The sequence below is a fragment of the Bombyx mori genome, chromosome 13 (assembly GCF_030269925.1).
Source record: "Bombyx mori chromosome 13, ASM3026992v2".
NCBI lineage: Eukaryota > Metazoa > Arthropoda > Insecta > Lepidoptera > Bombycidae > Bombyx > Bombyx mori.
The window spans coordinates 9128864-9247509 of record NC_085119.1 but is presented as its reverse complement, the minus strand read 5'-3'; the positions used below and the strand labels follow the sequence as shown (position 1 = coordinate 9247509).

The 118646-nt window shown below is 37.4% G+C and overlaps 6 protein-coding genes across 16 annotated transcripts; 3 read left to right on the top strand and 3 right to left on the bottom strand.

Annotated features, from left to right (window-relative positions):
- The first annotated feature begins 3904 nt into the window (after window positions 1-3904).
- Window positions 3905-36031, top strand: LOC101739504 (uncharacterized). 4 transcript variants are annotated; one of them, XR_009974687.1, is made up of 14 exons: window positions 3905-4221; window positions 23167-23285; window positions 24290-24428; window positions 24853-25000; window positions 25910-26014; window positions 26163-26297; window positions 27919-28120; window positions 28242-28431; window positions 28798-29049; window positions 30387-30551; window positions 31190-31356; window positions 33807-33974; window positions 34117-34880; window positions 34950-35156. XR_009974687.1 is itself a non-coding variant. In XM_038015161.2 (14 exons), the coding sequence occupies exons 2-14, from the start codon at window positions 23222-23224 to the stop codon at window positions 35039-35041; spliced, it is 2013 nt and encodes a 670-aa protein (XP_037871089.1). In that variant the 5' UTR covers window positions 3905-4221; window positions 23167-23221; the 3' UTR covers window positions 35042-36031. The 4 variants fall into 4 exon arrangements, 3 of the variants coding, with proteins under 3 accessions (XP_037871089.1, XP_037871090.1, XP_062527792.1); XM_038015161.2 differs by having other exon boundaries at window positions 34117-34302; window positions 34950-36031; XM_038015162.2 differs by having other exon boundaries at window positions 3922-4128; window positions 34117-34302; window positions 34950-36031.
- A 5050-nt stretch (window positions 36032-41081) lies between these two features.
- Window positions 41082-55300, bottom strand: LOC101739643 (uncharacterized). The gene is made up of 9 exons (XM_004927792.5): window positions 54995-55300; window positions 54842-54913; window positions 54523-54773; window positions 54302-54450; window positions 46218-46410; window positions 45644-45823; window positions 44261-44482; window positions 43843-43944; window positions 41082-43073 (listed from the first exon to the last, which is right to left on the bottom strand). Exons 1-9 carry the CDS (start codon window positions 55113-55115, stop codon window positions 41622-41624), a joined length of 2742 nt encoding a protein of 913 aa, XP_004927849.1. The 5' UTR covers window positions 55116-55300; the 3' UTR covers window positions 41082-41621.
- Window positions 55301-58157: 2857 nt separating this feature from the next.
- On the top strand, window positions 58158-86559 carry LOC101739787 (bestrophin-4). Of its 7 annotated transcripts, XM_062671804.1 has the most exons (15): window positions 58183-58288; window positions 58375-58558; window positions 72667-72777; window positions 73421-73592; window positions 73682-73756; window positions 74531-74733; window positions 75166-75334; window positions 75414-75659; window positions 76216-76476; window positions 77767-78004; window positions 79844-79988; window positions 83412-83500; window positions 84542-84736; window positions 86062-86189; window positions 86281-86559. In XM_062671804.1, exons 2-15 carry the CDS (start codon window positions 58488-58490, stop codon window positions 86398-86400), a joined length of 2223 nt encoding a protein of 740 aa, XP_062527788.1. In that variant the 5' UTR covers window positions 58183-58288; window positions 58375-58487; the 3' UTR covers window positions 86401-86559. The 7 variants fall into 7 exon arrangements, with proteins under 7 accessions (XP_037870805.1, XP_062527790.1, XP_004927850.2 ...); XM_038014877.2 differs by having other exon boundaries at window positions 58158-58558; XM_062671807.1 differs by lacking the exon at window positions 73682-73756 and having other exon boundaries at window positions 58159-58288; window positions 76216-76449.
- Window positions 86560-88004: 1445 nt separating this feature from the next.
- On the bottom strand, window positions 88005-90760 carry RpL39 (ribosomal protein L39; the record flags this gene model as incomplete). Its single annotated transcript, NM_001043786.1, is given in 3 exon segments — window positions 88005-88103; window positions 90546-90649; window positions 90744-90760. Coding segments are annotated over 3 exon segments (156 nt in total). The 3' UTR covers window positions 88005-88054.
- A 1277-nt stretch (window positions 90761-92037) lies between these two features.
- Window positions 92038-97650, top strand: LOC101740009 (uncharacterized). The gene is made up of 3 exons (XM_004927795.5): window positions 92038-92575; window positions 93230-93458; window positions 97048-97650. Exons 1-3 carry the CDS (start codon window positions 92325-92327, stop codon window positions 97216-97218), a joined length of 651 nt encoding a protein of 216 aa, XP_004927852.1. The 5' UTR covers window positions 92038-92324; the 3' UTR covers window positions 97219-97650.
- A 1300-nt stretch (window positions 97651-98950) lies between these two features.
- LOC101740144 (uncharacterized) lies at window positions 98951-117497 on the bottom strand. 2 transcript variants are annotated; one of them, XM_038014874.2, is made up of 5 exons: window positions 117281-117497; window positions 105221-105401; window positions 102748-102862; window positions 101503-101761; window positions 98951-100040 (listed from the first exon to the last, which is right to left on the bottom strand). In XM_038014874.2, exons 2-5 carry the CDS (start codon window positions 105390-105392, stop codon window positions 99906-99908), a joined length of 681 nt encoding a protein of 226 aa, XP_037870802.1. In that variant the 5' UTR covers window positions 105393-105401; window positions 117281-117497; the 3' UTR covers window positions 98951-99905. The 2 variants fall into 2 exon arrangements, with proteins under 2 accessions (XP_037870802.1, XP_012547407.1); XM_012691953.4 differs by having other exon boundaries at window positions 101515-101761; window positions 117281-117494.
- Between the last annotated feature and the right edge of the window lie 1149 nt (window positions 117498-118646).

The window sequence follows — 118646 nt, the reverse complement described above, 5'->3', positions numbered from 1 at the left end:
TTTCACTCCATATTATCATTTTTCATAAAATTAAGATTAAAAATTAAAATAAGACTTGACTTAAAGGTCTTAGATACCAGGTCATAAAATCGGTTAAAAAAAATTTTTCGTGGCCGTTGTTCCGAATTATTGTTCTTTTTTTTGCTTGAGGTATTTAAGTACGGTACTGGTAGCCCGGAGGCCTCTCCAGTTTTACTAGGGCAGGTGGGCGAGTAAAGGCTCAGCAGGGAGTGGTGGAATTTGCTAACAGCTGCCGATAGCGAATTATGGTGTTTAGACTAAAAGCATGCATTAAAAATTATTTTCGGATCATACTCTTTGAGTCATTAAAAATCCTGTTTTTTCCGATGTACCGATAAATGTCACTTTTTTAACCGACTTCAAAAAGGAGGAGGTTCTCAATTCCACTGTATGGTTTTTTTATGTTTGTTATTTCATAACTTTTGACTGACTTTTTTTTATTAGACACCTGACGCTTCCCGTTAGTTCAGTTCTGGTAATGGTATCCATGAGAAAACCATATAAGTCTTAAATTTGCATTAAATACGTGCGCGACAAATAGATGATTAACTCAATATCACGTCAACCGATTTCGATGATTATTATTTTTAATTTATACTAGATGATCCGGCAGACTTCGTAGTGCCTCAATCGATAAATAAAAGATAATTATAAGCTTTCGTATAAAATAAACTTAAAACAAACAAAAGGAATCCGTCCAACGGGGGATATATCAAAGGAAAAAAACAATTGTTATTTTTATTTAATTCCGAGCATTCGAAGTCGTCGTGGCCTAAGGCCTAAAGGGTAAGATGGCCGGTGCACTCTTGTCGAGCGATGCAACGGTGTTCGAATCCCGCAGGCGGGTACCAATTTTTCTAATGAAATACGTATTTAACAAATGTTCACGATTTACTTCCACGGTGAAGGAATAACATCGTGCAATAAAAATCAAACCTGCAAAATTATAATTTGCGTAATTACTGGTGGTAGGACCTCTTGTGAGTCCGCACGGGTAGGTACCACCGTCCCGCCTATTTCTGCCGTGAAGCAGTAATGCGTTTCGGTTTGAAGGATGGGGCAGCCGTTGTGACTATACTGAGACCTTAGAACTATATCTCAAGGTGTGTGGCGCATTTACGTTATAGATGTCTATGGGCTCCAGTAATCACTTAACACCAGGTGGGCTGTGAGCTCGTCCACACAACTAAGCAATAAAAAAAAATCATATTTATCTACCTTTTAAAGCTTCTCTGGACTTCCACAAATAATTTAAGACCAAAATTAGCCAAATCGGTCCAGCCGTTCTCGAGTTTTAGCGAGACTAACGAACAGCAATTCATTTTTATATTTAAGTATGTATGTTTATTAATTTGCTTTAGAATATCTTTTTTTTTCTATTTGAAGTCGATTTTTGTTAAAGCATGTCTATTTACAAAATTATTTGTAATGTAAAATAAATCAAATGCAAAATCGGTACTACATAGGTTACCAATCTTGTTTGTGAAACAATACTATTTTCATAGTATTCTACTTTTTTTGGGTATTTGTAAACTTCTTTTAAGTCGCGCTCGCCTCTTCACGTACCCTAATTTCAATAAAGATATTCCGCCACTATATTCGCAGTATGTTAGTTTGCATATATAAATCTATACCTTAAGTAAGGGAACTACAATGTTTTCCAAAATCTCAGCATACCATGCTGACCCTATCAGCGACCCATTCTCAATCACGTTTAGTTCTGTAGGTACTCCCAAATAATTCCCTTCCATCATCCATTTAAAAGTGAGAAACACGAAACGTTTTATACTTGCTCCGCACGAAAAGCACGGCCGTGCTCTTTAAAAGGGGTCGCACTCCCGACTAGTACCTATCTCGTCACCAATTAGGCGCGGCAACTCCATTCCCGCCATCAAAATCTTTGCCCAGCCCATACCGTGGGCTTCGAAGGCCAAGTACCTAGGCGTCACCCTCGACAGAGGGGTGACATTCGGTCCCCACATCAAACCGGTACGCGACCGTGCCGCCTTCATATTAGGACGTCTCTATCCCATGATTTGCAAGCCAAGTAAATTGTACCTTCGTAAGAAGATGACACTCTACAAAACCTGCATATGTTCTGTCATGAACTATGCAAGTGTACTGTTGGCTCACGCGGCCCGTACATACATTAACTCTCTCCAGGTCATTCAATCCCGCTTCTGCAGGGTAGCCGTCGGAGCACCGTGGTGTGTGAGGAATGTAGATCTTCAGGACGACCTAAATCTAGAACCTATACGTAAGTATCTTAGAAGAGCGTTAGAACGCTATTTTGAAAAAGCAGCACGGCACAATAACCCTCTTATCGTGGCCACTGCTAAATCCGACCCAGGCGACGAGGCAAAGCAAAGCCGCCGCGCCGTCGCCCAAAACATGTCTTGTTGGATCCCCTAGATCCACTCTCGATGCTTTGCCACGTACCATCCGGCTATGGAATGAGCTCTCCTCCACGGTGTTTCCCGAGCGACATGTTCTTCTTTAAAAGAGGCAGAATCCTAATATTACACGGTATATGTTAGCTAAGATACCTATATGTTTCAGCTGCCAGTAAATAGCGATAGGCAGCGGCTTGGCTCTGCCCCTGGCATTACTGAAGTCTATGGGCGACGGTAACCACTTACCATCAGGTGGGCCGTATGCTCGTCTGCCTACAAGGGCAATAAAAAATAATAATTAGGGTCTTCAAGCACCGGTCACCGTCCTAGCCCATAAACACAACTGAGTTTCTCGTCGGATCTTCTCAGTAGGTCGCGATTCCGATTCGTTAGTAGATTCAGAGAAGCATTGTTCTTGCTAGGGCTTGTGTTAGCAACACCTCCAACAGAAAAATACTTGCTTGTGGTAAAAAATTTATGTAAACGCAGATTCTATACATTAACGTCTTTTTTATTTTACTATTTAGAAGGTTCATGGTTGGTCGCGTTTGAAGGAAGATGCATGAAATCAATATTAAAGATTCCTTGATAAACATTGCTGAGGAAAAAATAATGCAAATAATTTCTTAGCTGTTTTAACTTCTGAGTATTTCCATCACTACAGATATAATTTTCATATGACCTCAATGAGACCTCACATACCTCCAGCGGCATGCGTACCGCAGGTTTAAAATCACTATTCTTAATGAGTCGACAAGCACGTGATCCGATAATGTATTTAGTAATCGGTAAAATACCAATAAGAATGATCTACGAAGGTTTGTTCCTCAGATCTTCTTGTTCCTATCACGATGTAGGTTTGCGTCGCGGTGGTGGCACGGTTAGATTCGAAAGCGTAAGGAGTTTCTTTATACAAATGAACAACTCTTAGGTCATTAATGTGGACTTTCGTTTGTTTTACATCTAGGTACGTGTGGGTCGCTCAGATGCATTCTCGCTAGTGTCGGTGTGGGATTTTCAGCAAGGGCCCGTGAAGGTTACGGTTTGTTTCTGTAAACTTTTCAGGAATTGCTGTTCTTGAGTTTTAACTAGCGCTTCGTGAGTTGCCGATTTACGAACACACCCTGAGTTTTTAGTCAGTTAGGCGTTCATTTTACCTCAAAAACTGAATTACATATTTCGCCATTGGCTCACTAGGGGGAAAAGATATCAACGTATCTTAATCAAAGTATCAAGTATCTTAAATACTTCCCAACGTAAATAAAAAATGTAGCACAACCTCGTTTTATTCATAATTTATACACAAAAACAAAAAAGCCGTTAGATTTAATGGCCCCATACTAGTTAATGAAATTTAAGCATACCTACCGAGTAAAATCATTGCGCTGTCTCCTTGCTAGGCATCAAAAACCGCTTTCAATGCAATTTTCCTTTTAAGATACTGATTTTCCATGGCAGTTCTAAAATATGTCGAGGGTAATGATTATTCTGCTGCTAAATTCAGTACGAAGCGGCAACGCAACGATATTATGTACCAAACAGTTACGAAAAGCGTGTTCGTTCAGCCTATCCAAACGTGCGGTAGCCGCCAGCCAGAGTCGTGCGTAGCTTCGGCCGAGTTTAGCTACTTGTCCGAAGTTGTAACAAGTTTCTGCTCCATAGCGGACGTAGGAATTGTGCCGTGTAAAGTGGATTTTAAAATATAAAATTAAAGGTGAATTTAGTGTATTACAATAATCTTAGTTGTAAAGGATTCACAATTGACGCTTAGAGACAATAGGTAGTGAAGAATCTTCGAAAAGCCTTGGTAATATTTTTTTACTTATACGCTCGAATATTTAAACCGGCCCGATTAATAAATAAAAATAAGCTAAAAATGTAAATGTTATGTATGTGCATAGTTTCTTCGTTATTGTAGTGTGTCGATTGGTTTCTGACAATCAATGTTTTAAAACATTTCATTATTTTTAAGACCAAACAAAATTTTATATTTCTCAATGTTCTTAATTCTAAATCCACTTTGTAACTACGGACACAGTCATCAATTATACTTATTTATAAATTACAAGTTCAGATATTTGAAGTGTGCATTGTTCAGTTTACTAATTTTGAATAATTTCATGATATTTTGTATTTACTAATTATTTTGGAAACACGGTCTATTAGAGAGAGTCTATACCGCCTCCAACACTACATGACGATCTTGACCACTCTGTCATGAGTGACACGATTGAGAGAAAGAAAGAGAGTTTATACATATTTCGTTGTATCTATACAATATCTACATGTATGAAAAACATCGATTTCTTGAAACTACTCGCACGCCATCTATTGCTCTTTGATGTTACTTCGAAACCTTCCCCGGAGTGCCAACAACTGTACAAAAATTAATTGCAATAGAAGACAAAGGCACACCTATACTGGTTTTTATTTTTATAGAGGAGGAATAACACATAATAGTGATTTTATTTAACTAAACATCAGCATAAGGCACATGACCAGAGTTTTTACTACTGCAAGGCTCTATAGGTAGGCTAGGTAGGTATATAGATAACAGTCTAGTAAGAACCTGAACTGACGAGTAAATTATTTGTATGGTCGTTTCCTATCAGTTAATGTTTGACTGTACGTATGTATGTACATATGAGGGACCACGTATTCTGATGATTTCAAGAACAAAAAGTTCCATGAAACATACAGCGATGACTTACCAGTAGCAATGGCACTATTAAAAGAAAAAATCTGGTCCATCTTGAAAAGTGTAACGAATGAAAAGATGCATCATAGGTTCGAGAAAACGCAGTAGGTGCATGATTGAACACGACACCAGAATACAACTTTGAGAAAGCAACTTGGAACTGAATTTAATACTAATATAATGATGACTATTTGATTAGGGGTCGGCTATGTGTTCCTACCCCACAGCGCAATGTAAGCCTGCCCAGGTAGATATCACCAACTTACCTATATCGATCATGATGCAGTTATGCGTTCTGTCATGAATTTTGGGACAACCGTTGTCCGCTAAAATGTAGACTGGTCATTTAATATTTACGTATATAAATATTATACAAGTGGTATTTACGTTGTGATGTCTATTGCCTCCCGTAACCAGTTAACACTTGATAGGCCGTGATCTTTCATGAAATTTTCAACTGAAAAATTTAAAGTATGTTTCAAGATCTATGAGAAATTAATTTGTCAATGAAATACAAAATTAGTTCGTTTTCGAGCTTATAATAATTTCTGCAACTACCTATAGAAACCTGTAACAAAATAAACTATGATTGTCCAAGTAAAACAATTTCCTTTAATTATTATCTTCGGTTTTCGTGAGTTATAGATGTAATTAAATATAATTTTACAATTTAATCTCTCTCTCATTTTTTAAATTATGATGATATTTCTGATGTTTTAAATACTTCACAGATTTCGTGGTCAACGGACGACCAAGGTGCTCAATTATTTACTATGATAATTTACTTTATCATTTCATCTAGGCTAACAGTATTTTTTAAGGAAAGGCCTATAAAGTCGATGTCCGTTTATGGGGGTAGGGTAGGGCTCACCCTCCCTAGGTAACGACGGGTGTGCGCTACTTCGAATTAGGGTGCGCCGACCTAGATATTAGAAACTCCTTTTACAATTTAATTAAAATAACAAAATGGATATCACCACACCTGTATATATAGTTTGCCTTTTTTTTTCCTACCTAAGCTGGTAGCCTTGAGAGGCTATTCCAGCGTAACCTTAACTAGTAGGTGAGCTCACGGGGTTCAAACCTGACGACGTTGCTATCTACCACCGGATCGGAAACGCGACCCACTGAGAAGATCCGGCGAGAAACTCAGTGGGCTGTGTCTGAGGGTATAGTTTGCAAAATGTTTATATACCAGCAGCTAAGTAAGGTCAGCTTTCTGTTGTGAAATGCCACGTTAATTTACTATGATACTTAAAATTGTCATAATGGTTTACAGTGAACCTGATATTAAGGGATTATCGAATCAAATAAACACAGCGTGAATTAAAATTAAAATTTAAGGTAGCAGCAAATACACTAATATAACGATTATACAACCTGCAAATTTTATCCTTAACGGTTCGCGATAAAGATAGGCCTAATTCTGGTAATTATGTAGTTTGTTAGTAAAATTGGTAACAGTATTGCCACTACAGACGGAGGTGGTATAGGCAAAAAAAAAATACAACTCCAGGAGGCAGTCGTTACAATATGTATTTTCTGATCAATAGCAAGATATTTATTATCTTGGATCTTTGGAAGTCGCGACTTCGTTTCAATAATTGTTAGTAAATTAAATGTGGATCATATAGTCATCAAAATTGCTTTATACTGTAGCTTTGAACTGATGAAACATTTATTTAGAATACGAGCACTATTCTTTCTAGAGACTCTTTAAATACAAACAAAAAAATAGTATGCTAGTATAAACGATGCTTCTGAATAGTACTCATTGATGGAGATGCTCTGAATGATCTCGGAGATCGTCTCTTAATATCAGGCTACCCGCCACTCAAGCAGAATATATCTCTATTAACTGGCACCACTATGTTTATATTGAATGCGTTTAGGTATCATTTATAGCATATGCCGTCTGTCAAAACTCTTTCTTGTACTAGATAAATAGGGTGTTAGGGTGGTGGTATCACTCAAGTTGATTTTTTTTCCCTACGTATTCGCTGGTATCCTAAAAGTCTATTCCAGTTATGCCCGGGCGGGTAGGTGAGCTCACGGGCTCAACTTGAGAGAATTTGCAAACACTAGCCCTAGCAAGAGCAATGCTTCGCAGAATCTAATCGGATTGGAATCGTGACCCATTGAGAAGAGCCGCCGAGAAACTCAGTGGACTGTGTCTATGAGTTAGTTCGCTCGTCGAACTCTTCGTCGTAATCGTCGAGTTCGTCGAGGACGGTGACCGGTGCTTGAGAGTCCTAAAAGCACCAAGAGTGAAACCGGAAATTCGACAAGACATGCTTCGGGTGACAGCGCGGCGGCTTTACGTTGCCCGATCGCGGTCGGATATGTAATTAGCCTACCTACATAATAATTTATAAGTATGCCTATATCGACCTAGAAATGTGACCGATAGATAGATGGCACATTAAATAGCACATTAAATATTTCTTAACTTAACTTTATTCAACCGGTATCAGAGGTATTTTTTCAAAGTAAATATTTCAGTAAAACTAGCAAAGGTATACACAGAAGTTCCAGAGGGTCTTCTATGCAAGTCCAGTCAGTGATGCTAGAGAATTGGCTACATTGGAACAGATAAATGTTGTAGAGTTCGGGTGGTGTCACCGATTTGATTATTTCTACCGCGAAGACTTTACTCGTTTCAATTTGGTCTTCCAAATTGAAACTTCTTAGAATGAACAGCATTCCAATGCAACGTTGACATGTCGTCTTAAGGTGGACGGGTCGCAACCTCATGATGTCAGTGATGACATCATATCCGAACCTCGAATCACCGAACCGGTTGACTGTAGCTGACGACCTCCAATTATGTTAATACCATTCGTCCAGTCTCGTTTATACACAGAATCCTAATATTACACGGTATATGTTAGCTAAGATACCTATATGTTTCAGTTGCCAGTAAATAGCGGTAGGCAGCGGCTTGGCTCTGCCCCTGGCATTGCTGAAGTCGATGGGCGACGGTAACCACTCACCATCAGGTGGGCCGTATGCTCGTCTGCCTACAAGGGCAATAAAAAAAATTATTAATTATATTTTAGTGTAATTTATATTGTCCTTTGTGAAAATTCAAGAACTAGACGTACATACATGACACATACATGACAACTTCATGCTCACACCAGGTGGTAATGTCACACAATAATTGCTTAAAATCTGCCAACGGTAAACATATTCCATGTTATGCATGTATTAATATGACTGACAAATAATTACAGTTTATTTTTAAGATAACGTGTTTTGCTGCCAATGTTAATTGTGAGTTGTGATGATGTTCGTGATAATACTAGGTCACGGACACGTATTTTCTGTAATGTCACCAATTTTTAAACGTCGCAAAAGTTAAAATTGTTCTGACGTCCGGAATTTTCAAGGTGGGTGGCGCATTTACGATGTAGATGTCTATGGGCTCCAGTAACCACATAACATCAGGTCGTAACCCATCTAAGCAATAAAAAAAAAATAGGTGACTAAATTAAAATATCATTACATTGCATTATTGATCCGAACATACAGATCAAGCCAAAATGAACCGTGTACAGACTATGTAATGTTGGATACTCAGTATTGGCTTCATAAGAAGGTCGCACGAGTTATGGAGCGAAAGGTCTTTTTATTTTATTGCTTCTATTGAGCGAACGAGCTAATGAGCCACCTGGTATAAAGTGGTGTTACCTGCTCGCATAGAATCACACTATGAATATTTCCTTCCTGTCTATTTCTTTAATAAATTGTCTCGGTTCATTCGTTCGATCTGATAATAAAATTAACATGTTTTTTCTTATACACCTTAAGTAATTTGAATTAGAATACCACGATGAACCTCAAAAATGAAATTCTTTAAAATTTAAAAGTTATTGACTCCTATTCTAATTCGTAAGACTATGTTAATTTTGTTTGATTAAATTAATAATACAAAGTAATTATAAACTTACATTATTGCATATTCAGATTAGAATTTCATAATGATAATAAATGACATAACATCATTAATATGGGCAATTTGTTTTAAAACTACCTTATACGTTTTCATTCTAAGATATACTGCACACGTAATCGTCAAATATATTTTTTGTACATAGAATAGAGTGGTGGTAGGACCTTTTACTGGTGGTAGAACCTCTTGTGAGTCCGCGCGGGTAGGTACCACCGCCCTGCCTATGTCTGCCGTGAAACAGTAATGCGTATCGGTTTGAAGGTTGGAGCAGTCGTTGTAACTATACTTGAGACCTTAGAACCCACCTTCTCAAGGTGGGTGGCGCATTTACGTTGTAGATGCCTATGGGCTCCAGTAACCACTTAACACCAGGTGGGCTGTGAAGTCGTCCAACCATATAAGCAAAAAAAATAAGAGTGAAATTACTGAAAAACACAAATTATATTATTTGAGTCGTCGTGGCCTAAAGGATAAGACGTCCGGTGCATTCGTATCGAGCGATGCAACGGTGTTCGATCCCGCAGGCGGGTACCAATTTTTCTAATGAAATACGTACTCAACAAGTGTTCACGATTGACTTCCACGGTGAAGGAATAACATCTTGTAATAAAAATCAAACCCGCAAAATTATAATTTGCGTAATTACTGGTGGTAGGACCTCTTGTGAGTTCACACGGGTAGGTACCAGCACCCCGCCTATTTCTGCCGTGAAGCAGTAATGCGTTTCGGTTTGAAGGGTGGGGTAGCCGTTGTAACTACACTGAGACCTTAGAACTTATATATCAAGGTGGGTGGCGCATTTACGTCGTAGATGTCTATGGACTCCAGTAACCACTTAATACCAGGTGGGCTGTGAGCTCGTCCACTCAACTAAGCAATAAAAAAAAAAGGCACGGACTCTTATGGGTCAAGAACACGATGACATGTCTTGCTCGCAACATTTCAGCTTTCATTTATTATGAATCTATTATGAATTATTAAAGTATATATAGTGCTTCTGATTTCATTCGGTCAAATACGTATTCTAGTTGCTCATGCCTCGTTGAGAATTTTTTAGTTCATTTATAACAAAGTAACAATAACTAAATGCGTAAACCAAAATTAAATTAAACTAAAATTACTGGAACCTCGGACTTATATTGTTTTACAGGTAACACAATAACGATAAAACTTCCTGCGGGCAATTTTTAAGCGCTGACATTACCTACATTGTATTCAACTTAATATTTATTTATTTATTTATTTAATAAGTTGCACCAACAAAGTGATCATCAATACAAAACATTGACAAATTGACAAAAGTTCATGGCAGATGTCACCTCAATTATAGGTGCAATCGACATTGCATTAACATCAAAAATAAAAATAAAATATACAGCTAAGAATTGGATACATTTCATTCATTGCTTAAGATTAATTTAATTGGGAGATGATCCGCGACAGATTTTTCCTGTAAGTAGTGAGACAATTTGAAAAAACATCTATTTCACTTAAAATAAGTTCAGCGCAATCGGACAACTCCGAAGGAACATTGACGGAGACCGCGCTACCGTGGACATTATTGTAGTCCCAAAGGATTCTGTTTAAGGGAGAGTAAGCACCTAAATTCGAACGAGCGGGCTTTCTTATAAACGGTTTATATTTCTTCGTTCTTGGTTGGTACTTAGGGGCTGATATTTTTATCTGGGCTAATAGATTAGGTGTGTCGGTTATTCCATGAATTAGTTTGTACAGAAATATACCCCCCATTAGTTTTCTCCGGTTTAGAAGAGAGTCTAAATTAAAGTGGCAAAGTCTATCTTCATAGCTGGGTAACTTCCTACCCAGATTGTAGTTGTAAGATAAGTACCATAAAAACCGTTTCTGGACACTTTCCAATCGTTTCTTGTATATTTCATAGTAAGGATTCCACACAATGCAGCAATATTCCAAGGTACTGCGTACGAGAGCATTATAAATTGTGATCTTAGTGTTTGGTTTTTTGAAATCTTTGCAATTGCGAAATATAAATCCCAATGTTTTAAAGCTCTTTCTGGTAATATTCTGAATATGTGTGCTGAATTGCAGCTTACTATCAATGGTCACACCCAGATCCCTAATAGAGTCTACCTCAGATAGTGGTGCACCATTAATATGATACGTTCGGGAAAATGAGCGTCTTTTTCTAGTAAAACGAATTACATAGCATTTACTGATATTCAGACTCATGCCATTCGCACTGCACCAGCCAAACAAACTGTCCAAATCCCTCTGCAATAATTCAGAGTCAAGAGATGAGTTTACTTTCCTGAAGAATTTTAAGTCGTCGGCGAACATATAGAACTTTGTGCTACGAAAACACGAGCCAATGTCGTTGATGAATGCATTAAAAAGTAGAGGACCCAAATGAGAGCCTTGGGGAACCCCAGACAAAACTGGGAAGGACATCGACGAGTGACCCCCCGCAACAACCGTGGACGATCTGTTCGTTAAATATGATTGAAGCCAATGCAAAAGTGTACCAGCAATCCCGTACGATGACAGCTTCGACAGCAGTAAATTGTGGTTAACTCTGTCGAAGGCCTTACTAAAATCTGTGTATATAGTGTCTAATGAATCTCCATGGTCAACACCTTGAGTCAAGTCCTCGACAAAGGACATCAAGTTCGTAGTTGTGGATCTTGCCTTAATGAACCCATGCTGCTCCGTAGCAAAAATCTGTCTAAAATGCCAAGACAAAACGGGATACAACACCATTTCGAAAACTTTAGCAAAAACCGTTAGAATGGAGATAGGCCTATAGTTCTTCACCATGCCGGTGTCTCCACTCTTAAATAGCGGCAAAATCAGTGATTGTTTCCAAGCCAAAGGAAATACACCAGAGCTCAGAGATTTATTAAAAATAATTGAAAGTGGTGAGCTTAATGCGTAAGCACACCTGGAAACAAATATAGACGGTAAACCATCTGAGCCCGCTCCCTTGTTTACATCAAGTCTTTTTAAAACCCTGTAAATCTGAGACTTGGTGACAGAAATGCATGTCAAGAAATTCATATTTGAAGACTCAACAGACTCAATAAAGCTGTGTATGCTGGTCGTATTATAGACTGAGGAGAAATGGGCAGCAAAAAGATTACAGATACTAGATCCATTCGTTGCTGTAGTGTCGTCAAGAGACATTTCGCCGGGCAATGTAATTTTTCCACTTCTTTTATGCTTTACAAAGGACCAAATTAACTTAGGGTTAGATGCTAAAGACGACTCCAGATTCTCCAAGTATCTGGTATAATTTAGATGTAATAACTTAGAACAGCGTTTCCTGAGCAACACAAAGGTTAATTCGTCGCGGGGATTACCGAATTTGCGAAATCTCGACCTGTACTTAAGTTTTTCTTTAAGCGTTCTAATTAGTATGCTTGAAAACCAGATGGGGCTATGATTGTTGCGTGGTACAAATTTAGGAACGTGCCGCTTTACTAACACTCTTAGGTAGGAATAAAATACTGCGACCATATCATCAACCGTAGCACAGGCCGTCAATTCATCCTCCCATGGGATAGCACTTAAGTCACTAACAATTTTGTTATAGTCTGCTTTGTAAAAGTGTAATTTAGAAGAGCATATTGGCAGTAAGGACTCAGAGCACTCAAGAGTAACACAGAACTGTAGTGGAGGATGAAGAGGATCAATAACCGAGAGTGGATCTGGGCACGCTTCAAGCTCTGAAATAGTTATGGTACTTAGTATAAGATCTAATATTTTACCTCGAGAATTCAAGCAGGAATTGTACTGACCCAAGTTGTTGAGTGACATGAAATCAATGAGCTCATTGTACAGTAAACTATTTGTAGTTTCACATGAAAGGCTAGACGTATGCATTTTTATCCAATTTATGCCGCTCATATTAAAGTCCCCCACTATAAGGGCCTCGCCGCTGTGATCATCCAATGTACGATTGGAGTTATTAATGAAACATTCTAGTATATGAAATTGAGCAGGTGGAGGTAGGTAAACAGCGCAGATGTATAAGTATTTCAATCTGTTCTTAGTATCACGCAACTCAAGCTTGACCCAGAGATCCTCACAATCCGATTCGCGATCGAACAAGCGAAACGATCTGAAACGCGTAGACACTGCAATTAACGTGCCCCCTCCCTCCTTGGTGCTGTGGAACCCCCGACTTTCTCGATCTCTCCTGTACAGTATATAGCGATCGTCAAAGAGTTCGTTATCCATAATACCACTGTTCAGCCAGGTCTCCGTCAATATTACCACATCGAAACCACAACAGACCACATTCCCAAAAAACTCAACTGTCTTTGTTCTTAAGCCTCTAACGTTTTGGTAATACACGTTAAGATTATGAAGAGCGCCCTATAGTAATGGTATGGCAAGTGTAGCCAGCTTATGACAAATTATTCAACAAATCGATATTCTTAACGTAGAGATATTTACTTTCGTCATTTTTGCGCATGTAGATGCGTCCATCTCGCACCCACACGTACCTGTAGTTCAGTTCTTTTGCCTTGGTGCGGGCTGCGGCATGAAGTGCCTTATTTTCAGGACTTAGGTGCTCAGCAACGTAGATTGCGGATTTCTTATTTCCACCGATACCTAGGTGACTAGTATTCAGTTTGTCATTCTGGTTGCTTTTGTTGAACTTGGTTGTACATGCCAGGAACTCGTCACGAAGGCGTTGGCTATTGAATCTTACGAGTATAGACCGGGGACGGGGACTAGTGCTGTTTAATTTAGCCATTCTCGAACAGTGTTGGATACTATTCTCGCCGATAGCACACTTTATTGTTCTTCCCAACTGTTGCACGATGTTCATTAAGTTCTCCTGCTTGTGCTCAGGAACACACTGGATCTCGATATTGGAGGACCGCGACTGTTGATCCAGAAAAGCAACTTTGGCCATAAGACCGCGATTGTTCACACGGAGATCTTCACATTCTCGCTCCAATTGTTTCATTGTTGCAGATTGAACACCCTGCACAGATCTGATCCTTTCCAATTCTTCGTTAAAGAATGATAGCGAAGATTCCAAGGTTGACACAGCGTTCTGAACTTCCATTAGCTTGGGCAGGAAACTCATCTTAAACAAGTTCTGTAGCTCCTCTCGAATAATGTCACGGATCCCCTCAGCTGACATACAAGAAGAGCTATGGTCGACCACGCGAGTTTTGGTACGGTGGGTGACATAATCGTGTTGCGGAGTGGACGCCACTCGAACTGGTGTGTCAGAATTGTCGCCCCCCTTTCGGTCCCTGCTACAACATAACACGCACAACCAGACAGCTTTGATTTCATTGGTCATGGCAGCATAATCCTTCAAGGAAATATTCAAGCAGGAGTGGTGAAATACGGCATCACAACGGGAACAGCGCAAGAACGGCGTGTCCTTTATTTTATCGAGGCATCCCGCACATTGGATAAGGGTTGCCATTTTGATGATCGGAAGAGAAAAATATATTTAATGAAATAAAAATATTGCTGAATTCACCTCTGAAGTACAGTACGCCGAGTACGGTCCTGTGTCGTTATTTCAACCGACCGTCGCGTCGAAGATGTAATGAAGGTAGTTTAATGCGGCAATCCAGATGTTTTTGCGTCGAAAATGTATTTACGATATCCCAAACGTCCTTATCGAAGCATCAAAATGACGGAAATACACTAATTATTGATTACCACAATGACTAAGAGTCGGCACTTTACTCAACACTCGAAGATATCAAATTAAATGAGGAGCAAATTTGACAAGATGTTGACGTATCGTTGACGTACGTAAAATATAAACCAGAAATCAGATTTTTTGATTACATAACTGCACAATCATAATGTGCAAATTATTAATAGGTTCGCTTATCAACATGCGATGATAGTATTGAATTAGAATTTAAATTTAAGCAATGTATTAAATGAATAATAATATCGTAACTTTAGTCAATGCAACTACTAAACGCAAAAGAGAATTATAAAGTTACACGATACGTTTAAAAACTTTTGATAAAATTTAAGTTTTGGTTTAACTGTGAAAATAAGTTTTAAATATCTAAATTTCGCACCATACTGATGTAGATGAAAATCGTGGGCCCTAACAAAATTCTGGCTAATACAATCAGCGAGCAAATAATGTGCAAGGTCAAAAGTGGATCGCTTCCGGAACCATGGTAATCAACTCCTTACTACCCTAACCTCAAACTAACTTTTCAATTATTTCGCGGATGTACGAAACATTAGGGTCAACGACCTCGCTTACTCACACCCAAAACATATGCATGGCAGCTGACTGCTGTCGTACTCCTACAAAAGAGTGGATGCGTGCGTCCGCTGTTGTTTTAATTGTGCTCCCTACAGTAATGTTTAAAAAACCGTACGGCCATTCTAAAAGACACTATTTTAAAACGATTTTTGATGTTGCCGTATCAAAAATTGTAATTTCCTGCATTGTATCGTTCCCTACGTTCTAAGGCACCCAGTATTGTTTGGTTAGTGACTTTGTGCTGTTTTTCGACATTAAATACTTATTAGACAATTAAATAACATCATGAAATAACAATAGCGTACACATACCAAGTAGAAACTACAGAGTAACAATGTGGACGGCCCAGTTATTCGCGGCGTGACGGTGAACGAACACATAACCGCTTATCGGCTTGAGCAAAAGAAGTAATGCAAGCCTCCTTTGGCTTTCCAGTGTATAAACATTTTAAGGTATAGCGCTGTATTGCGGCCTGACGTTAAAACAGGTTCATCGAAATCTGAGAAACCGGCGTTTCCAGTTACTTTCCTGTTTAAATATAAAAATTCTAGGCTACATAGTAATATCTCTAAATTCTAGCTTACGTATTAACATTGCGGGTCTATGCATACAATAAAAAGAGCAAGGTCGTTCGTTAATTCTAGTTATAAGATATCTTGAGGAGTAGGTGCTTAATGTTATTTCTGTGTTCACATCGCATCGTTGCAATAAAACACAAGCACCAATGACAGTTGTCATAGTCACACATAAATAACAAACGTAGAGGTTTCTTTTTAGAAATACATTTATTACTATTGTAAATAGAAGTAGATACCCAACTACAACTTCTAAATCTTTAATTTGTTCTGTCCATTCGTCTCTCCGTATGTCACGGCCATTGCAATTTGGTATACAAATGAAACATGCAAGGAAGTAGTAAATACAATACTTAAATAAAAAACACAGGGTTGCAATGAGAGCTTCATGTTGAAATCTGATCAAACATTCATTCATGTCCTTACGGATCCATCAGATCCAGTAATTCTTGTATTAGACGCATTCAGCTCTAACACTAGGAGCAGGCTTAGGGACCCCGGTAACCGTAGTCGTCGAACTCTGCAAAGTTCATCTCAACATCAAAAAGAAACCTCTCTCTTTGCAGAGTTCGACGAGTGCAACCTAACCTAAGCATCAACCAGCTGAATTTCTCATCGAATCTTCTCAGTTGGTTGCGATTTCCATAGATTTCCGGTAGAAGATTCATTCGCGAAGCAGATGCTCTTGGGATGTTAGGACTCCTTTGGAGGCGCTCGGGTAGCTGTTAGCTAATCCTACCCCTCCTGGCTGAGTTCGTGCTCGCCCTCTTGTCCTGGTGAAACTAGAAAGGCCTCCGGGCCACCAGTAATCCTTCAATCATAAAAAAAACGTGTTCAAAATTAGAAAGTGAAAGACATATGCTGGTCATCAACGAGGGCCTTCCTTATTTAAATAGTAAAATGATAAGGTGTTTATGAAGAAAGAATTTTTTATACGAGTAATTAGTTGCCGATCACTAATTTTGGGATCATGTCTTATAATTAAGTAACAATTAAAACTATTTTTACAGTTTAATTTCGCTCTTTCGCTTTTTATTGTCATTTTATTATTATTATTTTCGACGTTTCGGAATATTTAAAAAAAAATCCTACAGTTCGTACGTACCTTACCTAGCAATTGTGGGCCTTATTTGATAGGAACCAAATAAGGAACTACACGACATTGCATTCGAATAGTGAATATTATCTCTCCTATTGTCCTCTGAATTTAAATCTAAATGTTGTGATAGCTATTAACTACAATGCGAGTGATTTCAAGAAGACCTTGTTTCAATCTTTCGTTGGAAGCTGGAAGAACGGAAAACGTCTAGACATAGGACAAGTCCGACAATAGAAGAATCTCGAAGATGGACTTACTAAAATCGTGCTACTGATTTCACAATAAATACAGTACTAAATCAAAACTGCTCCTTCGTATTTCAAATAGTTATAAAATAACATGTTGCCGAAACATTAACATTTATTTCAAGGTGTTAATCTCAATTTTACTTTGTTATGTGGACTCAATGGTTTTTAGCGGGTCTAACAGAAGCGTAGGCGTTGGAAGAGCGTGACGAAATACCTCGCGAGAGTTTTTAAATAGGTGCAGTGCCATTGTGGTGGTGGTGCAATTCATCAAAAAGGAAAAAGCTACACATTTTGATGTTGTGATTGAGCCTTCTAGATTTCAGCCGCTTCAACTTACCTAGTCAGGTCATAAGTATTGTCACACAGTAAAAACTTTTCTTTTAGAATGCTGGCCACAAAAAAGTTTATTGAATTGGAATTTCGAATTGTTCATGAAAATAAAAATGTATACTTTTAGAATTTTACTCATTTTTAAATATGGAGTGGACGCTTAGAGAAGACCGTGTTGCAGTTATTGCGTTGCATCGTTGCGGTTACGCGCCAATTCAAATTTTTAACATACTGAAAAATTTGAATATAACCAAAAGATTCGTTTATCGTACCATCAAACGATACAATGAAGACTCTAGTGTAGATGACAGGTCAAGAAGTGGTCGCCCTCGGTCTGTTAGGACTCCAGCAGTGATAAAAGCTGTGAAGGCGCGAATTCAAAGAAATCCCAAACGTAAGCAGAAACTGTTGGCCCTTCAGATGGGGTTAAGCAGAACCACGGTGAAAAGGGTGTTAAATGAAGACTTAGGGCTTCGGGCATATCGAAGAAAAACAGGACATCGTTTGAATGCTCGTCTAATGGACCTGAGACTGAAGAGATGCCGCGCTTTGTTGAAGCGGTACGCGGGAAAAAAATATCGGGAAATTCTTTTTTCGGATGAAAAAATTTTTACCGTAGAAGAGAGCTACAACAAACAAAATGATAAGGTGTACGCACACAGTAGTGAAGAAGCGAGCAACCGTATTCCGCGTGTCCAACGAGGTCATTTTCTATCCTCGCTCATGGTATGGTTGGGAGTTTCTTATTGGGGCTTAACAGAGGTACATTTTTGTGAGAAAGGTGTAAAAACGAATGCAGTTGTGTATCAAAATACAGTCCTGACGAACCTTGTGGAACCTGTTTCTCATACCATGTTCAATAACAGGCACTGGGTATTCCAACAAGATTCGGCGCCAGCTCATAGAGCGAAGAGCACACAAGACTGGCTGGCGGCGCGTGAAATCGACTTCATCCGGCACGAAGACTGGCCCTCCTTCAGTCCAGATTTGAATCCGTTAGATTACAAGATATGGCAACACTTGGAGGAAAAGGCGTGCTCAAAGCCTCATCCCAATTTGGAGTCACTCAAGACATCCTTGATTAAGGCAGCCGCCGATATTGACATGGACCTCGTTCGTGCTGCGATAGACGACTGGCCGCGCAGATTGAAGGCCTGTATTCAAAATCACGGAGGTCATTTTGAATAAACTTTAGTGTCATAAGAATCTATGTTTTGTTATGTTCATTTTGGTATATGAATGGTTACATAATGAATAAACTTGTTTCAATTATTTTACGTTAAACATGTGACAGAATTTATGACCTGACTAGGTATAACGGTGCAAAAGTTAAACCTTCCTGGAAGAGTTCCGAAGAATTAGACGGCGAGAGAAGTCATGGTTGAGGAAGGAAGCTACATGCGAATTTAAAATAGAGATGCGCAGTACAACAGTCCCGAATTGCGTAAAATACAACTGCGGTCAATCTTCAACAACGAAGAAACACTGTGAGAATAAGAAGTAGAAGACCTAAAATAAATACAGCACTTAGTTTTTTTCTTCTTAAAAGAATGTTACCTAAGTAACTGTTTCTAAAAATATACATTGTTGCAATAATATAATTATTATGAACGAAAACTGTTCGGATGACTAATTGCTATAAATAGCGATGAATTAAAATAATATCAAGTAAAGGTTATCATGTTTTCCTATTGAGATAAATTTAATTTCATCATCAATTTTTATATTTGGTGAAAACCTCTGATTAAAAATTGGTTCATGTTGGGTACTGATGGCAAATGGAGGTTCCGCATAGATGGGTACCCACGCTCTTCTGCTGTAAAGTAATGCATGATGCAGTTGATTTAGAAGAGTAGGAACGTAGAAATGTCGTTATTGCAAAATAACTAAGATTTTGAACTCAGCACGGGGACTCTTAGGCGATATTCGTCTAACCTTTCTGCTACCCACCTATCAAAATATTCGATGACACTTCAAAATATGCTATTGCAATTACTGTGTCTTCTTCTATCAATAATGTATTATCGTAGTCGATAATTGTTTGAAGATTTTCTTTTTTCTTATTGTTTTATTAGATACATAGGCAAGCTTATTTGTCTACCTGGAGATAAGTGATGACCGATGTTCATAGATTATCCCCTTGTTACACGGAGTTGGAATCTAACTTGTATTGTATAAAGGCTTATCTACCTTAAAACGCGGTATAAGTCCCGCCTATTTTTGCTGCGTAGCTGTCATCACATCCGGATTTGAGCAGTTGTAAATAGCCCTTATTTTAAAGCAATTATTTAAAATTATTTAAAATGACTTATTTTAATGAGACTGAGCTCATAGCTAAACGGGGAATACATTTGTGTTGCCAATGTACTGGCAAAAGTAAACAAAAAATGAAGCCTTCAACATTAATGTACTTATTAAACTAACAAACGTGACTTGAGTATAAATAACTCGAGTATTCATTGATGTGAACGCCAATATATATTTGACTCATTCGACGAACTTCCAGCCGACCTGATATGGAACTAGGCATTGTTATTATTTATTAGTGACTGAATCATTGTGATGTCGACCTGAAATAATTTTAAATATTTAGAACGAAATTCCGTTTACATCTAGATATACTCTTGTAAGTTTTTTATTGAGTTTAGAAGGGCAACAGAGTTCACGACCGATATTGAACGGTTACCGTCACAAGCATGTAAGACGAATTGTAAAATCATGCTATGCCGTGGTTCATTGCTAAATCTAATACCGTCTAATACCGCACATGGCACTTCTATGATAACTATGCATTCAGTCATAACTGTAGTACTTTTTCTTAATTATAGAGAACAAATAAATTTGATAAATAGTTTGGAATGGGTACATATTTAGGTAAATAAAACACCATATCAATTCATAACCTCTTTCTTATGTTGAGTTTTTTTATTGATTTGTTTTTGTTTGTTTTTTATATATTCGCTCGTCTGAGTTGAAACTTGAAAGTAAAATAGTTGTTAGCAATCTAGGGACGGTCTAGAATTCAGGACAGGTGGCATACGAGTTGTATTCATCAAATGTGTGTTATTTCGTAGACATATTTACCGATAGATGTAGCGAACCGTCGCCGTCGCCGGCTATAAAACTGAAAATATATGAAATATTTATGGCAATTTGTACGTTACGTGGTTATTTAAAGTGCCTAAGTATTATGATGGCACGATTGTATTTTCTAAAGTGATGAATGCGGGCGGTAAGACCTTCGACGGTTATAGCGGTGACGCCATCGCCCACTCCCGGCGCAAAATCCTTATTATAACGTGGTCCTATGTCCGCTGTCGAAACGTCGTTCTTTTAAGAAAGTTGAGTGTCTTCAAAATAATTTTTTTTTACGGTATTGTAGAATATTTAAAATTTAGTTGATAGTTTAAAAAAAAGGCATTCAAATAGGAACTACTATTTGCTCGTTCTCAAAATAATAAATGAACAACATATGCATTTTTATATAATATTTAATGTTATTTGTATAATATAATCATATAATTGATGACAATTAGTGCTGATATTTTCGCAAAGCATTTTATAATGTTACGGTTTCTCAGCATGACAACCATTTGTTTAATACGATATGACGTTCACGGTATCTATGATAAAATTTAAAAATTAGACATTTAATGTAACTAGTGGTGCCGCAATAGTCGAATTTCAACTATAATTAATTGTAATTATGAGTTTATTATACTTTTATTATCACAGATTTCACCAAGACTGCACTATATAAAAATATTATTAAAGATAAACAATGTTATTCTATTCTCAATTAGATTACAGACTTTAAAACAGTAACAAAAGTTTGACCATAAACAAAGATTAAATACATATTATATGTTTAAATGTGTTTTGTCAAATACATGGTAATGTGTGTGATGTTTTTTTTATTCATTTAATGTAGTTTTATGCATAATTAAAGAAAAATATTAACATTCTGCACTTCTTCTCTATATTCTGTATAAGTGTGGGAAATTTCATACTCCTCCGTCCGCGCAACTTGTGTCCCTTTTTACGAAAATTGTAAACTTTGTAGAACTTTGTAAAAAACTTTGTAGTTTTTGCTTCACTTATTATTAATATAATAATATTTACATGTAAACAGAACATAGGTATTCCTTTAATTCTTATTACATTCGATTCGCGAAGTTAGACGCATTCAAAAGTCGATGACCGAACTCGTGCCCCAGTCGCTCGTTTTCTTGTTTTATCAAACAACCTTTTGCCACGCGAACGAATCATTGGCAACATGCGTTGAAATGAGACAAATTCAAAATACCGGCTATTCGATTAAATTACACCATCCAGTCAAACTATTTACATACTTTATATTTGTTTTTAATACATACTTATAATATAGCACCTGGGTTGAATTATATACATATTTCTGTCCAAAAAATATCATGATTATCAATAACAAATACCTAAATGAAAAACTAAAAGTAAGCTAATATAATTAAGCTTGTCCAGCTATTTCTGATTGTGCTGTTTATTAGCTGTAATCGCTTTACCTCCAGATAGACCGTGAATTTATATGCCCAATAAAGTCATAAAAAAAAGTAAGCATTTCGATCTAAAGCTTAAGCGAAACATTGTGTGCGCGGTTGGGCGATTAGAAACTTTGATTTTAGAGGCTATACCTATAGAATGACGGCAGACTACGACAGCATTCAATAATTCTTCGAAAATTTTCATTAATGTATTGGCCGAATGCCACGATCCAAACGTTTTTGTCGTGAGAAAGTTAGGGTACGGTCGAATATGTTTATGTTTACATCATCGTAACCCAGATACCACGTTCTGTGCCCTTTACCAAATTTATACATACGAGTATAACAGGGAATCCGAACAACGTCGGAACAATTAGTCTCATAGTTTAAATTACATAAAAAGACACATGAAGATAGAACGACATGACCACTAATAATTAAGCTATTGTGTAATTTCCGTAAATAGGAATGAGATCACGATAGAGTCACTAAAATACTAAGTATTCATAGTCTAGATATTAATAACCATCGTTGAATTACATTTTTTAATTACCGATTATACACGAAATGATGTTAATATTTATTAGAATTTCCCTTATATTTTATTATAAAAATAACATACTTTGCTACTTAAATAGAAACCAAAGAATAGGATTAAATTGATTCTTTTATTAGTTAGGTATCTGTGTTCTTAAATTTAGTATTGTTTTCGATGACTACATAACCAGTTTGAGACGGAATATACCTACCTACTTCTTTACTAAAATAAAAATCTCATATTTCTCTTTGTACAACGTTCGCTAGAAGTAATAGTGTTCTGTGACAACAAAAAAATAGGTACCTTGTGTGTTCCAAATTCTACAAGCGGCAAACAGTTTCTATGTTATTCTTATTCTATTTCTATTGGTGTTGCGTTGTATGTAATAAACGGTGCGACAAGACTCGAGATTCGTAGGCGAGTAAATAATGACCGTGGCCCCAATCTATTAAAGAGCCATGTCTTTCATTCTAAACATAATAAAACGAATATTATAAATATTTTGTACCAAAAGCTATTTGTGGTATTTTCATACTATTTGGTTTCAGATTCAAGATGCCAAGATAGGCAGGGATATTTCAAACAACAGAAAGTCTCAAAAACATGGAAAAAATGATAAATAAGAATCTCATCACCTTAAAATGCGTCCTCTTCTGTTTTCTCTCAGGTAATTAAGTAGCATATTATCAAATTACTAATGTTATACGATCTTATGAATATGTAAATTACTACCGCGACACTAGTGAAAGTGGTAAGTATTTTGGTCGTACTCATATATAGCTTAATATTTACATATTACAGTCGTTGATATTAGGCAAATGTTTGGCCAATCGAGAGCGTCGCTGATTAAAACAACAGATGTCTATATGGTTATGCTGGCTGTAATATATTCACCGCTCAAACTCACTTGGTAAAAGCATAATTTCTAAAGTTTGGAGAGAGGGTTAAAATTGAAATTGAATCGAAAATGGAAATTACATGATAATGAATACATTATTGATTAACATCTAGAGCAGGCAGTATATCGTACGTGATAATTAGCGTCAAATATAATAGGTATACTAGGTACTAGGTATAACAGGTAGTAGGTACTCAATTTAATAGGTTTTATAATAGGTACTTTAATTTTTTTCGATTTTCACATGAATTTCACGTATGCTAGTACCTACCTAATGTATTGCCACAATATGTTATCTTTGTTGAAGTTGGTCATCATTCTATCTACCTAAAATTAAAATAGTAGACTTCTAACTATCGTACAAAAATTGTTGCAATATATCGTCCAGCTGCACTCATCTTTATTAATGACGTTAAAGAAACGCAATTCAAGTTTCCATACAGGGTGCGACGTGGTTGGTTCTGGTTTTTGATACGAAGAACATTCACCTCAAACGTGTCAGTCGCTTAGAGATAGCCACACAATTACTTTATTAATTTGCACTACAGGCCATCTTAAAACACACGAATTGCAGCAACTTGATTGATGCGTCAGTTTAGGTCGTTAATCAATTCTGTTCGTTTATTACAATAAGCGAAGAGTTGTTGACAGGAAATAACAATCAAGTATTTTGTTTAGTGCGTTTGGTCTTGAAGTATTACAAGATATGATACGTAAGAATAAGTAACTATTATTTTTTGGTTTTTCGAGAGACTAATTATAATCGTTTTCAGGGGTGGGCTGCATTTTTCCCTTTCTTCCGCTGCACATGCTTTCAGTGGGATTGGATAAAGGCGAAGCTCGTTTGATTTCTGCTGTTTCACCATGCATCGCTTTGCTAGGTCCAGCTATAGTGGGACCACTTATCGACAAGTAAGTCACGTCATAATTTGTAACTAGTACTTCCTAGAATAATACGTTATAATATGTATATGGAAATCAAAAGGTCGAATCACGTTAATGGAATTAATTGAATTAGTTATTTGCGTCTAAATTACCAAAAAGCTTACGGCTCTATTGGTTTTAAATGATTACCTTAACCTTTGCAAACATAATGCCTCAGAAATACAGATGATAGATAATAGGGCTGTAACTATAGCTCAAGAAGGCGGAGTTCGTATACCCGTATCATTTGAACGTTAGTAGTAGACTATTAAAATTAAAATCGTTTAACTAATTGTACGTTGATTGCTGTAAGGCAACAGATGGTTGAAGGGTACTTTTTTCTGTAATGAATATATTCTGCATTTCAATAAAAGCATGTTATTGATATTTCATTACTTTTTTTGTAAATCAGATTATCAGTAGGCAGGGGATCGACGGGCGGAAGCGCTGGTAACAGCGGATCAGGTCGACTACTGCGCATCGTAACAGCAACATGCCTTATACTCAGTACTATCTTCTATTCTTTACTTCTCACTGTACCATACACGGAAAGACATGAGGTAGGTACCTTTTATTCAAGTTTTTTTTTACAAATTTATATTGCTTAATCGATTCATACCATTATTTGGAGGTTTAGTCAGTTCCTGGTATGTCAGGGCGGTTAATTTATTAATTATGATATCACTACATAGTATAAAACAAAGTCGCTTTCTCTGTCCCTATATCCCTATGTATGCTTAAATCTTTAAAACTACGCAACGGATTTTGATGCGGTTTTTTAATAGATAGAGTGATTGAAGAGAAAAGGTTTATAAGTATAATAACATCCATTAAATAGTGGAGAAATCAATAATAAATTACAGTTTCCGAAGCGAAGCGAGAGCGGGTCGCTAGTTTACCTATACAGTAAAGTCTTCTTACAAATTAAGTCAAACCAAACCTTTGTACGGAATTATTGATACTCGTAAATTCGAATATAAAACTTAGCCATCAAGCACATATAACTTCACTGTTTTTAGTGCAACGGAGTTATCAATTTTCTTGCGCAATATCTGAGACCAATGCACTATAAGAGGTATCTATCGTCCTAGCTCCAGGGTATCTAAAACGACTATACTAGTTACATAAAGTGAAGATATAAGAACGGGTAGTGACCACGGATAGATATGATTTGTCTATTCGTAGCTTCCTAACCGCGGTCTTCAGCTTACCCGTGATCAAGGTGCTGGTAACAAAACGAAAATATTGGAAAATGAAAACTGAAATCGTTATAAGAACTTATTAAAAACAGTGTATATAAATTTGACTTTGATCAACGCGAAAGTTGGAAACAATTTATCACATTTTCTTATCATTTATTTTGACACGTAAAGTAGCAAACAAACAAAATATTCGTTTTATATTGAGTAAAATAAAGATAGAACAAATTATCTGTGAAATATTACTCAAACAACATTGTATTCCCACAGGCTCGTCGGCCTCAAGTTCTGTTCATGTGTAATGCGGACAGCGCGTACGTCATGCAAGAAGTTTGCAAAGAGGACATGCGTTGCAATCGTTGGTCAGGTGAGAAGGTACGTTAGAATCAAGTCTATTAAATTACCTTATATTTATCTATTCTTTGCAAAGGACGTAAGCACATGAAAATATATTTTTTAAATTGGTGCCTTGAGTAATCGAACTTTGGTAAAATTGTCGTTTTTAATTTAATATTATCATTAGTCAGGAGTACTAGCAGTTGGATCTTGTGAATACGGCTGCGCTGATCCGAACATGACTTGGATCCGCCAGCCATTCACCACCACGTCGACAACCACTACGTTAAGACCCATGTACAACACACTGGTTAACGCTTCGGTAAGTCGCAAAGAGTTCTCTTACGAAACTAAATATATACACAGAAAACGTTTATTTTCTTCTCTTTTCAGCCGTTATTATTTATGCCTGTACCTTTATTCAAAGTAAACTGGCTGCATGTGAATTATAACTAATGGCCGAAAAGACAGCCTTCGGGGTCTAAAGATAAGACGGCTAATGCACTTGTGTCAATGGTGTGACTATGACCACGTTCTAATTCCGCGGGCAGTTATAAATTATCTAAAGATAAACGTAGGTATTTAGCACGTTTCCGCAAACGTTATCCATGCTGAAAGAATAACATCGTGTAATTAAAATCAAACCCACCTAAATTATGAATATGTGTATTACTACTATATACACCCTGTATCATAAGGTCCCACGAGTAATTAGGTACGAACTTTATTTTTATTTCTGTCACGAAGCAATAATGTATTCTAGTTTGAAAGCTGGGAGCCGTTACACAATATAATTGAGACTTCGATACCACGTCTCAAAGTATCCTACGCTAACAACAGATGAGCTATGTTCGTTTACCAATGTATGCTATAAAAGTGGATTTCAACTTAAAATAACATTTTATCGTACACATGATGAATCCATTCATATATTTTCTAATTAAAATTAAATTATAATTAAAATAAAAAATAAAAAATAAAACTGGTGGTAGGACCTCTTGTGAGTCCGCGCGGGTAGGTACCACCACCCTGCCTATTTCTACCGTGAAGCAGTAATGCGTTTCGGTTTAAAGGGTAGGGCAGTCGTTGTAACTATACTTGAGACCTTAGAACTTATGTCTCAAGATGGGTGGCGCATTTACGTTGTAGATGTCTATGGGCTCCAGCAACCACTTAACACCAGGTGGGCTGTGAGCTCGTCCAACCATCGAAGCAATAAAAATAAAAAATTTAAACAAGTTTTAAAAATTAAATTTTCGAACTGAATTCGCCGGTTTATAGTGTTAGCGTTGTAGTTATAGCTATGCTTGTCATTTTTAGGACACTATAATCGAATAACGAAAACAGAAACCGTTATTAATTTCGTCATGACCGTTTATTCATGTTTTACACCTACAGAACTATGAACACTTCGATGGTAGTTAGCTTTTTGTTATCACATCCATTTATGTTTTAAGACCGTTAGCATAGAAAATGATTTGTGGAGATAATAACTATTAGGCATGTAATGAAAATTAATTTATAATTATAATAATAATGACGTTTCTTTATGAGCTCTTTTATTAAAACTAATAATTTCTGATAAATGCGCTGATAAAAGTTGGTTACGGATCTCTTTACTGTGCGTCATCGGACATGTACTTTTTCTCGTCGAACCCGTCGCGTCGGTCGCGACGAAGAGTTCGGCGAGTAAACTAACCCATAGACACAGCTCACTGCGTTTCTCGCCGGATCTTCTCAATGGGTCGCGTTTCCGATTCGGTGGTAGATTCTGCGAAGCACTGCTCTTGCTAGAGCCAGTGTTAGCAACAACTCCTGGTTTACCTGGTCCAACCTACACGCTAGGGTAACACTGATATAGCCTCTCAAGGCTATCAGCATCGGTAGAAGAAAAAAAAACATATATTTGTCCGATTGTTATATTTTTAATTTTCGAAACACAGGCACAGACAAATGGCTCCGTTGACGAAGCCGCTCGTGAGAAAACTCACTTCGATTTAAACCCGCCTCACCTGTGTTACAACGGTGAATGTAATGTCTACATGCAACATGTTGCACGTCTGCGTATCCCGTTGTCCTTGATCGCGCCGGATCCGCCCGAGGACAACTCTACTGCTGACTCTAACTGGTGCACTTATCAGACAGGTTTGTCTGCAATGATTTCGTCATCTTAAATGTTTTTCGAAATAAAATGAGATATGTAAAATGGTAGTCGAACAATTTGAGCAAATCTTGTGGACACGTTTAAAATCTGAGTTCATTTCAGCTGGTCCATCAAAGTGCTTGGTTCCGCCAGAACGATTAGCTGAGATGAACCAAGACGATGATTGCACCCCGGCAGTAAGGTGTCAAGTCCTTGACCCATACGATGAACCTGATGGTGTCTTAGCGGATGCTGAATGTAGACTTGTAATAGGAGATCCAACTTCATCATTTTGGGCTTATTTTATTCTCAGGTATATAATTATTAGTTAAGATTTAAAATCTAATGCACGCCTTGCTAAAGCATGACAGTTATAAATACAACAATGCCATTTGAAATTCATTGAAATCAATTGTAAATTGATTCATTCATTCAAACGATTCATTATAATACAATAAATAATGAATCACCTCCGTTGTTTTTCCTATTTCCTGAGATAATCTATTCATGTACCTACTCACTCACATTGTTTTGTTTTCTTTTGTTTATGTACTCGTTGAATTTATTAGGTACGATGTCAATTCTAAACGTATATATATACCCATTCATTTTCTGTTTATTTAATACATAATATTAACATTTATGGTCTCTACAAAATTAATGGGAAAATAATTTTCAGATCTATCGCAGACATATGGCCGACTGCCGCATTAGCCCTACTCAGTACAGCGTGTGTGATAGCAACTCGCGAGACCTCGTTGGGTCGAGGTGACGTTGGCAGACAAATCGCCTTCGGTACACTGGGACTGGCTATCTTCCCGCCGCTGGCCGGACTAGCCGCTGATCAAATGCCCGACACCCCATATCTTGTTCCGTTTATTCTACACGCAATCTTCATGATATTGGCTGCCTTAATATTAGTATTTGACAGGTGCGTAATTTATTTATTTATTTATTTACCGCACGGGTGGGTACCACCACCCCGCCTATTTCTGCCCTGAAGCAGTAATGCGTTTCGGTTTGATGGGTGGGGTAGCTGTTCTATACTGAGACCTTAGAACTTATATCTCAAGGTGGGTGGCGCATTTACATTGTAAATGTCTATGGGCTCCAGTAACCACTTAACACCAGGTGGGCTGTGAGCTCGTCCACCGATCTAAGCAATAAAAAAAAACTTTATTTCAGTTTTTTTTAAATCATAACATTTTGTTAGTAAGAATTAAATATGAAGATAATAATTAAATAAGATAACAATGTTTGCAGATCCTAAAATAGTTACATTGCAGTTGTGATAAATTAGTGAAATTCATAAAATTATTAAACGTTCGCGCCATCACTATTAGGTATATTGGGAAAGTAGGCTAAATATTTATTAAGCCAGTAAGATTTATTTTACATTTAATTTTGAATACGTATATTTCTGTCATTCTTTGTTTTCCTGTTCGTTGTGGATTGATATTCATACATTTATCACTTTTGGAAATAAGGAATCGTTAACGCTTAACAGCTGGTGTGCGAATCGTTTTTTAATACGGATATGTTCCATATTCAACCCGGATTGATTCAGAAATTCATTAATTTTCAGATTTATGTTAATATAATTTTGAACTAATAATCAATATTGTTCAGTAGTTTTACTCAATATAGTTTACATAGGCTGTATCAGGTTTTTTTTGTCACGACTTTTTAGTGAATTCCCCTCCCCGGTATCATTAATTGCTGTTTTCTGAACGCTATCACATGTCTATGTTAGGCAGGGGCGCGGTTCCCTGTTAAAGCCATTTGATACACGCGACAGCGGATCGACACTATTTTTCGCAACGAAATCGTTCGTGGGTCTTATATTAAGTGTATTATTATCTACAGACATCGGTTTAGGTGGGAAAAAAATCGATTGAACAGTTTTAAAATTACAGATAAATAATAAGCATGACTTTATGAATTTATCTAATAACTAGCTGACTTCGTAATTCCTCAATCGCTAAATAAAAAACCTAAACTTTTGTATAAAATAAACTTAAAACAAACAAAAAGAATCCGTCCGACAGGGGACACATCAAAGGGAAAACAAAATTGTTATTTTTATTTAATTCCGAGCATATGAAAATATTTATCTACCTTAAACCTTCTCTGGACTTCCACAAATAATTCAACATCAAAATTAGCTAAATCGGTCCAGGCGTTCTCGAGTTTTAACGAGACTAACGAACAGCAATTCATTTTTATATATATAGATATAGATAAAACGTGAATTTTGATTCGGTACAGTCACATGCCACTATCGACGCCGGAATGGTGGTGGCACACGGCGACAGGAGTGTTGGCCCTGCCCATGAATGTGGTGCGCCGGTATGGAGCCGAGACTGCTGCAGTTTTTGTTGTGGTAGCTCTACTGGGCATTCTGTGGAGCGGCATCGACGCATATCTTCCGTGGTAGGTTCACAGCACAGCACGATATTACTTCTTTTCCATCCATTTATTTATATTTATAGAATACATTAGAAAATAATAAATAAAGAAAAATAGACATTCATTACTGGTGGTAGGACCTCTTGTGAGTCCGCGCGGGTAGGTACCACCACCCTCTCCATTTCTGCCGTGAAGCAGTAATACGTTTCGGTTTGAAGGGTAGGGCTGCCGTTGTAACTGTAACTATACTTGAGACCTTAGAACCTATATCTCAAGGTGGGTGGCGCATTTACGTTGTAGATGTCTATGGGCTCCAGTAACCACTTAACACCACCAGATGGGCTGTGAGCTCGTCCACCCATCTAAGCAATAAAAAAAAATTAAAAAAGTACAGTTTTCCAATCACTAATAGGTACCTGTTCATACAATTCAAGTTACGTAAGTAACACGCAGTTTCAGAGATGTCAAAAACAACGATACCTTTGTACTCAGATAGGACATGGCGTCTAAATGTTCCTTTAAAACAATGGATCTTACGCCCTTTAGCCGGTACGTGATTACTACGTGGCCGACATATACCAAATTGTATCAAGACGGACTTACATAACCTACCACCAGTTCAAAATTCTATTTCTTTTTTTCTACCTACTTTCTATTTTTAGGACCGTTGAGGAGATGAACGGCACATATACTGAAGTGGGGTTGACGCTGACCGCGGGCGCACTTCCAGCCGTGCCGGCGCTCTGGTGGGCCGAAGCACTTGTAGACTACATTGGACACTCCAATGTATTCATCTTAGCTTTTACATTTTACGGACTTCGATACACTGGTACGTGTCTTTGTAACACGCGTCAGCCGCAAAACTGCGCTTTTAACAGATTTAAGTTTGGGTCATGCGAAACAGCTTAAAATTTCCCTCATGATACAGTTACTATCAATGCATCCGTAAACGTATGAAGACAACTTTGGAACATTACTTCACGTAATAATAACTCCCTTATCGTGGTCACCGCTAACTACACCATCGACTTTGCTCATGTAGCGTCAAAAACCGTCGTTGCCCAAGACGTTTTGATCCAAATGATACTGCGCGTTGCTCGTCACTATCGTGGCTCTGACATACAGACAAAAACCACAAGTCACCATACTCTTAAACTGTTCGATGTCCATAACACCATCCTGCTGAATTTTCATCTGACTGTTTCAATGTGTCGTCATTTTAATTCGGTAAATGTACTCGGCCTCTCTTGAGGGCGTTCGGACAGTTGTTAGCAACTCCCACCCCTCGTAGCTGAGCCAGAGATCGCCTACCCATTCTGGTAAAGCCGGAGAGGTATCCAAGCCTTGGGTCTGTTCTAAAAGTCACAATTTGGATTGATAGTAGGTAAGACCATGAGCTATTAATGTTATTTGAAAATATCAATTTTCCCCGTAAATATATAAAGATATTTATTATCTAGACGGATGAACAAGCTCACTTCGCAATTACTGTTAAGTAACTGCCGGAACACAAATAATCTTAATGCCACACAATGTTAAAACCGTCACCCAACAGTAGGATAGAAGGAAGGAAGGTGGCCCGAAGGCCTTTCCTGTTTCACCAGGACAGGTGAACGAGTGCGGAAATATTTAACGGGCTGGTCTTTTTGACTAGGTTTCAAGTCGAACTCAACGAGTACGATTACTAGGGTCCCTTATGTGTAGCAGAAGCAGTATTAGAACTGCAGGCGTCTAGTAAGAGTGTTAATGGTTCCGTAAGCATATTCTTAGGGCATCAACGACGACTGGCTCTTGAGTGAGCTCGTTCCATGGAGTAGTCAGCAGCAGCCATGATGAGGCGATTAGCTCGTTGCATCACCATATCGAAGTAGTGTTCCGACGCTGACTTCAGATGTTTCCTGATAGATTCGAGGCCACCACCCATCTTGATTGATGACAACCACATGTACCTAGTCGGGTCATAAGTAGGTATTGTCACACAGTAAAAACTTTTCTTTTAGAATGCTGGCCACAAAAAAGTTTATTGAATTCGAATTTCGAATTGTTCATGAAAATAAAAATGTATACTTTTATAATTTTTACTAATTTTTAAATATGGAGTGGACGCTTAAAGAAGACCGTGTTGCAGTTATTGCGTTGCATCGTTGCGGTTACGCGCCAATTCAAATTTTTAACATACTGAAAAATTTGAATATAACCAAAAGATTCGTTTATCGTACCATCAAACGATACAATGAAGACTCTAGTGTAGATGACAGGTCAAGAAGTGGTCGCCCTCGGTCTGTTAGGACTCCAGCAGTGATAAAAGCTGTGAAGGCGCGAATTCAAAGAAATCCCAAACGTAAGCAGAAACTGTTGGCCCTTCAGATGGGGTTAAGCAGAACCACGGTGAAAAGGGTGATAAATGAAGACTTAGGGCTTCGGGCATATCGAAGAAAAACAGGACATCGTTTGAATGTTCGTCTAATGGACCTGAGACTGAAGAGATGCCGCGCTTTGCTGAAGCGGTACGCGGGAAAAAAATATCGGGAAATTCTTTTTTCGGATGAAAAAATTTTTACCGTAGAAGAGAGCTACAACAAACAAAATGATAAGGTGTACGCACACAGTAGTGAAGAAGCGAGCAACCGTATTCCGCGTGTCCAACGAGGTCATTTTCCATCCTCGCTCATGGTATGGTTGGGAGTTTCTTATTGGGGCTTAACAGAGGTACATTTTTGTGAGAAAGGTGTAAAAACGAATGCAGTTGTGTATTAAAATACAGTCCTGACGAACCTTGTGGAACCTGTTTCTCATACCATGTTCAATAACAGGCACTGGGTATTCCAACAAGATTCGGCGCCAGCTCATAGAGCGAAGAGCACACAAGACTGGCTGGCGGCGCGTGAAATCGACTTCATCCGGCACGAAGACTGGCCCTCCTCCAGTCCAGATTTGAATCCGTTAGATTACAAGATATGGCAACACTTGGAGGAAAAGGCGTGCTCAAAGCCTCATCCCAATTCGGAGTCACTCAAGACATCCTTGATTAAGGCAGCCGCCGATATTGACATGGACCTCGTTCGTGCTGCGATAGACGACTGGCCGCGCAGATTGAAGGCCTGTATTCAAAATCACGGAGGTCATTTTGAATAAACTTTAGTGTCATAAGAATCTATGTTTTGTTAAGTTCATTTTGGTATATGAATGGTTACATAATGAATAAACTTGTTTCAATTATTTTACATTAAACATGTGACAGAATTTATGACCTGACTAGGTATTTGGTAAAAATTACAGGTTTAGCTAGCAGTAATGAATACAGTTTGGTGGCAGTCTGTGAAATATTGGAAGTGTTTACACTTAGTTTGGTTTGGGTGACTGCAATACTATACTTCCGTCACTTGATTCCTCGCAAGTACACTACTACAGGACAAGCACTACCAGTCATCGCTCATTTCTGTTTAGGTAAGTAGCTACCTAAAATACCAGGATACAATAGAGGAGTATCATTACTTCTATCTTTAAAATTCCTTTAATCTAGTAACATTCATTTTGCATACGATGACTACGGACCATTTAATAAACAGAGATGGCGTTGGTTTTTTAGGACGCTGCATTGGAGCCATTATTAGTGGGATGGTGTCGTTACAGCTGCAATCTGCCCGTGTAACGTATGAAGCCCTTGGTGTAGTTTCCTTGTTGGTAGCAGCTATATATTTGACACTCTATCATTTGTTACTTGCCCCGCGATGTGCAGCTCAAGCAGTCTCTCCGCCTCAACATTTATTACAGGGTGAGTATTCATTCAATTTAATTCGATTCATTAGTCAATCTGTACATATAAATATAATTGGAGTGTCTGTTTGTAATATTAAAATAACCGCTTTTTACTACATGCATATGAATATATATACGGTACATACACCAAAATAGCATTTTTTACAATTTTTGTTTGTCTGTCTGTCTGTCTGTTTGTTCCGGCTAATCTCTGGGACGGCTGGACCGATTTTGACGGGACTTTCACTGACAGGTAGCTGATGATGTAAGGAGTAACTTAGGCTACTTTTTTTAGACTAGCTTCGCCCCGCGGCGTCACCCGCGGTACGACAATAACCGCGGGTAACATCGCGGGACTCAACTATCAATAATAAAATTTAATGTTTCCGAGGCGAAGCGAGGGCGGGTCGCTAGTATCAAATAATTTGTGAAACTTACAAACAAATGAAAATAAAGTATTTTCGATAATATCAGTCTATAAAAATATACTGTACTACTAAACCGTATTGTATGACTTTTGAATTTAATGTCATGATGAAATATCATTGTTTGTTCCGAAAGCTTCCACAGTGGATGGACTTCTTGATGCAAAAGGTAAACTAGATTTTACTGTTCCAAGTTGATTTGTTGACAAATGTATATTAATAATAAATATTCTTTCAGGACTAAATACCAACGGAGCATCGAATGGTACATATTCTCCGATGCGGGTCTACCATGAGGAGAGATCGCGCAAAGGACACTTCCGTTACTAAGTCACTACTAGTACTACACTATATACCTACCTACTCTATAACACAGTAAAAAAAATCGGTTGTCTGTAAAGTCGGTTTACTGACGATAATTGAACGTGACAACGTCATAAGAAAATACTGATGGAATGGTTTAATTTTTCAATTATTGCAATTATCGTAGCTATAAACAATTGACACCACATTCACTTTTCACTGAGCTTCATACTTGACGAAAACATGTACGCCTCAGAGCGAGGTAACGCCGCACGAGTCATGTTTTTTCGTGCGTGCAGCCGGCTCCATCGAATTATAAGACGTTGTCACGTCAAAAACAGACAAGTGTCTTTTTTTGTGTAGCGATACCGATCTTAGCATATGTACACACAAAGATTTGTCCGGGCTAACAAAATGTCATCACAGAGGTCCGACTGTATTAAGGCCCTTACCGTAGCCGCATTTAGACACAGTTAAATATTGCGCTACTATTGCCTAAATGAAGTGCTTTTTCATTTTAATTAGATAACTAGATTTGTTGTTATATATGTATAACTCAGATAATAAATTCATCTTTAAAATAAAATTATTTGTAATAATGGGTCACTTGTGGACATTTTCATGAATTTAATTATAATTATAAAAAAACCACGAGAACCGTTTATATTGTAAGTACACAATTTAAACTACTTTATTTTAAATATACACTATAATTTTAGTAATCGTGACAGCCCTACAATTATTGAGTAAAGTCTCCCAAGAGACATACTCGTCTGTTGCTTTAATTTTTAATTTTTTACATACCTATAGATTAAGTGATGCATAAAAGCATTGAAATTATTTCATAAGTGCTCTTTTTAATTTTCTATAATAATCATGCCTAGCATAATCTCTAAAATTGATGACGAAGACGAATTGTGATATCTAATAATTGTGCTTTTTTACTAATGTTCAATGTCAATTGTTTGCATTTAAATGTATTTTTTTTTATATTTTAATAAACGACCAGTCTTAAAATTGTCTTTGGATTTATTACGCCTGATCTACTGCACAAAGGGAGTTTAAAAAATTAAAAAATACAGTACCCAAAAGCAAAACAAAATTTGTTAGAATCAATTAATTATTTAATTAATTTAAAATATTCGTTTGAATATAATATTAACGTTAAATAACGAATATTATTATACGTGATTTTATTAATACCTAAATATTTTCCGCACAATCTCGAGATACTACGTCCTAAATGCAAGAATTTAAGGAGTACATAAAGTGTGTTCATGCAGTCGTCTAGTACCTACCCAAATAGTTTGTGTATCCGCTGTATTCAAGCCGAAAGCTGAACTACGGAGGCAAAAAAATTTTTGTAAGCAATAAATGTATGTAGGTATGTATGTATAGTCCATCCTATGTATTTGTATTACAATTCAATTAGTCAGTTTTTTTTTTATAGTATAATACATTATAAATAACTATTAAAGTACTGTTAATTATTAGGTTTCGATTCGTTTACAAAACTAAACAATTATCTAAAAAAAATAGTATGTATTAAAAAGAATTTTTCGTTTTACACTGCATATAAATCATTGCACGGATGCACTTACACAATTATATAAAATATCCCTCATACTAACTAATCAGACGTACTTTTTAAATTTGTTGCATAAATACTTGACCTGAAAACTCAATTCAAATATGATTTCATAGTCAACAATAAAAAAAAATACACATACAAAAGCGTATTAAGTAATTATCTAATTAATTTTAAAGTTAATTGAAAATCAAACGTTAATTAAATGCACCACACATAATCAGTGCCTACCGATTTGTGGTCGAATTTAGGGACTTCGAAAAGTTGAAAAAAAAATTCAAAGCCGTAAATCAATGGATATAAAAATATTTAATAGTGGATTTCATGATACAAGTTTAGAAACACAATTTCCTATTACGAACAAAAACACTATCTAAATCACTAATGTACTCCATGCTTCCTACCTGCCCAGTAAAAATGAAAACTAATTTAGGCTTACTGACTGACATTCACAAATACAAACACCTTTAACCCTGCGGAATCATACAGTAGCCATTTTACCCTAAAGAAAACAATATAAACATAATATGCGCAGCGCCTGTTTGTACATTACTCAAGACTACTTGTTCTGGACAGGAAGCACTTAAATGATGTCCTGCATCAGATTAATGGATCTACACATTGTCATTAGACAGGTCTTAATTACATCCGGCAGGAAGAGGATGCGGAATTGGTTCATCAGCGCTCGACATCACAAAATATTATAGATTTTGTTTTACTACACAATTAAAGTAATCACTCAGAACCAGTTTTCGAAAGAAAATAAAGAACTTTGAATTTCTAATATACGAGTTCAGTGGAAATGTTTTTGTGCGGTTAAATTTTAAGCTAAAACTACATTATACCAATGGAATTTGGCAAGTCTGACACTTGCAGGGAATTAATATTTTATTATAGAAATCACTTAGGGAATTAATATTTTATTATAGAAATCACTTATTATGACAGTAAGATTAGAATTCAACAGATTTTTGTTATGTTTTCATTATCTACAATGTCACGGACTAATTTTCAGTTACTTTTAAATATTAACTAGCCACATTTAGTGAAATTAAGAATTGTGGGGGAATTTACAAAACCGAATGTATATTATTATGTACTAATAAATTGTAATGTTATGATAAGTTACTTTTGATGCAGATACTTAATATGTACATTAATGAATAGTTTTAAAATACATTTTCGTATATGGCCAATGGTATGGCAATAACTACCATCGTGGCATATACATTAATACTTGAATACTGCTTTATAACTATGTAAGAGCTTACAAAAAAATCCATGAATTTACAAGTGCGTTTATCGAATTAAACGATTGTAATGATGTTACCGGTAAATTAATATAATTGACATCTATACTATATAACCCACGCATTTTTGCAATACGAAGCTTTTTTCCATTGTTTTTTTTTCTTGTTGAAAATGATTTTCTACTTTTTAGTTCAGCCGGCCACAAAAGTGTCTTTAATATTGCAAGCATTGGCAAGCAAATCTAAATGGAAGGAAAAACTACCTGCATAAAAAATTGCATTCTTTAAATTGTATTTGATGAAATCTCAAGATTTCATAACAAGTACTGACAGACAACCAATTTATGAATTAGCGTCCAAAACAAATTATTGCAACTTAAACCTTTTTTTCTAGCCCGCAATGTTAAACAAACAGGCGATCGATCTCGATAAAAGTGGTGGTTACACATCCACTTTATAGCCATAGACATTACGTAAATACCGTCATACCTGATAAGTCGAAGTAACAATTATTGTATTGTATAACGACTGCCTAGCACTTCAAGCCCGACCAGAATTTCTCTAATGCACCTTCTCTTCCCGATAATGTAGCTGACATTTACGCAATGATTTATGTCATTTTATGTAAACTCGCACTTTGGACACTGTTACAATACTGACGTTTTATCTAGTAATTATGGCATTATGGACGGCAGTGATCACTTTGTATCATGGGAGCCACAGCGTTTATTATTATCAAAAGTAATCAAGAAATTCGCTGATGTCTGAAGGAGCTATGACGTGTTGTTTTGGATAATTAACAGGTATCTCTGTCTGTCTGGTAACAAATTCCTTAATTTTGACGAAACACGTGTTTTATGACTTAGTCCGTCGGCTGCTTTCTTTTATGAAATGGTGTAGTTTTGCAGAATATTTTTGCTAGTTTTAACTTTTTTGGACCATATTTAGTCACTGTTGATTGAGCATTGTCACGCGAGGGTTGTGATATTAAGTCTGTATTCGGAAGATTTCGAAAACCACTATGACGGTACTTTTAGCGAATTACATTAGAGCGGTAAAGCGCTTTAACCGCAGGTGTGAATGATACGCCTAATACCTATTTCATAACAATGGTTATAAGACGTTTACTGTCTTAGGACTAAGAGGATGGGATGGTGTTAAAAAAAGTGCTTTGGTTAACTATGTGCTTGATATAATCAAAATAGACTAGAATGGGCAAAGACGCATAAAATTGGATAATATATCACTGGGAAAATATATTTTGAACCTACGAATCAAATTTTGAAATTTGAGCGTTTAGTCTTGTGAGGATAACTGACAGACTAAATAAAGGCTATTTGAAAATACTTATAGAATACCTAAAATATACGAGAAAAATAATAAGAAAAAAGGGTGGGCGCTTCGATGAGGTTAAAGTTTAAGTAAATATTCTGAATATATGTTAAATTCGTTTATACCTATTCGCATTTGTTTAATTTTTGGACGGTGTATGAACCCGCGCCTTTAATAAACTTACCAGCCATGAAAACAAAACCGGAAGATGGCCGGTAGACAATAGCTGAAGTCATGAAGTACCTCACTGTCACTGTTAATATGATAGGACAGAGGAGAAACTCAAAATGAAGTGACGTTCCCAATTTATTTCTTGTTTGTGTGTTACCTTAGGCCTAGACAGTCCGTCGTTTCAGGAGTGAATTCGAATTAATTAGTTACTCTCGCATCCTCAGACAGCATGAAAATTTTCTCGACTCAATAGATACATGATTACTTCGTCCTAAAATATGGTAGTAGTGCAATAAATATAAACGATAATTTCCTTGAATCTACTAGAGTGGCATCGAGGAAGTAACGCTTTGAAATACAACAGCAAATCCCCGCGGACGCTCAACCCTCAGACACAGTTCAGAGTTTCTCGCCTGATGTTCTTAGTGGGTTGCGAGTTCGATCCGGTGGTAGATTCTGCGAAGCACTGCCCTTGCTAGGGCTAGTGTTAGCAAATTCGTTAGGTTAGTCCCGTGAGCTCACCTACTTGCTCGGTGTACCTAGTATGACCCCTCGAGGTCACTAGAGTAGATAGGAAAAAAAAGCGGAACCTCAATAATGCTTGGAAATCTTTTTTTAGGCGTCTAGAAGCGTGCCTTGGTGTTGGACAAGCTCATACTTATAGTATTTCTTGTCGAACAAATCACTACTACGATCAGTCACGGCGAGGGTAGGTACCAGAAACGCAGACGAAGGCGAGACGCATACTATTGCATTTATTGATAGCGGTTTTTTATTAATAAGTACCTAATAATCTTTTTCGAAGATGCGCCGAAACTATGAAACTAGAAGTCAATATTCGAAATACTCGCGGTTAATTCCGTCCAACTTCTTAACTATCACTATTTCGTTCATAATATAGTAGCGTCTTGTTTTTTTCTATAACTATCCCACATAGCTGTTTTTTTCCCTACTTAAGCTGATAACCTTGAGAGGCTATTTCAGCGTAACCTTAACTAGTAGATGAGCTCACCGGGCTCAAACCGAAGTGATGCTAACACTAACCCTAGCAAGAGCAGTGCTTCGCAGAATCTACCACCGGATCGGATACGCGACCCACTGAGAAGATCCGGCGAGGAACTCAGTGGGCTGTGTCTATGGGTAGTTGAGTAGTGAACATATTTATATTTATAGAGATTTTGTTTGTAGCTGATGTTTTGACAGGGCTGGATTAGTTTGATGCGACTGAAATAGAGGTTCGTGTAACTGCTTGAATGTCGAATCAAGCCAATTCATTCAAGCATGCCTTCGACTTACTTGATCGTCCTGTCCTATAACTTCCAAGAGGATTGTGTTTTGTTCCCAGTAGTGGAATGCGTTCACGTCTACATCAGTTTGAATTTTAATAAATAAAATGCGATTTTGCGTGTCGACTACTTTTTGTTTAGCGGGTCCAATTCAATTTAAATATACCTATTTTGTTTAAATTTAACGAAATATTTTATATGATTCAAATTCATTTTTGCTTAGTAGGTCTTTTATTTACCGCATATTCACTATGATTCACACTCGAATAGATCTTTTCGTCCTAAATGCCCATAAAGAAATTATTAGGAAAAAATCGGATCCCAGAGTAGTGAATTTAAATTTTATATGAAATTATAATTTTCTATATATTTTAGTGCAGTTGGATACCTTGAATTATCAGTATTGAGTGAAATTATTTAGTAAATGAAATTGACTGTAACATGTAAATGTGTTTTTCTTATTATTTAAGGGCTTATCACACTTGTTTATGGTTTATCGATACAACGACAAAAAAATCCTTGATTTCTGTGCCTTGAATTATGTGTATGAATCATTGACAGAAATATTAACATAAATATGTACTTTTATTACAAGTCATAGCAAATAATCTAAAATAGTTCACATTTGTTTTTTTGAATTTTTGATATTACTGGTGTAATATTTAACAATGTTATTATTTATTAAGTTTGAAAATACATATCTTGATATTCGATGATCAAATTACGAACTCATGTAAATAGTTTTCAGATTAGAAAACCGGTACAAAAAAAACATCTGCTCTTAACCTAAAAATAGTTGCTTACTTGACGTAATTATAACTAGCACATATTATAGTGTCCCACTAATTACAATATACTAAAGGAGCAGTCTATTAATAAATTTATCCATTAGCTGAATCGATTTTTCATTTGCTCTTAGATGGCCATCAAAATTGTAAAAGAAGCTCTGAATACAATAACCAGATAGGATTATTTATGTTCTAATCTTTACAGTTTGTAGAGCTATCGTCCTTTAACAAAGACTCAATCAATTCCTCGCTTATTTCTGAATCCTGTACTTTATCGCTTTCCAAGTTGAGTGTGTCATTCGATAAACTGGTTTCGACCGTCGCTTCGCTGTTAAGGTTTTTAGAAGCGATATTGTCTTCTGAACCCTCAGTCAGATCAGTGTTACTTTCATTAGATTCATTACGATTATCATTTCCCGTAGTCGCATTATTTTCAGTTATACTTTCTAATGTTTTTAGAGGTTTTTCATTTTCCATGCACTTATTTTCTAAGTTGAAATCATCAACTGAATTATTTTCACTGTTTGTAGTGTTTGTTTCTATCAGGGCTTCAACACATTTCAAACTCGTTTCTCCTTCTCCAATAACAGATGAGTTATTTTCTATATTCTGGCCATTTTCATTAATACTCGTAATGCTTTCATTTTCTTGGTCTGGTATGATTAGAGTTTCGTCATTCATTCTAGAATAATCGTCCTCCTTCTCGCCAGTTTCATTATGTTCACTACTGCCGGGCCCAGTCAAATCGACCTCTTGATTTTCATTATAATTTGTATTTGACTCCACAGAATTTTCATCTATGAATATGGGATCATCATTTTCAGCATTAGATAAAATTTCAACGTCGTCGTCTTCACTATTTGCGGGCTGGTTATCTGTTTTTCTCAAAATAAACTGTTTCAACTCATTGCTTAGATTATCTTTGATTTCACCAAATCTTTTTGATGACGTTGTCAATAATCTATCTAACGTTTTATGGAGATTCTTCATTTCGCTAATAGTCCTAGTTCGAAGATACATAGTTGTGGCTTCCTTTTTTAATTTTTGTAGTCTGTTTAATGAGTATTCTAAGGCATCAACTGCGTCTATAAGATTATATCTGTACCATTCTACCGGAACATTCAAATCACACATTCTGCTACTTTTCCTCGACGACTGGCGAGTTGTTTTAGATTTGGTAGAACTACGTTTTGATGACGAAGATCGACGTTGGCTTCTTCGTGCTTTTGGCGTAACAGGGGAAGAGCATTGCGGAGTCGAAACGGAACTCAATTTAGCGGCAAATGTGGTACCTTTACTTTGTGTGGCTTTATTAGTATTATCAGTTACAGCTACAATAGTTGCGGAATAGCCACCGGGCATTTTTGGATTTATGTTTATCGCAAACACGCGGCCATCCGGTAACCTGTACATTTTATTTGAAGACAAAGTTTGAGGGTCAACCCGAAACTTCAAGCCGCCTGTTAACGCATTCACTGTGACGTCGTTTTCGGTCATTTGAATTATATTATCTGACGATAAAGACACTGCACTATTATTCCCGCAAGGCACTAGAGGTGGGGGATGCTGAAATTTGTATGTTTTGGGTGCCTCTGAAGGTCCAGGAGTTATACATTCGACGTCATCGTCGTTATCTTCATTAACCTAGAAATTACCACGTTATTATAAACTGTCAATTATTTTTGATAAATATAAACAAACTCAATTCATATGATATTTAAATTAGATCTTATTTTAGAAAATATTGTTAGATTTCAATATAAAATATTTATGCCTAGATGAAAAAATTTAAAAGATACAGAGGTTGCCCTTTCTTAAGCAATAATAAATTTACCCCATGTTGCATAATATATGGGGAAACAAATTGCCCAGGATAAGATACTTTCGGTCGGCCTTACACTAGTAGTAGAGCTTACTAAGATCCGAATTCAATTACTGGGCGTCCCGGAAACACACACAGCAGGATGACTACATGAAAAAGTCTGCTGAAAGGATTCAATGATCGCAATACCCAAGAAACGTTTGATAATTATTTAAGAACTTAATAATACGTAGTGTATTTTTGTAATCTTGTGTAAAACAAGATAAAAAAATCAGTCCAAAAATAAAGTGATTCAATTCATCTTTAAACTAATTTTAATTAAATTTTTTACGATATCAATGGATGATTGAGATCGCTTTACCCACCTGATGTTATGTGGTTGCCGTAAGTCATATCACAACGAGGATGCTGCCGATCTTGAGACATGATCTAAGTCTAAGTCTTAATTATAAGTATAATAACCATTCAATCCTTTAAACCAGAATACTTTACTGTGTCCATGGAGACATAGACAAGGTCGCACCTACCTGTGCGGGCTTACAAGACACCCTACAAGTAAAACATTAGAGTAGAACAGTCAAATTATTTTACCTCATTCAAAGATTCCATAGGAAGATCCGGTGTACAAACAACATCATCATTTTGAGAATTATTTGCTGACAGTAGAGCGGCAGCTGCTGACATGTCCAAGCCCTAAAATTCATTCAGAAGTACATGTTTTTCAATGGTTATATCGCGAATTACTAAAAAAATATGAAACCAAAATACTCGCACCAATTAATCACATGACCAGTCATGACTTGAGCGGCATTTAATTAATATTTAAAAAACGATTTTGTATTATTGTATGTAATAGATTACCATATGTAATCTACATTAAGCACTTCACGATAAACAAAATTACAAGTCTGTATGGTTATTTTCAGTTTTTTATTGGAGTTTCCGCTTCAGAACGACCCCTCACGGTTTACTACGATTATCAAAAACTTAAGGATTTAGAATGAAATACCTGAGTCAAATTATCCAAAGATAAGTTGATGTTGTCATTGGCGACCATGTTTTCCATGCTATTGTGAAAAGAATTTGTACTGATCGGATTGAATATTGGATTTGTGTTTTTAAAACCATTGAAATTGTTTATATTGATGGGAGCTTTAGGCCTTAATCGTTGGTAAGACTGCATTCTGGTATCATTCACATATCTAATGGTGCCCATCATTGGACTTGCAATCTGAAACAGGCAATTTAAATTTCTCTAGATTTGATTTCATTAGTTTACACATAATTTTCTTGCACTTATCCTGGTAAGTAGAGATGAGTACATGGTATATTTCATTTGATTTGGCTTTGTATAGGTTAGATAAAATGTACATAATATAAATGTGAAGTGTATGTAATGATCCTGTGGCATTTTACGAATTTAGAAGCTTAAGAAGTATGATTGAAACTTTCAGACTTAGGATTACAAATTGTAGTTGACTTTAACGTATTATGGATGTTATCTATAATTGAGCTATAATATGGTCGACAAGAAGACTCCTATTTCCTGTTGAGGCGTTTTACCTGGGACTCATTTGAAGTACAATTCACGTGCGAACGTCGAAGATCTTTTTTCAAAACGAACGAATGTGTGTGAATGTAATAACGAGTGAATGTAACCCATCTTGAAAATCTTATCATCTTAATCTGTGTCAATTGTACATTAATCACACAAATTTTAATTTCAGAGTTGTATTCTTATTACACAATTTTGTTCCTTCATTATATTATTTTTTAGAACACAGCTACGTATGTCTTGCAATGGTTAAGAGATGACATGATCTTAAGCAAACTTCCACTTTTTATCATTTTTATGTATAGTTCTATTCCTTTATAAAGGGTGTTTTTTATAGAGGTATGAAACTTTAACTTGGAAAAAATAATTTACATTGGCATTTACATTGTAGAGTCTATGGGCTCCGGTAACCACTTAAGATCAGCTCGTGTCCACCTAAGCTGTAAAAAAAAAACGATGCTGGTCAGAATGTTAGTAAATGGTGACTGACCGTAAAGTCTGTAGTCTACGCCGATAAGCCCGGAACGATTGACCACTCGGAGGACAACATTCACCGCGTAATTGTCGATATGTCAAAGGCAATAAAATATATATATATGTATATAAGACTACAAATATTGGAAAAATTCATCGAAAATTGGACCACCAGATTAGACTATGTCCGAGTCAGACGTGGCGGTCATATGCCAGAAGTCATATGTAAATTATAATGCCAAAAGATTATCTTTCGAATAAAGTGAATTTCATGGCAATTTAAAAAATTATCTTTTTTTTCCATTTAGTTCTATACCTCTATAAAAACACCCTTTATAAATATGTACTAATGTAATTATTTACCCTCAACTTCTTCATTGGAGGTCCAATATTTAATGGATGCAAAAGTCTTGTAACTGATGTAGCTATTGGAATTGGATTTTTAACAATAACTGGTTTATTCTTAGGACTTATTGGTCTCTTTATAGGTTTTTTTTCTTGCTTTGGTGTTTCATCCAAGTTTATTGATGCAAATTTTTTCACCTGTTAATAAATACTATTTCAATCATTTAAACTAAAATACACAGTAACACCTTCATTTTAGAGACCATTAAAAGGTAATGGCATAGTGTTATCACTAATAGTGATAACATTATGCTAATAGGCAGCGGCTTGGCTCTGTCCCTGGCAATGTTGACGTCCATGAGCGACAGTAACCACTTACTATCAAGTGAACCGTATGCTCGCTTGCCTGCTGGGGCAATAAAAAAATTAAAAATTTCATTTTATGTTCATAGGATCCATAATAATAGCTTCAAACCTGATAGGTTTGTGTGATCTGTGAATTTAAGTCAATAATAAAAGGTATACATATATTATGTGAGTAATGTGGAATTTATTGATAAAAAACATCCATCCATTTCCCAGATGGAATTACCTGTATAGTAGGAGGAATTTTTGATATTATGGGTACAGGTGTTTGTTTTTTAGGGCCATTTTCTTCTTTTTTCTTAACAGGATCCAATTTTTCACTTCTTTTACTTTTATTCTTACAACATAAAGATTCATCAGCAGCACATTGTTTCGTCAAAAGTTCTCTGATTTGAGTGTCCACAGTATAAGTAGCAATTCTGTAAATTAAATCAACACTTAGAGCTGAGAGCTAAAATGCTAGAGTCAAAATAATAGACTTGAAGTGTTGTTTAAATGCAAAGTCTATCAGTCTAAACAAGCATGTTAGAATATAAATAATGGCATTATTACTATCAGATCTAGATATAAATCAAATACAAGTAGTTTTGCTTTCTTAAAAAACTGTCAATAACAAGCATCTTCAACAAGCAGTTTTTTAACATCTTCAATCTGATGTTAAAAATGAGGACACTTCATTTTGATACATATTGTTTACAAATTGAGTAGTGGTTTATTACCAAATGAACCAAATTTTCAAAAGTTTTGATTATTTCATTTTTATTATTGCCCTTTTAAACAGCATACGATTCACCTAATGATAAGTAGTTACCATCGTTAACGGACGTCAACAATGTCAAGTCTCTGCCTACCACTGAGTACTTTCCACAAGCCTTGTTTGAAGAACGACATGCCATAGCTCTCAGGAAGCACCGAGGAGGTAATTTCATACCAAAGCCGAATGGTAAGTGGCAGAAAAGATCTCTAGAAACACAATGCGGATAAATGCAGGGGTTCTATGTAGTATGGATGACTCTGCACTAGTAGCAGCCGGTGCTTAGGCATAAATGAAATGGGATCATCTCAAACAATTCTGCACACTCCCCATGGAACATACAGTACAAAACCTATAGAGAATTGAAGTCCCTCCATAGGATCCAGTTTCCAAATGATCAGTGAAAACAAGGTTATCAACAGTCTGAATGGCTCTTTTCTGCATGGAGAGAAATGTCAGTAGCTAGTATTTAGGAGCCCCAGCCAGAGGTAGGAGCATTACATTACACAAAGCTGGACTTGTGCTATGTTAAGTAAAAGTATTTGTCTAGGGGTGAATATTCTTCGCTCTGTACAGGACTCCCGGATTTCTTTTACACCAACTTGGTTTTGCCCTCCAAATGATTGTGATATTTGAAATCGCACAAATGAATTTGAACACATGAATTTCAGCATTGTGACAAAAGTCCTTTTTGGCAGTAAACAATGCACAACCTATGTCTTCAATGAGTTGAATTGAAATAAATTTAATTCAGCCCAGGCAGAGATTCTAACCAGAGTTCTCTAATTTAGACACAAGTTTTAATTGTCTCTCTTGCAACATGCTCTGGAAAGACTGATGGTAAATTTGTCATGCAGCCCCCATGCTGTCATCTCCACAGAAATGCATGCCATCAATAAATAGCATGTCATTGATATATAGGATGAAAAACGTGGGGAAAACATGGCCTTAAGCCAGATTAGGTATCATAGCAGCAGATATCAATGATGACTATTATGCTCCACCCATGCAAAAAGCTAGCGATCCCCTTGCTGAGTACTTCAGGGATTGTGTAAACTGTTAACTTTTAATTTTTTTATTGCTTAGATGTGTGGACGAGCTCACAGCCCACCTGATGTTAAGTGGTTACTGGAGCCCATAGACATCTACAACGTAAACGCGCCACCCACCTTGAGATATAAGTTGTAAGGTCTCAGTATAGTTACAACGGCTGCCCCACCCTTCAAACCGAAACGCATTACTGCTCCACAGCAGAAATAGGCAGGACGGTGGTACCTATCCGCGCGGACTCACAACTGGTCCTACCACCAGTAATTACGCAAATTATAATTTTGCGGGTTTCACTTTTATTACACGATGTTATTCCTTCACCGTGGAAGTCAATCGTGAACATTTGTTGAGTACGTATTTCATTAGAAAACTTGGTACCCGCCTGCGGGATTCGAACATCAGTGCATCGCTTGAACACGAATGCACCATACACGTCTTATCTTTTAGGCCACGACGACTTCTAACTTTTTGTTAACTTTGACAAAAATGCCTTATGCCAGACCCTATCAAAAGCTTTAATGATATTGAGGCTAACAGTGACAGCTTTGCCATTGCTCTCTAGGCTTCAGCCTGTGAGTAAGGTATACAAAAAGATCTCCAACTGAGCATTCGTGAAAGAAATTATATTGTTGGTCACTCATCATCTGGTGAACCTTAAGATACTTCAGAAGTTGTGTTTATTATTCACTCCATCATCTTGGAAAGAATGGGGATTATCAAAATAGGCCTATAGCCTGAGGAGTTGAACTGGTCACACTTCTTGTGGATAGTGTGGTCATGGGTGTTCTTCTACACCATACCCCTGTTAGTGTTATAAGAGAGGCGTTAAAAAAGTGATAACACAGGTGTCAGGTCAGGGACACATCCTTTCAGAACCACTGCAGGAATGTAATAATTCGACTTATATATGTCGAGATGCCAGAGCTTTTTTTTTTTTTTTTTTTTTTTTTTATGTTTGAAGGATTACTGGTGGCCCGGAGGCCTTTCCAGTTTCACCAGGACAGGTGGGCGAGCAAAGGCTCAGCCAGGAGGGGTGGGATTTGCTAACAGCTACCCGAGCGCCTCCGAAGGAGACCTAACAGCTCAAGAGCAGCTGCTTCGCGAATGAATCTACTACCGGATCGGAATCGCGACCCGCTGAGAAGATCCGGCGAGAAACTCAGCGAGCTGATTCATGGGTTAGGTTGCACGGCGAACTCTTTGTCGAGTTCGACGAGTACGGTTACCGAGGTCCCTAAGCCTGCTCCTAGAGCTGAAGGCGTCTAGTGCGAAGGTTATTGGATCTGATGGATCCGTAAGGACGTGTCTAGGGCGTCGACGGTGACTGGCTCCTGCATGATCAGGATTCGGGGAGTAGTCAGCGGCGGCTACGATAAGGCGATTATTATGACGCATAGCCTTATCGAAGTACCGTTCCGACGCTGACTTCATGTATTTCTGTATAGATTCGAGGCCCAGGTCGTCGTGTAGGTCAACGTTCCTCACGAACCACGGAGCTCCGACGGCTAACCTGCAAAAGCGGGATTGTAGAGATTGAAGGGTGTCTATGTGCGTGCGGGCCGCGTGAGCGAACACCACACTCGCGTAAGTCATGACGGGCCTTATGCAAGTTTTGTAAAGTGTCACCTTGTTCCGAAGGGACATTTTACTCCGCTTACAAATCATGGGGTAGAGTCTACCGAGAATAAACGCGGCACGGTCACGGACTGATTTTATATGCGGGCGGAATGTCATCGATGCATCCAGGGTAACGCCCAGGTACTTGACCTTCCTGGCCCAGGGTATGGATTGACTAAAGAGAGTAATCGGGGGTGTGAGATTCCTCCTCCTAATACGGGAGGAAATCCGTGTGGAGCTTCCCCTCTGAAAGAGCACCGCAGTACTTTTCGCTGGGTTGATGTCTATGCGCCATTTTCGGAACCACTGTCCTAGGGCTAGGGCTGCGCTCTGAAGCTTCTTCGCGATTAGGGACTTGTTTCTACTGGAATAGTAAACAGTCGTGTCGTCGGCGAATAAAGCTAAATGGGTCGGCGGCGACCGGGGAATATCGTTAACGAATAAGCTAAATAGGAGGGGTGAGAGGACAGAGCCTTGCGGGACTCCAGCTGTGAGAGGTCGTGGGGAGGAGCGGGTTCCCTCGACTCGATATCGAAAAGAGCGGTTCGACAAGAAGTCCCGTATGATGAGCACGAGACTATCCGGCACACCCATGTTGAATAGTTTGAAAATCAAACCGTTGTGCCAGACTTTGTCGAACGCTTTTGCGACGTCGAAGAAGAGAGCTCCCGTGTATAACGGTTTTGGTCGATTAAGCCCCACAAGAATGTGCTCCGTGAGGCGGTGCACCTGTTGAACGCATGAGTGATTTGTACGGAATCCGAATTGTTCATCGATGAGAATGCCCTTGGATGAGACGAAGTCTCTGAGGCGTTTGTAGAGCAGACGCTCATACAGTTTGCCTAGAGACATGAGGAGGCTAATCGGGCGGTAGCTCGTCGGATGATTTTTTGGTTTACCGGGTTTATGTATGCCGATAACGTCCGCTTCTTTCCACACCGCGGGAAAGATACAGTTCGCCATAGCGGCATTGAAAATAGATGCCAACATCACGATGAGTTGGACGGGTAAAAGTTTAATAACGCGGTTGGATATACCGTCGGAACCGGGAGCCTTGCGAGGACGTAGGTCTTTGATCAAGTCTTTAACTTCCATCGGGGTGACGGGTGGTAACACATCAGAGGGTGGCAAGGAGGCTTTGCGTTCTACCTCACTGTCTACTAATTCTACATGCAGAGGGTCCACGGATTGAGTGCTGGGCGTGCACTGGGTTTGCAATGTATCGGCCAGCAGCTCTGCTTTTTCGTCATCATCGAACGCCGTGAGTCGGCCTGAGGGGCCTACGAGGGGGGGCATAGTTACTACCGTATCCGATTTGAGAGTACGAGCTAAGCGGTAGTAAGACCTTTGGGAGGGCGCGAGTCCTTCTAAGAAATCAGACCATCTGGCATCTCGGACTTCGGCGATGCGAGACTTTACGTCGCGTTGTAGGGCACGCATTCGAATACGATTTTCCGCGGTAGGATACCTGTCGTAGGCGCGTATCGAGGCGTTCTTAGCTCTAAGGAGTTCCCTAATATCGTCGGACAATTTGAAGCGGTGAAGGAAGTCCTCCGCTACAACTTGTTTCGATGACCTATCTAATGTCGAGGTGATGTGTGACGTTAAGATGTCTATGGCTTCAGCGGTATCCTGAGGAGACGGGGTAGAGTCCGGGCTAAACGGTAGCGATGGTGGATCAGATTCAGCCAGGCTGATGCCCAGCGTGTGCCAATCCACCACAGTCCTCGTGACGGGAACGGAGTCGGGAGCGCGACCGAGCTTCATAACGACGGGACGGTGGTCTGAATCTAACTCTGAAACTACTTCGATCGAGTGTAAGCGCAGAGTTACGTTTTTTAATAACGCTATGTCGAGTATATCCGGGCGATGCGCGATATTTAGCGGGTAGTGAGTCGGGATTAGCGGAGCGACGATATCGAAGGCGAGATTATCGACTAACGCGTCAAGCCGCCTGCCATTCGGGGTTGTGGTGTGTGAGTTCCACCTAATGTGTTTACAATTTAGGTCGCCCGCCAGAATGACAGAGCTCCCCATGCCGAGCAGCGCCTCGATATCACTGCTTAGAACGATCTTATCCGGTGGAAGATAAACGGACGCGATAACGATCGGCGCGTGTCCCGTCAGTGAGATTCGGCACACTGATGCTTCGATATTAGCGAGCGCGGGAGGATCGAGTGGGACGCAATGCAGGGCTCTTCTATAGTAAATGACGGTACCACCACCACGAGCAGAGAGCCTGTCGTTCCTGACCATGTTATAGTTCGCGATTTTAGGGTCACGGCGCGCGGGCTTAAGTAGGGTCTCCTGCACTAAAAAGATATCAATTTGATGGTCACGCAAAAAGTCAGAAACCTGATCACGCTGATTTGCGAGACCGTAAGCGTTAAAAAATCCTATCGTTACGGATAGGGGCTTTATTCTACTTATATACGCCATTGATTACCGGCGGAGTGAGGGGAGGACGTACGTATTTAATGACGCGTATACGTCGGCGTATTCTTGCACAACGGCGATAAAGTGTTGTGCAGTGGAGGCAGAGCGAATGGCGTCGCCCAAAGCGTTAACGCGCTCAAAGTTGATCGACTGAAAGAAGTCGATCGCTAAAGCGAGATTGTCGGACGCGGTCGGAGGGCAAGTTGCGGGAGAGGGACGAGTCGCGGGGGCGGGACGAATCGCGGAGGAGGGAGTTGTAGCCGTGTTCATGTACGGCAGCGGTTTCGCCCAGGCCGAGACACTGGGCACCGGCGCCGGAACGAACGCTGGCTTAGCCTGCGACACAGAGGGTGCCGAGGCTTTGATGTCTGGGCCGGAAGCTCGGAGGCGGTTTTGGCGGGCGACGCGGCGATTTATTTTCGGGGCTCGGGGGCATCCGCGGTAATTTGCGGGGTGACCCTGTGTTCGACACAGGACGCAGCTAGGCGGTTCTGTCGCGGTTTTTTGATCGCGAGTGCATAGGGCCGTGGCGTGATCGCCTAAGCACTTGACGCATCGGGGGCGCGCGTGACAGTTACGGGAAGAATGCCCGTATAATTGGCAGTTATGGCACTGGCTAGGTGTGCCTTTCTTGTGTGGGGTTTCGACTGCGATTCCGGAAAGGCTACAGACCGTTCGGATGTTGAATATTTGCTTACCCTCGGGGGTAGGCTGGAGGGCGACGAGAACCATATTATATGGCTCTCTTCCGCGGCCTGTGTGCATGCGGTGTACGGAGTTAACCGGTAGGCCTTGTTCGAGAAGGTCGGCCTTGACGAGCTCGGCATCCAACTCTTTAGGGATGCCACGTATAACGGCACGGAGTTCGCGCTCCTCCTGGAGCGTATATGTGTGGAAACTTATACGCTCCTTACGGAGGTAAGAAGAGAGGGCCCTATGGTCGTCGGATGTTCGAACCTTAATTTGAATGCCGTTCGCGAGGTTACGGGCATTCGTAAAATTGATATTTTTGGCCTTAAGGGCCAGGGAAACTCGTTCCCAAGCTGCCTTCTCTTGAAGGATTACCGGGGGAGGGGTCTGGGCTTTATTTTGTGCCACCGGACGCGGCGACGGAGTGGCACGGGCTGGAGGCCCAACGGGAGTCTGAGGGCGGGGGCGCGACGCGTTCGCGGCTTTGCTAATTTTAGCGGCCGCGGGAGCTCGAGACTCCGCGGCACGCTTCTTACCCTTTTGCACCAGGGTGAATCCATCCGTCGATGAGGCGGGAGCGAGGTCGACCTCCATCTCCGAGTCAGAGTCGGAGGACGAGGAGGCGGGCGCAGGTGACCTACGAGTAGGTGTTTTGGACGGCGCGACGGAGGCCGCGGATGATCGCGCTGCTGGAACGGTGACCACGGCGGACGACGCAGCAGTTTTACTCGCCAGTATAGGCGACGCGGGAACGGCAGGCACGACGGAGGCTGCGGTGCTCGATGCAGAAGCTTTGCACGCAGGTACAGGCGACGCAGGAGCAGCGAGCTCGGTGGAGTCCACGAGAGGGCTCGCAGTGTGATCGGCCTTGAAGGCCTGAAACTCGGAAGTGAGCTTTGGGTAGCGAAGCCGGAGAAATTCCGCAAATACAGCGTCCATGATGTCTACGTGCCCAGGTGGGGCTACCCTGGGTCTTAGAAAACACTCGCCTTGCGGCGAGGCCCCAACTTCTCGGACCTGAGCGGTTCTATTGAACACAGGTGGCGATGCGGCACGATTACTGCAGGACAAAGAAAAATCACAACAAAACGGAACTAACAAAAAGAAACAAAACAATTAAACACTTCCAGGAAGACAGTTTGTCGGCAGATATACCACGAACACAGAAATAACAAAAGGAAACAAAACAAATAAAAACTTCCAGGAAGAGCACTTAGTCGGCAGATGTACCACGAACACAGGCCGCGCGAACAATGGCCGGGCTAACAAAAGCCGGGCGAACAAAGGCCGGGCGATCGAGTGGTCGATGAGCACGTCCGCGCGTGACGGGTGCCTCTATCGGAATGATGCCAGAGCTCTCACCTGACTTCACAATGTGAAGCAGATCTCTCGCAGAGATCTATCACATGCGGATGTTCAGTGGTGTGGTATGGTCATCATCCTTAGTCAAATTTAACGTTAAGGCCAAAAGGTTCTCTTTCAGGCTATGTGCCAGATTATCTTCAGACTTGCACAGTAGTGTATAAAAATTAGATGAACTTAAAATCACAGACCATAACACGCGATTTACATATTTTTTTGCATATCTTTGCAATATGTAAAAAATATACTAATTTATAATTACATTAATAATTTACAAAGGTACTTACTAGGAAATTTAGTTAATGATTAAAAATAATTTTAAATAAATTTTAATACGACTGTTATTTATTACTTACTATAATATTATTTATTACTATAATCATTGAAAAAATTTTACTTACTCAATCCTTGCTTTACAATATTGAAACAAAGCCCAACATACAGCACGCAGGTGTTTTAAGCATTCAGGATTGCACTTGAAACATTTCCAATCATCAACACATTTAATTTCTAATATTTTTGATTGTCCAAAATTCCGTTTAATACATTTCTGCAATATTCAAATGTTTTATTTCTTGCAAAATACTTAAGAGCAATTTTAAACTACCAACAAAATATTTACCGCACAAAAAACATGAGGACAGTCAGAACAACAGAATACTTGTCCTCCTTGGCCACACCATCGACAGTAAAGTTCAGATCCATCATCACCTTTCTCAAACTCTCCACTGTTGTAAAAGATGTGACATGTCTGACACACTAGTGTTCGTAGTAAAGGATGAATCTTCACACGAGATAAATTACGTGACGAAGAACCGAGATGACGATCACAAGCTGTACAATGTAGTCGTTGAGAAGTAATAGTGTTCAAGTCTAAAACAAAACATAATTTTTATGTTTCTGAAGTAATTCTCACACGACTTCAACGAAGAGTTGCTCACCCGCAAATTTAGTTTTGATATATTCTTTTTCTTCTTCGTTAAGATCATCCTGAAAATCTTCATCAGTTGGTTCTGCAAGACATAATATTGTTTTAGTAAAACATTATTATTAAAGTCTATAACGTCTGTTTTATAAACGAATTTAATATTTACCAGGTAAAGGCGGGAATTGTACATTCTCATCCGAAGAAGCCGGCTTTTCTGGTGCAGGACAAGCCCCTTCACTTTTAATAATTTCACTCATTGTTGTACCAAGGTCATTAGGTATCCTCATTAGCAAAATATAAAAGTGTTTATATTTTGACAGCGTTTGTAATAAAACTTAATCATCTAGGCTAAACAAGGATATCAATGCTGTAATTTTACAGAGTTAGACGACACCAAAACTCCACCATTTTGGTAAATTGGTCGGTACCAAAGATTTTCTTAATACGTCCAATGGATAGGCAAAAGAAACAAAGCTCATACTGCTACCTGTATTGCAGAACAAAACACCGAAGCAATGTCTATTTTACAAAAATTAGTGGTTCCGGAAGTGGCGAATAGACATCAACCCCACGAAAAGAACAGCGGTGCTATTCAAAAGGGGTCGCCGTCCGAATACCACTTCGAGCACCCCACTCCCCAATAGGCGCGCAAACACCTCCGCCGTTAGCCCCATCACTCTCTTTGCCCAGCCCATACCGTAGGCCTCGAAGGTCAAATACCTAGGCGTCACCCTCGACAGAGGGATGACATTCCGTCCCCACGTAAAAACGGTACGCGATCGCGCCGCGTTTATACTAGGACGACTCTACCCAATGCTTTGTAGACGAAGCAAACTGTCCCTCCGTAACAAGGTAACCCTCTACAATACTTGCATACGCCCCGTCATGACGTATGCAAGCGTAGTATTCGCTCACGCGGCCCGCACCAACTTGAAACCCCTTCAGGTTATACAATCCCGATTCTGCAGGATAGCCGTCGGAGCACCATGGTTCCAGAGGAACGTGGACCTCCACGATGACCTGGAGCTCGACCCCGTCAGTAAATATCCACAGTCGGCATAGCTGCGCCACTTTGAGAAGACGGCACGACATGAGAACCCTCTTGTCGTGGCCGCTGGAAACTACATACCCGATCCTGTAGACCGAATGCTAAACCGTCGACGTCGCCCAAAGCACGTCATCACGGATCCTCCTGATCCATTAACGGTGCTTTTAGGCAATACAAGCACCGGTCACCGTTCTCGTCGAACCCGTCGCTTGCGACGAAGGGCCCGACGAGCGAATTAACCCACAGACACAGCCCACTGAATTTCTCGCCGGATCTTCTCAGTGGGTCGCGCTTCCGACCCGGTGGTAGATTCTGCGAAGCACTGCTCTTGCTAGGGCGGTGTTAGCAATTCTCCGGTTTGAGCCCCGTGAGCTCACCCACACAAGCTAGGGTAAGCTGAAATAGCCTCTCAAGGCTATCAGCATAAGTAGGAAAAAAAAACAAAAATAAAAATTTTACTGAAACAATTAATAGATTAAAGAAGGGGATTGGGAGGAATGAGAGAGCATTCGGTGAAATGAAATGATTTAATCTTAAGTAAAACCCTCTGAATTTATTACAGATTTAACATAATATTTATTTTTTACTAAGACTTTTGGTACTTCTAGCGATTTTGTGTCTGTAAAAACGAATTTATTAATTATTTCAATTGTTCGATGATTGGCCTGAATTTATATGAAAAAAGTAACGTTAGGCCGTTCATTTAGTTAAACACATCAGAACGAGATACAAAATAACAAATTCGTTCGGTTTGAAGTATGGGGAAGCCGTTGTACTGTGAAAACTGAAAAATGGGACGCATATTTCAAGGTGCGTGGCGCCATTTAGATTGTTGATGTCTATGGGTCCCGGTAATCATCTAATACCAAATGGACTGTAAGCTCATCCACCCTTTTAAGCAATTGCCACTTTACTCAACACACCCGCGATGATTGTTTAAAAAACCAATACGTGGCAGACTAAGGGTGTATAAAAAAAAACTAACTGAAAACGTTATTTAAATAACCAACAGTTACTCGTTTGTCTACGTTGTTTTCATTTTTTACTGTGAGCCGGATATTAGTGTGATTATTTAATCATGATTTGACGCCGTAGTGCCTTAGGGTTACTTTAACCTACAGACACAATCCACTGAGCTTACCACAGGATCTTCTCAGTTGTTCGCGATTCAGATCCGGTGGTAGATTCTGCGAAGCACGGCTCTTGCTAGGGCCAATGTTAGCAACACACTCGGTTTGAGCACCGTGAGCTCACCTACACGTCAAGGAGAAGCTGATATAGCCTTCTTCCTTCTTATGCTGATAGCCTCTCAAGCCTCCAAAATTTGTTTTACATAATTATGTAGTTAAATAAATGGAATGTTTGTATTTTTATGTAGAACATTCGAAGGAGTAGTGAATTATTGTCATTTCCACGGGAATGTGATCCCTTCATCGTTCGTATTAGTTGTAGTACTGTTTGATTCTGCGAAGCTCCGCTTTTGCTAGGGTAGAGGTGAGCAAATTACTGCAAACCTACAATTCTTATAAAATAAGTGTATTATGGATGGCCAGATGTGTATTTTTGTAGGTAGCGGCTTGGCTCTGTCCTTGGCATTGCTGAAGTCCATGGGCGTCGGCGACCACTCACCATCAAGTGCGCCGTATGGCCGTTTGCCTACAAGGGCAATAAAAAAAAAGACTTGCAGATAGGTACAGTACGCAAAACAAAAAACTAAGCAGAGATATATCATCTCAACATAGTCTATTCTTATTGTAGTCTTTGGCACTTTTGGCTAATATTATTTTTGTTGTTATTAAAGTAGGCAACTAGCATTTAATCTGTGATTGCAGTCGCTCGTAATTCATGCAGACTTTTTGGCGGGAACACCAGGTGTGAAGTTGTGTGATTTGTTTTATTTTGTCTATTTAGTGTTTCTTCGGGCTTAAATGTATAATAACGGTGGTTTATTAAACGTTTAGTATCTGTGAAAGTGCACAAATGTAGGAAAATAAAACAAAGCCACTGGACGTAACTTCTCGGGATCCTCTAAAAAGTCTACTGAAAAAGTCTACGTAAAAAACCACAACTTTACTGAAATTATATTTCATCCCATATCATCTCATCTCATTTCATTTCATTTCATTTCATGCCATGTTTCATATTAATCAACTTCATTTCATTTCATAATAATATCATATTTCATAAAAAATAAATATAATATAAAGATTAGGCTGTATGGTATGATACTTTTGCCTTTCCATTTGAAAAAATAAAACTACTACTACTACAGCTGTTAGTAAATATTAAGTGTTTAATCTATGGTTAGTAATCTATGCGCACTTCCTGCGGTCATTCGCGAATGTTGCGTTGCTTTGTGATTATTTAACGTACATCTTGTGTATAAATAAATTTATAAACTTTCGGAAATTGGTCTGTGTTAATGTTGTGTTAAACATTTAAATTCGGAAAGGATTTTAATTGAAATGTGTATTTATTTAGTGAATATAACGTTATAGAGACTACAGTAACATGTTCTACATTATAATTATTAAATTGTATTCTCGGAAAGTGTAAGGTTTCGCTAATCACTTTTAAATTCCTAATTAATGTAAAATAAAATCATAAAAAAATGACTGTGACTTACACCGGTGAAGTAGCAACTTGCCGAGGTTTTGGGACTTTTTTAAAAGTTTTATACAGGTAAAAAAACAATAAGTTATTCTGGTTTTAAATGAATATTTAACTGGCTTAATGTTTTATAGCATTCAAAAAGAGATCTTATAAAAAGTTCACATTCACGCTATGTAAAAGATTACACTGCGGATAACACAGTTTGTCCGATTTCGAATATAAACTGCTCTCTAAACTCTAAAACAAAAGACAAAAGTTGGATTTTCAGTTTTTTTGTAGCTACTAGAAGTGCGGTTGAGAATAAGTAGTATAGTAATTACCTAAATAAGTTTACACAGTAATTGCCTAGTAGATTTTCAAAATAATTATGTAATTGTTGTATAATTTTAATAGAAATAATCGATGGATTTAAAAAAAATATGCTATTCATGCTTGTCGTATTTTGTGTCATATTTTTATTTTTGCAAATGCCCTAGGTTGGTAAATGAGCTCATGGCCCACCTGGTGTGAAGTGGTTAATAGAGCCCATAGACTTCACACGACGTGAATGCCGCCATTGACCATGAGACATATTATGGTTAAAGTCTAAATTGTATTATTTAACAGTTGCCCCACCCTATAGCTAAAATGCATGATTGCTTCGTGGTAGATATAGGTAACATGGTAATTATTAACCTGTGGCGTGACGACAATATGATCTACCACCAATAAGACACGCATTTTTTAAAAATTGTATCGTCCTATTTTTTCCGTCGTATTTATTTTATTGCACGGAAATCTCGAAATAATTACAAGAGTTCATTTGAGTTATTATGGATAGGGGATAAGGGAGGACACATTAATATTATTCATAAATTACGCAACCACCACTCCAATAATCGTCGAAGTTTGCCCTCCATATTACGTGGTGAATGGGTGACTTTGAAATGTTTCATAGTTCTTACCAAGCTTAACATTTACGGCTCTTTCAACTGCATATCAGTGTACCAACACCAATACTGACAGACTTTATTTGTTGGAGGACGACAGAGAAAAAAAAAGGGTGCGTGTACCTACTGATGTACGCGCGTAAGAAGTTATACTTTATTTTTATTAAATTTATTTCTTTTTTATTTATTTTAATTATAATCAATTTGAAAAAAAATCGATTAAACAACATCCTCAAACACGCATATTGGACATCCCTTTTCTTGACATCGTATAAATTCGGTAATTCTCGGTACGGTTCGGAAAGTTCACCTGCGGCTATATTCAGACTCGCCAAGTTACGTCGGTCGTATTGTAATAAGCGATTTAGTGGGCAACTTCATTCTGTTAATTTTGTGTCACGGTGCGCGCGCATCGTAAAATTTCACTCTCATCAATTTTTCATAATGCGCCTAAAGAAGTATAACTTCAATATAACTTTAGAGTTATACCAGTAAAACTAAAGTACACCCGCCGCTCACCATGGTTTATGGTAAATTAAATCTGTGTCATACCATACATGTCTCCAAACTGACTTAATTTACGAGCGTTATAGAAAAAGACAACACAAATCTTCGTCCTAAAGAACACACTTCCTCGTCGGCCAAACCAAATGGATAATCTTTTTGGCTTTAGAATATTTAACAAGTTATAGAAGAGAAAGAGAGCAATTGTGTTATAAATTGTCTTATGTAGATTAAATTATAGCTAACTCATCGACTTGCCTCAAGGGTCCTTCTTCAGCGGTTGGGTCGAGGTGGTTTCGGACTTACCCGAACTAAAAGCAGGCTAGCTCGGCATAAAGTAACGATCACTCATAGATCAAAGGGTCGTATTGTGTATATATTATATGTTTCCCCTAATCTACCATAGGGAGGGTCGAAAACACATTTTCCTTTTCAAATCGCAATATTATAAACCGAAGAATAACCTAAAGTCACTACTTATTAACTTCTCAGTCTTCTCTTGATTTTAACTGTGTTAACTTAACATAATCTGAAGAATTCTGAATAGATCGAAACAGTCGAAGGTCGAAAAATAATAATAAAAAAAACAATTCTTGCCAATCGAGCTCTCTCAATATTTGCTGAGCGGCTTAATATACATACGTGTGCTCTGGAGTTATCGTGATGAAAATACCCACACTTTCTCTTGATCAGTTCTGGCCATTTTTACTCTGTTTCTTGCTCGCGTCGGCCCTTTACACTAGAGATCCTAATCAATTGGCTTTACCCGACGGTAAAAGCTCATAATCAGCAATACCTTTCGAATCGTACCCAAGCACCACCTCATTGCGAGTTAATTCTTAAAGTTCTTGTACTCCTAATTACGTACCCGTAGAGTGCTAGAGAAATAGCAAATGAGTACACGATTCGTTAGATTTCTTTCAACAAGTTCGTGTTGCGCTTTTTCGTACATTTTTTTTTCAAACGTGTCAAACTCTGGCTATGAAGCTTTGGCTATTATTATTGCTCCCCTTTAAATATAAAAAATAGCATTTAATCCATGTGATCTTTAAAAAACGAGCTTTATTTTTGTCTAAAATAATTTTGTAAGTACTGTAACGTTTGTAATACTCTTATTCGTAAAATCGATCCTCACCATTATTGCTCCATGATAACGCAAGACCTCACACAGCACGTGAAACCGTATTAACTCTACAGGAACTGCAATTAGAAACCATTCGTCACCCTCCGTATCCGCCAGACCTTGGTCCAACAGACTACCATTTTTTTCGTGTTCTGGTCAATTTTCTACGTGCTAAAAAGTTTTCTTCCCAGAAGGCAGTACAAAATGCTTTCACACAGTTTGTAGAATCTAGATTATCAGAGTTCTATCGCAAATGCATAAATTACCTTCCTATTAGATTGTAGCAATGTATAGATAATAATGGTAGATATTTAGATTAAATAAATATGTTAAAAAAAAAAAAAAAAATCGGCAGTTTCATACTTTAACCTCTAATAATATGTAATATAGTAGGTATTGCGTAGAATAAAGCTCCGATAGCAGGACTTTATACCAAATTTTTGCGATACCCAGCTACGGGCAGACGTTTATTTTTGACCGTGTGTTTCATAGTAACCAAGTATAAGACTATGGTTCAGTAAATGCCCATAGAAATCCCAATTACAACGCTAATTGCAATTGTGAAGTTGGATATTCGAAATATTCAGTATAACGTAAAGCCCTCTTAAAGGCACATTTCACGAGTATAGAAGAGTGATTCGTCATTCGTCATTCATCATCTATAAAATACAAACTTAAGCATATATAAAACACACTTAACATTTTCAAATTAAAAAACCTAAAAGTTTTCTTTAAATCCTCCTTGAAGCTACCGGAAAACTAAATGTTTTTATAGATTCTGTAATACGATTTAGAAATGTAACGGTTTCGAGAAAAAACGATGTGTAGTAAACTTGAATAAGCATAACAGAAAAAAACCGCTTTTTTTTCCTACTTATGCTGATGTCCTTGAGAGGCTATTTCAGCTTCACCCTAACGTTTGTAGGTGAGCTCACGGGGCTCAAACCGGAGAGTTGCTAACACTGACCTTAGCAAGAGCAGTGCTTCGCAGAATCTACCACCAGATCGGAAACGCGACCCACTGAGAAGATCCGGCGAGAAACTCAGTGGGCTGTGTCTATGGGTTAGTTCGCTCGTCAAGCCCTTCGTCGCAAGCGACGGGTTCGGCGAGCACGGTGCTTGAGGTACCTAAAAAGTACCGTTAATGGCTCGGGAGGATCCGTAATGACATGTTTAGGGCGAAGTCGACTGTTTGCCATTCAGTCCACTGGATCGGGTATGTAATTACCAGCGACCACGACAAGAGGGTTTTCATGTCGTGCCGCCTACTCAAAGTGAAAATTTCAATATAAAAACGGATTATTTTAATTTTTAGTTTGGTCTAATATTATAGCTTGCTTTTTAAAGTACTGCAACTATATTTTTATATTATTTAAGGCTGCTTCTTGAAGATATTCGCTATCGTTTAAACAGGCCACAAACGTCACGATATTATATGGAAATTCCCTGCAGTATTAATACGTTGTCTGTCTGCTGTGTCAATAATATTACACAATTCTTTCAAGATAAACAATGAATCTGCAAGTGCGTAGTAAACTTAATGAAGAGAGATATTTATTTGTAAAATAATTCGTAGAACGAAGAAATTGAAGCACCTCCATGGCTTATGACACTCGATTTATTCTTAAAACGAGATTAAATTCTTCGGTAGGCTTTTTTTCCTAAAAATTACCTGTCTAAGTTAAATAAATTAATGGACGACTTCTACGATGAAAGCGAAACGTCGTGTAACAAAAAGAATATGTACCTACAATATTTGTGTAATTATTAGGTCTTTATGTGAGCCTCCAAAAATTCTGCGCGTTTTGGTGTCAAGCATATGATTAAACTTTAGTAATTCAAGAAGTACTGATAAATGTACATCAAACACAAATCATAATTTTGTATTTTTCGTTAAAGTCGGTAAAAAATATACAAAAGGATGTTTTTCAAAGTAAAAAATAGGTTTAAATTAAAAAACGCGCCATAAAAGTGAATTGATTAATGCTTTTAAAAATAAACAGCTAGCTATTAGCAGTAAAAAGTTACCAATAATACCATTCATTCCTTAGATAAAATATGTGTACATATAGCCTTCCAAATGCATACGAAGTTTTCGAAAGAAAAATCATCAGTTTATTTTATTCAAATAGTGATTGATGCGCACCATTCACACAAAACTTTTAAATAGTTTGCATGAATATATGCACAAAAAAAAACTAGGAATATATAATTATTTCCACTGGGTATTTTCAAAGACAAGATAGAAACTATATATGTAGAAACGCTCATGGCTCAATATTATAGATGCCAGGCTATGACTAGAAGTATATGTATCAATACATTGTATCTAAGGGTTCTGAAAATTACTGCAGTCTTGGTGTAAGGCTGTTTGCTCCGCGGAAAAAAAACAAAAAACTTATCTAGTTGCGATATTTAGTTTGTACATTGTATACTGTTACGCGGTCATGATTGTTCAGATCAGATCAGATCAGAAAGGCACCCTAAGAAATTTGGTGAGCCAGGGAAACGAAATACACAGCTAATTTAAAGTTAACTCGTGGGCTTGTGAGGATAAGACACAAATTTTAAGGTATTAATCAGTTTTTATCAATATTTGTAGGTCGAGCAGCAGTTGAATTGTTTGAAGTGACTAATGCTCATTACACGTTTGTTTTTTGTCACATTTTGACGCAAGATTTGTCTCATCATGAGTCAAGTAGGTGTGAGCACTTGTACAATATTTACCCATATTTTTTCAGAATCCAGGAGGTTTTTCCGTATTTAGACTTTAACAACTCTGAAACCTTACAATATACAAACACATATTTGAGATGCATAACATTCAAAAAGCTATTGTAATTGTCGTGTATCGAAATAATAATTGACAAAAAATTTAATACTAAAGCTAAATAGGTAATAAACTTTTATAAATGGTTTTTTGTGACAAGATGAAGTAAAATCATTTTAATTACTGCGACTACTATTTCCAACCACCTTTCGCTGTAAAATATTTCGAAATACACGTTGAATAACAGTATTTAATTATTTTTTTTCTTTTTTCCTACCTAAGCTGATAGCCCTAGCGGCTATGTCAGCGTAACCCTAACTTTAGTAGGTGAGCTCACGGGGCTCAAACCTGGTGACGTTGCTAACACGAACCCTAGCAAGAGCCGTGCTTCGCAGAATCTACCACCGGATCGGAAACTCGACCCACTGAGAAGATCCGGCGAGAAACTCAGTGGGCTCAGTATTTAATATAAAATTATCTCTATAAAATCAGACATTTCTTTGATAGTAATTGCGCACTACTTGTCACGTGTTGATGTTGTTATTCCAGAAATGTTCCTGAAAGCTCCCAACATGTGGATAAATTGAAGTTTCAACTTAATCGGATAAGAGGTGGGTGCTTGAAACAATCAAACAAGCAAACAAAACCACAAACATCCATTTATCTTTACTGGTGGTAGGACCTCTTGTGAGTCCGCGCGGGTAGGTACCACCACCCTGCCTATTTCTGCCGTGAAGCAGTAGTGCGTTTCGGTTTGAAGGGTGGGGCAGCCGCTGTAACTATATTTGAGACCTTAGAACTTATATCTCAAGGTGGGTGGCGCATTTATGTTGTAGATGTCTATGGGCTCCAGTAACCACTTAACACCAGGTGGGCTGTGAGCTCGTCCACACATCTAAGCAATAAAATAAAAATAAAAAAAATTATGTATAATAAATACCCGGTATTTGTGCTTCTTTCTTCAGTAATTTTAAGATACTTAAAAATTGGTCTAAATTGCACTACCCCATCTTCTCGTGTGTGTAAAAGGCGAGATGCATCAAATAATGGACCGTAGCATTCTCTTAGTATAGTTAGTACCTGGGCTTTGCACCTGGGTGCTGCGATTGCTGACCAGTATTTATTAGTGGTAGAGGGCGTATTGAGCTTATAATCAAACTTAATGATATTTCTATCATGAGTAACCATGCATTCCGGTTTGAAGGGTAGGTCAGCTATTACAAAATACGAGTCTTTGACCTCATTTCTTAAGGTAGGAATTAGGAATTCGCGGCGTTGCTGTGTATGCAGTCCTCGGTAACGTTTTTATACCAGGTGAGCTGTGAAGCTCATTCACCAATCTACTCTTTAAAAAATATGTTAATCTTTTTTATTAATTTAATATTGACAAAAGCTTCATTTTATGTTACATATGATTTGAAATATAAAGGTTAATATTATAATATTACTAGCTGACCCGGCAAACGGTGTCTTGCCATATATAAGATTTCTAGAGAATTTCTAAAATACTAACTTATTGGAAGTGTATAAGGATGTGGAATATGAGTGAAAAAGGCCTGGAGCGCTGGGAACGATGAGGGAATTTTGTTTAAAAATAACAAAACACCAAACATTAATTGTTTTAATTTATTAAAAGTAATAATTATATATACATAATGAATTCATTACATAATATTAATCTCTTAATGCTGCAGCGTGAACAATATTTTTTGTTAGCCCGCTTAAATTGAATTGGCACATATGTGGGTATAATAGGTATTCTTGGTATCAATATATTTTCACCTCGAAACTTGCCATTTAAAATGGTGCCTTCGATAACTTTTTTCATTATTTTTTTAATGACTAATCGCGTACCGTTGCATAGCCGTGGCGGGTTCAAATTACGAAGCAAAATAATTGGAGATCCAACCTTCAATTGTAAGTTATGTGGTGGCATGCCTGGCAAATCCAGTGAGTTCAAAAACTCTGTTGGAAAATTTACAGCTTCAATGCCATCGCAAACTGTATCAATAGATCTATATGATACCAAGTTCCCTGGCAATAACTGTTGTATCTTCAGATTTAAAATGTCAACGTCCACATTTTTTGCAGCTAACATTGCTCTTTCTGCAAGCCTCTCGAGATTTATGTAATTCGTGTGTACATCGGGAAATATTTGTTCAATGAGAGCATCTTGCGAATCAATGATAGTGCAGAAATCATTCGCTAATTTTATGTATCCAGTTTCAGCTATAGTGACTTTTCCATCACCGATATCTAAGAGTTGTTTAGAGAATGTTTCAGCGGATGGATCTTGAAGCATTTGAACGCGCATATTTACTTTCAGCTGTACTATTTCAACATTACGCCACAATGTCGATGATTTTAAGCAGGCGTTGATTTCATCAGCGTATGTTGAACGTGGAATGACGGGAAGTGTTTGTCTGAAGTCACCTGAAAAGACTAACAGAGTGCCACCAAATAGTTTGTCGTTGTTTTTAATATCTTTCAATGTCCTGTTCAACGCCTCAAGCGAATGTTTGTGTGCCATGGTACATTCATATTTTCCACTCTAAACACCGCCATGTCACTGCCTTTATGGACATAATTGCAAATGTATTTGATGCTCTTCACAGAACTGCAAAACTCAACATTAATATGAGCATTGTATGTTTTGCTCAGCAGGGGCGAATATGGCACGACCCAACGATTGTCAATATCAATGTCTGTGTTGCTGATGTTTATAATAAATGATTGTCCGCCATTATCTGGATTCCTTCGACGATGGAAGGATGGAAGGACGACCTTGGATATCCGTCGACATTTGTGATTGTATCGTTAGTGAAATCTTCAGGGAAATTTTTTCGTAGATTTTCCATGTGACATGCAAGGCGATGAACTAAAAATGTTTAACTACTACGCTTGAAGCATAAACACTAATAATAGCCGAAAACTGTAGAGGTAACATCCCTACTCCGTGCTGTTTACTGGGTCAGAACTGACAACTGTAGACATCTGGCGGGGATAACTAATTAAATGACGATTGATCAGTTTTCGACCGGAGAGGAAAAATGATTAAATTACTAAAATGGCTATTAAAAAATAAGGGTTGATCGTAGAAGGGTGAAAATTGAGGATTGTATGTATTTTTGTATGTTGTATCATAAAAAAATAGAAATTAAAATTTTTGTCTAAAAATTAAAAAAAAAAATTTAGGGGTGGACTACCCCTAACATTTAGGGGGATGAAAAATAGATGTTGGCCGATTCTCATAGATACCGGATAAGCACAAAAAATTTCATCAAAATCGGTCAAGCCGTTTCGGAGGAGTATGGCAACGAAAACTGTGACACGAGAATTTTATATATTAGAAGATATAATGTTATAGGGGTTGGGTTATATTGTCAAACTAGCGGCCTGGTAGGCCCGCCGAATCGCGGAGACCGGCGTCGTTGGTCGTTGACCATCGCCTCGACGACCCGTTGGTCGGGCGTTCTCGGGGTGGCGCCGCGTGTCTGGTTGAAGTGTTGACCGCGGGAACTCCTCTACTCTGACCCCGGACGGAGATCGGACGTCGGGTGTAAGAGTGCAGGGGAGTCGTTTAGTGCGGTAGGCCCCTAAAATTCATTGGGCCTGCGGTCTGCTCCCAACACCTTGCAGATCCCACATACCTCGCGCGCCCCCCAGGCGCCCCGCGGGGACCTCGTAGGAGGTTGGGGCACGTCCGGAAAAAAAAAACGTCAAATAATGCTTTACATAGTATAAAATTAAACTGGGCCGTAGTTAACTTCTTGTTGCCCCTCGCTAGTCGAAATACAAGTGTCCAAGAAGTACGACGTATCAACGAATGTTCTGTTCACTCATTACCAGGCAAGGATCATTTATTATTTAACCCCTAAAGCAACAACTGCCGGCTTCCCCTTTTAAATCGCTTTATGAAGAGTTCATTGCCCTCCTACTATTGAAGTTATTCACTTCACACAATGGCTGTTCTATTTATGTAATGGCGATTAGTTTTGTATTTGCCTTGAACCGCTTATGTTAATATTCAAAAATTATATGCCTTTGCGAATCTGTTACTAGTGACTTTAATAATTATCAAAGGTGAAATGATGAAGACAAATTATTTGAATTTTTTTTTCTTCATTTTACGTAATTTAAACGATTATATTTAAAAATTTCCAGTTAAATTATTATTTGTATATGCAATTAATAATTAAATGAATACTAAAAAAGTAATCACATGTGTTAAATAATTCAAATAATAATAAAATCCAAACAAAAATTAAATAAATAAATAAATTTAGTGCCCCATATCAGTAGATGTAGTTAAAATTCAATAAAAGCCGAGCAAGTGCATGTCAGAGATCACTGAAGGGTTTCGTAGTCAGTATGGACTTTCAAAGAGTGTGGAGCAAAATATAACCCATACATATTGCAAATAATATTATTTATCTTACTCAAATCTATTTTCGGTGAGAGATAATATCTATTCCAACTAGACATGCGCCGCTGTTTCACTTGCGTTTAATATTTGTCATTCAGAAAAAATTAAACACGTTGCATTTTCCGGGATAAAGAATAGCTTATGTCAATCTCTGGTCTATAAGAAATTATAGTCCATTTGTACATTCCTCGGTATGATTAATCACGAATCAGCGAACACATTGCTGTATTTAATATGAGATATATGTACATATACCGGGAATAGCCCAGGTCATATCATATACCACGATAAATAGACTACCTAAGTGTGAAATGATATTGCAATCTGTTATGCCGTTTTTGTTGTGATTCAGTGACAGACATCGGCATTTATATCCATTAGTATAGATTTATTTCAGGAATTTCCACCGGACAAAGTTAGTTACACATTTTTACAATTCTAGAAGAACATAATGATGTTTCTTGTTTTAAATAGAAAAAATGCATAAATGTACATATATGTATATAATGAATTCGTTCATTGATAGGTATATTATGTCATCAATTCATCATACGATAAAAATTTGTTGGTTAGTGTAGTTAATATTAAAATGCGTAAACAGTACAATCCGAAGAAACAAATTGTCCATAAACAAGACTTGAGTAATTTTAGACTAAGTGTTAAAAGTAGCGTGTATTGACCCTTCTTACTTGTTATCATAACTATGTAAATCAAATTAAAATCAAAACACAGTACTTAAATGTCGTATCACTCGTATCAGGGACGGTCGTTTTATAGTTTACATTACTTTGCCGCTTTGCATTAAGGTCGATTGTAATTGAAAAACTAACATTAAAAAGCGCTAACTGCATTTTAATAGCGTTAGAGCATGCTTTGACACCACAAAGAACATCAAGCCTGTACACGATTACTTTTTTTCATTTATATCGATTTTTTAATTTGACGTTTTAAAAAAAAAACTTGTATAAGTTTTTGTAATACTGTCTTTTTTAAATGTAGATATAATTTTTCTTTATACATATTAGCAAAATCAATGGTAAATTTTATTTGCGTCTTAAAAAAACGATTGTTATAGTTATATAAAAAACGATTGGCAACATAAAACTAACTTAACCAATCGGAAGAGAAAAAAAACGTGTTAAATTTTATCGTGTCTTTTGTAATCTAATTGTGATTATGTTAGTAAACTAGTAAAATGTAGCTATTTATCTTCACTGGAAACGCTTTCTTATTTAACATAATTCTCGAATTTGACTTACCTAAGTACATGAAATATCTGTAAATAATTGAAACATTTCCATTCATGAGTCGTCCGCTCTTCAATTTGCATTTGAAATACTTACATATTTCATTGTTTACGCTAATTTTTCGTATGAAATAAATGAATTGCAAAGTAGGGCAATAAATGAATTTCGTGTTTATTGTGAACTGTTTGAGATGTCGAAATCATCAGAGTACTTACTCCCCATGGAACATACGGACGAACAACATGCGAACGGAATTACCGACAATCTGAACGACTTTTCTGTATTGAGCCAAATGGAAGTAGTTGGTATTTAGGAATCCCGGCCCAGAAGTGGGAGCAGTACTCCACGCGGGCCGGACTCGTGCTTTGTAAAGCAAAAGTCTTTGTGCAGGCGTGAAGTACCGCTTCGCTCTTTTGAGTATCCCAACATTTTTGGCGCAAACTTGGCTTTACTCTCCGAATGACTAATATTGGACGTCGAAACGTCGATCTCATGTATCCCAATACTCGTGGAAGATTGCATGGATACTCCTTGGAATTGGAAATTTAGTTAGCAGGAAAGTGTATTTCACGTTTCAATCTCTCAAACGTCTTCAGCGTTTCTTGCCCTTTGAAGCTAAAGTCACCCTGGCCCAATCCCTTATGCTTCCTCTCCTTGACTATGCGGATGTCTGTTTCCTGGACGCCGCGGAGGAGCTATGGGACAAACTGGAAAGGTTACAAAATCTATGCATACGGTTTATTTTTGGTTTACGCAAATATGATCATGTCTCGCAGTACAGATCACAACTTAACTGGTTGCCTATCCGACGTCGCCTTGATGTACATGTTTTATGCATGTTGTTCAACATAATCCCGCTGTTTCCCAGTAGCTCCGTGAGCGCTTCGAGTACCAGATTCCCCGTGGTGTACCCTGCCGCACTAGTAGATCCCTTCTCCTTAGTTTTCCCCCTCACTCTAGCCGCTACGGCGGTTCGTTTACTGCGCACTCTATGCGTCTGTGGAACTCAGTTCCGCACTCAATCCGTGCAAGCCCCTCACTTGAAGTATTCAGGAAGGCACTAAAGGAGCACTATCTATCGATTTAGTATTACTTATATGTATTTATTTTATGTATTTCATGATTTTTGCGGTAGGCAGCGGCTTGGCTCTGCCCTTGGCATTGCTGAAGTCCATGGGCGACGGTAACCACATGCTCATCTGCCTACAAAGGCAATAAAAAAAAATATATGTACGTGTATGTATATTTTTATGTTATTTATGTGTGTAATTGTGTATGTATATAGTCTGATATAATATTATGTATTAGTGTTTTTATTTATTATTGTTACTATTATTGTTATTGTGTACTGTATCAATAAGTAAATTGATTAGATTGTACTTTTCTACCCACCTATGTAAAGCTTACCTTCTTTAAGAACGGTTAACTGGTAGTAACTCAATTGTTGAGATTGGAACAGAATATCTGGTAGAGTAGTCAAAAATACTAGTTATTTACGGTCCTTTGACCGAGAATGTTTGTCTGTCATAGGTGCAGATGAGCTCACGGTTCACCTAGTATTGAGGGATTACCTGAGCGTATAGATATAGTGAATACAACCACTCAGCTTGATACGTGAGTTCGAAGTCTGTTGTATAGAACAACTGCGTTTAAGGATATGCACATATATAATAAAACTACGTGTCACCAATAGATATCGACGATGCAGTTGATAAACGCTTCAGTAACCATATTTCTCCCGAAGTATACCAAAAATATTAATTAACTGCGACTACCTTGTACACCTCATGTAGAGTTTGTTAACAGGCTCGGCGCAAAAAACGTTTCTCTTCGCTTGAGTGATATCACGGGTTTGGTCGGCTCGGATTTTTTCTTATAATAGACCAATTAAAATATTCCGTCTGTTTTGTTGTACGGCAACTTGGAAATAAAAATATAATAATTCTGAATTTCATGCAGATTACAGATTTCTACATTATTTCATAGTAATCTGTATAGTATAGATAAGTATGTACATACATTTACAATTGAGAGGCTCACAAAATATTTAAAAACTACCAAAAATAAATTGTAATATCTTTATATCTCAATCGTTTATCATGTCTTTATCTTTGTGATGACTAATAACTCGCGGAAGCTTTTAAAACAGCAATATCATTATTTCGTTGATGTACAAAGAACAATTAAAATCGATTAAAATTAATTTGTAAGCGTTATCCTAATACCACATGATGTGTATTGTAGAACAGCGATCGCGTGCAAACATTTGTAAATACACAACAGCTGCTCCCGCTACGAAGTCAAGGTTATTTTAACATCACATCTAAGTGACCAAAAATAAAATTGAATTCGGAGACGCTTATTATGCGTCATGTCATTGTTTTTCGAATGAATGGCCACTCACGGTCATAAAGACAAATAAATTTCACCGAAATGAATCGGTTGCCCTTTTCAAAGGTTTACTTCAAGAAGAAGATTCATTTACCAATTAAAGGCGAAGTAGCGCGTTTTTGAACACAGTTAGGCACCACCATTCTGACTATTTCTGTTGCGACGCAGTCTTTTGATGGATGTGGACCAGGCGTTATACGACTAAAGTCACCTCTCAAGTTGCAATTTATATCCTGATTTAAATAAAGGCTCCGCTAACCACTTAAAGTCAGATGGACCGTGAACTCGTCTGCCTATTTACAGTCATATAAAACGAATACAATAAATTGTAAAAACGTTCGGTATAGTCATATAATTATGGTTCTATTCAATACTTATGGCTAAAATACTACACGAGAACATCTTGACTATAATGTTCGCTCGTGAATAAGCAATCACGGTCATCTTCACAAGTGTAAGGAATCGTCATAGTATCAGTATACGCCGAATACTGAGTAAAATGACGTAATCAACACTGAAACGTTTGCGATAAAGATTCTTATGAATACTAATAGACTGTATTGATGCTATCTCTCATTCAATTAGTATTCATGTAAGTGTACAATTTGTTTTTGACACTATTCGCATCGCGGTTTTAGGATTATCATGCACTGCTTGGCCATCTTTTATCGAGGTTATAATAGACATTACCGTAAATAAACTCAGTCTGCCTTGACAATAGAACATTAGGTAGATGTTCTTACCTGTCATTAGCACGCTAATGTAGTACCCGTTTTCTTGTTTTCAGATGGCGCGGCAGTATATACAAACTGGTGTGGCTAGATCTTCTAGTTTTCCTGCTTTTGTATTATATACTCAATTTAACATATCGCTTACTTCTAGATGAAAATGCGAAGAGGTATTTTATTAAATTGAATTTTAATTATGTACACACACAAAGCTTTTTTAATGTATTGTAATAGCGATTGAGAGCGTAGCAATTCTACCAATGGAATTACGATTTGAAAATCACGGATGTGTAATAAAAACAAACGGCAGATGTCCGTTTTGCATAAATAGTAATTATTAATGTAACTCACTCTAAATATATAACATGCCTTTATTTGATTATTTCGTCGTAGAGTAATGCAATGTAATTGTAATAATGTAATGTAATTGTATTTACTCATACCCGTTCCTGTAGACCGAATGGTAAACAGTCGACGTCGCCTTAAACACGTCATTACGGATCCTCCCGATCCATTAACGGTGCTTTTAGGTACCACAAGCACCGGTCACCGTCCTCGTCGAACCCGTTGCTTGCGACGAAGAGCTCGACGAGTGAATTAATCCATAGACACAGCCCACTGAGTTTCTCGCCGGATCTTCCCAGTGGGTCGCGTTTCCGATCCGGTGATAGATTCTGCAAAGCACTGCTCTTGCTATGGCCAGCTCAAGGAGAAGCTGATATAGCCTCTCAAGGCTATCAGTATAGGGAGGGAAAAAAATTATTTACATAATTATGTAGTTAAATAAATGGAATGTTTGTATTTTTTTTCTAGAACGTTCGAAGGAATAGTGAATTATTGTCATTTCCACGGGAATGTGATCCCTTTGTCGTTCGTACTAGGTTTCTATGTTACTGTAGTAATGAACCGCTGGTGGAATCAATACACAACGATACCGTGGCCTGATTCGATTGCCGTCTTCGTGTCAGCCACGATACACGGACAGGTAATAAAATACAATTAATTAATTAATTTTCGTTTATTGTTAAAGATATCAGTAGAAAATAAACGAGACTTTATTTTTTATTTCGTCAGTCACGATGGCTCCGCTGTTACGAATATTTTGCGGTTGGTTGCCGTTTGCAACGAGCAATGTGCTTAAAAAGAACAGTACGTTGTTGAATATTAAAACATTGTGTATGCACGATCGTTACATATGTATTTTCAGTTTTACATCGCTAGTAGTGATAATTTGAGTACCAAAAACTATATAGAATTATTGTATTAAAAAACATTTTCTTGTTTCCCATTGTAAGTAAATGACCTAACCAATTTCCGTGCAGTTCATTATCTTGCATGTATGCTTTAAGTGTTTTATGACGATGATAACGTGGAAACCTGTCGATTGAATTATGTGTGATACTGTATGTAACGATATACTTACAATCTAATCCATTAGATAACTGAAATTGTCGCATTTATATCTTTAATTGTCTAGCTGTTTGATCACAAAGCAATAGAAACTGTCGGCAAGGTTTTTCCGCAATCGCTGTCATGTTGGATTGCTGCGTGTAATCAATATGCATACATAAGTCATCTATTGTTAAGTAATACATAACTATTCGCATCTACGGTATTTACATAATGTAAACGCAAATAGATACGTAGAAAATGTTTTTATTATAATAAAAAAAATGGTGGTATTGTGTTTCCGTACATTTCTGTTTAGTTTAGATTAGTTAGAATTTAGGTCAAGTTGGATTTGTTGTAAACAAAGGGATAGATAAGATTAACACTTATTTGTCTGTTATATATGACGTTGTCAATCTTTGCATTCCTAGATAATGTTCTGTAAATGATAATCTGTGACGTCATGCCACGTATTAGTCTTTTTTTTTTTTAATGAAAGGACGTGATTAATAATAACATGATTGGAGTTACCAGGATGAACGTGGGAGGTTGATGCGTCGGACAATCGTGCGCTATGTATGTCTCTGTCTGACGATGGTGTTAACGATGATATCTCCAAGAGTCAAGAAGCGTTTTCCGACGCTCGACAACTTTACCGAGGCCGGTATAATGAATGAAAATGAAAAATCAATACTTAACAATATGAATGAAAAATTTCCAAAGACAACGAAGCACTGGTAAATTTTTTGTGTTATATTTCTTTTAGCGATGATAGTGCGTAATTAGATGTCCTTAAAAAAAAAAAGAAGCGGTAGTTTTCCAAATCCATTTTACGTAGACTCCGCAAACATTATGTAATTTGTATCGTGTGTAATTTCATCCATTTGTCAGGAGCAGAAATGTCATTGCTATCTTATCAGTGATAATTTTACATTATCCATGTCAGTCCTAGCTCTTTGAACACTTGATAAAATATACTCGATGTTCCTTGTAGACATTTTGTTTCTATTGTTATGATTTATGTATGTATTATGTCATTATTATTTATAGACGCTGCTTAATGCGAAGACTAGTGCGTTCCAATTCATAAATTAACTAGTTTTTGTCCTGTTCGAATTGCGAGCTATTTACATTCGACTTGTCTCTTTTTATTCATAAACTGGCTTCAGGTTACCAATAGTGTGGGCGGCTAGTATTGTGACGAGGGCCCGTAAGGAGGGCCGAATAAGAGACGATTTTGCCGTTAAAACTATAATAGATGAATTAAATAAATTTAGAGCACAAGCGGGACTTCTCCTCAGTTATGATACCATAAGCGTACCATTAGTTTACACTCAGGTTTGTATGCGTTTCAAAGAAATAAATATATATACATACATAAATACGAAAAAGTTGTTATTTCATTCAAACATTCCAGGTAGTGACAATTGCTGTATACTCGTATTTCATAACGTCTGCACTCGGCAGTCAGTGGGTCGATAACAAAGTGCAGTCTGCTGAATCAACGTACATTAGTAATATTGATCTCTATTTCCCGATATTCAGTACGTTAGAATTCTTCTTCTATATGGGCTGGTTGAAAGTAGCCGAATCTCTTATAAATCCATTTGGTGAGGACGACGATGATTTCGAAGTTAACTGGATAATCGATAGAGATTTACAGGTACGAATATAAGAATTTATTGATTTATTAAAATAAAGGTAGGGTGTCAATTCTACATTGTGACTGACGTTAGAATCCGGTCTAGGTGCTCTTAGGCTCTAGTCACCGTTCTTGTACTCGGCGATTACGACGAAGAGTTCGACGTGCGAACTAGCCTAAGGACACAGCCCACTGAGTTTCTCGTCCGATCCTAGTGGGTCGCGTTTCCGATCCGATTCAGCGAAGCACTGCTCTTGCTAGGGCCAGTGTTAGGAATTCTCCAGAATTAGCCCGTGCGCTTACATACCGATTCGCGCGTACTTGGAACAGCTACTCCCCATAAGCTACCATAGATTAGTTACTAAAAAAAGTAGAGTCCCTCCTATCTCCCCGGGTTCTGTTTCGGGAAGAAATCGAGCGAGAGTGCAGGGGAGTTTGGTGGCTACTGCAATCAGACATAGACTGTAGAGATCCCTAGCCGAGATTGGGATCTCAAATATGCCATAAACGATAAAAGCCGTTAGATCGTCGATTAGCCGTTATAAATGTCTATTGAATCCACCATAAATACGCGCAGGTTTCATACATGATAGTCGATGAGATGCACCATGAGCATCCCGAGTTGGTGAAAGATCAGTACTGGGACGAGGTGTTCCCGTCAGAGTTGCCGTACACGTTAGCCACGGAGAACCAGCGCGAGGAGCATCCGGAGCCTTCGACAGCTCGCGTGGCGGTGCCGGTCCGGCAGCGCAGCATGGTCTTGACCGCGCCCTCGTCTGTCAAGATCGACGAGATGGTCCCCTCCAACACCGTGAGTTACAAGTTCGCCCCGCCAGAGGTTAGAGACGTCGCATTTTTAAGCATGCTGCACGCCCGGAGCTGGAGCTTAGCAGTGTGTCGGTGTCAAGGGTTGCCAATATACAATTTTTTCTCTATTTATCTTTCCCTTTCATTCTTATTGGATTTCTAGTGTGGAACTTTGATATTGGTATTTAAAATATTTTAAGTACATACATATTATGTTAATTATATTTTATTTTTATTAGCATTGGATTAATATCATCGAAAATTTTGGAGTGTGTTGGTGACTAATGTAACCTTGGTAATTTATCTATGACGAAACGAGCGGCCTTACAAAGCGAAAAGAATGAATCCGTTCGACGTTTAGGTGTATATCAAGCCTAAAAAATAATAATACAAATATTCGTACATATCGATTCAATTAACATTTTATTGTAGACAGTACATCATAACTTTGCGACGATTATTTTTTGTGATAAAAACTGCTATGATAAAAAAGAAAGAACAGAATAATCGATTTTATAGGAAGTTATTAAATAAACAATAAAGTACGTATCGAGAATTGGTCGAATAAAAATTAATTTGGCAGCCCTTTTTTTAAATACAACCTAATGACTACATATTATTAACAAAAGTAGTCCACTCGACGGCATGTGACAAACTAATATCTTAAAATTAAGATTAATATCAAACGTAACAAGGCCGCGTAACACAAATTAACTGTTTTTATGTATATCATATTTCAGTCCAATCTAAACGTCTTTAGACAACTTGTAAGCTAACAACCTTGAGATGTTATGTAAATAACCAGTTTTCGTGAAATAAATGCAAATAGCATTTCTATCGAAAATCTATTTTCCTAACAATGTGAAGCGTTTCTTGCATGTTCAACATCTGTTTCTTTTTAACCTTGAACTTAAAGAATGTTTTTTTTTTGTGTATTGTACTGTATTCGTTCTTAATGAGTGATTAATTGTCTAATGTATATTGTTTTAAAATTACAATCAATCGTTTTTCTTATTTGTTGTGTATCCCTGTACGCGACTTTTCTATTTCGATATCTTATTTCTCGCATATCTCTTCTCTGCTAACGCTATAATTTTATAACATTTACGTTTTTTTTTTAATTTAACTATCGAATGTAATAGAACATTCCAGTGTTTCTTTCGAACTTTGTTTAACTATTTATATAAAATTGACTTCACTAATGTATCGTGCAATAAAATTAAATCCAACTAGCTATTGATATTTTTAACCGGGATTATTTTTCCAATATCACTTCTAGCAGAAACAAATTATAAAACGGTTACACATTTTGTTCGTGTAGCAAATTCAAATGAGCGACGACGCGCAGTCTGGCATACACTTCATCGTCCACCGCGGAAGCAGTAAGCGAAAGAAGGAGGAAAGGAACTCTATGGGCTCCTCTAACTCGATGGCGTCGCTACAGCAAACGCCCATGAACAGAACTAATTCTGTCACATCGATGCTCAAAAGACTGTTCTCCAAGGAAGAGCAACGGCAACCGACTACTGCCTCTGTCACTGCCACGCAGACTGATAGCGGTGAGTCGCTACAGACTTGTGTTAATCAAGGAACTGTTTATTCGTATTTTATTGTATCGAGACACGCACGTGAACACGAAGTCAAGTGGTAGATAAAACTAAAAAAGCTCGGGATTCGAAATCGAAATATCGAAGCTTAATAGTATTTTTGATACAGCACGCGATGTAACTGAATCTAAATTCAGGGTCAATGTACCATTTAACGCGGGCGGAATAATATAAATTTGATACAAAGAATTAAAAAAAAAAACATTGTTATTTAAAACCTTGGAGCGCTTACGAAATGGTATTAAAGGATTCATGCAGGGATTCGAAAATAGGGTGGATGGGAGGAGGGGGAATTTGAATGTGGGTGGTGGGGCGTAAATATGAATAGCTGGAATAACCCCCTACGCTAGCGAATAAGTAGGGGGGAAAAGTGAGCCCGCATGGACATCCAGAATGATGGGTGAAACAGTCTTTATACATACAATCGAAACTCAGACTTCATCACTACGTAGTATAAAACAAGTCGCTTTCTCTGTCCCTATATCCCTATGTATGCTTAAATCTTTAAAACTACGGAAAGGATCTTGATGCGGCTTTTTTTTAATAGATAGAGTGATTGAAGAGGAAGGTTTATATGTATAATAGCATCTATTAAATAGTGGAGAAATCAATAATAAATTACAGTTTCCGAAGCGAAGCGAGGGCGGGTCGCTAGTGTCTAATAAAGAGTGTCCACTAATCACCGAATAAGACTTAAGTACGTTCACCAACTGAACAATAAGAACTATGTATTATTAATACACTCCAACAACTTTATTCATTGACCTGTTTTCAATTAACGCTAAATTCAACCTCGCTTCTGAGATGTAGGCGTGTTCCTTGAACGAAGTTTTCCTCGAACCAGTGTAAATGACTATTTTGACCGCCAAACTAGACTTTACCTGTATATGAATGTTAAAAACATAACACTTTAATAGATCTATCAATGAATATGTAGGTAAAGTCAATGTTGTATGTTAAAATCATTGTTTTCCTTTCGTAAAACCTTCTTTTGCGACTATAATGTGTGGATTTTGTCGTAATGAAATCGTCATTAGAAAACAATTGGATAATAATGAATAAGGAATCTTATTAAAGACTAAATTTGTACGTATTTTATTGTCAAACCTCTTTCCTATCATTACAGCGAAATGAACCAATTAAAATCGATCCGCTAGTTTTTGCGTGATAGTCCAAAAAAAACAGGAAAGATACATCACAAATGCTTTCAGTTTTTTTATTTTATTAATACTCGATGACTTCAGATGCGGCTGGATTACGGTTTTACAAAAAAATATACAATTATAATGTTTATGTGTATACATTCCATGTTTCTGCAAAGCATCAACTTGCTAAAATGTAGTTTATCGCGGTTTTGTTTAATATAAAAATGTTTTTGAAGAATCTGTTAAATTATTCCTATACCTTCACTAAATTACTGCAACGATCCCATAGACGACGATTTGTTTGATACAAGTGGATAACTCACGTATCAGTCAACGAATCACAACCAGCCTTTTTTTTTATATAGTCTATATTATTATTTTCTAATTGGTCATTTAAAAACAATAAGCGTAGCATAAAAAAAAACATTTAATTCAGACCATCTTCAGTCCATATGTTGCAAGTAGAGTAATACTTATAACTATGTAAGTAAAATTAAAATTAGCAAAATTATTAAAATCAGCCAACGTATCACGACCAGAAGTTTTTTTTTTGTTTTTTTCTTTTCTTTGGTATAGTCTATATTATTATTTCCTAAATGGTCATTTCAAAAAATAAGCGTAGCATAAACAAATAATAAATTTTCAGGTAACCGTTTCACGATTTCGGCGAGCAACCCGACCTTGAACAAGCCGGCCACGGCGGGCGGCAGCATGAAGATCGCGAATGAAGTCATCGAAGAGGTCGACGAACAGGCCACCATCACGAGTATGGGCAAACGACCCGACAACAGGTACTTATATAATTATACCAAAACTATTTGCGTGTCGCGATTACACCCGCGTTCCAATGTGAACGTATAGATTAGATTTTAATTTGAATTAACATATAAATTATTTAAATTTTTACGTTAAAACCATATGTGTTTAAATCTTTAAAAAAATTGATCCTTTTATCATCATTCTTATGCCGTTCTCTCAGTCACCTGGGGTCGGCGCAACATGTTTTCTCCCTCAATACTCCTCATCGTATACCATTTCTTCGCTCGATCCCCTCTTACAGATATCGTCTTTCACGCAATCCATATATTTTTTCTTAGGTCTACCTATTCCTCTAAAGCCCTCCACATTCACGGTTAAAACTCTCTTAACAACTTCATCGATCCTTTTATGTCATATTTAAAAGGATAAAGAAATATACGTATACAACTAACTAAAAATGTAGAATTCGGTGATTTAATGTTAAATAATTTCTTTATTTATTCAGTTATATCAACAAAGTGATCATCAAAAGTATCGATAAATTGACAAGAAGTACGTGAAAAAGTCAACTCAATTATAGGTACAATCGTCAATGCAATAGTTGACAACAACTTGATATTAAAAAAAAAAAGAATAATTGAATAGAAATATAATGAAATATTTTAAAAAATATGAAATCCAGAAGCATATAAGCGCATTTGACTATATATTATAAGTATCGATTATACATCTCCAACGTGTCAGATACATATTACCAATACGAAAAACGCCAGTCGGTTTTTGTTGCTGTGGATGGGTGGGCGAGTTCACAGTCCGCTTTTTGTTGAGAGGTTGCCGGAACCCATGGATGTCAACCCATAGATGTTCGGTTAGAAGGATGGGACATTATATAAACAAGCAGGATGTTGGTACATATACGTATATACGTGCGAGCGTATTTTGGCATATCGTACCGCCATCATTACCCCTACATACATGTAGAGTATTATGTATCTTTTGCATACATTTTGTTAGTAAGAATTACTTATAATTATATAGTATATATAATTATAAGTAATTCTTATAATTAAGAATTACTTATAATTATATATACTTATAATTATATATATAGTATATATAATTATAAGTAATTCTAACTTCTATAGTAACTTAAAAACCTAACACAAAACTATTTGACTATTTAGTACATTTTTTTCCCAAGTGTCTGCTGCAAAAGCTTATTAATTAGCAGTCCCTCGATCTTACTCAATATGCATTAAATATAAAAATATACTGATAAAGTTCTCCCCCCATAATATAATACTGTTACATTATACACGGCACTTTATTTCTTTCAATACTCTACAAAAAAATACCTTGATAAAATATTAAATTATTTTTAACAATTAATGATACAAAATCAGTATCGTGGTTTCCCTACCAAATTCAAATCCAATTAGCGTAACGATTCCTAAAAAACATTTGATCGCAACCGTAACACAAAAACTAATCGCGGTGAGACCACTTAACATAATGGTTAATGTACGTATTGTCTAGTTGTACACAGTGGTGATACGAGCAGGCACCGACATGGCTGACGGAGAATTAAACCATTCTGTTTGTTTTTTTTTTAAATAATTTTATAATTCAGAATTTAACGGTTATGATTCATTGTATTGTTAAAAACAGTTTCTACATAAAAACAATTTAAACTGAATCGAACCGTATCGAACATAAAATATTCCAAATGAAAAACACATTGAAAAAAAAATTTAAGGAATTTCTGCATTATTCTGATGCAGTTAATACAACGAACCTAATTTACAGATTTAGTGAAGGAATAACATCGTGTAATAAAAATCAAACCCGCAAAATTATAATTTGCGTAATTACTGGTGGTAGGACCTTGTGAGTGCGCGCAGGTAGGTACCACCACCCTGGCCTATTTCTGCCGTGAAGCAGTAATGCGTTTCGGTTTGAAGGGTGGGGGCAGCCGTTGTAACTATACTTGAGACCTTAGAACTTATGTCTCAAACTTATGTCTCAAGGTGGGTGGCGCATTTACGTTGTGGATGTCTATGGGCTCCAGTAACCACTTAACACCAGGTGGGCTGTGAGCTCGTCCACCCATCTAAGCAATAAAATAAAATATCTTAGCGTTAATCAATGTGGTTAATCAGACAGATGTAGAGCTTACGTAATCAAAGCAATGAAATTCTAGGAACGAACGTAGTCACGTCATCAAACGTACGTTAGCTAATTAATATTCATATCCGGGCAATACGCGAAACGCGAATGGGCACATTCCCCTAATAATAAACGACCTCGGAAGTTAGAACGCTGAACTCTCACAAGCTCCTAGAATTTGATTCGTAATTTATCTTCACTTTGTCTCTAAAGGTTGTGGTCAATTATTGTATGCTATTATGTGAATGTATTTTAGATTTAAATGTAGCGTTTTTTTTTCTCCAATTATTTTTTTTATTGCTTAGATGGGTGGACGAGTTCACAGCCCACCTGGTGTTAAGTGGTTCCTGAAGCCCATAGACATCTACAATTTAAATGCTCCATCCACCTTGAGATATAAGTTCTAAGATCTCAGTATAGTTACAACGGCTGCCCCGCCCTTCAAACCGAAACGCATTACTGCTTCACGGCAGAAATAAGCAGGGTGGTGGCACCTACCCGCGCGGACTAACAAGAGGTCCTACCGCCAATAAACAAATGAAGTTTAAACACCGCATATTTTATCGGTGACTTAGTCTTATTCAATTTGTTTTACGTCATAAATCGTAAGGCGTCGTTCGCTACGAAGCAGGAAAACTTACCTTTTGTTAATCAACTTTTATGTTGTTTGTTGTGACTCTGATGAGTAACGAAATATCCTTTTCAATTTATTTACATTGGCCTGAATATTTACTGCAACATTAGTGGGTACTTATACCTCTGTAACTGCTACTGTGGCAGACCTAAATGTATTGGGCCCAACCTTACCACTAATTTATTTCAATTCAAATTGAATATGCAATTTCGAAAAGGGCACATGTCACATATTTTGTCAAATACGTTTTTTCATATACATGTAGTTTTGAGGCTTACCTACACCCATTTTATAATAAATCCTGTAATTTTCAATTGCTAATTAACACTAAAATAGATTTCAAAAGTTAATATTTTAAATTTTACACTGCTTTAGAAAATAATCAGTTTTTTTTCATATTTCCTGAACATTTTACATTTTCAGAGATGTGCCCTTTTCGGAATTGCATATTCAATTAATGATAACACCAACCCCATGATATTATGGAACTACGAAACTATTGGACGGATACAAAAATAGCTTTCACTAATCGACGGCTACAGTTTCAAAATTTTACTTTTAAAATCTCCTGTTTGATATGTATTTGGTACGTGTTCGGACAAAGGCCGACCCTCAACTTTTAGTTTTGCGTTTGCATTTATTGTTTCCATTGCAGGCCGACTGCGATGAGTTTGTTTGCGCAAAAACCTCTCCCGCCCAGTGATCCAGTTAACGTGCCGTCACGAAATTCGAATCACAGCTCCAGTGAGTATTCTTCCAGCGTTTACGACTAATGCCGAAGTGAATCATTAAACGTTATGTAGCGGGTAGTTTACACTAACTATTAACATTTGTTTAGTACGTATTATAAAAATTCATGCTGTTCTCGTGCATTATGTGGATATTTGTTCTTCTATATTGCGCGGTTTGTATTTTTTTTTAAATATGAGAATGGATTATCTATTTGCTGATCAGTATAAAATTTTATATTTTTGCATTATGCACGCAATGTAAATCAATTATCATATAAATTATGTACGTCCTCAGTTTATTGAACATAGATTAAGACTTTCTGCCGTGTAGGTCATCGGTGCCCTGCGTGGTGCACTGAAGTAATTATGTCGATTTCTCTCTTCGATCTTCTTACTAAGGCGCCGGAATATCTACTAGACTCTGGGAAAGACAAATACGGAGATACTAAGAATTAATCTATTTCTGAGACACCAAAAAGACTAAAACATACATTAACAAACAAAAGAAGGTAAAGGAAATCCAGATACTTAGTAACAGAATTCGACATTACTTCAGTGCGTCACGTAGGGTACCGGCGACCTACACGGCAGTCAAAGGGTTAATAAGCAGACTGCTTGCATCAACTATGTCGCCATGCGGTCGCGCTGTATTGAGGAATTGGAAAACATATTTTTCTTTCTTTTTTTTTTCCTACCTAAGCTGATAGCCTTGAGAGGCTATTTCAGCGTAACCTTAGCTAGTAGGTGAGCTCACGGGGCTCAAACCGGAGAGATGCTAACACTGACCCTAGCAAGAGTAGTGCTTCGCAGAATCTACCACCGGATCGGAAACGAGGACTCACTGAAAAGATCCGGCGAGAAACTCAGTGGGCTGTGTCTGTGGGTCAATTCGCTCGTCGAGCCCTTCGTCGCAAGCGACGGGGTTCGACGAGGACGGTGACCGGTGCTCGAGGTACCTAAAAGCACCGTTAGTGGATCGGGAGGATCCGTAATGACGTGTTTTGGGCTGGGAAACATCGTTTTATAGTTGCAATACACGAGGTAATGTTTTCAGAGGAAGACAGTCGGTTGTCCCGCTCGGCGCCGAATCAGTGGGGCGGCGAGCGCGACGACGAGCGAGACGACAAGAGTCCGACGGCGCGCTCGCTCACCGCGCGGGGCTCGTTCGCCGACATCGACGACGAGCGGCGGCCGCGTCTCGACAGCGACGTCGGCGCCTCGCTCAGCGCTGCCGGCAGCCAGACACTCAGTGCGTATCTTCAGACTAGACATGCGTAGTTCCGGACCGAAATAGTTCCTGGAACTATGTTCTCATATGGAACTATATCATTCAATCCGAGTTGTCAAAATTAACATGTTCAGACAGTTCCATTTCCATTCCAAGTGTACTGTTATGCAGGAACTACGAACGCGTTGAACATGACGGACATGCGGACATGATTAGTAGACTTCACGGATCATATGACCTCATGGGTCGTAGTTCGCCACCAAAAAAGAATAGCAGATTTTTATCACGTTCGAAACATAGTTTTGAGTAATGGTAGTAAAGTTTATTTTTGCATGTGCACATTTTTGTCATTAAGAATGCTTGAATGCGTTGCGCGTGAAATAATAAGAGCCGATCGGCTCCGATTGCGCGCTCTTTCTCGCTCTCGTAGCCGACCCGAGCGCAACCGCTTTCAGATCTCTTCCAGCCGGTCTATGTAAAATAGTTGGCGGCTCCGCTCCGGCCAATTCTCAACGTATACGATCCGGTCTATGTGAACGGACCCTTATAGACTTCCGCGGTACTCTGATCTAAGGGATTTACCAAGAATGCTGCTTCTTACTGGTGGTAGGACTTCTTGTGAGTCCGCGCGGGTGGGTACCACCACCCTGCCTAATTCTGCTGTGAAGCAGTAATGCGTTTCGGTTTGAAGGGTGGGGCAGCCATTGTAATTATACTTGAGACCTTAGAACTTGTATCTCAAGGTGGGTGGCGCATTTACGCTGTGGATGTCTATGGGCTCCAGTAACCACTTAAAACCAGGTGGGCTGTGAGCTCGTCCACCCATCTAAGCAATAAAAAATAAAAAATACACGTCTGCGTTTTGTAGTGGTGTCCTACGATAGCGAACGTTTACTATTATTAGACGTATTATAATTATGCAAGCACGGGTACAATAGGATAGGAAAAAAGCGTGAATATGATCTCATTGAATTAATTATAAAAATAATGGCGCGATTATGTGTATAAAATTCGTAGGCATCAATTTGGATAACGCTGGTTTCAATGTATGAATGGTTTAACAAGCTCACAGCTGGAGTGTCAAATGGCTACCAGTCATAAGACGTCACCCAACACAATAGTTTAAAGATCCGGCGATAAAATATGTATGTTGTTATATCATATATAGTATTATATAGCAAATAACGCGACCGCGATCGAGTTGGTATTGTTAATGAGGCATGTCAGTGAGTTCCGATAAAAAAATCTATGGTTCGTATTTGTAGGTATTCAGAATATTTAAAAAAAAAACATGAATAGTATTAAATTGTTTCGATTAAAGCCTATTTCTTACTTACTCCTTTCAGTCGATGATGTGGATGGGGAGGAAGAACCCGATATAGATGACTTCAACCGGCTCAGAAGTATAAGAGAGCAGCACCGAAGAGATAAATATTTACAGAAACTAATGGCTCGGTCTGTTAGTGCTCAACAGGTAATTAAAAAACAGTATTAAACTTCACAAGTCTAATAAAAACGCACTTGGCATTGATAAAATATATATATATATATTTAATTTATTTCAGCGCACAGGCAGTGGTGAAATATTAGACAATGATCTATTGTTAGAAGACCTACTAATCCAATCAGGAGCGTTGAAGAAAGAAGAGAACCATATAAATGGGTCAAAAGAAGACACAACTTGACATAGTATAAGTCTCATATTTACATGGGAATGAAATTGGCGTTCTGAGCCTTTCAGTATTATAAATTGTGATATTGCTAAACCTTTACTGCAAGTACAAGCAATAAATGCTAGTGTTAATACAATTATTTAAAATAAATACCAAACTATTGCTTTATTATGTACCTGTTTTTAATTCTGCCTAAAAAACAGTAACATTTGACCTAGTATTGAAACAAAGCGGCTTTTCAAATTCGCTAATGCTTCGTCTTTAATTTTAGGCAAGTTGAATTATCATTATATAATTTTTTGAAATGATTTTTAGCATTTTGCCAAATTAAATAAGATTTCTGACAAGTGATTGAAGTCTTATTTGCATTCGACCACAAACGACTACTTCGCCGTAAGAAATCAGCCGAAATAATCTGCGTCGCGGCTCAAGACTACACCTAGAGACTAGACTCAATACTAGTCATAGATTATACACTTTATATATTTCTACTAGTACATAAAGCAGGTCTTATATATCTCCTCGGCCGCCTCTCTTCGCCCGGAGGGAACAGATGCCATCACTGCAATGACTACGACGAGGACATGGCGGAGCACGCGCGCTCGCGGTCTTCCCGCTTTCGCGGAGCAGTGCCGTGTTCTCGTCGCGAAGGTAGGACCACGGTAGCCCCAACAAGTCCTGGTAGGCGATACTCGACTTCAGAGAGTCCACCATCTCGCAGAAAGAGACAGAGCTCTTTTTCCCCGGTGATGTTCGCTGCGCGACCTGAGGGGGTCAAGGCTGCGCCGCACACTATCGTAGCTAGCGCGCTGGCACCAGGAGGATGGGACGACGCGTCGGCGGCTGTGGTCCGCGTTACCGTCGTCGCTGGGTGTGCTGTAGGAGGGCAACCCGGTTGAGGGTGTATCGCGTTCCGATCTGGAAAGTTGGTTCTAGAACACCAGCTGCACCGCCCAGGGACCTGACGGTGTACCGTGGGGACCGGCGTCGTTGGTCGTCGACGATCGCCTTGACGACCCGTCAGTCAAGTGTTCTCAGGATAGTGCCGCGAGTCGTGTTGTAGTATTGACCACGGAAACTCGTCTACTCTACCCGGGTTCTGACCTCGGGCGGAGATCGGACGTATGGTGGGGGTTGGTGGGTAGGCATCATCCTTGGGCCCGCGGTCCGCTTTCAAAATCTGCCGACCGTCAAGTCCCACATACCGTGTGCGACCCCTATAGAGGGCCTCTGCCCGAAAAAAAGGCTTTTATTGTTCACCAGAACTTCGTACATAGGCAGGTAATCATTATATCTTATATTATTATATTTAATCTATTTTTAAATACCTATTTAATGTTTTTTAAATTCTTTGTGGACGAGCAGTCTACACGATAGTAAATAGTCAGTCACTTGTAAGTATTAGCAATACCAAAGCCAAGCCGCCGCCTACTGCTAGAAATTCCTTATACCTCGTTTGAAAAAAGACGTCCACTACTTTTTTGTCAATTTTGTTAGTTTCAGTGTCTTTAATAGCAGCTAAATTGATATAAACCAAACAAAAAAAAAACATTGTTAATCTATCTATGTAATATTTCTAAAAAATACTAAAAGTAAAGGTTTAAATAAAATTTGACTTTTGACTTTACAGGGTTTTTATTAGATTACATTTAACACATTCACAAGCTTACAACTTGAGCTTTGTCCTTCTCCAGTGACGCCTCTTAGCGTTATATCTGAAATAAAAAAAACGATTGAAATGCATTCATATTAAAATCATAATAACATGTATTATTAAAGTTTAATGTCACATATTTAGCTATATAGTCATGCACTAAAACTAATATTAGGTAGATGATCCAAATTAAAACCATTATTATCATAGTCATTATAACATAGTTATAACATTAAGATTAATTTTGGTTTTCAGTTTTCTCTTTTGACCTATACAAAAAAAATTTAAATGCTAAATCTGTCAGTAATCACTTAAGAGTTTCCCTTGACAAACAGAGGAGCAAAAATACTGAACTATTTTTAAATAGAAATGGATGTGTACTGAAAATTTTAATCCTAATTTGTTGTCAATGTGATTGAATTATAAATCCTTCTTTGTCACTAGTATTTTTCAGTTATCGTGAGTTGTACACAACTAAAATTACTACAGTAACTCCATGTGAAGTCACTTGATTTAATGACTAATTCCCTAAGGGCCTAAAGCGTCCAATTCCCTTGGCTTTGGTGGGTTTAGCTTGTCTCCCATACCATGATACACTCTATATAGCATTACACCCTCTCAATAACAACCACAATTAAGTAATAATTGTTGGATGAAGAAGATGAGAAAGATGATCCTGAGCCTCCAATGAGCATTAAAACTTTTGAACCAGCTAAAGTATTGGCAAAGTACTTTGTTTATCAGTTGCCTCAATATCGTAAGATATGAATAAAATAAGTAAAAAAGTACAATAAAATTACTGGGACAGTAAGAAGTCAGGCAAAACAACCTGTGTTCAAATAAGATTGTTTTTATGTACATAATTACTAACACTACAATAGTTTGAAATAAAGTTTTTTTTATAATTCTGATTTTTCTTCTTTCCATTTAATGATAGCATCCTATGATGCCATAAAATGCATAGTCCCTCCAGTGTCGTTATATAGTGTTTACACTATATTAATATTATTTTCTCACATTTCATATTTTAATTTTAATTGTTATTTTAAATACCAATTTTTGTGGACATGGTTGCCAAGGACATTCTTTGTCATTGGAATAATGTGCAATTTTTTTTTTACTACTTGGTTGGACGAACTCACAGCCCACCTGTTGTTAAGTGGTTACTGGTGCCCATAGACATCTACTACGTAAATGCTCCATCCACCTTGAGATATAAGTTCTAAGGTCTCAGTATAGTTAACGGCTGCCCCACCCTTCAAACCGAAACTGCTGTCTATAATTATATCATCAATTGTTAATATTGTTAATTGTCTATAAAGATCCTTTCTTGATATTTAAGGCTTTTTGAACACAGAAAGAACTAAGGTATCTTTATATCATCGTCTGTCGTCTATTGAGCACCCACCCGGATTCCGAAGGGTTCGATTGTCATTTTAATTGTTTTAGCACTTCAACAGGTGAAAGGTTATTCTTTCTACTCTTCAGGTTTTATATCAGCAACAACCATATTATTCAGAATCGTTTTTTTAGTATTTGGATTTTTTCTATTCCCTATTTTAGGTAAAAAAGTAGTTTCCATATCAGATCAAAATAAGCAACCACAAGATACATTTAATTACGCCAAAAAAGCAGCAGTGTCTGGATATTCGCTTATTGACCTCCTAGCATAATTACTAACCTAAATGCACCTTAAATTGTCAGATTGATCAAGAAATTGAAACTTTAAGTAAATGGATTTGGAAAATAAAATGATTTCATTATATTGTTTTTAGTCTTTTTTACAACACATTTAACATAAGAAAGCTAGGTACTTATTAATGAAATTAATAAAAAGTTATTAATGAAGAGTTTTCTAGTCACCAGACTGAGCACTTTGTTCAATCATGTGTGTCACTCATAAATATTTACCTACTGGGATATAGTCCAATCTTAGTGAACTCATTTTCTAAGACTGCAGGTTTAGTTCTTGATGTAGGTAGGTACCTAATGTTGCTGCCGAGACCTATTTTATAGCAGTAGAACACGCAAGTCAACTTTTCAGACCGGTTGTTTATTTTGTCAGAATAGTGACTTTATATTACTCAATTTGTACCAAGAGAACTAAAAACTAAACCTTGCTCGTTCACGAAGCCCGCTATAGAAAGCAGAGGATTAAATACACTTGACATTGGCGAAATCTAAAAGGAAACGCCATAAACCTAAGAGATAGATAGATAGATAGAGAACTAAACCGAAAACACGAAATACGAATTAAATTAATAAATTAAAAAGCAAGAGTCCAGTACTACATACTTCTACACAATAAAATGGAAAATTTTCTATCTGTGCGGCAGATCTAAACACCTGGTTTTATATTTACCAGCATACTTAACCTCCAAACAATTAATGTTAAAATTATTAAATAATGATAATAATGTAATAAAATATGAATAAATAAGATGTTCTGCACTTTGGATAGGTAATTAATTGGTGCTGTTGTAAGAACTGAATAATTACTTACCGAATAGTGTTTCCTGTGCGCATCCTTACCCACTGAGGAATGGGTCTGTTTTGTTTCAGCTTTTTGGCCAATTTGCGCTTAATAATAAACGTCTTATGGGCCGACTGAAACATCAATCATGAAATTAAGATAAATATATTCCACATTTGTAATTAGATTACAGAGATTTTTATAAATATTCCCAATCCCAATACTAACCATTTTGAACAATCAAGTTGTCAAAACAAAGTGAAAGAATGTTGCCAGCGTTGCTTTAATTTTTTTTAAGGGATTTTATGACCTGGTAGCTAAGACCTTTAAGTCATGTCTTATTTTAATTTATATTTAATTTATTTTTATAAAATATGATAATATGGAGTGAAATGAAATGAAATTGTTGGAGTTTGTATATTAAATGTAATGGCAGGCAACACTTGACACTTGATTAGATTTCGAATATTAGAATTATTTTAAATGTTTAAAAAAACAGATCATTGTATTCTCGTAAGAAAATGTCAGTACTTCTCATCTAGACACGGCAAGAGAATCATGAAATAGTTTTATAAAAAATATAAAAATAATAATTGTATAATGGTGTAAAAGTGTTCCAGCAATCTGCAATATAATTATAATGAAGCAGTTGTGTTTTTAAATAGCCCCTCATCACCTACAGAACCCAATCCCCTCAAATTTAACCTTCCAACAGAAATGAAAATGATTAATTTGAGAAATTAATTAACTGCGATGAAATTAAATAAAATGAGATGAGACAATATGGGATGAAATATAATCTCAGTAAAATGGTGATCGCTTATTAAGATTTTTTCAATGGACTTTTTGGAGGATCCCGAGAAGTTACGTCCAGCGGCTTTGTTTCATTTTTCCACATTTGTGCATTTTCATGACTTTCAAAGATACTAAGCAGTTAATAAACCACCGTTATTACACTTTTAAACCTGAACAAACACTAAACAGACAAAATAAAACAAATCGCACAACATCACACCTTGTGTTCCCGCCAAAAAGCGACGGTATCAATATACCACTGAAGTTTTTTTTTTATTGCTTAGATGAGTGGACGAGCTCAGAGCCCACCTGATGTTAAGTGGTTACTGGAGCCCATAGACACTTACAACGTAAATGCGCCACGCACCTTGAGATAAAAGTTCTAAGGTCTCAGTATAGTCACAATGGCTGCCCCACCCTTCAAACCGAAACGCATTACTGCTTCACGGCTGAAATAGGCAGGGAGGTGGTACCTACTCGTGCGGACTCACAAGATTATAATTTTGCGGGTTTGATTTGTATTACACGTTGTTATTCCTTCACCGTGGAAGTCAATCGTGAACATTTGTTAAGTACGTATTTCATTAGAAAAATTGGTACCCGCAGGCGGGATTCGAACATCGGTGCATCGCTACATACGAATGCACCGAACGTCTTATCCTTTAGGCCACGACGACTTGAATTATGAAATTTAAGGTCTGTGCAATATCCTTTTCCATGTGTCAAATGTCAAATGACGTTTAAATGTCTGCCTTTATCTTCAATTAAGTCAAAAAATATTTACATTATTAATTTGCTTTTTATTTTGACTTACCCCAAAGAGAATCTAGAAATCAGTGAAACTTACGAAACATTGGGGTGCAGTTTTTAATTTTAACAGATTGTGTTTTTTAAATTGATAATATTGATAAGAGTTAAACAATTACCTACTACATAATAATAGATGTACATACATCGAGAATAATATTAAATATATACCTATTTTATTCAATAACGTGTTGATTTTGTGGCGCTATGAATAAATACGCAGTGCTATTTAATTTAAAAAAAATATTAGAATATCGACCGGTTACCACAATTATAAACGCAGAAGGAAAAAATGTACCTAAAAGAAAAAACTTCGAAAACAGAATTACCTTAATTGGTACAGACAATTCAGTTAGTATAATAGATTTAAAAAATGCCCAAAATCTATCGGTAAAACGTGAATTAAAACTTGTAAAAGTTCAAGATGTAGATGTAAAAACTAGACGGCCAATTTACAAGTAAGTATGAAAATCGTGATTTTTAGATAAAATCTGACTATCAATTTTTTTTAAATTATAGTTACGACAACGCACAATGTACTGTACAATAGAATTTTTGCACCTGTCTTATATAGTGATGTATCCATAAAAAACAGTGCTAAGCAAGTACACCCTATCATGTGATTTACTCTTCTGGCCCAGTATTTTGCTTTCTATTGTTGACTATGAGTTGATGACTGTTTCCATGATGCTTGGGAATTCATATTCATATTTATTCATTTGTGGTGAGGCTTGGGGGAGGCTAATGTCCAGCTGTGGATGTCTCTGGGCTGAAAGAAAGAAATGTAGATATTTAGGCTCCAGAAGTGACGGTTGATTTTCTTCTGGGTCAAATGAAGGTCATTAATGGTTGATATAATTGCTTAATTAACCTATAATTACCAAGACCAAGCAGAAGAGGCCCCAAATCACTTTATAATTAGATGTTAGAGACACTACATTCCGAAAGCTGCTCACCCACCTTGGCTAAAATTTTAGTTGCATCAATTGCATCAATTGCATTTCAAGATTTATTTTTGAAGAAAAGACAATGTTAGTCCCAAGCACTTTAAAATACACAACTACGTTGTGTAAGTACGAGAACAATTATAATTAGCTGCCTTTTATTTTTAGGCTGATGACTAATGCAGAATTTCACGAGGAAGAACTTGAAAGACGGAAAGAAAAAAAACTCGCTCGGCAGAACAGTTCAGTTAAAGGCCAGAAATTGATGATTTTGTCATCAAAAATATCTGAACACGATCTAATGACCAGTGTGAGAAAAATGGGAAAATTAGTAGAGAAACAGTATGAAGTTAAAGTAGTTTTAGCAGGTGAAGGAGGACAATCCTCACAAGTATTGGTGCGTACATAATGAAGTAACACAGTTAAATAGTTTGACATTTACTTAAGTCCTAGACATAACTACTTTTACAGTTTAATCTTGTCTTTGTTATGCTCAAGGTGTTGTGAGGCTAGTCTCCTGTGACTGAAAACTGGAAACAATAACATTGGAAATAAATCAACGACATTAATAAACATGAGAATAAACTCAAAAAGTAGTTTTAATTTTTAATAAGTAGTTATTACTTACAAGTTCGCTTCACATATGAAACTACCTGATTAATGTATTATCCTACTCACAAATATCTATGATCTGTTAGAAAACAGTAGTAATTTTTTTTATTAATTATTATGTTACGGGGGGTGGTGTAAAAAGGCTAGCAATGAAATGCACCCTGCTAGCTAACAGACAGAGAGGCTCTAGCGACTGACAGATGGCGGTATAATCACTGATAATAAATCATATATAAAATAACATATCAGGACATGGGCAGCAGTAGGCCCTAGTGATGGGACACAGAACTGCAGTCACCAACACGCCGGTCAAGCGTGGTGAACCATTCCATATGCCAATGAACAAAGCAGAAAATTAAAGGCTCACAGTCCCGCTATTCATGGTCAGCCGAAAAGGTCACGGAGGGCCAGAGGGTGCTAAAAATACCGCAGTGATATCTGGTTGACATAAACGGCGGTACCCCTGTGTGTGTAATACCCGGACATTGCTAAAAGCTGAACATTTCAAAGGGCTAAAGACAGCATATAGAGCACAATAAAATGGCATATTAATGGCATAGAGGAAGAGGAGGAGAAAACCTCAGGAAACATTATTTTCTATCAAGAAGGATCTCAGAATATTAGCTGGTTCACAAAGTCTTTGTCAACTACATGCATTACGGAAGTCAGTGACGCGGTTTGCGTATCTTGTAGTAAAACTCTAATACATACGCTCCTTCATTGACATACTCTGATGAAGTTTGCAGGGTGTTTTAAGACGATATCGTAATAACCATTGAACGCACCAAGAGAACCTCCGAGACTCATTATATCGCAGTGACGGGGATTTCGACGCGAAAGCGGTAGTACAAGATTGCGGAGAACCTGTATTACGACCCCATGGTGTTGGCTCTAGAAACTTCCATGAGCAAAACGAATCTGCGGCACTCGAAGTTGTGTCAAACTACACTGGGCCAAATTGTTCAGTTAGGCAGGACCAACTTCGAGAGGCAAGCTCATAGGCGGATACAATTCGAATGGGTTGCGTATGTGAAACTTTGCCATATCTTTGTCTCAGAATTCCTGCAATGCTTAAAGACAAAGGTCTTCAACACTTGCGTGCTACCGGTCATGACATATGGCGCTGATATTGATCGTAGGTCTAGTCCGGAGGTTCAAAGTCACTCAGCGTGGTATGAAATGGGGTATGCTCGGAATTTCTTTGATGGATGGAATTAGAAATGAAAAATTCCATCGAAGAGCCAAAATAACCCACATAGCCCTAAAGAGTAGCAAGCTTAAGTAGCGCTGGGCCGACGGAGCAGGCACGTTTTGTACTGGAGACCACGTACCTGTAGACACAGCGTTGGGCGTACCCCTACCCAATGGAACGATGACTTGGGGCGATATGCAGGAAGAGACTTGATGCGGAAGGGGTAGAACTATTTATTGTGGCGGACTATGGGAAGGGCTTACATCCAGCAGTGGAAAGATACAGGCTGATGATGATTATTGTCACTTGTACGTAGACTACTTTTCGTATTAAATTTTAATAAGCTAGGTCAGAACAGTGAACTATGAGGTACCATATAAATATATTAATAATTATCTTCGAAATTATATTTTAGATAAGATTTTTGCTAACGTAAATCCATATTGGTGGTATCAAACAATGATATAAAAGATAAGAATAAGATTCACTTTACAAAACAAAACTTGATTTAGTAGATTTAAGAGCGGGATCGATACTTTGATCTCATGGATCATGTTACAAAATAATTTTGTTGCAATGTATGTGGCGTTTGGTCTAACATAAACTACTCGTCTAGACTAATAAAAAACTTCCCATCAGTGGCGAACTGTACCATCTAAGGTTGGTGGTACGATCATTAGATGGGCTCTCAATATATATAAAATTTTGAATTTATACAAATGTAAAAATTTACCTTACTTCAAGTTCGTAGGCCCGTGTCATTTTGACCAGCCCTGCCGCCTTATAGTTAAACTACTGCACAGTAAAAAACACACGTCATTACGGGTCCTCCCGATCCATTAACGGTGCTTTTAGGTACCTCAAGCACCGGTCACCGTCCTCGCCGGATCTTCTCAGTGGGTCGCGTTTCCGATCTGGCAGTAGGTTCTGCGAAGCACTGCTCTTGCTAGAGCCAGTGTTAGCAACGCCTCCGGTTTGAGTCCCGAGAGCTAACTTATAAGCTAGGGTGGCGTTGATGCTGGAGTCATGGTCCAGACGGCTGGCTGATCCTTCGGCTGGTCGTAGGACCGTCGAGGCGATTCGCCCGGTCCTTGTGTCCTAAAAGCTTCACTTTCCCCCCTTTGCCTTTTCATGGGTTCTGTCTCATGCGAGGTTCGGACGCGGGTTGTTGAGCGACAGGAGGTTTTAGTCAGTTCGACTCCGACATGCCCCGCCCTTCATCCCCAGGGGAGGGCGGAAGTCCGGCGATTTCCTCCTGACCAAAAAAAAAAAAAAGGGTGGCGTTGATATAGCCTCTCAAGGCTACAGCATAGGTAGGAAAAAAGAAATAAAAAACGGGCTATTTGAGCGAAATATAAAACTGTTGAGCCCTGATATATAAAACAAATACTGAAGCTTGTAAGGATGTACAGAATATTATTGATTGGGAGCGCCTTAAATTCATATTTGCTGCAGCAAAATATGTTCCTAAACAATAAAGCTGTATATATCGAGGGGTGAAATGCTATTTGGTTTAAGCGACCTTTTTGCGGTTTTACAGGAGGGCCGGGCCATTTAATAGTTTAAATTTGGGAAAAATATCATAACAAAAAAAACCTTTTCAGCTATTTGAAGTGAGTAAATTTGATTGAAGTTCAATTAAGAACATCGAATAGTTGATGCTAATACCAAATATAACACAATTTTAATTATAAAGATAAATGTCGCGTATTAAGTGAAATGTCACTTAAACCAAAGCCTTTCACCCTTCATTATGGTCATTGATGAACCTGACTAGTGCACCACGGACTCGGAGTTCCCAGTCAGTCAGTAATTTTGTTTAAGATATTTTGTATTTGCGATCTGGTTAAATTTATTCTCTTCTTCCTCCAGTCGTGCTCCTCGTGTATGAAGGTCGTAACCACCACCATTCACGATGTTGTCATCTCATTCTATCTTCAGCTACTCTGAGAGTATCATAGACTCCGGTGTAGTGCGGATCTGATCAGACGAACGCAATGGGCAGTGGCCCCGAGATCTTTTTTCTTCAACATTTTTTTTCTAGAGACTATGTTTTCCAACTTCCGTAATATTCAGAAATCTTTAGAATAGTATTTGAATAGTTGTATGATTTTGACTTCGGTAGTATAAAGTTAATATTCGAGACTATTCCCTAATACATATTTAACAATTATTTTTTCAGGAAAATATATACTCAGTAATAGAGAAAAACACCAAATCAACAGCAAGATTACTACAAAAGAGAAATAAAGGTAATAGTTTAAAGTTTCAATTGCTTCCATTGAACAATGGTAACATGGAAGCATCTCAGTCAGATAATTCAGAAGATGGAAATGACAAAGGTCCGCTATGACTAGCGATGTTGATATTATTTATAATAATAGCAAAGTATTTTTTACTTAAGGAATACTTAAAAAAGCAGAAAAATGAGCTCGTCACTGAAGTTACTGCAAATAAGTCTGAAGAAACTAGTACCTTGTCGGAATACAAATGTGCAAATTGAAATGAGAAGGAAATGAACACCTGAAAGAGTATTTGTATTTTTACTTTATAAAATAAATAAAAATACATTAATCTGTAAAATTAAATAATATTTTATATTAAGTATTTTTAACATTTATTTGGATGATTTGGATGAGGCATTTTACACAATATAATATAAATGTTCATATCATCTTAGTTCCGATAATTTAAACTGTTTCTAATAAATTATAATTCATTTATGAGTTCAAAATTTGTAAGTGGATTATTTGTTGAGTTTACAAAAAACGTTTCAAATTTTTAACATTGTGTTTTTTTGATTTTTGCCCCTATATTCTGAAATAAAACGAACCCGAGGTGAATGAGAGCACATTATTACACTATATTATTTAACTTTAATCACTTGAATTATGTATTCTGTTTTTTTTTTTCTTTCCTACCTAAGCTGTTAGCCATGAGAGGTTATGTCAGCGTAACCGAGCGAGTAGGTGAGCTCACGGGGCTCAAACCTGGTAAAGTTGCTAACACTGATCCTAGCAAGAGTAGTGCTTCGCAGAATCTACCACCGGATCGGAATCGCGACCCACTGAGAAGATCCGGCGAGAAACTCAATGGGCGGTGTCTGTGGGTTGTATTCTGATGATAATTAGTCGTTGTTCAATATTGTGCTAGAATTTTAAACTGTAAAAAAATGTATCTGAAATAATAATAAAGACGACCTAGTTGTAATAGAGAAGACGGATGGCACTTGTCTAATATTTAGGATCGTCTTACGGTGAAAATAAAACCCAAGTCAAACAAACTGCTAGACCTCAAGATACTATATACTAGATTAATATGGACACGATAAAAATGCGAGTAAGTAGGGAATACGAGTTTCGTTGCAGTGGCAAGACCGTTATGGCTCACAACGTTAATGACGTGTGCGGAGTTTGAACGCTTCCGACATGGAAATATGCTGGCATAATTCCCGTCACTAGTTTAGGTAGGGGAAAAAAAACATGGAAATTTTGATATAAAAAGTAAACCTCGTGGTCGCCCGAAAACTAAATTCAACAACAACGAATTAAAGGCGATAGTAGAAGCTGACAATACTAAATCTCCCGTTGAGTTAGCAGCGGCTTTCAACGTTAGCATCAATAATGATATTGATCCATTTCTGGATGCTTCCATACGGTCAGCAGACGATCTCTAAGCTATATGAGCTAAGGTTGGAAGTTTTGCGTCATCCATCTTATCCACAAGACCTTGTGTCGCCATTCTTCTACTATTCAAAAGTTTAAACAATTTCTTACCAGGGATAAAATACCCAAGATGTAGTACAAAATGCTCTTGAAGAGTTTGTTGGCTCCCGTTTACCTGACTTCTTTAAGAAGGGCGTTGAAATGTTGCTATGGCAGAAATGAATTGATATAAATTAAAAAATATCTATAAAAACTTTCTGTTTACTAAACGGCAACTTCATAGGTAAATAAATACCTAAAAGAAGTTAGTTTTTTTTTTGCAAAAAAATAATTGTAAAAAATATATCTTTATAACAATAATAATATGTACTAGCTTGACTTTTATTTATGTAGGTACTAGGGTACGAAATTAAACTTTCATTTCATTGTCCTAAGATTTTATTATAGTATCCATACATGGTCATAAAATTACATTCATTATAAATAATCTAAGGTTACACAGACACTCATAAAGAAAATAGACAAAAAACACTGGTACGCAGATAAAACTACAATACAAAATAATGATTCTCGAGTGTGGTTTATCACAGATATTTTAGAGATCTTCAATTCTTAAATGGTAGAAATATAAATAAATGTTTTCGACAGCCTTTATGCAAAATGATGAATAGTGTCGTCGTATACTTTGTGTCCAATTATTAATTTGGGGATGTAAAAAATGTTTGTAGAAATCTACTTTTATTACATAGTCTTTTATAATGTGTCCTTAAAGCTAAGTTCTATATATATATGAAGTATAATTACCTACTACAAACTACATTTTTAAACGCTTTACTAGTTTATTCACTTTTAAACAATTCAATATAATCCCTTCATCTCGAGTTATTGTGAATAATTTTTAGACTAAAATGGGGATATGCAATAAATTAAAGTGAATTGTGAGAATGAATATTTCGTTATAAATAAAATAGACACCTAGTAAATTTGTACCTATTACTTGGATTACGTTACTACTAGGTACTACGTTTACAATAAATTGATTTACTAACAACGATTTCATGACAGATTATTTAAGTTCATACCATGCTACTATATCCACACTTTTAATTTTACTTTATAGTATAGTCTTTCAAGGCTGAATATAATAATTTTATGAATTTAAGATTTACCTACTAATCAGGTATTTTGATTGAACACTTTCAGTTATTATACCTACGCATAAAACGTTTTAATGTCTGTAATGTAACATAATGTGTAGGTTAAATAATATTATGTAGAAATATTTTTACTATTACAGGAAAAGTTGAATTATAGGTCGAATAATCCAGATTTTATTAGGATAACATATCTTGCATGCGAAAGCAAGGTTCGATATTTACGTGTAGACGACGTAAGCGTATCTGTCATTGTCCGGTCGCGGTAGGTCCGTGTTGAGGGTTCTGCCCCAAGTAATCAGAGGTGACACGGTGCCCACGACGGGAGCGGCGCGAACTGCATTTTTTATGATCGCCTGTAACAATTTCATACTTATAATTATTTTTTTGTTTCAACCGCCTTAGTTCCATCCTAGTCTCGAGTGAATCGGTTCGTAAGGTCCAAATTTGTCCAAGTTTATTCGAAATCATTTATAGCATGTTTAAGTCGCGAGGTCTTTTTTTATTGCTTAGATGGGTGGACAAGCTCACAGCCCACCTGATGTTAAGTGGTTACTAGAGCCCATAGACATCTACAACGTAAATGCGCCACCCACCTCGAGATATAAGTTCTAAGGTCTCAGTATAGTTTCATACAACGGCTGCCCCACCCTTCAAACCGAAACGCATTACTGCTTCACGGCAGAAATAGGGAGGGTGGTGGTACCCACCCGTGCGGACTCACAAGATGTCCTACCACCAGTAACGGTTTGTTTACGAGTCGCGATTGGTAGCTTATTAGAAAAATTTTGGCACTGTAAACAATATGGTGTTCTTTTACTGTCATCGAAAAGAAATGAGCTTATGATCCACCTGATGGCAAGCGGTTACCGTCACTCATGGTCATTGACAAGGACACAGTTGTTAAAATGTTTACTACCTACACTACGGTTATATTAAACGTGTCTTGTGGTAGGATTATAAAAATGTGTTAATCAATCTTGTATGAATATTATTCCATACTTGTTTTAATGAATAGTAAAACATGCAATCGTATAAAACCCAAATGGATGCAGTAGTACATTTACGTAAGTACATTTATATAATATTTCTACTTGGTTAGATTACACCTGAACTTAGTTTGTGTTAAATTTCATGCGGTAAGCCGTCAACGTCAGTTTCCACTTACCTTCTTATATTTTGTTTAATTTTAACTCTAACCATTTTACATTCAAATTTTAGTTTATATCGGCTCCGGTACACAACAACAGCTGATGAGCCGTGAGCTAGTTCACTGGGCTATGCGCCAAAAATGTTAAAAACCTAACATTCTAGTTGTCTAAGTTTTAACTATAGCTTGTTATGTTATGTTCACAGCATTTATGTTGTTATTATCATATTAGAAAAAAATACATGCAAAAAGCGTTAGTTATGAATTAGTTATGTTGTCAACGTAACATGTTCTCTTAATACTTAAGATCTAAAACGAAATTCGGCAATTTTGATGGAAATTATTTAAAAATTATTCATACATTTAAAATATTTCATTATTTTAAATATGTCCATTATTCACACATTTAAAATACGTTATTTTAAATATGTCTTTTGGTAATTGTAATTTTTGTGGACAACAAATAGCTAATATATTTGAATTTTAAATTTGAATCTTTACAGCTGAAACTAAACACTACTGACACGCAACAAACAGCACTGACACTATAAAACCACCCTCTACCGCGAAGTCATCTCGAATAAATTTCAAATAAAATAATCATTCAACAAATTTCTAATGAAGCCAATGAAGTATAAAGAGATCATGTTAACGATCGACAGACACACCATGTTACCCACGAGGGAGGCTCGCCGTCGGCCCGAGCGCCTCTTGCGCCGGCACCAACAGCGGCGTCCTCTGGCCCGCCCGTACCCGTGACTCGATGCGAGTCCCGTTTCGCCTCGAACGTGCACGTGCTCATCACTGCCTACCACAGCCGGTGTCGTCGTTGTAGTCGTCGTTTTAGCACCAGCCGCTAGGTTCTCCTGTTCCGCCGAACGATCTGCGATTACGTGAGATTCTAAATCTTCTAATGGCGATTCTGAACTGTAAAGAGAGTAAACTCTTAAAGAAATTATAAAAATAATTCAGTACGCTATGTACTGGTTCGATTCACATTTTCTGAATCGATCCCGGTAGATATCTTAGTCCTGAAAGTTTCTATTGGGAAGCATCTGTGAATTATATCGGATGAGACATCATTATGTATCAGAATGGACTGCCGTGCTTAGGTTCTGGTGTTTAGGGACTTATTAACAGCAGGGGGCAACTGGCACGGCATGTTTAAACATCAGTTTGAGAATTTAATTTGCATCTTTTATCTTATTTTGCTTGACCATTATTTGTTTTACAATGGCGCAAAATATAGTAGCTAGCACTTCTCTTGTGATCGGTATGAAGTTCGAACGTCTTCTACAAGGGACAAGCGTTACCTTTGCATGTACCTACTTTTTATTGCACTACATGAATAAACGCGTTCTCGTCCAGTCTAGTAGTGGTTATTGGACTCACAACACTATTTGCGTTATCCACCGTGGGATATGAGGTTGAAAACTCAATTGAATGGTGTATCGGCAACAATGATGCCCTTCAAGCCCAAACGCATGACGGCTGTGCGGCAGAATAGTCGGGAGTGCGTTACGTGCCCGCGGCGGTAAAAAAACCGCCCTACCCCCGGTAAGATACGCATATTTAGGATTTTTGCAGGTTTTACTTTTGTAACATGATGTTATTCTTTCATCGTGGAAGTCCAAGTCGTCTTATCATATAGGCTACGACGTCTATCATAACATATATGCATTAGCGTCTACGTGCTTTTTACTACTTTTCCTTCTTATCAGCTGCTATATGTGTTTTTAGTGCAACAAAAAAACAAGAGTAGAGATTGAGTTTACTCATTTAAGATGTCTGGATTATATAGTTGTAGAGACTTAGTTACTAAAAATATATCACTTAGTCAAGTCAAAGGATTTTGTTTAGTGACTAAAAGGTACATCCATAAAAAATTGTCAAAGATGTAGTGCAATACTTACTATGCAATAATAGAACAATATTCGCTTAATTGTTCCCAAGTGCAGCCCATTAAGCAGCACTCGTCGGCGATGCCAAGTTGCCGTTTTCGTCGAAGCAACCCACCGGGTTGTTCAACTATTTAACAAAAATAAAGTATCTTGTAAAAACTACAGTGACCACGAAAACTGCAAAGTGTTGGAAACGTCGGAAATAGTATAGTATAAATAAATATTACGAGATTAAACTGTAAAAGTAGTTTTAATTATGTTTACGACTCGTGAGAACCGAAGAAAATATTATATTATTTGTTTCAATGCACCAACACTTACACCGGCCGACAAATGAAAATTTTTTGAAAGTTGTTTGTATTTGAGCCACAAATATCACCAATTTATACTATTTTAAACACAAAAACACCTACATATTTGCCCTATCACATCAGATTTTTTTTAAAGAAGGAGAAAGCATTTTTTTCAAAATTTCAAGAAAAAATCTATAATCATATTACAAAAACATATATTGGAACATTTACAAAGAAAACATTGAGTCTAAACCATGCTACAGTACTATTTAGAGTGACATCTTTTACGTTTCGCGACAAAATTACGTCTGGGTGTAGTTTTTTTGTAAGTATCTTCAGTAATATCACGTGTCAGTGACCAGCAGTAATCAGCCATCATATTCACATTCCATCGACCTTGGTACCTTGTCTCCATAGTTTTTATGTTCTGATGAAACCTTTCTCCCTGCTCTTCACTGTAATCACCAAGATTATCAGGAAAAAAGTCCACATGTGAATCTAGAAAGTGGAGTTTTATGCGCATATTACACCCCAATTTTTGTTACTTATCCATTAAGCTTGCAACCTTATTTTTATAGTCGGGATGTTTATTATTTCCTAGAAAATTGTTGACAACATCTTTGAACGCCAGCCAAGCATCTGATTCAGTGTTATTCGTTCATTCATTGGCATCAAATTTTTCATCAGCCATCAAAGATCTGATTTGCGGTCCATCGAACACTCCGTCTTAAATTTTTGCATCAGATAATCTTGGAAATTTTTCACACAGGTATTCAAAACTAGCATTGTTTTTATCCAATACTTTAACGAACTGTTTTATCATACCAAATCTGATATGAAGCGGAGGTAGTAAATTTTTTTCAGGACTAATAAAATTTTTTCATATAACGTTTTTTGTTCCTACTTTGAGATTTTTACGAGGATTCCATTGTTTTTGTACGTAGTGCTAGTCTCGTGCTCTACTGTCCCACTCACACAAGAAGCATGGAAATTTTGTAAATACTTCGATCAATAATAGTACAAAACCTGATGTGATACGATAAAATGAGGTATAATTTCGTGATCAGCACTACCAAATTAGTGGAAAAAAATAATCAGAACTTGAATAAGGAAATTGATGTCGGCCGGTGTTATTTTTGCTTCGTTACAAAGTAATAAATAAAATAAAACCTTTTATTTAAATTATCTATCTATCCATATCTATAAAAATGAATTGCTGTTCGTTAGTCTCGTTAAAACTCGAGAACGTCTGCTCGGAATTAAATAAAAATAATAATTTGGTTTTCCCTTTGATGTGTCCCCCGTCGGAAGGATTCCTTTTGTTTGTTTTAAGTTTTATTTTATACAAAAGTTTAGGTCTTTTATTTATAGATTGAGGTACTACGAAGTTTGCCGGGTCAGCTAGTACTAAATAAATGTCATCTTCAAGATTTTGATATTGGCTATTCGTTATCTACCTATAGTAAACGACATATTTGATTGATTTCATAATTCGTAAAATATTCGTTTTGATTGGTATGCGGTGGTAATGTTGACTACGTGCTGTCTCTTCTGATTATCCCTGATAAAGGACAGCACCTGTATACGATTCTGATCGTATACAATACTCTGGTATTAAGTGGAACGGCTACCACGAATTCTAGTAGAAATATAGGCAGGCAACAAATGAGTCATTCGCATTCGTATAGCCTAAGAGAGTTAGGAGTAAAAATACATAGAAAAAGCCCTACAGAAGGCAAGCATCTAAATAATTTCATACTTTTCACATTGGCTAATCTACTTCATTACGCAGTTTTATGCCAACGTCCGTAATAATTCCGTCCGATAAAATTGAGATAAGGGCTAGAATTTGGCCTGACAAGTCATCATACAATGTTAAATTTAGAAATACTATCGTGTGGGAACAATTTATACACATCAGCTATCTTTACATATAAAACGTACTGTTATTATTTGGGTTTTGGATTATAATTTAAACGTGATTGAAGTTGTTTACAATAATTATTTTGTAATCAGATATAAATGACCTTTTTATTATTATTCAATGCTATATCTTATAAATGAGAATAGTCATATGGACACATTACTTTGGACTTTGGACGTCTTTGACAGATTATTACACAAATTCATGAAGGAAGTATTACGTGCCAACGTCTGATTTACTATAAACTGTGTAGTATTTAATTAAATACCTGTAGGAACGTCCCATGCAGGACCGTTGTATGCGTGACAGACTCTGCTCATGATCTCACTCAGGTGGCGACCACAGAACTTGACAGAAGCTTTTGTCGCCGCTTCGGCTTCGTTTTTCCATAAAACAGCTACCATGAATACTGTAAGCTGGATGGCGTTGCTCACCAACATTTTGTCACCCTGAAACACCAAGTAATTAACAGAGTTATCTAATTAATCTGCAATAGTAAACAATGCGTATTCAGTCAATAATAACTTTGTGCAACTAAAAGTTACTAGTAGTAATAAGAGTAACAAAATATCTAAGCGCAAAAATTAGGTTTGATATTTGATACTTGAATGTGAGTAACACGAGACGGCTTTAGGCTTTTATATTGAAGGGTGAAGCTGTAACCTGATACCGACCCCACCCGACTGATATAAGATATGAATCCCTCAAAGGACGTTTCATTTCCTAAATGCAATTGTAATATTGAAAGTGAAATGCATATTTATAGACTTGAATGTGAAATGGTAATATTGATTAAGTATGCTACGTAATCATATCCGCTTACTATCCAATCTTATCGTATCTCATATGGATAGGTACCTACAGAGGTAGGTACTCGTGTCTCGTGGCAGTAAAGTTCATATGTCATCTTATTAACTCTGAACTTCTTTACATAATTAATTGAATTCACGATGTTTACCAATGATGGACTTGGAATGTTTATATTATCCGCACATTCTGTTTTTGCTTCATCAAGTACGATCAAAATGAATTATATTATTTCCAGTATACTTGAAAAACATTATTATCATACGTATAAATATTATGAATATTTTATTTTATTTACTTATATCTAAGAAGAGTTCTCGTTCACTGTTAAAATATTAATGTTTTATTTCTTTTAAATAAATTCTTCAATAACTCAAGTAGGGCGAGGCAGTATTCATGTTTTGAAGTGCATTAGTGTCTACATAATACCCCGTAAGCTCTGCACTTATTTGGGTATCAATAAGAAAATCTCGATGAAAAACAAATAATAAAACGAATTAATTGCATTTAATATTTTCCCACTTATTGTTGAAAGTAATCGAAGGCGAATTGTAAAATTAACTAAACCAAAAAGGCAGGGATATTGATAACATTAAAACCAATCATTCTTATTTGATTGTCGATTTTTTTTTATTGCTTAGATGGGTGGACGAGCTCATAGCCCATAGACATCCACAACGTAAATGCGCCACCCATCTTGAGATATAAGTTCTAAGGTCTCAAGTATAGTTTAAAACGGCTACCCCACCCTTCGAACAGAAACGCTTACTGCTTCACGGCAGAAATAGTCGATTCACGAATATGACACGAAAATATATTTATAACACATTTATATGTTATTTTTTAAGAGATTTAAAATATATAAAAGCGGAGGTTATCAGTTTCGACATGTTTTTATTTTGCGGTACCTACTATCATGTAATTCTCACTGTTTTTAAAATACAATTTCTATAAATAAATTATCTAAGTTTTTTTTTAAATATTTTTTAGAACGTAACGGTGCGTTTTCCTTACTGTAAAATTATTTTCATTGACAATTGACTCAAAAGATCAATACTGGGTAAGATAATCTATAAATACATCTAAACTAATGACATCCTGTGTTGGGTCAGTGAATAATAACCACGGATATTCGAACCTATACCAGTAATAGCATTGGGTTCAAATGAAAGATGATTTCACTAGCTACGTTCACCTTCCACGTTAATAAAAATGCAAATCAGCTTCTTCCTTTATTACGTTACGTCCAAGAATAGTATGTCTAGGGTGGGTGCAGCATTACTTTGATAAAACAATGGTATATACATATATACGAGTTTATGTGGTTTAATTTTGCGTCTTACGCACACTGACATTATACCGTTACCTTGAAAATTTAAAAAAATGTGGGTTTGTTACGTAGCCGAATTCGTTTGAAATAGTTAAGGATTTTAATTTCGTATTTTATTCGATAGATCTGATGATGTTTCCATTGATACTAACTATATACATAGTTAAAAATCTTTTTCAAAATTGTTTCCCTTTATTGCTTGATAATGTTAATCCAAAATATACAAAATTTAACATTTAAAAACATTTTTGTGCACGATTTTTTTAAAGCTTCATTAATGAAAAACTCACGCGAAAGAAAAATAACCTAAATATAAGTAGATCACATTATATTGTTATAAATATAAAGTTTTTTTACAATAACATAAACAATTGTAATATAATTAATTACGAGGCAACAGTAATAATATACTGATGGTAATTAATGTAAACTTGAATAATTAAGTGAAATTCATTGAATTAATTAGGTAAAGTAATTGAGTGAATGAAATAATTAGTTTAAGTTTATTTGGTTTCTATCAAGTAAAAATTATAGGATTTACAATTAGTGTTATTATTATTAAAATCAGACTGTATAATTGTAAAAGTAAGCTATTATGTAATAGCTATCCAAAGCAATAGTTTATGTACATAATGTATGCACTTTAAATAGTGCAAAATATAGATATAGTTTAAAATGTCGATAATTTCATTAGTATTACATATTATACAAATATAATTTACACAAGCGTGTGTCCGTGATTTCATGCGTACGCAAATACAGCTCATCTTACATCGCTTGCTCTAGGCTTTGAAGAAATGTGATGAAGTGGCAAGTTCTATATTTATTTTGGAGCCCACAAACGGTGGCTGACTGTTCACCTTATGGTAAACGGTTACCGGAGTAAAAAAACATCATAAATTGAAATTGATTGCTGCCCTACCATGCTGGCGTCTTTTGTACCTACATGTTTGTCTAATGATTGAATTGATCTGGATATCTTTTTCTACCATGAATTTATACAGATAATCTTGGGTTAAAAGTTGAGATTTAAAGCTAGAAAAGATACGAAGAAGCATGCAGAGTTCTTTTGTTGATATCAATTGACGGTTCATAGACATGGATTTCCTATTTTTTCACGACCCATTCTTAGTGTCCATGTTCGAAGCGTGACTCTTCCTATAAACGTCGTGTATCTGTATAATATATTAAAACTGTTATATATATTATTAAAACCGATATAAAATGATTTATGAACAAAGATTATCTAGCCGAAGTATTATACAGGCTCAGAAGACTTTTATATCAATGAGGACGAGTATGTCTGGACTGTTATTGCAACCGGTCTTGCATTTAGGGCTGCTCCAAGTTTGTATTAGATTAAATGCGTAAAACTAGAGTAGAAATTAGAATGTAATTTAGTAAATTTACGTAAGTACTGGTGGTACGGCGTGCTCTGCGACCATATTGGCAAGAAGCATTCTATTTATTTCTACTGAGAAAGATAGGTATAGAAATATAAAAAAAGTCTTCTGATTACATACTTTATTGCCCTTAAATCTCGAAAAATGATTGATAAAAAAATCGTATCGGTCCTAATATATTTTCACTAACATTTTTTTTACTACAAATTTTACAATAACTTTTTATGTTCAAATGTTACATACTATTATATGAGAATTATTGAGTATATTTACGTTTAACTTAATTTAAAAGTTTTACTCGAGTTCAATAATATATATTTAATTTGATAAAGTCGAGGGTCAGGTTTTGCTAAAAAAATATTTTAATATCACGATCATGTAATATTTTATATTCTTTATTAAATGTTACTGTTGGGCTTTGGTATCCCTGGTCACACAGAGAGCGCGTGTTTCCGTCTCGTAGGTACCTAATAATGCTGTTGTCTTGTTGTCAGGCAGCTGACTCGTATGAATATGACGCGACACAACATCTAAGTAGTGTCTCGGTTCACGCGTACTGAACTATCAATTTCTGAATAAAACTATGCCAAACATTGAATTGCGTATTTTACGAAAGAAAAAAACGGTAATCAATAGTAAGTTTTAGATGTGAGGCAACTTGTATTTTTTAATTACTCGTCGTATCAACAGCAATGCCTATACGCATATGCCTAATATAGATTAAGGCGAATTTTTTTTATCGTATGTCGTCTGCAAAATGACTTATGTTGTAGTACTTTGGAAACAGTGTGAATTTGTTAAGTTTAATATAATCTTTTGAAATAGAGTGTGAATGAATGCAACAGTTCCAGACAATAGGGATAATTTGCAAGTGACAATCGATGATTGCAAGGAAAGGGCGGGGTAATTGTACTCCGGGCTACTATGAATATGTTAGTGAGGTAATGGTAGGTACTTCCATGTTCGGCCGCTACCTGCACCTTGTTGCATTGGCTGCATTGGCATTGATGACACGGCGGAGCACACGCTTGCGTACTGCTACTGAGGCAGCGCTGTGTCCTCGTCGCGAGGATAGGGCCGGACCTGTCGCGGCTGTCGAGTACTAGCAGGCTATGCTAGACTTCTGAGATTCCAACATATAACAGAAGGTGGTGGCAGAATCGAAGAGGGAGAGCTCTTCTTCTCTCTTGGCGTCATGCTGTTGCCGCCTAGTCGGGGGTCGGACATTCGTCCAGCTAAGGCCTCTATGAGCAGGTAGCCTCATCGCGGTGATGGTCAGGGTAGTCAGGGCGACCTAAGGGGGTCGAGGCTGAGGTCGAGGCACGCTACCGTCACTAGCGCGCTGGCACCAGGAGGATGGGACGACGCGACGGCGGTTACGGTCCGTATTATCATCGAACATACTATGGAAGAGCAAACCGGGCGGCGGCGTATAGCGCTCCGACCCGGCAGGCTGGTTCTGACTCAATGGGGTATCTTGGAACAACACCGGCACTGCTCGTCCGGCCTGATGGGCCAACGTATCGCTGAGACCGGCGTCGTCGACAGTCAACCCCGACTCGACTTCGACAACCCATCAGTCGGGCGCCTTCGGTTTGGCACCGCAAGTCTGGTTGTAGTGTTAACCACAAGAACCCCCTTACTCTGTCCAGGTTCTGATCTCGGGCGGAGTTCGGACGTTCGGTGAGAGAGTCCAAGGGGAATCGTTTAGGGGGTGGTGTAAAAACATCCTTGAGTTCGCGGCCCCTATGTGCGGAAACCTCATGTATGAGGTTTAGTCGTCTGCTCGAATAAAAAGGTGCTTGTATGTTGCCTATTTATTCTGCGAAGCAGTTGAGTTGTCCAAAGCTATGGCCACAGCCACCCTAAAATTGAGACATCGACTTCACGTCTCATAACTTACGGCGGCATTAACGTTTTGGAATAGGCTTCAGTAAACATCATATATGTAGTACTATGTGGGTCGAGTTTTAGTCATCCAGAACGTTTGGCATTGTTAGTATCCATGAGCGACGATTATCTATAATTACCAAAATATTTAAAAAAAATTCAACAATTAATAAAAATAGGTGTTTTCTTGTTTATTTCCATATTTTTTTGTATAATAATTACATAAACTTAAGCAGGCACTACTTACAATCGTCGCCAAAATTATTATTGATTTGATAATTATTTCATTGTTAGGGACATATTGGTTACAAAGTAAATCGTGTTTGTCGAATGCAAAAGAATTAACCGCACCAGGGGTCACTCTCACGAATGTCAGCTTCCGCTTCAGCTTCCGAGCTTCGCAGTATGACCGCTTTCGACCCCAATTTAAACATTGACCTGTCTCTCAAGTTCAAACACCTAGACGATAGCTGCAAAACACGTATGATGCATTTTGTTAGGCCATTACTCTACGCTATTCAAAGAATAAGTTGGTAATGACCTTAATAAATTACGCAGGTAAAATTTTATTTACATTGGAATTTAAAATAGGTGGATTTCATTTTGTATTTTAAAACAACTCGTTACGATTGAAGAACTATAATTAAGAATTGAGAAGGGTCGATATTGAGTGGTCGTGGAATTTTGTTTGGAACATTTGTTGTTGTTGTTTTGCATTCAACATAAAGGTCAAAAATATTGCGAAGGTTGACTTTAAAATATTTATAGTTTCGAGAGTATTGAGTTTGGTAACCTTTAACGTGGTTTTATAATTTAAAAATCGAGAATTTGTGAGTTTTTTTTGTTGTTCGTTTTCGATGTGTTCGCGCGTAATTTTTTTAATAGAGGTGAAAATTTGATACAGTTGTTAATAACAATATGGAAAAGAGCTAATATAACAATAGAGTAATTTCAACGTTTAGTTTTAAATATTAAATTTAGTGACGTTCACAGAAAATCGTTGCGCGTTTACATATATCTACGATCATCAAAATGACACATAATTAACTAAGCCGGGTCAAACAGTTCTCATATAGATTCTGTCTCAGTTGGCGGTGAATAGATTTTGCTTAATTATTTTAATAGTCGCTTATTTTTATCTAATATTTTCGTTAACATTCTATGCAAGTTTTTATATATATGCAATTGACTTGGAGCCTAATGTATAATAGCATAATTAGCATCAACATGGTTGACTTTGACACGATATTAATCTGATGACGATACTACAATTTCTTACATGAAAGAGAGGCTCAGAGTGAGTATACTATTTTGCATACCAAAACATAATTAACATTGAAGAACAGTCAAGATGCAGATATAATTATACAATAGGCAATAGTTAGGTAAAGAACCCTTAAAGGAATAAGAGTTAAGTATTGTTTCAATGAATCCTATTCCCCGCTATGATGACCTAGATCACTAGCATCATCATAATTCATGTTCTAGAATGTGGCTACCAAAGACGCTTTTTTGAATGTAATTACACTGTATCTCAATTTATTACTTGTGACATTGTTTGTGACAATTATTATTGTTGATTTTGGCTGGTTTTTGACCCCTATAATGTGAGGAACTTTTATCAAACTGAATTTGACTTGACCCGGCTGCTTTTGTTCTGTGAATGGTACAATAGTGAGTGGGATCCATCAAGAAGACGACAAACCGGACATATTTTGGAAGATTTTGCAATTTGGGACTATGAAACAAAAGGTTTTTATTTTATTTAAAAAAAAAAAAAAAAAAGAACTGAGTGGGTACAAATTTGCTAACTCTCATACCCACATTACTGTTAATTTACGGAATGGCTCGAGTATATAGAAGCAATATTTCGTCAGTTAATCGTGTGCACTTCATGGCTTAGCGGTTGACGTCGCGGCGTAGATGACAGAAGGTTGAGAGTTCGATCCTACCTAAGGCGGAAGTTTAAAGGGCGCTACATTATACTTTTTTTTTTTTAACTTTTTTTTTTTTTTTTTAAACATTTTAGTGTGGACGTCATTTTATTGTAACGTTATAGATATAAAAAAATATATATATATTGGATAATTGATACTATTTAATTATTATTTGTGGAATTAGTTTTATTTTATTAGCCTGTATGACATTTTATGTAATCTTGATGTTAATTAATATTCTTTGTGCTATCGCACCTTTGTGGATTTGTTAGATAGGTATTCAAATAATTTTTTTGTATGTTGTTTTTATAATTTAATTTTGTTTTATTATGAATGAATGTACTTATACTTCTTTTTTTTTATTTAATTTTTTTAAGATTTTAGTGTGGACGTCATTTTATTGTAACGATATAAAAAAAAAAATTGGATAATTGATACTATTTAATTATTATTTGTGGAATTAGTTTTATTTTATTAGCCTGTATGACATTTTATGTAATCTTGATGTTAATTAATATTCTTTGTGCTACCGCACCTTTGTGGATTTGTTAGATAGGTATTCAAATAATTTTTTTGTATGTTGTTTTTATAATTTAATTTTGTTTTATTATGAATGAATGTACTTATCGTTTTTTTTTTAAATACTTTTTAATTATTATTATTTTTTATTTATTTACTTTTTACTTTTGCAAATGCCAAAATTATTTACCTACTTTTGTCTTATTTTTTGTGCAATTGACGAAACTGCTGGTGGATAATATTAAATGATAAAGTGAATTTTGTTGTTATTAATGTTATATAACATATTTTATAATTATTTATAACGATTTTAAATAATGAATAGTCCCACAAGGGCAACATGCCCTCATTGTCCGGGTTCCACACGCCTTTTTGTGGTGCCCCGGGGTCTAAATGTGCATATTTCTCATATGCATAAAGACAGCCAGATACAGCCATCGATACTGCCTCGGGTGCCGTGTGCTGTAACTGCTGATGCTCATCCACAAACCCAGAGTGTTATCCACACTCTGGACGATTTGGCATCTTACAAAAATAAAATTCCTGTGCTTAAGCACATCCCTAAGGGGGCCAGGAATTTAGTCGCAGGAAAGCTCAGAGTGATTATGGACGGCTGCATAAACAATAACGGTTTGGGGGACTGGGTTTCCTTGTTGTCATTTTCTTACACGACTCTGAGAATTCCAGATCGAGGTGACCCCCGTTCGCTTACTGCAAAGGTTAAGGAGAATGCAAACAATAATAGCCCGTATTTTTTAGAGGACTTCAAACACAAGCCACGATCCATTGTCAAAAGAATCGAAGCCAAGGTTCATGAGGGTGATTTGCGTGGAGCTGTCCGTCTTTTAGTGTCGGAGGATTCTTTAGCACCTTTTAACGATGAGACCTTAAGCGCATTACGTGATAAACATCCTACTCCTTTTCGTCCCTTATCATTGCCGCCAGCGCCCGATTCTAGTTGCCCTTTTTTGACTGTCAACTCGGAGGATGTTGCAGACGCAATTAGTTCCTTTTATAGCGGCTCTGCACCTGGCCTTGATGGTCTACGTCCAAACCATTTAAAGGAGCTCATTTCCCCTTCCGCCGGTGAAAATGGTGTTCGTCTATTGCACTCAATTACAGACTTATGCAATTTCATACTAAGAGGTACGGTTAATGTACAGGTGTGTCCTTATTTGTACGGAGGTAGCTTATGCGCTCTAACTAAGAAGGACGGCGGTGTGAGACCAATTGCGGTGGGGTCTGTGCTGCGTCGTCTCGCTGCCAAGCTTGGGTGTCGGTCTGTAAGGAATGAAATGGCCTCGTACTTGCAGCCCCACCAGCTGGGCTTCGGGACTGCTCTTGGGTGTGAGGCCGCCATTCATGCTACCCGTGCATTTGCTATGAGCAGGGAGAGCTGTAACAGTGCAATTGTAAAGCTTGATATAAGGAATGCTTTTAATAGCTTAGAGAGAGATATAATTTTAAACGAAATCAAGGAAAAGATTCCGGCTTTATACCCATTCTTGTATCAGTGTTACAGCTCTTCCAGCAAGTTGTTCTTTATGGAATCTTCCATTGACTCAGAGGTAGGTGCCCAGCAGGGCGATCCTCTTGGCCCATTAATTTTTAGTCTTGCTATCCACAGCATTATAAAGACCGTCAAGTCACCTTTAAACCTATGGTATTTAGATGACGGCACAATAGGTGGTCCCCCAGATTCCGTGCTAGACGACATCAGACTTTTATTTCCGAAGTTGCGAGATGTCGGCTTGGAGGTTAATACTGGGAAATGTGAGGTATACTTTTCTACTGAAGTATCAGCAAGCGTAGTTAATGATTTTCAGGAGTTGGTTCCAGGTATCAAAGTTTTGAATAAAAGTAATTTCATTTTGCTTGGTACTCCAATATTTCAGGATGGAGTTCCAAGTTCTCTGGAAATAAAAAGGCAGTTATTGTCGTCATTGCGCGGCAACCTATTGAGCTTATCATCTCACGTGGCTCTCGTCTTGCTTCGTTGTTGCTTTTCGATGCCTCGTTTGACGTATTTGGTGAGAACTTGTCCAACGTGGCTTTTCACTCAAGATGTGGCCCAGCTTGATGCTTTGTTGAGGGATACACTGGAGACTATTTTAAACGTAAGCTTGGATGACAGACAATGGTGCCAGGCTGTTTTACCTATACGTCATGGCGGCCTGGGGGTGCGACAGATGGAGCGTACTGGGCTCGCTGCTTTCCTGGCTTCGTGTTATGGGGTTGTAGACTTTGTTGCTAAGTTACTGGGTACGAATGGTGATGGATCTACGATTCCGTTTGCGAGCGAGGCTTTGGCGGCTTGGGGCCTTTTATGTCCGAATGAGGCGCTCCCGGTAAACAGGAGCTCGCAGAGGTGTTGGGATGATGTGTTGTGCAAGCTGACTTTGTCAACTTTGCTAGGAGACGCCGCTGGAGTTGAATTAGCGCGCCTGAAAGCGGTGTCCAGTCCGGAATCTGGTGCTTGGTTGCAAGCATTGCCTTCACCACAGCTGGGCACACTTCTTGATAATAATTCATTGAGAGTGGCCACAGCTTTGAGACTCGGTTGCAGCATTTGCGAGCCCCATCGATGTGTCTGTGGTAGTATGGTGGATGCCGCCGGGCTGCATGGACTGAGTTGTGTTAGATCGGCTGGCCGCTTCCCGAGACACCATGCACTTAATGATATTATTCGACGTGCTTTGGTCTCCGCAAATATCCCGTGTGTGTTGGAACCACCAGGCCTCAGCAGGTCGGATGGTAAGAGGCCGGATGGTTTGACTCTGATTCCTTGGGAAAAGGGACGCTGCTTGTTATGGGACGCAACCTGTAGCTGTACGTACGCGGCGTGTCATTTATCTGGGACCCGACAATGTGCGGGCTTTGCTGCTGAGGCGTCGGCTAAAACGAAGCATGCCAAGTACGATGCTCTGAAATCTACATACCTGTTTGTTCCAGTGGCAGTGGAAACGACGGGTGTGTGGAGTTCGGAGGCCAAAAAGTTTATTGCCGCAATTGGCCACCGCCTCAGAGGGCAAGGCCACGATCCTCGGTCTGGGTCGTACCTGGTTCAGAGATTATCCATTGCCATACAGCGTGGCAATGCTGCTAGCGTAATGGGTACTTTCGGGACGGGTGCGATCCAGAGTGGCTTGTTTGACTAGCCGATGCCTACGCGCGCATTGCTGTTAGCGTGGACCTTTATGTTACATATGACGACGCTTGCAGCTGAAAGTAAGTATTGTACTTTTTGACGAAGCATGTTGCTGATAACTTTATTTCTGTAATCTGACGAAGCATGTTGCGGATAATAACATGTACTTTTAGGTTAGAAATATTGTGTTCTTTTTTTTTATATTAAATTATATACGTGATTATATTTATTACTTGTTGACAATTGAGCGATGCATGCTTCTTGTCAATAAGGCATGATAGTGTTTTTGTTGATTGATGTCATCGTTTTTCCCATTAAGTGGCTAGATGATCTTTCAAGCAACCTGGTAATAAATTTTTATTGTATCGCATTAAATTACTCCATATACCGACACACACACATTACACTGTATAATTTTCGCGACGCCCTCGATCTAGCAACAGGCAATAAAAATGGTTACCCTATACTTTATTCTAATCCGCATAGTTCCTGGGCTGCATAAATGAACGGGACTGTACTGAGTCGTAAAACAGCTGACTGAGCAAAGTACTTGGTTGAAATAAACAACAAGTAGGTACGTGCTAATTAAAACAACAATATTTTATAGAAATTAAATGTAATAATGTAAATACACTTAAATGTTGTTTGATTGGTGATCTTATTTATCTATTATTATTTGTTATTTTTTTAACGATTAAAATTTTCCTGTTAAAGCCCTATCACATATACCTCTTTTGGAAACTTCCACTGGATTCAAAACATAAATCAACACTATAGGTCAAAGCGTAAATATTTATCAAATAAAATATGTCATTTAATAGTTCTATTAGAGTAGTAATTTGTAAGCATGTTATATAACATAATATAATATCAATTTATGAACTTGGGAAATGTATATACAACAAATATATGTATTTCATCGACATAGGTTCGTTGATATTTTTTTATTGTATTATTTCCCCGTGAACGGGCATTGCGTTGTTCAAACATTGCACATAATCATTAAAAACCGATGAGAATAAAGAATGCAAAAAATAATTTTCATAATAATAGGACTGCGGTTGGGCTTCGCCCGCTTCTTTAGGTGAGAATCCAAATTGATGTTGTAAAATCCATGGGCCCGATAACCATTTGGCACCATATGAATCGTCAAACCATCAAGACTATTTTTTTTTATATAGGTACTTAATATACTACTGTAATATATTTAGACGTCAAATATAATATTTACTTATGCATATTGAATATCTACATCAATAATGAAATATTACTTTTGAACAAGGAAATTATTTACCTTCGAATTTGACGGATGATCTAGTCCAAAAACACCAACCAGCCTCCGTTCAGACGTGAAACGGTGCGGAGAACTGCCGACGACCAGAACGCGAGTTACGTTGCACAGCACACGAAGCGCGTTGTTTTACGCCGACAGCTGTTACGCTTTCGTGTCACTGCGTGCGATGCGTGCCTTTAATATAAGCTTAACTGAAGATGGGCGGCGCACGCGCAGCCACCGCTCCGACACGCCCCGCGCCGCGCTCCGCCCCCCTCAGATCAACAAAGTCAACACAGTAGTACACGACACTCCTGAGATGGGATTACAAGCTGACAGTAAACGGATCACTCTCTGCAAATCGACATTGTTTCCAAAACATGAGCAATTGTGTGAAAGGCTCAATATTACTCCTTGTTCTTTTGTAGTTACTACCATTTCTGCCGCGAGACAGGCATGCGTTCCAGCTTGAAGGATGGTACCGTCGCTTTGCATATAAGGACAAATTGTCATGTGACAGGAAAATTTCTCACAGCCGTTTGATTGAGATGCGTGATCTGTCTAGTACAATACTTTTTATCTAGTACAATACAATATCGTTTTAGTAAGCACAAAAGGTCTGTGATTATGTTTGTCGATATATTCGTAAATAATGAACAAAAAAAACCTAATGTCATTTTTCTAACCCGCTTCGTGACACCTGACAAGACCCTTGTCTAACTTTAATAAGTAAGAACTCGGCACTAAATCAACACAGGGTACAATCTAAAATTGCTTTTCTCACAATAACCCGTGTTGGATCGTAAGAGAATGGAATAAGTTACCCGAAGAATTCGTTTTAGCACCTAATGTTAACATTTAGAAACAGACTAGGCAACTATTTAGGTATAGGACGAAAACACAATAACCACAAGGCAGGGGACAATTAGATACAGGATATCAGTTCCTACAACTACAGGCCTGGTCATAAATAGTAATTAAATAAAATGGCAAGCCATTACACAACGATAGCTTTGTACAATTGACATCTGAAAATAACAATCGTCCTTTCTCATAGTATGGTGCTACCGAATATGTGGCGTTATCTTGTACACTGGGGGAAAAGACAGCTATAGTCACTACAATGTGAATGCCGCCACCTATCTTAAGTTCTAGGTCTCAGTGTCAAGTATATTGGTTATCTCCCCATTAAACTGGATCCTTCGCTGTAAACATTGGTGGTGGTGCGCACATTCGGATTTACTATATGTACCCCACTATAAGTAATTACATAAATTAATTCCAATTTCATAACAGAAAATTCGCCATTTTGTTGTTGTAATGCAATGGATCGTTAATGGATCGTTTGGAACCTCTGGGTCTACAGAGGGACTTCGGTTCCCTCTGT

What these genes read in the sequence shown, in the direction of transcription:
- LOC101740144 (XM_038014874.2), bottom strand. Translation starts at nt 105,392, where the DNA reads ATGTTGGTGAGCAACGCCATCCAGCTTACAGTATTCATGGTAGCTGTT. An exon ending in TGCATGGGACGTTCCTACAG is followed by an intron (nt 102,863 to 105,220) that starts GTATTTAATTAA and finishes TTTGTTAAATAG; the next exon opens with TTGAACAACCCGGTGGGTTG. An exon ending in TATTGTTCTATTATTGCATA is followed by an intron (nt 101,762 to 102,747) that starts GTAAGTATTGCA and finishes CTCTCTTTACAG; the next exon opens with TTCAGAATCGCCATTAGAAG.
- LOC101739643 (XM_004927792.5), bottom strand. Translation starts at nt 55,115, where the DNA reads ATGAGGATACCTAATGACCTTGGTACAACAATGAGTGAAATTATTAAA. An exon ending in GTCCTCATGTTTTTTGTGCG is followed by an intron (nt 54,451 to 54,522) that starts GTAAATATTTTG and finishes TGAATATTGCAG; the next exon opens with AAATGTATTAAACGGAATTT. An exon ending in CTCCAATGAAGAAGTTGAGG is followed by an intron (nt 44,483 to 45,643) that starts GTAAATAATTAC and finishes TGCCTGTTTCAG; the next exon opens with ATTGCAAGTCCAATGATGGG.
- LOC101739787 (XM_038014877.2), top strand. Translation starts at nt 58,488, where the DNA reads ATGACTGTGACTTACACCGGTGAAGTAGCAACTTGCCGAGGTTTTGGG. An exon ending in TTTTTAAAAGTTTTATACAG is followed by an intron (nt 58,559 to 72,666) that starts GTAAAAAAACAA and finishes TCTTGTTTTCAG; the next exon opens with ATGGCGCGGCAGTATATACA. An exon ending in TGCCGGCAGCCAGACACTCA is followed by an intron (nt 84,737 to 86,061) that starts GTGCGTATCTTC and finishes TACTCCTTTCAG; the next exon opens with TCGATGATGTGGATGGGGAG.
- LOC101739504 (XM_062671808.1), top strand. Translation starts at nt 23,222, where the DNA reads ATGGAAAAAATGATAAATAAGAATCTCATCACCTTAAAATGCGTCCTC. An exon ending in ATCGACGCATATCTTCCGTG is followed by an intron (nt 30,552 to 31,189) that starts GTAGGTTCACAG and finishes TTCTATTTTTAG; the next exon opens with GACCGTTGAGGAGATGAACG. An exon ending in CATCGCTCATTTCTGTTTAG is followed by an intron (nt 33,975 to 34,116) that starts GTAAGTAGCTAC and finishes TTGGTTTTTTAG; the next exon opens with GACGCTGCATTGGAGCCATT.
- LOC101740009 (XM_004927795.5), top strand. Translation starts at nt 92,325, where the DNA reads ATGAATAAATACGCAGTGCTATTTAATTTAAAAAAAATATTAGAATAT. An exon ending in ACTAGACGGCCAATTTACAA is followed by an intron (nt 92,576 to 93,229) that starts GTAAGTATGAAA and finishes TTTTATTTTTAG; the next exon opens with GCTGATGACTAATGCAGAAT. An exon ending in GACAATCCTCACAAGTATTG is followed by an intron (nt 93,459 to 97,047) that starts GTGCGTACATAA and finishes TTATTTTTTCAG; the next exon opens with GAAAATATATACTCAGTAAT.